This window comes from Furipterus horrens, unplaced genomic scaffold, assembly GCF_987537825.1.
Source record: "Furipterus horrens unplaced genomic scaffold, mFurHor1.1.pri manual_scaffold_4, whole genome shotgun sequence".
NCBI lineage: Eukaryota > Metazoa > Chordata > Mammalia > Chiroptera > Furipteridae > Furipterus > Furipterus horrens.
The window spans coordinates 110298924-110443102 of record NW_028327174.1 but is presented as its reverse complement, the minus strand read 5'-3'; the positions used below and the strand labels follow the sequence as shown (position 1 = coordinate 110443102).

General features: G+C 40.2%; 1 protein-coding gene and 4 pseudogenes across 1 annotated transcript; 4 read left to right on the top strand and 1 right to left on the bottom strand.

Annotated features, from left to right (window-relative positions):
* Positions 1–24762: 24762 nt before the first annotated feature.
* Positions 24763–25774, top strand: LOC150012670 (ubiquitin domain-containing protein UBFD1 pseudogene; annotated as a pseudogene).
* Positions 25775–34040: 8266 nt separating this feature from the next.
* Positions 34041–85748, bottom strand: FGF9 (fibroblast growth factor 9). Its single transcript, XM_090275748.1, has 3 exons — positions 85351–85748; positions 76844–76947; positions 34041–35201 (listed from the first exon to the last, which is right to left on the bottom strand). The coding sequence occupies exons 1-3, from the start codon at positions 85625–85627 to the stop codon at positions 34956–34958; spliced, it is 627 nt and encodes a 208-aa protein (XP_090131874.1). The 5' UTR covers positions 85628–85748; the 3' UTR covers positions 34041–34955.
* On the top strand, positions 67464–67975 carry LOC150012669 (small ribosomal subunit protein uS15 pseudogene; annotated as a pseudogene).
* A 543-nt stretch (positions 85749–86291) lies between the features above and the next one.
* Positions 86292–122842, top strand: LOC150012667 (tubulin-specific chaperone E-like; annotated as a pseudogene).
* A 3622-nt stretch (positions 122843–126464) lies between these two features.
* LOC150012666 (small ribosomal subunit protein eS26 pseudogene) lies at positions 126465–126834 on the top strand (annotated as a pseudogene).
* The last annotated feature ends 17345 nt before the right edge of the window (positions 126835–144179 follow it).

Sequence of the window (144179 nt, the reverse complement as noted above, 5' to 3'; positions counted from 1 at the left end):
ACTCAAATATGTATGTGTATACAATAGGTAGCATTACTCCTGCAAGAAAACTGAGCACTGAATGAACTGCTTCTGACAACAAATAAGAGAAAGACATCAAATACAGAGGCTGGGAGCTGTGGGAGCCCTCTGCCATTGTATATGCCCCTTCCATCTCCACAGGGTGGGCAGGGCTTCTACACAGGTGCCTTTGCCAGGCTACAAAGTAGCTGCAGTGTGTTCCTGAACAGATCATCAGAGCTCATTTTGGCCCAAAATAAGGGAGCAGGCAGGACTAACAGAACATTACTGCACACACCTAGCCCAGAGCTACCCCAGCCAGGTAGACCAGTGTCCCAGATTCATTAAGCCCCTGATTGGTTCCTACCTAGCTGCCTGTCAAGCACCCAGCATATAGTCTACACAGAGGCTGTGTCTACATAGGCCAATTTTCCAAGACTGGAAGAGAGAGCTATTTTTTCTAATTCATATAAACAAACTATGAAAAAAATTTATAGAAAGTCAAACAAAATTAAAAAGCAGAAGAATATCTTTCAAATGAATAAAAAGAAAAATTCCCAGGAATAAAAACCCTAAGGAAATGGAAGTAAGTAATTTGCTTTATAAAGAACTCAAAGAAATGACCATAAGGATGCTTACCAAACTCAAGCGGAATAGAGGAACTGATGGAAAACTTTAACCTAGAGTTAGAAAGTAGTCATGGGTTTCTCCCCCCTTCCTCTCTCTCTAAAATCAATTAAAAAGTCATATCCCCAGGTGATGATTTTAAAAAATAAGTTAGAAAGTATAAGAAAGAAGCTAGCAGACCTATAGAATACAATAACTGAAGTGAAAAACATATTAGAAGAAATTAACAACAGATTATCTAACACAGAACAATGGATCAGAGATCTAGAAGACAAACTAGTAGAAATCAAATAATCAAAACAACAGAAAGAAAATATAATTTTTAAAAATGAGGATAATTTAAGGGATCTCTGGAATAAATAACATCAAGCACTCAAACATTTGCATTATAGAATCACCAGAAGAAGAGGAAAGACAGAAAGGAACAAAAACTCTATTTAAGGAAAGAAGGTCTGAAAATTTTCCTTACATGGGAAAGAAAACAGACATCCAGGTCAAGGGAGCAAAGAATTCTAAACAAAATAAATCCAAAGAGATCCATACCAATACGTTGCTGTAGTTAAAATGGTAAAAGTTAAAGATAAAGAGACAATCTTGAAGAAAGAAAGAGAAAAACAAGTTTTGTACAAAAATTAAAAACCTATTAGGCTATCAGCCAATATTTCATCAGCAACTTTACAGGATAGAAGTAATGGCAAGACATCTTTAAAGTGCTCAGTGAAAGGACCCTACAACCTAGAATAATTTATCCAACAAGTTTACCATTCAGAATTGAGGGTGAGATAAATATTTTCTGGGACAAGCAATAAATAAAGCACTTAACCACCATTTCACCAGCTTTACAAGAAATGTTAAAGGGTTTTCTTTCAGTAGAAAAGAGGTCATAACCAGAAAACTTTTTTTATGGGTAAAAGGGAAAACCCTCATAGGTAAAGCCAAACATTCAATAAATATGGCAATCTAAAATTTAAAAAGCTACTACAAAAGTTAAAAGAAAAAATACAAAACTCAACTCAAACTACAATAAGTAGTTAGATACACAGCACAAAAAGATCTAAAATATGACATCAGTAACATAAAGCATGGAGAGAAGAATAAAAAATGTAATCCTCATAGAATATATTTAAATTTAAATACCTGTCAGCTTAAAGTAGCCTGTTGTAGATAAAAAATGATATGCATAGATCTCATGGCAGCCACAAATCAAAAGCCACAAGACATATAAAGAACAAACAGAAAGAAACCTAAACAAAACACTAGAGAAGAACAGCACACCATAAGGAAAGAGATCAAGAGAAGAAGAAACAGAACTATAGAAACAACCTAAAAATAATTAAAATAGCAAGTACATACTTATCAATAATTCCTCTAAATGCAAATGGATTAAATGCTTCAAAGAAAGACGTATTTGCTCAAACTATTCCAAAAAATCCAAGAGAGAAGGCTCCCAAACTCTTTCTATGAGGCCAGTAGTATCCTAATTCTAAAACCAGGGAAAGACACAACAAAAAAAGAACAATTACAGGCCAATATATTGATAAAAGTAAATGATAAAATGCTCAACAAAATATTGACAAACCAGATCCAGCAACACATTAAAAAGATCATACACCATGAACAATTGAGATTCATCCCAGGTATGCAAGGATGGTTTAATATTCGCAAATCAATAAACATAATATACCACATGAACAAAATGAAAGAAAAAAATATCACATAAACATATCAATAGATGCTAAAAAAGCATTTCATAAAGTACAACAACCATTTATGATGAAAAAACTCAGCAAAGTGGGAATAGAGGGAGCATATCACAACATAATAAAGGCCATATACAAGAAACCTGCAGCCAACATCATACTTGATGGGCAAAAACTGAAAGAATTCCCCCTAAGATCAGGAACAAGGCAAGGTTTTCCACCCTCTCCACTCTTATTCAACATAGTTTTAGAAGTTCTAGCCACAGCAATCAGACAAGAAAAAGAAATAAAAGTCATCCAAATTAGGAAAGAGAAAATGAAAACTGTCATCATTTGGAGATGACATGATAGTGTACATAGAAAACCCTATAGACTTTTCATAGGGCATAAGCCTATAATTTCATTACCTGAGTGATTATATCTGTATGTATAACCCTCACTTAATCCAGTCTGCATCACTGCCTTCAGAAACTCAATGGTTTGGCTGAACTAAGTGGTTGGGTTGGTGAAGTATGGAGTGGTCTGTGGGCTTCATTTAAAACTGGTTTCTCTTTTCTATCCTAATGGCTTGGACAGAAAGGGACCAGAGGTCTGGGAAGGGGGGACCTAAAATATTCCCCTCAGCCCAAACTAAGTATAATGGGCAAAAGGACTTTGGACAGGTGTGATGTGCCTTACACACCTTTCTCCAAAAAAGCTTTTTTTTCCCTAATGTAGGACATTAAAAAATTAATTCCTGCCTTTGGCATCTATTGGTTATGGTTTTAATTATGCCTTCTAACCCTGTTGCCAAATCTGTTGCCCCCAGACTACAAGGATGCCAGCTTGTTAAACTGAGCATGCTGTTGCCTGGGGACAGTCAACTGACCTGGAGTCTGGAAGATCCTTCCCTATGAGGAAAGGCCACCCTCCCCTCCACACCCCCATTCTTATTAGAAATTTCTGAACCCAAGGATAGGTAGGACAAAAACCATGTCCAGCTAGAAGCAGCTAGAGGAGCACAAAACCTTCGACCATTATCCTTTATAAGATTATAAAGGCTCTTGAACAGATTCGACCAAGATGGAGGCTAAGACTGACATGCTCTGTCTCTCTCCACAATTAAGAAGGACTACAACTACCACAAAACCAGAGATACCCAGATGTTTCAGAAAATAAAACTACATGGAAATCCAACGTATGAAGTTATAAACAAGTGGTGCTCATATGGACGAGTAGGAAGGGTGAAACCGGGGCAGAGAGGTCAAGCTGTGCTGTCGGCGGCAGCAGCGGTGACAGCAGCGGGACTGTGAGAAACACCAGGGAGCAGTCCCGGCTGCATTTGAGATCTGTCAGCTTGCAATTCTAGTGCTGAGGAAGGCAGACCCCCATTGCCTCGGACTGTGAACCCCAGAGGGCATGGGGACAAAGAAAGAGGCTCCTGGTCTCTCAGCGAAGAGTGACAGCAGGAATCCATCTTGGACCCCCACCCCAACCCAAAGTGCCACAGTGTGGTGAGAAAGGTCGCCGGGTTATGACAAGCACTCAGGGCTCTGCACCTAATAATGTAGGAGGTGTGACAGCCCTATCCAAGAAGGAAAGATAAACAAAAATGGCCAGCATGGCAGGAATAATGATTGAAATACCAATCATGTAGCTAACCAAAAAGCAAACATGGGAATTAATCGATGAACAAATAGAAATTCTTTCTGAGGCTCAGTTCAGAGCTATAGTCATAAGGCAGCTTACAGAATTAACAAAAGATATTGAACATGATGGGGAAGAAATAAAGGCTAGTCCTGCTGAAATGTATGAAAACACATATGAGACAAGTGGTGAGGAAACAAAAACCAGAGATCAAATCAACAAATTGGAACATAGGGAAGGAACAAACAGTCAACCAGTGCAGAAAGAGAAAACAAAAGTGAGGAATATGAGGAGAGGCTTAGAAACTCTGGGACAGCTATAAGCAAAGAAACATAAGAATTATAGGGTTGCCAGAAGGTGAAGAAGAAGAACTAGAAATTGAAAAATTATGTGAAAAAATAATGAAGCAGAACTTCCCGAACTTGGGGAAAGAAATAGACTTACAGGTCCAGGAAGCACAGAGTTCCAGAAAAATTGGACCCAGGGAGAACCACTCAAAAACACATTATAATCAAAATGTCAAAAATTAAAGATAAAGAGAGAACCTTAAAAGCAGCAAGAGAGAAGAAAAGAATCATGTACAAAGGGGTCCCAATTAGACTATCAGCTGATTTCTCAAAGGAAACTCTGCAGGCAAGAAGGGACTGGCAAGAAATATTCAAAGGAATGAAAAGTAAAAACCTACAGCCATGAGTACTCTATCTAGTGAAGCTGTTTTTCAGAATAGAAGAGCAGAGGAAGTGTTTCCAGGACAAAGTAAAATTAAAGGAGTTTACTAGATCCAAACTACTGTTATATGAGATGTTAAAGGGACTTTTTTAGAAGAAGAAGGATCAAAACTATGAACATTAAAATGAAAACTGTATCACAACAACCAACAACAGAAGCTAGGGAATCAAAACAAAGGCAAACTAAGTAGGCAACAAGAGTGGAAAAAGTATTATAGGTATGGTGAACATATTGCGGGGAGGTCAGTGGAGAGGGGGAAGAGGGGAAAGGGAGGGAGATTATGCAAGAATTAAGGAGCATAGTAGGAGGGAATGGAGTAGACAGGAAGAGGTTGAGAAGAACTATATGCACAACCAATGGGCATGGACTAAAAGGGGGGGACAACTGGAGGGAGGGGGTGACAGGGTGGAGGGGAGCAGAGTAAAAAGAAATTGGGACAACTGTAACAGCAAAATCAACAAAACATATTTTCAAAAAAGATTATAAGGGCTCTTAAGTCTGAGAGGGGGAAATTGTTATAGAGCGGGGGTCCCACCAAATAATTAACTGATTAATTAATTAATTAAAAAAGAAAACTCCATAGACTCTATGAAAAAAACTACTTGACAAATAAATGAATTTGGCCAAATAGCAGGGTACAGAGTCAATATTCAGAATTTGAAGGCATTCCTGTACACCAACAATAAAATAGCAGAGATAAAAAAAAAATAGAAAAAAATACCCATTTACTATAGCAACAAGAAAAATAAAGCACCTATGAATAAACTTAACCAAGAAGGTAAAAGACCTGTACTTGGAAAACAACAGAACACTGAAGAAAGAAATTAAGAAAGATACAAATAAATGGAAGCATATACCATGTTCATGGATGGGAAGAATCAACATCATTAAAATGTCCATAATACCAAAAGCAATTTATAGATTCAGCGCAATCTCTATTAAAATACAAGTGACATATTTCACAGACCTAGAACAAATACTTCAAATATTTATATGGAACTAAAAAAGACCATGAACAGCCATAGCAATCCTGAGGAAGAAGAACACAGCAGGAGGAATCACAATACCTGATATCAAACCGCTGTAACCAAAACAATCTGGTACTAGGACAAGAACAGACATATAGATCAATGGAACAGAATAAAGAGCCCAGAAATAAACCCAAGTTTCTATGGACAACTAATATTTGACAAAGGGTGAAGGAACATAAAATGGAGTGAAAAGAGCCTCTTCAACAAATGACCCTGAGAGAACTGGACAGGGACATGCAAAAAAAAATGAAACTAGAACACCAGTTTACACCATAATCAGAATGAACTCAAGAGGAATAAAGACTTAAACGTAAACTGTGACATCATAAAAATCACAGAGGAAAACATAGGCAGTAACATTTCAGATATCCAATGTAGCAATATTTTCAACAATATATCTCCTTGAATAAGGGAAACAAAGGAAAGAATAAACAAATGGGACTACACCAAACTGAAGAGTTTCTGCTCAGCTAAAGAAAACATCAGCAAGATTAAAAGGGAACCAACAGTATGGGAGAACATATTTTCTAATGATACCTCAGAGAAGGGATTGATCTCCAAAATATAAAAAGAACTTAAATGACTCAACACCAAGATGACAGACAATCCAATTTAAAAAATGGACAAAGGACCTGAACAGACACCTCTCCAAGGAGGACATACAGGGGGCCCATAGGCATATGAAACAATTATCAACACCACTTGCCATCAGAGAAATGCAAGTTAAAACCACAATGAGATACCACCTCACACTGGTCAGAATGGCCGTTACAAACAAATCAACAAACAAGTGCTGGTGAGGATGTGGAATAAAGGGAATGGAACCCTAGTGCGCTGTTGGTGAAAATGCAGACTAATGCTGCCACTGTGGAAAAGAGTATGGAATTTCCTCAGAAAACTAAAAATGGAACTGCCTTTCAATCCAGTGATTCCACTCTTAGGATTGTACCTTAAGAATCCTGAAACACCAATTGAGAAAAACCTATGCACCCCTATGTTCATAGAAACACAAATACTAGAAATAGCCTAAGTGCCCATCAGTAGATGAGTGGATCAAAAAACTGTGGTACATTTACACGATGGAATACTTTGTGGCAGAAAGAAAGAACTGCTACCTTTTGTGACAACATGAATGGAACTGGAGTATATTATGCTTAGTAAAATAAGCCAGGTGACAAAAGACAAATACCATATGATCTCACCTAATACAAGAAACTAATGAACAATACAAACATACAAGCAAAATAGAACTAGACTGATAGTGACCGGGGGGCAGGGGGGTAGAAGGGGAAGGGTCTAGTCAAGTAACATGTATAAATGACCCATGGACACAGACAACAGGGTGGGGATTGACTGTGGGAAAAGGGGTGGGCAGGTTGCAGGGGAGCAATGGGGGAAAATGTGGGTCAACTGTAATATAAAAATAAATAAATTTTAAAAAGATATTTTCAAATGATACATCTGATAAGGGGTTAATATCCAAAATATATAATAAATTCATACAACCTTACACACACACACACACACACACACACACAAATCCAATTTTTTAAATCGGCAGAGGACCTGAGCAAACATTTCTCCAAAAAAAACACACAGATGGCCAATAAACATATGAAAAGATGCTCAACATTACTAATCATCAGGACATTGCAAATTAAAACCATAATGAGACATCACCTCACACCTGTCAGAATGGCTGTCATCAATAAGTCAACAAACAGTGTTGGCAAGGATGTGGAGAAAAGAGAACTCTCATGCAGTTAGTGGGAATGCAAACTGGTATAGCCACTGTGGAAAACAAGGTGGAAATTCTTCAAAATATTAAAAATAAAACCACCTAAGACCCAGCAATTCCACTTCTGGATATTTACATCGCATCATTATTTACAATAGTCAATATATGGAACCAACCCAAGAGTCCATTGATAGATGGATAAAGATTATGTGGTCCATATAAACAATGGAATCATCGTCGTCGGCAGCCGTCCGTCTCGAGAGACGATGGTGTAGCTTCTTAAGAGTCTATCTGCACCGCCGAGAATGGTTGTGCAGTCCGACTCGGGAGTGACATGGTATCTGTCTCCTCCCGTGTTGAATCGACATCTTGCGATGACGCTGGAGTGTCCTCTCCAGTGAAGCTGAAGCTACAGAGCCTGGGCAGGGTGATATGGAGGGTCTGCTGTTGCCCATGCAGCAGACCCCCCCTCTCTTCGCAGCTGAAGGGTCCAAGGGAAAGACGGAGTCAATACAGCTTGGTTTCAGGTGCGCCGCAGGAGTTGCCGGTGTTGACTACAACGTCAAACCGCCTTAGGGACGTCGGCTCCGGATTTTCTGTCGGGGTTTACTCCCTTAGCCTTTCCCCTGAAGAGGTATGCCACAAGGCAGCGGAGGTTTTTTGGAGTCAGAGTTTTCCTTCTCTGATGTGCCCTGACTGGAAGATCGAACCAGCGACACTTAGCTCGCAGGCCGACGCTCAATCCACTGAGCCAAACCAGCCAGGACTAAAACAATGGAATATGACTGTAGTAAAAAGAATGAGAGAGAGTTCGAAGATGGCGGAGGAGTGAGGTTAGGCTGCGCTTTCTGGCTCCCAAGATCCATCTGCAGATTGGAATGATTGCAGACAGAACGTCTCAGTGAGTGCCTGGACATTGGCAGGAGTTGAGCCTTGGCACTGCTGCATCAGAGAAGACCATCTGGGAATGACCTGTTTGGTGAGGATAGCGGAGGAAAAAGGGACGAGATGGGATTTCTGACTGGCTTGGCTTCCTGAGCTGCAGCTGGAAATACACAAAGACTTCTTAGTGACCACAGGCTTCCCCAGAGAGAAATCGGGAGGAGAGCGGGTTTCTGCCCACTGGCAGAGCCAGGAGTGGGCCAGGTGGCACCTGGCGCTGAGAGACAAAAAACAGTGTACTGCTGTGCATGTAAGAACGTGTTTTTCCTTAATATTTTTCTCTTGTGTGCTGCAGAGAGGGGAGAAAATGTTGGGGGTAATAGGACATTTTTGAGGAGCGCAGGTGCAGAGGTGCACTCGCCCACTCCCCAACCCTCCCCTTGGGTCGCATGGGCACGCACAGGGAGGTGCCCTCATCCACTGGCCCAGGTCGCTGGCGATGTGTCCCGGGACCCTCAGACCAACCCCAACAGGCATAAGATCAGCGTGCCAACAGGCACAGCACCAGTCCACTGGGCACACAGAAGACCATGCGCAGACAACACTGGCCTGCCCCAAAAGGCACCAGGCCGGTGCACAGCCCATGTGCGCAAGCTCTACTCATGCCCACGCAAGTGGGTACAGGAAGAGTGGGCAGCTGTGGCACGGGAACAGTGGGCGGTGGCAACTTACAGATGCCCACTGCCACCATGGACAAGTGTCCAGAGCCCTGCCCCAACGGGCAAGAGACCTACTCCCGGGGCACGGTTTAGCAGGCCTGAGGCTAGTGCACAGGCCACCATGTGCGTGCATGTGCATGCACGCACAAGCACCCCGGCTAGCTCCAACAAGCGCCAAAGGAACACGCAGGCCACCGCGGGCACGGTGTTACCCAGGCGTGCAACCAACACCGCACTGCAGGCGCACACTACTGCTGCCAGGATTAGGAACATCTGGCCCCCCTCAACAGACCAGCTGTGTATCCAGAAAAAGAAGATGGTACAAAAAGGCTGAACTGAGTAAAAACTTTTTTTAAAATTTTTATTCCTATTTTAGTTTTTTTATTTGTATTTTATTTTATTTTAATTTTTTAATTTCTTATTTTTAATTTTTACTTTTATTTTAAAAAGTTTTTGTAACTATCTCTTTTATTTGTTTCATACTATCTCTCTTTCTCATCCTTCCTCTTTAATTTTTGTTTGTCTGTTTTGTTTAGCCTCCCTTTCACACTAAATAAAATATAACTAATATATGAATCTAATACTATACAATTCCACTTTCTTACTATATTCTGCATACTTCCCTCCTTTTCTTTTATTATTATTAACATACAATGTAAATACTACCTACCGTCTTTCATAGTCTCGACACTATTTGCTACTATTATTAATCTATCATCCCCTCTCTCAAAAATCATATTTTTCCACACTAAAAACAACTCATCTATTCTTCCTATCATATAAAAGCCCTAACCTCTCTACATTTATATTACTACTGGCTCATTGGCTGACGATAGTGGGATACAGGGTGAGGGATATTTTTGAGGGTGTGGGTTTCCTGCCTGGGCTGTGTGTTTATGTTTTTTGTTTTGTTTTGTTTTGTTTTTAATGTATTTTATTGATTATATTGTTACAATAGTTCCAATTTTCTCCCCTTTACTCCCCTCCACCCAGCATCTCCCTCCCCCAGCAATTTCCCCAAGTCCATACCCATGGTTCGTACATACAAGCTTTTCCGCTTCACCCTTTCATATATCCTTCTTCTTCCTCTCTCTTTTTTTTTAGTAAATATGTGATTATTTATTTTAACAATAAACAATAACTATCCCTCCCTCCCAGATATTAAGACAATTTGTAATCTTGTAAAGGACAATGGGCAAAGGTCTCAAGCTCCTCTAGCTGCTTCAAGCTGGACATGGTTGTTGTCCTACCTACCCTTCGGTCCAGAAATCCCTAATAATAGTGGGGGTGTGGAGGGGAGGGTGGCCTTCCCACATGGGGAAGGATCGTGCAGACTCCAGGTCAGTTGGCTGTCTCCGGACAACAGCGTGCTCGGTTTAACAGGCTGGCATGCTTGTTGTGTTCTGGGGGCAACAGATTTGGCAAAAAAGTTAAAGGACATCATTCAATCCATAACTACTAGATGACAAAAGGCAGGGATTCATTTTTTAATATCCCACATTAGGGGAAAAAAAAGAAAAAAAGGGATTCTTTGGAGGACGGTGTGCTAGGGACATCTCACCTGTCCAAAACCATTTTGCCCATTATACTTAGTTTGGGCTGAGGGAAATAGTTTAGGTATACCCTCTCTCAGACCTCTGGGTCCTTTATGTCCAAGCCATTAAGATAAAAAAGAGAAACAAGTTTTAAAGTGAAGCCCACAGACCACCCCATTCTTCACCAACCCAGCCATTTAGTTCAGCCAAACCGTTGAGTCTCAGGAGGCAGCGCTGCAGAGAGGATTAAGTGAGGCTTATATGTACAGACAATCACTCAGGTAATGCGGTCATAGGCTAATGCCCTTTGAAAACAGAAAACACATGTTAATTTATGTAACATAACCCACATACACGTCTCTAAATCTGTAAGACTGTCTTATCGGAAAGACATCCAGTTGCAAGGCACTTGACATTCTACTTGCCTGCAACTCGAATATCTTTGATGATATCACAGACATGGTTTAATTTTCAAGTGAAACCATATTTTAAATGAAAAGAAACTTTTAAGACAGTTAGCTGCACTACTTTATAGTTTACCACTGATCATTGTGATTTTCCTTGCATAATGATTTTTCTCCATAAGATTACCCTCCTTGTCTTTAAAGAGACTACATTAAGTCAATTTTTAATTTATTCTGTTCATTTGCATAAACACAACAAGAGCAACAATCACTTATGATCTTTAGTTCTGCTTTGCTGGAACTTACACAAGGAACATTTAGGGTGACCCTCAGTCTGCTCTTCAGGGCACAGAAGCTGGGCCACATAACTGGCATTCATCCTTGCCTGTACACACTTGTCCTTTCCAAGTCTTTCTGGTTTTTCATTGTGCCTTAAGGCCACTTCTAGCCATCTTTCAGGAAAACAACCTTCATTCCTTCCCTGGAAAGATTGCTGTGGACCGCACAACCAACCATGGTACCAGGCCTTTTATCTCGTGGGCTTTTATTGCCTTTGAAAATCATTCCCAGTTCCTCAGGGCTTTTTGGTAACAACCTGAGCCCAAGCATGTATCATTTAGGCTTGACATTCCTCAAAGACTTGGTCAAAAAAAAAAAAAAAAAAAAAAGCAACCTCTATTAACAACTGCTCTTATTAGTTTTATGCAAAGAAACTTATGTCATTACTTACTTCTTTAGAATGCCAAACTCTGGAGGGATCAGATAGGGAGAAAAATATACAACATGAAGGAAAATATTTGTCCTAATATTCACTGAACTGGCATTTCCATTCTTCATATTTTCATTTTTCCCACACTAAAAAAATTTTTTTGTTGTTGTTTTTCCATTACAGTTGTCTCACTTTTTTCCCCCTCTTGCTTCCCTGCACCTTGCCCCTCCCTCCCCCACATTCAGTCCCCACGCAGTTGCCCATGACCGTGGGACATTTATACATGTTCTTTGACTTGACCCTTCCTCTTCTTACCTCCTTCTCTCCCTCCCACCTCCCCACTTCTTACTGTTAGTCTACTTCTTGTTTACATAGATCTGGTTCAATTTTGCTCAGTTGTTTGTGTTGTTCATTAGTTTCCTGTAATAGGTGACAACATAGGGTATTTTTCTTTTGTTGCATGGTTTATTTCGCTAAGCACAATTCTCTCTAGTTCCATCCATGTTGTTGCAAATGGTAAAAGTTCCTTCTTTCTTTCTGCTAAATAGTACTCCATTGTTTAAATGTACCACAGTTTTTTGACCCACTCAGCTACAGATGGGCATTTAGGTTGTTTCCAGCACTTGGCTATTGTAAATAGTGGTGCTATGAACATTAGAGTGCATAGGTTCTTTTGAATTGATGTTTCAGGATTTTTCGGATATAATCCTAGCAATGGAATTGCTGGTTCAAAAGGCAGTTCCATTTTTAGTTTTTTGAGGAAATTCCAAACTGTTTTCCATAATGGCTGCACCAGTCTGCATTCCCACCAGCAATGGACCAGGGTTACCATTTCTCCGCATCCTCTCCAGCACGAGTTGTTTGTTGATTTGTTGATGATGGCCATTCTGACTGGTGTGAGGTGGTATCTCATTGTGGTTTTTATTTGCATCTCTCTGATGGCTGTGATGTTGAGCATTCTTTCATATGTCGATGGACACTCTGTATGTCCTCTTTGGAGAAGTGTTTGTTCAGGTCCTTTGCCCATTTTTTAATTGGGTTGTCTGTCTTCTTGGTGTTGAGTTGTATGAGTTCTTTATATATTTTGGAGATCAATCCCTTGTCTGAGATGTCATTGGCAAATATGTTTTCCCATACGGTTGGTTTCCTTTTCATCTTGCTGATGTTTTCTTTTGCTGAGCAAAACTTTTTAGTTTGGTGTAGTCCCATTTTTTATTATTTCCTTTATTTCCCTTGCCTTAGGAGTTATATCAGTGAAAATGTTGCTATATGGGATATCTGAAAATTTTCTGCCTATTTTTTCCTCTAGGACTTTTATGGTATCACAGCTTACATTTAAGTCTTTGATCCATTTTGAGTTTATTCTGGTGTACGGTGTAAGTTGGTGGTCTAGTTTCATTTTTTTGCATGTCCCTGTCCAGTTCTCCCAACACCATTTGTTGAAGAGGCCCTTTTCACTCCATTTGATGTTCTTTCCCCCTTTGTCAAATATTAGTTGACCATATAGACCTGGGTTTATTTCTGGGCTCTCAGTTCTGTTCCATTGATCTATATGTCTGTTTTTATGCCAGTACCATAGTGTTTTGATTATCGTGGCCTTGTAATACAGTTTGATATCAGGTATTGTGATTCCTCCTACTGTGTTGTTCTTTCTCAAAATTGCTGTGGCTATTCAGGCTCTTTTTTGGTTCCATATAAATTTTTGAAGTATTTGTTCTAGGTCTGTGAAATATGTCATTGGTATTTTAATAGGGATTTCATTGAATCTCTAAATTGCTTTGGGTATTATGAACATTTTAATGATGTTGATTCTTCCCATCCTTGAGCATGGTATATGCTTCCATTTATTTGTATCTTCGTTAATTTCTTTCTTCAGTGTTATGTAGTTTTCTGAGTACAGGTCTTTAACCTCCTTCGTTAAGTTTATTCCTAGGTATTTTATTTTTCTTGTTGCTATGGTAAATGGGATTTTTCTTTCAGTTTCTATCTCTGAGTTTTTATTGTTGGTGTATAAAAATGCCTTCGATTTCTTAATATTGATTTTGTATCCTGCTATTTTGCTGAATTCACTTATTAGGTTTAGTAGTTTTTTGTGTGTTTATGTTTTTAACAGCATCTCCACTTAAGAACTCAAGACAACGTGGATAGAGTGACTCTCAAACAACTAGCCAGAGGAAAGGTCCCACAAAAGAGCATCTGAAATACAACCAGACAGCATAAACAAATGACATAAAGTTATCCCAAGAACATCAGGCAAAGGAGATCAAAGAGACTGCACCACTGAAATTCCCGATCTCCTATAAAGAATCTTATACAACAAAGGTGGGAAGTAAAAGCAGACAAATCCAAAAATCAAAACAAATAAGAAGAATCCAACATGGTAAGATGCAGAAACAACCTCCCAATGATAAGAAAAGAGGAATCCCCAGAAAGAGAGGTAGATGGAATAGACATAGCCCAAATGTCAGACATGGAATTCAAAACAATGTTGGTGAAGAAGCTCAATATACTCGACAGCCTCAAAAACAATTACGGCAACCTCCAAGGAAGTTACCAACAGCTCCAAGAAAATTATAGGAAACTTATAGAGAAGTACATCAGCATAAAAAAGGACATAGAAACTATTAACAAGAACCAGGAAGAAATGAAGAATACAATCTCTGAACTGAAAAACACAGTAGAATCAATCAAAAGCAGGCTAAATGAAGCAGAGGATCGAATCAGTGAGTTAGAGGACAATGCAGAAAAATATTCCCAGACAATACAACAGAATAAAAAAAGATTGAAAAAGTATGAGAAGATCTAAGGGAATTACAGGACCAAATTATATCGGAATCATCAGAATAAAAGAGGGAGAAGAAGAAGAACGAGGAATAGAGAAGCTGATATAAGTTTTGACAGAAAACTTTCCTAACCTGATGAGAGAAAAAGTCATGCAAGTTCAAGAAGCACAGATAGTCCCAATAAAGAGGAACCCCAAAATGCCCACTCCAAGGCATATCATAGTTAAAATGGCAACATTCCAAGACAAAGAGAGAATCCTGAAAGCAGCAAGAGAAAAAGAGCAAATAACATACAGGGAGACTCCAATAAGGCTATCGACCGATTTCTCAACAGAAACACTACAAGCCAGAAGGAAATGGTCAAAAATATTTCAAGCAATAAAAACAAAGGCCTACAACCAAGAATACTCTACCCAGAAAGGCTCTCATTCAAAATGGAAGGTGAAATAAGGAGTTTCCCAGACAACAGAAGACTAAAAGAATACATCTCCACCAAGCCAGCATTGTAAGAGATGCTAAAGGGAATTCTGTAAGGAAAAGAAAAAAAAGAGAAGAGAGAAACAGAGGTACAAAGGGAAATGAATAAATACATGTCAATAATAACTATAAATGTAAATGAATTAAATGCTCCAATTAAAAGACATAGGGTAACAGAATGGTTAAGAAAACAGGACCCACATATTTGTTGTCTACAAGAAACACACCTCAAAAGAAAAGATTTTCACACACTGAAAGTAAAGGGATATAAATAGGTATTCCAAGCAAAAGGACATGAAAAAAAGCTGAGGTAGCAGTCCTCATATCAGACAAAACGGATTTCAAAGCAAGAGCAATAAAAAGAGACAAAGAAAGACATCTCATAATACTTAAAGGAACAATCCATCAAGAAGATATAACACTGATAAACATATATGCACCCAACATAGGAGCACCCAAATACATAAAGCAAATACTAGAAGACCACAAGAAGGTTATTAAAAACAACACACCCATAGTAGGGGACTTCAACACCCCATTATCAACAATAGACAGATCTTCGATGCAAAGAAACACCAAGGATATACAGACATTGAACAACACACTAAACCACGTGGACTTAACTGATATATATAGAACTTCCCACCCCAAAGAAGCAAAATATTCATTCTTTTCAAATGCACATGGGACATTTTCAAAGATAGACCACATGGTAGGACACAAAACAAGCCTCAACAAATTCAAAAAAATTGAAATCATATCAACATCTTTTCAGACCATAATGCCTTGAAACTAGAAATCAACCTCTGAAAAAAAATCAAAGGGCTAACTGCAGACAGAACATCTCAGTGAGCAGCTGGACACTGGCAGGAGTCGAGCCAAGGCACTGCTGGATTAGACAAAATCCATCTGGGAACAACCTGTTTAGTGAGGATAGCAGAGAAAAAGGGGACGAAATGGGATTCCTGACTGGGGCAGCTACCCGTGGCGGGAAGCACACAAAGGCTTTTTGGGGACCACAGGCTGCCCCGGAGAAGAGTCAGGAGGAGAGCGGATCTCTGCCCGCTGGCAGAGATGGGACTCGACCAAGTGGCATTGGCACTGAAGGACAGGAGACAGCGTGCTGCCGGGCAAGTGAAAACATAATTCTCCTTTATATTTTTCTATAATGGACGGTGGAGAGGGGAGGAAAGTTTGGGGGTGGTAGGCCATTCTTGAGGAGCGCAGGTGCAGTGGTGCGCTCATCCACCCCCCAACCCTCCCCTTGGGTCACGGGGGCGCGCATAGGGCAGTGCCCTCATTCACTGGCCCAGGTGCACAGGGATGCGGGTCCAGGTGCCCCTCGGACACATGCCAACAGACATAAAATCAGTGACCCAACGGATGCAGGGAGGGCCCACTGGACACGCAGAAGACTGCGCAGTCGCCCCTGGCCAGCCCAGTGGGCGCCAGGCCGAAGTACCAGGCTGGAATCCAGAGCGCAGAGCACTTGCCCAGGCTCTGCGCGTGCCCGCTCAGGAGGTGCGGGAACGGTGGGCAGCAGAGACTCACAGACACTCACGTCTACTGAGCACAAGTGTCTGCGGCCCTGCCCTAAGAGGCGAAAGACCAACTCCCGGAACATGGCGCTGCAGGCCTGAGGCTAGCTCCCCAGTCGCTTGGGTGCACACAGGCACTCGAGCCAAAAAACACCTTGAGGGCTTTCTTGGAGCGCAGCACGGCAGGCCGGAGCTTAGTTCTCTGTACACCTTGGGCGCCCACCAGTGCTCGAGCCAAAAAATCACCTGGAGGGCTTTCCTGGAGCTCAGCTCAACCTGCTTTCTAGGAGCGCGGCACGGCAGGCCTGAGCTTAGTTCCCCAACCGCCTTGGGTGCGCACTGATGCTTGAGTGAAAAAAAACACCTTGCCAGCTTCCCCAGAGCGCGGCGTGGCCTGCTTTCCTGGAGCGCGGCATGGCAGACCTGAGGTGGGCTCTTGGCTGCCTTGCATTGCGCCCTGCAGGCCACCTCGCGCACACCACTGCTGCAAGGAATAGGAATCTCTGACCCATCACATTATACCAGCTGTGGACGCAGAAAAAGAAGACAACACAAGAAGGCTGAACTGAGTAAAAACATTCCTTTTTTTTTTTTTTCCTTTTTCCCTTTTTCCTTTTTCTTTTCTTCCTGAAAGAGGAGCGGAGGGGGGAGGAGGGAGGAGGGGAAGGAAGGAGAGAAAAACAAACTATATCTCTAATCTGTTTTATATAATCTTTCCTTCTTATCCCTCTTCTTCAATTATTGTTTATTTGTTTGTGGGCCTAGTTTAGCCTCCCTTTCACTCTAAATAAATAGACTATAACTATTATTTAAATCCAATACTATATAATTCCACTTTCCTACTATATTCTGCACTCTGCCCTTTTTTTTCTATAGTTATTAACATACAACGTAAATATTACCTACTGTCTTGCAGTCTCATCTATTATTAACCTATTATCCCCTCTCTCAAAAATCATATTTTTCCTTCACTAAAACAACCCTTATCTATTCTTCCTATAGTGTAAAAGCTCTAATCTCTCTACATCTATATTAATACTGGCTCATTGGCTGATGATAGCAGGATAGAGGGTGGGGGATATTTTTGAGGGTGCGGGTCTCCTGCTGGGGCTGTGTGTTTATGTTTTTAACAGCATCTCCACAAAAGAATTTGAGATAAAGTGGATAGAGTGACTCTCAATCAACAAGCCAGAAGGAATATCCTAACAAAAAAAAAAAAAAAAAAAACTGAAATATAACCAAACAGCATAAACAAATGATATAAAAGGTACCCCAAGAACATCAGGCTCAGGAGATCAAAGAAACTGCACCACTGAAATCCCCAGATCTACCATAAAAAATCTCATACCACAAAGGTGGGAAGGCAAAGCAGACAAATCCAAATAACAAAAACAAACAAGAAGAATCTAACATGGTAAGATGCAGAAACAACCTCTCAATGAAAAGAAAAGAGGAATCCTCAGAAAGAGAGGTAGATGGAATAGACATAGCCCAAATGTCAGACATGGAATTCAAAACTATGGTGGTGAAGAAGCTCAATATGCTCGAAAACCTCAAAAACAACTATGACAACCTCCAAGGAAGTTACCAACAGCTCCAAGAAAATTACAAGGAACTTGCAGAGAACTACACCAGCATAAAAAAAGACATAGAAACGGTCAACAAGAACCAGGAAGAAATGAAGAATGCAATCTCTGGACTGAAAAACACAGTAGAATCAGTAAAAAGCAGACTAAACGAAGCAGAGGACCGGATTAGTGAGTTAGAGGATAATGTAGGTAATAATTCTCAAATGATACAGCAAAATGAAAAAAGATTGAAAAAATATGAACAAGATGTAAGGGAATTAGAGGATAGCATTAGAAAAATAATTTAAGGATCATCGGAATAAGAGAGGGAGAAGAAAAGGAGCATGGAATTGAAAAACCGATAGGAGAAATAGTGACAGAAAATTTTCCGAACCTGATGAGAGAAAAAGCTATGCAAGTCCAAGAAGCACTGAGAGTTCCAATAAAGAGGAACCCCCAAAAACCCACTCCAAGGCACATCATAGTTAAAATGGCAACATTACAAGACAAAGAGAGAATCCTCAAAGCAGCAAGAGAAAAACAGCAAATAACTTAAAAGAGAGCTCCAATAAGGCTATTGACCGATTTCTCAACAGAAACATTACAAGCCAGAAGGGAATGGTCAAAAATATTTCAAGCAATGAAAAACAAAGGCCTACAACCAAGAATACTCTACCCAGCAAGGCTCTCATTCAAAACATAAGGTGAAATAAGGAGTTTCTCAGACAAAGGAAGACTAAAAGAATACATCTCCACCAAACCAGCATTGCAAGAGATGCTAAAGGGAATATTCTAAGAAAAAGGAAGAGAAAAAACAAAAAAAGGGTAGAGGAACAGAGATACAAAAGGGAAATGAATAAATACATGTCAATAATAACCTTAAATGTAAATGGATTAAATGCTCCCATTAAAAGACATAGGGTAACGGAATGGATAAGAAAACAGGACCCACATATTTGCTGTCTACAAGAAACACACCTCAAAACAAAAGATTTACATAGACTGAAAGTAAAGGGATATAAAAAAATATTCCAAACAAATGGACCTGAAAGAAAAGCTGGGGTAGCAGTCCTCATATCAGACAAAACGGATTTCAAAGCAAGGACAATAAAAAGAGAAAAAGAAGGACATTTCATAATACTTAAAGGAATGATTCATCAAGAAGATAGAACACTGATAAACATATATACACCCAACATAGGAGCACCCAAATACATAGAGCAAATACTAGAAGACCACAAGAAGAATATTAACAACAACACACTCATAGTAGGGGACTTCAACACTCCATTATCAACAATAGACAGATCATCCAAGCAAAGAAACACCAAGGATATACAGGCATTGAACAACACACTAAACCACGTGGACTTAACTGATATATATAGAACTTTTCACCCCAAAGAAGCAAAATATACATTCTTTTCAAAGGCACATGGGACATTTTCAAAGATAGACCACATGATAGGACACAAAACAAGCCTCAACAAATTCAAGAAAATTGAAATTATATCAAGCATCTTTTCAGACCACAATGCCTTCAAACTAAAAATCAACCTCAGGGAAAAAAATCAAAGACACCCAAACTCATGGAGAATGAATAACACGCTCTTAACTAACAAATGGGTTAACAATGACATCAAAGAGGAAATCAATAAATTTCTAGAAACTAATGACAATGGACACACAACAGCCCAAAACCTATGGGACACAGCAAAAGCAGTCCGAAGAGGGAAGTTCATAGCAATACAGGCATATCTGAAAAGGATAGAAGAATCTCAAATAAAAAACCTAACCATAAAGCTACAAGAACTAGAACAGCAACAACAAACAAAGCCTAGGGCAAAAATAAGAAAGGAAATCATCAAGATCAAAGCAGAATTAAACGACATAGAAACTAAACGAACAATCCAAAAAATCAACAAAACTAGGAGCTGGTTCTTTGAAAAAATAAACAAAATTTACAAGCCTCCAGCCAGGCTCATTAAGAAAAAAAGAGAGAAGACACAAATAAACAAAATCAGAAATGAAAGAAGAGAAATCACTACTGATACCTCAGAAATACAAACAATTATAAGAAATTACTACAAACAACTATATGGCAAGAAATTTGACAAGTTAGTAGAAATGGACAGATTTCTAGAAACATATAACCTTCGAAAACTGAATCAAGAAGAAGTAGAAAGTCTCAACAGACCAATAACAAAGAAGGAAATTGAAACAGTAATCCAAAATCTCCCTGCACACAAAAGCCCTGGACCGGATGGCTTCACAGGCAAATTTTACAAAACATTTAGGGAAGAACTAACTCCTACCCTCCTCAAACTATTCCAGAAAATCCAAGAAGAGGGAAAAATCCCAAACTCTTTCTATGAAACCAGTATTACCCTAATCCCAAAACCAGGTCAAAACACAGCAAAGAAAGAAAACTACAGGCCAATATCACTGATGAACATAGATGCTAAAATCCTCAATAAAATTTTGGCAAACCCGATCCAACAATACATCAAAAAGATCATACAGCATGATCACGTGGGATTCATCCCAGGGATGCAAGGATGGTCTAATATTCGCAAATCAATAAATACATCACCTCAACAAAATGAAAGACAAAAATCACATGATCATATCTATAGATGCAGAAAAAGCATTTGATAAAGTACAACACCCATTTATGTTGAAAACACTCAGCAAAATGGGAATAGAGGGAGCATACCTTAACATCATTAAGGCTATATATGAGAAGCCTGAGGCCAACATCATACTCAATGGACAAAAACTGAAAGCATTCCCCCTGAAATCAGGAACTAGACAAGGCTGTCCACTCTCCCCACTTCTATTCAACATAGTATTGGAAGTCCTAGCTACAGCAATCAGACAAGACAAAGAAATAAAAGGCATCCAAATTGGGAAAGAAGAAGTAAAACTATCACTATTTGCAGACAAATGATAGTATACCTAGAAAACCCTATAAAATCCACTAAAAGACTACTTGATATAATAAGTGGATTTGGCAAAATAGCAGGGTACAAAATAAATATACAGAAATCTATGGCATTTCTGTACACCAACAATAAAATATCAGAGACAGAAGCAAAAAAGAAAATACCATTTACTATAGCAACAAGAAAAATAAAGTACCTAGGAATAAATGTAACCAAAGAGATAAAAGACCTGTACACTGAAAATTATGCAACATTGAAGAAAGAAATTAAGGAAGATACAAATAAATGGAGGCAAATACCATGTTCTTGGATGGGAAGAATCAACATCATCAAAATGGCCATACTACCCAAAGCAATTTACAAATTCAATGCAATCCCTATTAAAATACCAATGACATATTTCACTGACCTAGAACAAATCCTCCAAAAATTCATATGGAACCAAAAAAGATCACGAATAGCAAAAGCAATCTTGAAACAGAAGAACACAGCAGGAGGAATCACGATACCAGACATCAAACAATACTACAAAGCCACTATCATCAAAACAGTCTGGTACTGGCATAAGAACAGACATATAGATCAGTGGAACAGAATTGAAAGCCCAGAAATAAATCCAGGCCTCTATGGTCAACTAATCTTTGATAAAGGAGGAAGGAACATAAAATGGAGTGAGAAGAGCCTCTTTAACAAATGGTGCTGGGAGAACTGGACTGGGACGTGCAAAAAAATGAAACTAGACCACCAACTTACACCACACACGAGAATAAACTCAAGATGGATTAAAGACTTAAATGTAAGCCGTGATACCATAAAAGTCCTAGAGGAAAACATAGGCAGGAAAATTTCAGATATCACTCGTAACGATATCTTCACAGATACATCTCCCAAGGCAAGAGAAATAAAGGAAAAAATAAATAAATGGGACTACATCAAACTAAAAAGTTTCTGCTCATCAAAAGAAAACATCAGCAAGATGAAAAGGAAACCAACCATATGGGAAAACATATTTGCCAATGATATCACAGACAGGGGACTGATCTCCAAAATATGTAAAGAGCTGATATGACTCAACATCAAGAAAACAAACAACCCAATTAAAAAATGGGCAAAGGAACTGAACAAACACTTCTCCGAAGAGCACATACAGAAGGTCCATAGGCACATGAAAAAATGCTCAACATCATTGGCCATCAGAGAGATGCAAGTAGAAACCACAATGAGATACCACCTTACACCTGTCAGAATGGCCATCATCAACAAATCAACAAACAACAAATGCAGGCGAGGATGTGGAGAAACAGGAACCCTACTGCACTGTTGGTGGGAATGCAGACTGGTGCAGCCACTATGGAAAACAGTATGGAATTACCTCAAAAAACTAAAAATGGAACTGCCATTTGAACTAGTGATTCCACTGCTAGGATTATGCCTGAAAAATCCTGAAACCCTAATTCAAGAGAACTTATGCACCCCTATGTTCATAGCAGCCCTGTTTACAATAGCTAAGTGCTGGAAACAGCCTAGGTGCCCGTCTGTGGATGAGTGGATCAAAAAACTGTGGTACATCTACACCATGGAATACTATGTAGCAGAAAGAAAGAAGGAACTCCTGCCATTTGCGACAACATGGATGGAATTAGAGAGAATTATGCTTAGTGAAATAACCCAGGCAAAGAAAGCAAAATACCATATGATATCACCCAATACAGGAAACTAAAGAGCAACACAAACAAACGAACTAAATAGGCAAAGACTAGAATAGTAGTCAGTAGGGGGGAGGGGGGAGGGAGAGAAGGGGGATAAGTAAGGAAAGGGTCTAGTTAAGGAACGTATATGAATGACTCATGGACATGGACAACGAGGAGGGATACAATTGTGGGAGAAGGGATGGGCTGGGAGGGGGGAGCAATGGGGGAAAAATGGGACAACTGTAATTGAATAACCAAAAAATAAAATTTAAAAAAAAAAAATCAAAGAAATCCAAACTCATGGAGGATGAATAACATGCTATTAAATAATAAATGGGTTAACAATGACATCAAAGAAGAAATCAAGAAATTTCTGGAAACTAATGATAATGAACACACAACAGCCTAAAACCTATGGGACACAGCAAAAGCAGTCCGAAGAGGGAAGTTCATAGCAATACAGGCATATCTGAAAAGGATAGAAGAACCTCAAATAAAAAAACCTAACCCTAAAGCTACAAGAACTAGAACAACAACAAACAAAGCCTAGGGCAAGAAGAAGGAACGAAATCATCAAGATCAGAGCAGAATTAAATGACATAGAGACTAAACAAACAATCCAAAAGATCAACAAAACTAGGAGCTGGTTCTTCAAAAAAATCAACAAAATCGACAAGCCTCTAGCCAGTCTAATCAAGAAAAAAAGAGAGAAGACACAAATAAACAAAATCAGAAATGAAAGAGGAGAAATCACGACTGATACCTCAGAAATACAAATGATAGTTAGAAATTACTTCAGACAACTGTATGACAAGAAATTTGACAATCTAGAAGAAATGGACAAATTTCTAGAAACATACAACCTTCCAAAACTGAATCAAGAAGAAGTGGAAAGTCTCAACAGACCAATAACAAAGAAGGAAATTGAAACAGTAATCCAAAATCTCCCTGCACACAAAAGCCCTGGACCGGATGGCTTCACAGGCGAATTTTACAAAACATTTAGGGAAGAACTAACTCCTACCCTCCTCAAACTATTGCAAAAAATCCATGAAGAGGGAAAAATCCCAAACTCTTTCTATGAAGCCAGTATTACCCTAATCCCAAAACCAGGTCAAGGCACAACAAAGAAAGAAAACTACAGGCCAATATCACTGATGAACATAGATACTAAAATCCTCAATAAAATATTGGCAAACAGGATCCAGCAATACATTAAAAGATCATGCACCACGGTCTGTGGGATTCATCCCAGAAATGCAAGGATGGCTTAATATTCACAAATCAATAAATATAATACATCACCTAAACAAAATGAAAGACAAAAATCACATAATCATATCTATAGATGCAGAAAAAGCATTTGATAAAGTACAACACCCATTTATGATGAAAACACTCAGAAAAATGGGAATAGAGGGAGCATACCTTAACATAATTAAGGCTATATATGAGAAACCTAAAGCCAACATCATACTGAATGGACAAAAACTGAAAGCATTCCACCTGAAATCAGGAACAAGACAGGGATGTCCATTCTCTCCACTCCTATTCAACATAATGTTGGAAGTCCTAGCTACAACAATCAGGCAAGAAAAAGAAATGAGGCATCCAAATTGGGCAAGAAGAAATAAAACTATCATTATATGCTGATGACATGATACTATACATAGAAAACCCTATAGACTCCACTAAAAAACTACTCGATATAATAAGCAAATTTGGCAAAATAGCAGGGTACAAAATAAATATACAGAAATCTAAGGCACTTCTATACACCAACAATAAGATATCAGAGACAGAGACAAAAAGAAAACACCATTTACTATAGCAACGAGAAAAATAAAGTACCTAGGAATAAACTCAATCAAAGTGATAAAAGACCTTACCCTGAAAATTACATAACATTGAAGAAAAAAATTAAGGAAGATATGAGGAGGCAGGTCTCCATAGAAACCTCCACCTGTTTTTGGTCAACCCCAGCAATATTAGGGGCTGCTCCAGGGGCCAATCTCAGCCAGCTCTCCTTTTCCCAGAGGTCCCTGCGGGGGCGGTGGATGTTGTACACAATCATCATGGCAGCGGCTGGGGCCCTGGATGGCATGGACACCGAAGCCGAGATAGTTGCAGTGAGGCGCCTGCGCGGCCCCTCAACTGCGTGGAGGCCGAAGCCATGGTGGGGGCGGGGTTGGTGGCCAAGAACGCCTGTGTCACGCAAAGTAGCCTGCAGCCAGCCCCAGCCCAGCCCTCTGGGGATCCCGCGGCCCACGCTCAGTCAGCAATGGCGAGGACGCAGGCAGCAGTGGCGGCTTGGGCGGGGAGTTGGTGGACCTGAAGATCATCTGGAACAAGACTAAGCACAATGTGAAGTTCCCCCTGGACAGTACAGGCTCCGAGCTGAAACAGAAAATTCACTCGATTACAGGTCTCCCGCCAGCCATGCAGAGAAAGTCATGTATAAGGGACTCGTCCCTGAAGATAAGACGTTGAGGGAAATAAAGGTGACCAGCAGAGCCAAGATCATGGTGGTTGGCTCCACAATAAATGATGTTTTAGCAGTAAACACGCCCAAAGACTCTGCACAACAGGATGCCAAGACCAAAGAGAACAAGAACGAGCCACTGTGCAGGCAGAAACAACTCAGGAAAGTGTTGGATAAAGGGAAACCCAAAGATGTGATGCCGTCTGTTAAGGGGGCCCAGGAGTGCCTGTCTACTGTCCCCTTGTCCGGCATGTACAATAAGTCTGGAGGAAAAGTGAGACTCACTTTTAAGCTAGAAAAAGACCAGCTGTGGACCGGCACTGAAGAGCGAACTGAGAAATTACCCATGGGCTCCATTAAAAATGTGGTCAGTGAACCCATCGAAGGACATGAAGACTACCACATGATGGCATTTCAGTTGGGCCCCACAGAAGCGTCTTACTACTGGGTGTACTGGGTTCCAACTCAATATGTGGATGCAATCAAAGACACTGTGCTGGGGAAGTGGCAGTATTTTTGAAAGCACTTTCACCTCTGGCCCAGGAGACTGACCCAAAGTGAAAGACATTGCTGGGAGAGGCCTGCAGCATCCCTGGGTTTCAGGCTTCTGGAACTTAGTTCAAAAAACAATTTATATTCAAACTAAGGTGATGTGGTGACTGAAGCCATAGGTGATGTTCTTTCACCCTTAGCTTAATATTAACTTAAAATCACTGGTTCCCTTTCTTGCAGTCAGCCTCATACCATTTTTAAAGTCAGTAGAGTGGAAATCAATAAATCCAAATTCTGAATGTGTTGTGTGGAATACTCTTACGTGTGTTTGAGAGTAGATCTGCCAAGGTTTTGTTTAGAAAGGAATGGTCAAAAGCTTTCTGCTTTTTTTTTTTTTTAAGTGATTTTAACTGAAATATTTCCATAAATCTTTGGTTGTAAAAATTTGGACTGTGTTGTGATGAGTTGGGGTATTATTTTTTCTTTTTCATATAAAATTGTATGCAAAGTTGGGAGGGTTGGTAAGCCATATTTTTTTGCCCATTGATGCAGATGTAATTTTTTTCGTTTATCTTCTTATTTCCTAGATTTGAGTTTTTGTTTTGAAAACCCAAAGATGGTCAGTTCCTCCTTTTGTACCTCATCACTGCTTCCTTTCCTGGCATTCCTCCTGCCATGCGTGTGCAGTAGGAGGGAAGTATTAAGTCTCCATCAGGGAGTGCTCACACGTGCTGTGGTATCTGGTGAGTAGCAGAGTGTTTCACAGTGACTTGTCAAAACATCTTGCCCTCTGGGCACTGATCTCTGGGTTGTCTGCAGCCCTCACTGAGTTGGTTTTGATGCCCAGCCTGGCATGGGTGTGCCTGGCTGTGCTGCTCCAAAAGCCACAGTTCCCAGGCTGACATAGGCCTCTTTGAGGAGGAGCCAGCTAGAAGACAGTTTATACAGCCATATAGTCACAGGCCCACTTTAGAAGTTTCAAGAAATTCTTAAGCAGTCCAATGAGCATTTCAATTATGCTTCTCCATCTGTTCCTTCTGCTCATGTGTTCTATTCAATTGTCCTTCATCCCAGGTTCAGAGATGCTGCCTTTCTCAATAAAAAGACATCTGACCTAGTGGGTTGGCGATGTATTGTAACATCAAAAATGGGATGAACTTCTTTGTGATTAGCTTATTCTCTTCTGGTTTTAGCCCTTATGTTCTTTGTATATGTGAACTCGGTTGTCTCCTTGTGGCTTGGTTGATTGAAATGAGGGAAAGTCTCTTGGTCAGTGGTATCCTTGTGCTGTTTGCTGTTTCTCTGCTACTGTCTTTGCAGTCCTCACTGGCTGCAGACTCTCATAGCAAGGCTGACATTTTGGATTCTAGGCTATTCCCCCTTATTCTGTGAAATGTATTAGCATGTGTGAGCCAGTTAATGATCGTATTCTGCACCCTTCCCTCTGAACTGTAGTTCAGGAATCAGCCAGTATAGACAGACTCGTGCTTCTCATGGTATAGTCATTTCTGACTTAGGCATCTGGGCAGAAAGATCTACACTTGTTTTGGGGGGGGGGGATATAAGTACGTCTGTGAAATGTGGTGTCCAAGACACTGCTGGTTTTAGTTCTTAAAAAAAAAGGAACAGTGACTGCAGCCTCTCTGTGCTGTTGGCTGCAGCTCCTGCAGAAAACAGTAGTTCTGCGCTCCTGATGCATCTCTTTTGCAGCTTACAGGTCTGCAGAGGACATGGTCATGGAGCAAGCAGGGTATCGTCTTGCTTTGTTGGCCAATGTCCCTGTTCTGGAGACTTGTCCTGACAGTGCAACACACCACTTCTGTTCTCTGGAAGCAGGTGTCTCTGTCCTCAGACTGGCCTCACACTGCTGTTCTCAGAGGCCCTTCCCACCAGGTCTCCACATTTTCTGTTTGTGTGGCTGCCACTCCGTCAAGACTGCTCTTTCTCCCAGTGAGACTGTGTGTCGTTGCTCTCCAAGAGCCAAACTGCTTCTCACTCAGGCTGATGTCATTTCAAAACAGGACCAAAGCCTTTGTGAGTCTTTTTATTTTAAGTAAAATGGTACTTTTTTCCTTACTTCAAGATACTATATATAAATAATGTAAACGACATGTTATTCTGTGGAGATGTGTGATGGGGCTCATTGAATCTGCTAAAACAGTCATGAGCTCTGCCTCCCGGGCCTGTCTGCATGGAGATCTTGCTGGAAGCCTTCAGAGAACAGAGGTGGACGGGACCAGAAGCCCTGGAAGAGGTGTTTAATTAGATCTGAGTCTGGGTCCCAGCAGTATTCACTGTCTTGTCTCAGTCCTGTGAGCAATCTCTTCCTTTTTTTCTTACAGTCCAGAATGTACTGAGACTTAATCTGTATTAGCAAGCTGACATACTCTCCCCCTAGATACATCACAGTGTTATTGTTTCCTCAGGATGAGTTCTGTGCGGTTCCTTCACTGTCAGAGGGGACCAGCTCTTTGTCTGGGTCATAACTACCCCTCATGGTGACACAAGGCATGTAGCTGGACTGAGGAAGAGCTGCTTCTGAGAGGGCCTCCATTGTGCAGGCAGAAGGCTATCTCCCTGTCATCTTTTTCCTGCAGGCACTTCTCTGAGCCACCTGTTCTGGAATTTGTGCTGGTGGTCCTCCTGCAGGTCTTTGCTCACAGATGCCATGCCTTTCTCTCCCTGAAGCAACTTGGTGAATAATGACAAAGTAATCCCCATGGAGGCCAGTCACTTAGCTCTGTGTCAGTTGGCTTGATCAGAGAACTTAGACTTTTGAATTGCTGAACTCTTTGGTGTTAGTATTTTAACTGATGATGAGCCTTCTTCAAATAGTATTATCTCTTCTTAATGAGGTTGAACTGAGCTAAGGATGTACTTTCCTATAATTTGTGGACATAGGAGGCCAGTGAGGCCTCAGTAGACTCTTTAGTTGCTGCTTTGTCTTACAAGGGCCAAAGAGACTAACTGCCACATTGCCACAGCTTTGAAAACCTGTCATATTTCAGCCAGAAGGGGCTTGCTTTCCTCTTCTCTTAACTATGTGCCTGGAAGAGCTGTCCTGGGTTCTTGTTCTTGACTCACCCTTTCTTTGCCCAGGGCAGAGGGAAGGCATGGACCCTCTGTCATGGACCATGCAATGACTGGCCTTTCCACCCTTTCTTCTGAGGGAGACCTCTCTTTTGCTCCATGCCTCTGTTCATGCCTGTTGTTGTGGAAAAGGATGGTCCCTTTGTTTCAAGGCTTCATGACAAAGGCATCTCTAGTTAGGATTGACATCTGTCTCTTTCTTAATAGGGTCTGGTGGCCTCTCTAAAGTCACAGGTGGTCAGGAGTCCTCCAGAGTACAGAACACCTGGTCCATTTACCTGCCAGGCTGAGTGGTTCTACTGCTTTCCAAATTTCAAGAACTTTTTTTTTTCTTTCTTAAAAGAATTCTCCAGAATGAATTGACAGTATATGTAAGTACCATGTTTCCTTGTGGTGTATGCTCTGTTCTGGTTATTGTTTTTTAATCAAATGCCTGTTTGGGAAGACTTGAATGTATTTAGTCTATTAGATTAGCGCTGCTGGGTTTTGTTCTTTTAAAGTGTAACCTTGACTAGATGTCTTATTGTTTATCCTGTAAGATTAGCCTATCAATTAAAGTTTGACAATTAATTGCAAAAAAAAATTAAGGAAGATACAAATAAATGGAAGCAAATACCATGTTCTTGGATGGGAAGAATCAACATCATCAAAATGGCCATACTACCCAAAGCAATTTACAGATTTAATGCAATCCCTATTAAAATACCAATGACATATTTCACAGACCTAGAACAAATACTTCAAAAATTCATATGGAACCAAAAAAGACCCCAAGTAGCAAAAGCAATCTTGAGACAGAAGAACACAGCAGGAGGAATCACAACACCAGACATCAAACATTACTACAAAGCCACTGTGATCAAAACAGTCTGGTACTGGCATAAGAACAGACATGTAGATCAGTGGAATGGAATAGAGAGTCCATAAATAAACCCAGGCCTCTATGGTCAACTAATATTTGACAAAGGGTGAAGGAACATACAATGGAATAAGAAGAGCCTCTTTAACAAATGGTGCTGGGCGAACTGGACAGGGAGATGCAAAAAAATGAAACTAGACCACCAAGTTACACCACACACGAGAATAAACTCAAGATGGATCAAAGACTTAAATGTAAGCCGTGACACCATAACAGTCCTAGAAGAAAACATAGGCATGAAAATTTCAGATATCCCATGCAATAGTATCTTCACGAATACATCTCCTAAGGCAAGAGAAATAAAGAAAAAAATAAACAAATGGGACTACATCAAACTAAAGAGTTTCTGCTCAGCAAAAGAAAACATCAGCAAGATGAAAAGGGAACCAACCATATGGGAAAACATATTTGCCAATGATATCTCAGACAAGGGACTGATCTCTAAAATATATAAAGAGCTTATACAACTTAACATCAAGAAAACAGACAACCCGATTAAAAAATGGGCAAAGGACCTGAACAAACACTTCTCTGAAGAGGACATACAGAAGGTCCATAGACACATGAAAATGCTCAACATCACTAGCCAAAAGAGATATGCAAATTAAAACCACAATGAGATACCACTTTACACCAGTCAGAATGGCCATCATCAACAAATCAACAAACAACAAGTGCTGGCGAGGATGTGGAGAAAAGGGAACCCTACTGCACTGTTGGTGGGAATGCAGACTGGTGCAGCCACTATGGAAAACAGTATGGAATTACCTCAAAAAACTAAAAATGGAACCGCCTTTTGAACACACAATTCTGCTGCTAGGATTATACCCCAAAAATTCTAAAATACTAATTCAAAAGGACTTATGCACCTCTATGTTCATAGCAGCACTGTTTATAATAGCTAAGTGCTGGAAACAGCCTATGTGCCCATCTGCAGATGAGTGGATCAAAAAACTGTGGTACATTTACACAATGGCATACTATACAGCGGAAAGAAATAAGGAACTTCTGCCATTTGCAACAACATGGATGGAACTAGAGAGAATTATGCTTAGTGAAATAAGCCAGGCAAAGAAAGCAAAATAGCATATGATATCACCTAATACAGGAAACTAAAGAACAACATAAACAAATGAACTAAATAAAACAAGGAGCAGAACAACAGTCAATGGGGGGAGGGGGGAGGGAGAGAAGAGGGATAAGTAAGGGAAGGGTTTAGTCAAGGAACGTGTATAAATGACTCATGGACATGGACAACGGGGAAGGATATGATTGTGGGAGAAGGGGTGGGCTGGGTTGGGGGGGGCAATGGGGGGAAAATGGGACAACTGTAATTGAAAAACCAAAAAGTAAAATTACAAAAAATAAAAATAAAAAATGAAATCTTGCCATTTGCAACAGCATGGATGCTAAGTGAAATGTCAGACAGAGAAAGACAAATACCATATGACCTCATTTTTATGTGTAATTAAAAAAAAAACAAAATAAATGAATAAACAAAAGAGAAACAGACTCATAGAGAACAAGCTGATGGTTGCCAAAGGGGAAGAGATGGAGGAATAGGAATAAAAATAATAATTTAATTTAATTTAATTAATCTAGGCAATGTGTGTCCTAAATTATCTAGTAGTGTTTTGAGCTCAAGAAATATACTTTTACAAATTTCATGATAATGCAAGATAATATTCCCACATCACAATTTGCTCCCAGAAACTTGACCAGAATTCAAAATATTTGAACTGGCAAAAAAATTTTAAATAAAATGTGCAATGTCTATGGACATAAGTGGGTATTATATAATGTTTATAACACACATATACACACATGCTTGGTAGCCAACACATCTTCTGAATCCATCTGATGTATTTCCCTCCCCGCCACCATTGCATTGCTCTTTTGTGCAAGTGACTGAAAAGGGTGTATCTAAATGGCACATTTCAAAGTCAAATGATTCAGCAGACAGAATTTGACCTCAATGCGACTTTGTCTATTCACCCGTCCACATAAATGTGCACACACACAGTTTTCCTTGCTACGACTCCATAAATGTCCATCAAAGAAGGTTACCTGCTTCTCTATCTCATGCTCACAAAAAGAAAAGGCATCTGGTTGTGTTTGTACCTCCCCCTCCATCCCTCACCCCCACCCTCTCAACACACACACAACAGCTATAAGAGCAAGAAGAGCATGTTTTTTAAATTCCATTGGTTCATGTAGGCACATAACTTGAAGCAGCTCCAAAATGGACAGTAAGTTTTTTTTTTTAAAAAAAGCAGTTTTCAAAAGACTGTAATTATGTACTTACACAAATTACATAATCCTGTATGTATTTACAAACAATTACAGATTATCAATGAAATCACGCAAGGTTGTAGCGTTCATGAGATGAAACAATGAAAACATCATAAACTCAATCCATTCATTTATCTACACAATAGAACCTGGTGCGAACAAGTTTCCCAACCTGGCATGTCCTTTGACACTGCCTGGAATATTCACAAGACAGATGGGAAGGTGGTTCATTAACCAAGGTGCACATGTTGGCACCAATAACATAGTGGTTATGCTATCTGAGCATCTGCTTATGAAAACTGGGACCACCCATTCCACAGTAGCTCAGTGCTGCTGTCCAAAGGGCTCTGGGTCTCTTAGGACAAAAACAAGATGCAAACCCATGAGCTGGGAATAACTCACTCTGCTGCCAAACAGGACAATGCCCACCAAAACCCTGAGCTACCTATTCTCCCAGAACACTTAATATAAACTGCATAAGTCAATATTTACTTATTTACAAGCCATTACAGTTTATTGTATCTATTGCCAAAAGCATATAACTTTTCATTTTTAAAAAAACAGGTGCCAAAACAAAGTAACTCCAAATGTAGACATTAAAGTAGCATTTTCTAGGAATGCTTGGAGCTCTTAAGTCTTTTTCACAAATTGTTTTCTTTCTTTTGGGCTAATTAGCACCTCGTGCTGCTTTAAGATTACTTTCGGTTATCACCTAAAATCAACTTATTACTGCTAAATATTGTACCCATGACATCCTAGAAACTTAATTCTTCCCTGTGGTCAAATGTTGAATGTTTTTCAGTCAAAAAATATTGAATGCCTTTTGGACAAACTAAAGCCTGAATATGTGCACATTTTAGCAGCAGCAAAGAGTGAGGCAACAAATAAGACTATTGCATCTTGGGGTTAAATGCAGTTTCTCTTTAGAAAGTTAAAAAAAAAACAAGAAAATAAATGAAGAAAACATTCTGACCTTTATCATAAATCAACTATCTTACATTGCTTCAGTCCCCTCCCCCAAAAGTACTTATTAATTCCAAAAGTTAGACTTCACTTTTCCTTAACGTCCGTCAACAGCTTGAACCTCAGAAGGGCCACATGTGCTCACAGCCATAAGTCATGTGCTTTTACTTCAAAACAGCTTTAATTCACCAGTGACATATTTTTATTTTTCATAGAGAATATGCATCAGAGCAAAACAAAGTTGGAATAGTAAACTTTAAAATTAGCTACATAAATCCCAACACATTTTTTAACTGTCACTTTCAATTTTCCAACATAACTGACTAGAAACTGTTCTCTGTGGTATGAGAATTGGTTAAAATTTTCTTTTTCTTAAATATTGCTTTAAGAATTTGGCTCTTTTACCCTTAGATATAGTAAGGAATGGTCCCCCTTGCCCAAAGGCAAGTTCCAAAATTATTGCTACTAAAGAAATATGTGTTCTTATGCTTTTAAGCATAAAATGTTATAAAAGCCTTATAAAAGATATTCTATACAGTACCTCCCCTCTAAAAAAAACTGAGTGCTTTTGAAAACCATTTTAAAAACAGAACACAGTCAACAAATATAATACTTTCCCCTCGTTGTCATTATTAATGAAGACTTATTAGTTTCATTCGCAAGTTTTACTTGAAGGGTCTGTTACCATGTATTATGACAGTTCACACTAAAAGTAATTTTCTATAAAAGGTGTTACAATGACCCCTATGGTACTTGTATAATTTCATATTTGATAACCAACTTTACAAATAAAAAGTTTACAAGAATGATCCTACTAACCTGGTTCAGGTGTCCTTTTAAAAAAAAAACTGTGCTATGTAAGCTTTTTGGTTTGTTTTTTGTTTTTTTTTTCTTTTTGAGAATTCTAAATCAGTACAATGATTGATGTTTGCCCTGTTTTTTCTAGAGACCAACTAAAATAAAAGCATGGCTACTGCTTAGCTTTGGTATATTCTGCAAAATATTTAGACAAGTCAGATATATACCGATCCTCATATTTTCCAACCATGAAAAGAATGACATTAGTCACTTATGAGAGAGTAAATAGTACAGACACAGAATAAAAGTTTGAGACCCAGTTTGTCTTTAATCCTCTGGGATAAGCTATGAAACAAGCAGTTTGAAGAGTGAATACTCAGTGTCATGAATGATGCGCATAAGTTTACAATAATATGGGCACAAAAGAGATTGTCACCTTCGGTACATTAAGGGTCATAGAATTTCTCATATCCATGCAAATTTATATTCACTTGCATGAATTCACCACAGGTTCATAGCAGACTTTTCCATTTAATGCTTACACAGCCTAAAGCTTCCAAAATGCCTATCTGGCCTGTACATATTTCATTAAAAATAAACTCTATATAATAAATAAATATATAAAATAAATAAAATGTTGCCTTTGGAATTTCTATAAATAAGTTTAACTTTTTTTTCCTACTAAGAGGTCTTTGCTTTAAATTCACTGGGATGCTACCAGCGAGAATTAACTGAAAAGGTCTCTTAAGTAAAACTGCACCCTCCATGCCTCTGAAAATGCAGTGTGCCCGTGTGCAGGCCACCAGCAGATCCTGAGGAGTCCAAGTGTGGCAGCTGTGCTGACACTGGCTGAAGGACAGCTGATTGAATATGTGAAAGTCTGCCTATTCCCCAGCATGCATCAGGCCACCATCCTCTACTTTGTGCCTGTCCTGCATTCCCTGCTGCTCATCCACTCCCACACTCATATGTTCTGTTCCCGCCCCCCTCTTCTCACAATAAATCAAGTGGGCACAGGCAGGCTTCACAGAGAACAGGCCCCTAAGTGCAAGACAAAATCAGCATGTCCCCATCCAAGGCTCCATCCTACATTATGCATGCGACAAAGTTTGGCAACAGTGTAGTGGATGTGATGATGGCTAATCAATAAGAACCCACTGCACAGAACCTTTTTAGTGGTTACTTTTTTAAGGGCTCAAGTGAAGAAATGGCCTTTGTCAACTTTGGCTGAGAATATCCTTATATAGTTCAGGTACTTTGTCGGGGTCCACTGGTCTTGGTAAAAAATGTGTGAATTTCTGGTGCCGTTTAGTCCTCGTTCCTTCTCTTGGTGTCCCATCTTTATTTAATGCAACATAGTATCGTCTTCCAGTGTCCACATGTTTATAGAGATTTGAAGAGTACGTGTTATACCAGTTTTCTTCAAACTGTTCTCTGAATACACATTCTTGGGTTAGTTTTTCCTGTTTAAAAAAAAGAAGTAAATAAGTATTATTGCAAAATTAGCTACTTTCTGTATTTAAAACAATATTCAATTGCTACACACTATAACTCTGGCAAGAAAGTTATGGTTTTAACCCACTATAACCATTTTATCACATTTTTCAAATACTTAACTGTATAAATTTACTACATTCTTATTTTTTATTCAGAATGACTAAAGCACAAATAATTCCAAGTGTTTTATAGTTAGACTTTTCCACCCGTCAATTATCAGAATGAGTCAAACAGGCAAAGGACAACTAACAAGATGAGCTGTTCTCATTTTACTATAGCAATTAGGGTGATGACCAAGCAAAAGCCAAACGCTCAGGTAACTGCTTCATCTTTTCTATATTTTCCATTAAGTACTTGCTACATAGACCAACATAAGCCTCATCACCAGTGATGTCAGATCGTGTCTGACCTTTGAACAGGGGTGTTTGCTTGTCCCTCCATAAACATGGTTTTCAAACTTCAGTGTACACAAGAATCAGTTCAGATGCTTTTTAAAATGCAAATTTCCAATCCCCAATCCTTTACATTTCTGTTCCAGAAATTCTGGAAATACATATTTGTAACAGGCCCTAGGGAGAATTCTGATGAAGATACTCCTCAGACAAATTTTAAGATATAATGATTTTGGTCATGACTGAAGTAAAAACAAATATTCTAGCTCTCCTACTTCCCTGAATTTTGATGGAAGAAGAACCCCCCAAATTAAAAATCCACAGTCTCAGGCACACAGCTATCAAGAGAAAAGCTGTATTAATTCTCACATTCCTAAAACAAAAAGTTCCAACATTTTCATAAATGCGGTATACTTCTCCCTCCACTCCACATTCTGGGGCTTCTGGGGTTGCCTGTTGTGGGTGGAAATTGGGACCAGAAAAAACATGCATATGACATCCTAGAATCACAAATGTTCTGAGCACAACCTGGAGCTGCTCACCTGAAGAAAGGAGGCCACAGACTGAACAGCCTCTGGGTTCTTCTCATCCTCAACTGAAACATTTAACAGCAATCCCTTCCTAGATGGCACTTTTTAAAAAAATAAGTACAAAAATGGCTTTTTAAAATCTCCCCCTTGCTCTTGTCTACCTGGCAACTTACATATTAAGAAAACAAATGAATACATGTCCACACACAGAGTTAAAACAACAGAAAAGATCAGGGCATCTGAAGTGCTTCCAATTCTATCATTCAGATCCAGAGGAAAGATAGCAAACTATACATCTCCAAAATACAGACGTCCTTTCCCATGCACACACCTGAAAAAAAATAAAACAACTCAGGACACTGAGTTCATAGCTCTCAGCTGGGCACAATCCTCTCTGACTGCTGGGAAGTAAGTCAGGAGGGTGGAGGGAATAAAGAGTCTGACAAAATCAGTAGTCCAATGAAGACCACCTTCTCACCTTCTCTTCTTCAATTAACTGAAGGTTTAAAACCCACTAAGGGCTTTCACTTCCTCCCGGGTGCTCCTTCGGGTCAGGAAACACTGTTACCTCATTAGAAAAGTTTTTGCTAAGTGGTGGAAACAGGAGAAAATAAAAAATTAGAAACAATGCATCTGGCAAGGACAGAAGTGATGGGAAAACTAAACTGCTGATGTGAGTTGTATGAGGATAAATGGGAGGCAAGGAGTGAGAAGTAGATCCATATCCATCTTGGCAAAACCAGTCCCACTTGGGGGTGCTAGAAGTTGTGCCCTGCAGGGAGGAGCCCTTGGTCTCCTATCCAGGTAAACTAGAAGCATATTTTTCTAAGAGGACACCCTCTTCCACCCTCTGTGCTGCAGATATGAGGCTCAATCTCTATTAAAACTGGTGAAATAAAAATTGAGTTAAAGACACTAACAGCTATTTCCATCTTTACTTCCATCTGTATAATAAATATTGTTCTTAGACATGCTGTGACTCCCTCCACAACTAAGAAGGAACAAACTACGTCAAAACTAGAGACCCAGAAGTTCCATAAAATTGAGCTACATGGAAGTCCAACAAACAAAGATATAAAGGAGAAATACTCAACCAGACAGGTAGGAGGGGTGGAACCAGGGTGGAGAGAATGTGGTGTGGTGGTGGCTGCAGTAGCAGCAGTGGCAGGCCAGCAGAAAGTGCAGTTACACATTTTAAAAAGTAGGGAAGGACACCTGGGGAGCATTCCCAACTCCTGACCACCACACAGCTCACAATCCCAGTGCCAGGGAAAATCAAGCCTCCTTGTTTCTGACTGTGCAAACCCATGGGGGCTGGGATGGAGGAAGAAACTGCCGGTCTCTCAGCAGAGTCCACTGGTTTAAAAGGCCCCCATGGTCCTAGAACTTCCACAGACCCACCAACTCTGGGAATGATGGTCAGGGCAACAGCTATAGAGGCACCAGTCCAGTACAAAAGTGGGAGAAGTGCGTGGAAAAGGGGCAAGTGCTGAGCAAGTGACATTGTTCCCTCAGACCCCTCCCACACACACAGTGCCACAACGTGGTGAGACAGGTCGCCCTATACTGATGAATACCTAAAGCTTTGTCCCTTACAACATAACACGTGCAACAGCTCTACTTAAGACACGGGGGCAAACAAACATAGGAGCCTGTCAAGATGAGGAGACAGAGAAGTATGATCCAAAAGGGTGAATGGATCAAGGTTCCATAGGGAGAACTAAGCAACGAGGAGATAGCCAACCTAACAGATGAGGAAATAGCCAACCTCACAGATTAAGAGTTCAAAACACTGGTGATAAAGATGCTCACAGGCTTGACAGATATGCTTGAGTACACCAAACGCATAAGAGAAGAAGTGAAGGCTGTGCTAAGTGAAATGAAAGAAAATCCACACAAAACCAATGGTGAAGGGAAGAAAACTGGGGTTCAAATCAATGATTTGGAATATAAGAAGAAAAAAAACAGTCAACCAGTACAGAATGAGGAAACAAGAATTGAAAAAAATGAGGAGAGGCTTAGGAACCTCTGAGACCACTTTAAACATGCCAACATCCGAATCATAGGGTGCCAGAAGGAGAAGAGAAAGAGCAAGAAATTGAAAGCTTCTGTGAAAAAATAATGAAGGGAAACTTCCCAAATTTGCCTTAGGAAATAAACATACAAGTCCAGGAAGCACAGAGAGTCCCAAACAAGCTAGACCCAAAGAGGACCACAGTAAGACACATCATAATTAAAACGCCAAAGGTGAAAGATAAAGAGAGAATCTTAAAAGCAGCAAGAGAAAAGCAGAGTTATCTACAAAGGGGTGCTTATGAGACTGTCAGCTGATTTCTCAAAAGAAACTTTGCAGGCAAGAAGGGACTGGCAATAAGTATTCATTGTGATGAAAAGCAAGGACCTACAACCAAAATTACTCTATCCAGCAAAGCTATCATTTAGAATGGAAGGGCAGATGAAGTGCTTCCTAGACAAGGTAAAGCTAAAAAAGTTCATTATCACCAAGCCATTATTATATGAAATGTTAAAAGGACTTACTTAAGAAAAAGAAGATCAAAACTATGAACACTAAAATGATAACAAACTCACAACTATCAACAACTGAATCTAAAAAATAAAAACAAAATCCAACTGAGCAAACCAGAATTGGAACAGAATCATAGGTATAGGGATCATTTGGAGGGTTATCATCTGGGGGGAGGAAAGGGGAGAAATGGAGAAATGGTGCAGGTATTCAGAAGCATAATCGGTTGGTACAAAATAGACAGGGGGAAGTTAAGAATAATATAGGAAAGGGTGAATGCAAAGAACTTAAATGCATGACTCATGGAAATGAACTAAGGGGGGTGGAATTGCTGGGGGAAAAGGGGTACTGGGCTGACAGAAGAAAAGGGGGGGAAATTGGGACTACGGTAACAACATAATCAATAAAGTATACTTAAAAAATATTGTTCCTGCGGACAAGATTGTTCATGGCTAAAAATGTTTGGGTTTGATGTGATTAAGTTAAACTTTCTAAACAAAATTTGTTCACTTTTTTTAACTTCATATAATAGGCCAAATTATGAGACCATATAATGAGGCTTTAGTTCTATAAAGGATAGAAAAGCTCCTCCAAATTAAGCTTTCTTCTCAACAGGAAATTACGTCACTTTCAGGCTTTCTTGAAAAAATGGATTTCTTCCTCCTCCTTCTGGAACATGAGTTGTGCACTAGCTTATACACAGGTTGCACCAGGCTGTGCACTCTTTCCTGTCTCAGATGAGGAACACACACAGGTGACCTCAATAGAGACAGCTAGTATGCACAATGGCTCTGGAATCTGAGGCTCATGTAAGTGCCAGCTTTGCCCCTCACTGGCCATGGGCACTTAAAATACTTATTAACCTACCAAGTCTCAGGAAACCCACCCTTACAGTAGGTGAGGAATAAGGATCTCAAGAGATGACTGCCACAAATATGCATGCAGAGAACATTGCCCTGCACACTGGAAACCCTCCAGACAGCACTTAAGTTAACATCATGGCCTCTCAGAGCAGAGCGGGCCTTAGGAGACAGCTGGTGCAACTTCTCCCATCAAATATGTGTGAAGTAATCTGCCCTATCTATGCTACAGGGCCTTATAACAGTAATGAAGCCACTAGAATTCCCCAGGGTCCCTACTGGAGACTCAGCCCTTCTGTTTTCCATTTGTCACTAAGAAGTGCAATGCCTCCAGACCCTCCAGTCAGTCTGTCTGGTGGCCTTCTCATGCTGGTCCCCAAGGGCCAGGCACTGGGGGTTGTGCAGAAGATAGACTGGGATGTAGCCTCTCTTCCCCAAGATTCCTACATCTTTCTTCCTTCTCTGCCTCAAAAGATAAACTTATATACCTTAAAAATTTTAATGATTATTAAAAACTAAAGACCCTGTTACTTTTCTGTATCATTTATATGTTTTTAAATAATTTCTTCCTCTTACTAGGGATGATATTAATGTGTGATTTTTGTTTTACACAGATCAATAAGGTAGCAAGATTTACAAAATTGATCTCTTTATGCTCATACTTCAGTACTTAGTGATAAAATATTTAATTGAGGTGAATATATTTAATGTTATGCATTTACACTCCAAAGTGATTTTTCTAAGTTAAAAATAAGTAAATGAATGCAAATTGGGACAGCAAAAATATCGTCGGCAGCCGTCCGTCTCGAGAGACGATGGTGTAGCTTCTTAAGAGTCTATCTGCACCGCCGAGAATGGCTGTGCAGTCCGACTCGGGAGTGACACGGTATCTGTCTCCTCCCGTGTTGAATCGACATCTTACGATGACGCTGGAGTGTCCTCTCCAGTGAAGCTGAAGCTACAGAGCCTAGGCAGGGTGATATGGAGGGTCTGCTGTTGCCCATGCAGCAGACCCCCCCTCTCTTCGCAGCTGAAGGGTCCAAGGGAAAGACAGAGTCAATACAGCTTGGTTTCAGGTGCGCCGCAGGAGTTGCCAGTGTTGACTACAATGTCAAACCGCCTTAGGGACTCCGGCTCCGGATTTTCTGTCGGGGTTTACTCCCTTAGCCTTTCCCCTGAAGAGGTATGCCGCAAGGCAGCGGAGGTTTTTTGGAGTCAGAGTTTTCCTTCTCTGATGTGCCCTGACTGGAAGATTGAACCAGCGACACTTAGCTCGCAGGCTGACGCTCAATCCACTGAGCCAAACCAACCAGGGTTACCACAATCATATCACCTTAATTTAAATGGAAGAAAAACAGGAATCTGTCATCTTCCTAACACTAAGTTCTTCACTTGTGAATATCAATTAGGTTCCTGGTCTCCCCATGAAGATGGAACAAATACCTAATTTCTCTTATACACCCTGACACACTTCAACGCAAGCAGAATTCTCTGAATCTCCTTTAGGACCTGTGGTGTAATGTTGGTAAAAATCTTCCCTTAATTCCACTTACCTACTGTACTAATAAACAAGCAAAAATATACTAACCTGTATTTTTATAAATATGTGCAGAGGAGAAAAAAATTTCTGCCTTCAAATAAACTATACACTTTAGAATTATAAAAGTCAGATGTTTGAAAACTCACCACATGTTTCCAATACAGACAAGTTTATAAAGTATTCCACTATAAAGTGATCAATTCTTGTTTTATTGTATTTCCATGTTTTAATTTTTTTCAGATTATTTAACTATAGCTGTTTATGACATACCTATCTTTGAATTGTTGGATTGTATCACTAGGCTTGGGTGAAGAATGTGGATTTAATTCAAAAGTCTTCCAAAGCCCATGCTTTGGAACAAAATTTTATGAATGTTAACAACATTGAAACCTCTTCACTTTATATCACCAAACTGTGAGCAGTGGAGAAAAAAATGAAATTAAAAGCTCAAAACTTTTACTAATCCTATTAAAACTAAAGTATAAAATAACAATGTGAAAATTACAGTATACCCCAGAAACTATCTAGAGATGTTATAAGACATAAATTCATACAGACAATAATTTAAAATATTAAACAATTGAAAAATTTGCAATCCACAAGGGCTTTACTATGCCCAATTCATATCTATAGCCATTTAAAAACTAAAATCCGTTTTTCAAAATTTGAGCCCCACTCATTCCCCTTAAAAATGAATAAACTTTATCATGCTTCTATTTTAAAATGTGGTTTCCATATATGTATATATGTAAATATAGACAATATAGCATTAACCACACCATCAAAATGGTCACACTTATCCAACTCGAGAGGTTGCTTCAATTACTTACATGAGTCTGAGGTCAGTGATGTACAGAAACTGACGACTTATAGAGTTCCTGTACACTTTATAAGTTAATGATTTGATGCAATAACGAGCTCCCATGTCTGCCATTTATTAATCATGGTACAATGACCTGTACCTGTGCAGTTTTCCTCAATGATAATCTAGCAGTAACATCTTAATGGGAGTTGTTGCAGGGATCATGGTGGTTAAATATAATGACTAAAGGACCATTAATAAGAAGCCCAGTCTTTTAACTCTTCTCTTTTGGAAAAGTCCCCAAGTAGACAGAAAGCAACACAGAGAGAATAGGCACAACACACTTTTTCTTGTTTTATTAGAAGCTCTAATTCAGATCCGAGCTCCTTGTGCCCTCAGTACAGCTCTCCTTAAGCCCCACTTTTCAAAATCACTTTAAAATCCCCACTATTACTGATGGGCCTGCTTTTCAGATCCATGGTCCTGGCCATCAGGATTGTCACCAGAATTGTGGGAATAATTGAATAAGTTGTGTTTGGTCAATGTAAACAACAAGAAGCAAGTAAGCAGAAAAATTTCTCATTTTGTCTCATCAAATTACACAAGAGTTAAGAATTCCTACTGTCTCCACTACTCCCCTATCAAACCAAACCAAACAACAACAATAAAAATAGAAAATACCTTCCCTCCAGAAGCTGCTGACCTAGGTATTTGGGGACTCAAGGTTGGGGGACTGTCTGAGTCCAAGGGCACCTACAAACATCTCTGATGTTGTGCGCTCACCAGCATTGTGGCATCATCAATGATGCCATGGACAGATCTGCTGCATTGCCACAGGACAGGCTAGACAACTTAGGAACCTTCCTAAGGAGCTGCCTTATAGACAGGGACATTTGTTTAGCAAATCATATTAGCTCATAAACTTTCTATATATTTTCAGAGATGCTATCCCATTGGTAAAAGAAAACCTTGCTGAGGGTATAATAGAATTCAAATCTGAGAAGTTCAATGTTCACTTTAAAAAATATTTTTGTTTGTATCAATGTGTAAACAATGCACATTTAATTCTTCCACAAAGAACACTATAGAAAAAATTTACAAAATTTCTTTTAGGATCTTAGAGCACCAAATTTAAAAGAAATTATATATAACATTTCTTATCATAGCCAATTACCTGACAAGAGTAGTATGTCATCCACTGACCACTTAAAATGCACACCAAAGATATGCAAAAGCTGAGAAAACTTCAAACTAAATATTAAGTTATATAAAAACTGATAGTAAAACGCCTTTGAAGAATCAGATTGACAGACAATGGGGGAAACATGGAAAGCTAAAAGGCTGAGAGGTGAAATTTAAAAAATAAGGAATCAAAAAAGAATCCAACTAATTTGTTTCCATGATAATTATCAGATATACTGTAGGGGGTGGAATTGAAAAAGAAAACTGTACTAAAGATTTTCTATGATAGACAAAGCAGGTTAAATTCAGAACTTGGTTTGTAGAAATACAATTAAAGAAACTGATGAAAGATTAACAATATAATGACAATATAAGCCCAATGACAATTTTTAAAAACCTTAACAATTCCCATAATTTTCTTAGGTAAAGCAGTGCCAACCTTCCACAAACATACACACATACAACCTGGTCACTGAGGGTGGGCTGATTAACAGTCCTGGGCCTTAATTCCCTTCTTTGGACAATGAGGATCTTGGACCAAGGTCTCTTTCAGTCTAAGATTCTAGTGATTCAGTTTTAGAACATCAAAATATGGCAAGAAGAGCCACCTACAACAACTCTAGGACACATTAAACAGAAAATGGAAAAAGAAACTGCAGTGGAGTTGATAAACAGGGAAAGATGCCCAAATAAAATGTGCTGTATCAGTTACCCACTGCAAGGGGGTGGGGCAGCCAATCAGAAATGCAGCCAAGAGAGTGAGGTTGCTGGTTGCTACTTCAGGGGACAAAGAAGGATGGGGAAGAAGATCCACTTTGGTACAAGGTGCCCCTTCTCTTTCCTCCCTGTGAGACCATTAGGGTCGTCCTCTCCTGGAAGGTGTCTTGCCTACCACTTCTTTGCATTTGGGACCTGCCATTGTCCTCTCCTGACATGGCCCATTAATGAATGTGTGCCTAACAACAAACCCTACCTCATGCTACCCTACAAGAACTTATTTGAAAGAAACACAAAATCCTCTAAGAAAACAAAAAGTTAGCAATGTCACAGAGCTCTCAAATCTGAGGGGAAAGCTGGAAACATATACAAGGCATATAAAATGCAACTCCAAAGAAAAATCATACCAGAACTCTTGAATTTTTTTAAACACCCTCAGCCAATACTCAAGGCCTCTCTGAGCCCCAATCTGCCCAACACCTACAGAGAAATTCTAATAAAATCACAGGTGGATGAAGTTTGTCTCCAACATCTTTTCTAGTCTGTAGATCCCCAACTCCTAGTTCCAACTCTATTTGTGTCAGCTCAGATTTGTCTGGAACCAAACATTTCCTCCCAACCCCCAATCTGTGATATGTAAATGACCCTGCTCTCTTAGAAAGTGACAAGGACTACCCTCCCTTCTATGCTATACCTAGTGATGGTATCTAATTCTCTCAGGGTTCCTCTCTCTGATACAGTGTAATAGCCCACTTCCAATGCTAATCAGAGTTGATAGCATTGACTAATAATTCTTCTCAAATACACAAAACTCATACACTGACATGGCCTTTTTTAAAACAGACTTAACCCTGAAATACCAATGCTGATGGTGGATATTTCAGGAGCTGTGACAGCCTAGCAAGTTCATGAACATTTGAACATTAATAATAATAATCACAGTCATCATCATCATCACAAAGTAAATTAAATCCCAAAAAAGACATTTCTTTAACTGAATAAAATAATATTGAGCTGCATATGAGAATAAAATATACAAAATTAATCTTGCCAAGACATGGAGACAACCTAAGTGTCCATGAATAGATGACTGAATAAAGATGTGGAGCATATATACAATGGAATATTACTCAGCCATAAGAAAGGATGAAATACTGCCACTTGCAACAACATGGATGGACCTTGAGAATATCATGCTAAGCAAATAAGTCAGACTGAAAAAGGCAAGAACCATATGACTTAACTCATACATAGGATATTAAATAGAAAGTAACAAATGAATAAGCAAACAAACTCACAGACACAGACAAGAGTATGGTGGTTATCAGAGGGAAAGGAAGTTTGAGGATAGATAATAAAGGGTAAAGGAGTCAAATATATGGTGACAGAAGGAGACTAGATTTGGGGCAGTGTCATACAATCCAATATACAGAAGATGTATTATAGAATTGTACACCTGAACTTACATAATATTATTAACCAATATCACCCCTCAAAATTTAATCTAAAATAAGTAAATAAAATGAATATCAACTTCCCATGCTCAACCTCAACTACAGCTGAAAAAAGGTGAAATGACCTAGAGGAGATTTGGAAAACTCTGGATGCTGGTTCTGGAGAAAAAACTGGAGGAGCAGCAGACCAGATCCCAGGGAAAACTCAACCTCAGAGCTATGGAAGAAATGTCATAAGCAGATAACTCCCCTACAAGAAGCATCAGCCAGAGGCAACTCAACAACTGTCTGAAGTGGGCAGAGTGACTCTTAGTCAGCTAATTCAAAGGAAGGACCCACCAAAGAGCAATACAACAAACAAAATCAAAATACAACAGGCGTCCAAATAAAAGGCATAAAGGGCATCCCAAGAGCATCAAGTTAAGGAGATCAAGGAATCTTCACCACTGAATAACACAGATTCCTACCACAGAAGGTCACACCACAAACGCAGAAAATAAAAGCAGATCAATCTAAGAAGAAGAAACAAGACCAGTGCTCAAAATAGGGAGAAAGAATAACCCCCCACCAAACAGAAACAACACCCCACCAAAAGGAAAGGAAGAATTCCCAGAAGGAGGGATAAATAAAATAGAGGCAAGCAAACTATCAGACATGGAATTCAAAACAATAATAATGAAGCTCAATGAACTCAACAAATTAAAATAAAACTACAAAAAACTCCAGAGGAACTACAAAGAACTCCAGGAAAGCTACAAGGAACTTACTGAGAACTACACCAGCATAAAAAATGACATAGAAACTACCAATAAGAACCAGGAAGAAATGAAGAACATAATTTCTGAACTTAACATAGTAGATTCAATCAAAAGCAAGCAAATTAAACAAAGGATCAGATAAGTGAGATTGAGGACAACGTAAAAAAAATTCCCAGATAATGCAACAAAATGAAAAAAACACCGAAAAAAAAAGGGAGAGGGCTTAAGAGAACTGCAAGACGACATGAAATGAAGCAATATCTGTATCATAGGGATAAAAGAAGGAGAAGAGGAGAAGCATGGGATAGAAAACCTGATTGAAAAAGTAATGACAGAAAATTTTTCTAACTTAATGAGAGAAAAAGTCATGCAGGTCTTGGAAGCACAGAGGGTTCCAATGAAGATGAACTCAAAAAGGCCCACTCCAAGGCACATCATAATTAAAATGGCGACATTCAAAGACAAAGAGAGAATCCTAAAAGCAGCAAGAAAAAAAAGCAAATAACATATAAGGGAGCTCTGATAAGGCTATCAGCTGATTTCTCAACAGAAATGCTACAAGCCAGAAGAGAATGGCAAAAAATATTTCCAACAATGAAAAACAAAGGCCTACAACCAAGACTACTCTACCCAGCAAGGTTCTCTTTCAAAATGGAATGTGAAATAAGGAGTTTCTCAGACAAAGGAAGACTAAAAGAATACATCTTCACCAAACCAGCATTGCAACAAATGCTAAAGGAAAGAAAAAGAGAGAGGGAGAGGAACACAGGTACAAAGAGAAATGAATGGACACCTGTCAATAATAACCTTAAATGTAAATAGATTAAAGGCTGCAATCAAAAGACAAAGGGTAGTGGAAATGATATGAAAACATGACCCACATATATGCTGTCTACAAGAGACCCAACTCAAACAAGATCTACACAGACTGAAAGTGATGGCATGAAAAAAGTATTCCAAGAAAATTGATATAAAAAAAGATGGGGTACAATACTTGTATCAGACAAAACAGATTTCACAACAAAGGCCATGAAAAGAGACAAAGAAGGACATTTCATAAGACTTAAGGGAACAATCGATCAAGAAGAAAAAAACTCTGGTAAACATATATGCACCCAACTAGGAGCACCCATATATAAGGAAATTCTTTGAAGACTACAAGAAGTATATCAACAGCAACAAACTCATACTGGAGATTTTCACATCTCATTGTCAACAATGGACAGATCTTCGAAGCAAAGAAGTACTAAGGATATTGAGGCATTGGACAACATTCTAGATCAAATGGACTTAATTGATATATATAGAACTAAGAAGCAAAATATACATTCTTTTCTAATGCACATGGAACATTTTCAAAGATAGACGACATTGTAGGACACAAAACAGGCCTCAACAAATACAAGAAAATTGAAATTATATCAAGCATCTTCAGATCACAATGCCTTGAAACTAGAAATCAACCTCAAGAAAAATATCAAAGACATTCGAACTCATGGAGAATGAATAACATGCTATTAAATAATGAATGGGTTAACAATGACACCAAGGAGGAAATCAGGAAGTTTCTGGAAACAAATGATAATGAGCACACAACAGCCCAAAACCTATGGAACACAGCAAAAGCAGTCCTGATAGGAAAGTTCATAGCAATAGAGGCCAACCTAAAAAGAATAGAAGATACTCAAATAAAAATCTAACCCTAAAGCTACAAGAACTAGAACAACAACAACAAACAAAGCCCAAAGTGAGCAGAAAAAAGGAAATTATCAAGATCAAAACAGAATTAAATGACATAGAGACTAAACAAACAAGTGAAAAGATCAACAAAAGTAGGAGCTGGTTCTTTGAAAAGATAATCAAAATTAACAAGCCTCTGCCAGGTTCATCAAGAAAAAGAGAGAGGACCCAAATTAACAAAATCAGAAGTGAAAGAGGAGAAATCACAACCAATATCACAGAAATACAAAGGATTACAAGAAATTACTACAAACAACTGCATGGCAAGAAACTTGACAACCTAGATGAAATGGACAAACTTCTAGAAAATATAATCTTCCAAAACTGAATAAAGAAGAAGCAGAAAGCCTGAACAGACCAATAACAAAGAGTGAAATTGAAACAGTAATCAAAAAAACTCCCGGCATACAGAAGCCCTGGAACAGGTGGCTTCACAGCCGAATTTTACAAAACATTTAAGGAGGAACTAATGCCTACCCTTCTCAGACTATTCCAAAATATTCAAGAAGAGGGAAGACTCCCAAACTCTTCTATGAAACCAGTACCACCCTAATTCCAAAACCAGATGAAGAAACAACAAAGAAAGAAAACTACAAGCCAATATCGCTGATGAACATAGGTGCTAAAATCCTCAACAAAATATAGGCAAACCAGATCCAGCAACACATTAAAAAGATCATACACCACGATCAAGTGCAATCCATCCTAGGGATGTAAGAATGGTTTAATATCTGCAAATCAATAAATGTAATATACCACATAAACAAAATGAAAGACAAAAACCACATGATCATATCAATAGATGCTGAAAAGCATTTGATAAAGTACCACACCCATTTATGATGAAAACACTCAGCAAAATGGGAATAGAGAAAGGAAACCTCAACATAATAAAGGCCATATATGTGAAACCTGAAGCCAACATCATACTCAATGGGCAAAAACTGAAAGCATTCCCCCTGAAATCAGGGTCAACACAAGCATGTCCACTCTCTCCACTCCTATTCAACAGAGTTTTGGAAGTTCTAGCCACAGCAATCAGACAAGAAAAAGAAATAAAACGTATCCAAATTGGAAAAGAGGAAGTAAAACTCTCATTATTGGCCAATGACATGATAGTGTACATTGAAAACCCTATAGAATCCACTAAAAAACTACTTGACATAATAAGTGAATTTGGCAAAATAGCAGGGTAAAAAGTCAATATTCAGAAATAAAAGGCATTTTTGTACATCGGCAATAAAATATCAGAGATAGACACTAGAAGAAAAATCCCATTACTATAGCAACAAGAAAAATAAAGTACCTAGGAATAGACTTAACCAAAGAGATAAAAGACCTGTACTCGGAAAACTACGGAGCACTGAAAAAAGAAATTAAGGAAGATACAAATAAATGGAAGCAAATACCATGTTCTAGGATGGGAAGAATCAACATCATTAAGATGTCCATACTACCCAAAGCAATTTATAGGTTCAGTGCAACCCCTATAAAAAAAACTAGTGATATATTTCACAGACCTAGAACAAATATTTCAAAAATTTATGTGAAACCAAAAAAGACTCCAATTAGCCACAGCAACCTTGAGACTATAGAATGAAGTAGGAGGAATCACAATACCTAACATAAAACTATACTACAAAGCCACTGTAATTAAAATAGCCTAATACTGGCATAAGAACAGACATATAGATCAATGGAACAGAATAGAGAGCCCAGAAATAAACCCAGGTATATATGGTCAACTAACATTTGACAAAGAGGGAAGAAACATAAAATGAAGTAAGAAGAGCCTCTTCAACTAATGGTCCTGGGAGAACTGGACTGGGACATGCAAGAAAATCAAACTAGACCACCAACTTACACCACACACCAGAATAAAGTCTAGATGGATCAAAGACTTAAATTTAAGACGTGATATCATAAAAGTCCTAGAGGAATACATAGGCAGCAGAATTTCAGATATCCCACATAACAGTGTTTTCACTGATACATCTCCTAAGGCAAGGGAAATACAGTATTCCCTCACTTATCACAAGTATTACATTCTAGACCCTCCCCCCCCCGCCGACAGGTGAAAATCTGTGAAGTAAGAAACATATTTATTTTAGTATTTATATATATTTTAAAACTTTATAAACCCTTCCTACACACTTATAAACCATTCCTAGTCCTTTATTAATCTTTCCCACTCCCTTATTAAACTTTTCCACACTTTTATAAATACTTCTTATGTTCTTCAACATATTCTACACTCTTAAACCTACATAACTTTAACAACATACATAATGAGTACTGTGAAATTTTATATGGGTACTCACCAGTGAAGTATACTACAACTTGAATGATGAAGATGATGATTTAGATGTGCAGTACTGATGACGATGAAGGTGATGAAGATGAGATGAATGTACTGCACAGCAAGGAGCATTACAACTCTTCTAAAGGCACCACTTCATCAGGCGCTTCTTTGGGTGGTGCAGTACTATCTTCAGCCTTGTCCATAACTTCTACCTCCACTAAAGGTGTAGGCATAACCGACCTCTTTGTTCGAGTGACAAACATAGTTATGGGGAGTTGTTGGCACTGCTTCTTCTTCTGATTGAGAATGTTTTTGTAAACTTACATGGCACCGTCGATTGAATTTGCAAACTGCAATAAATGAACCATATGGGGATCCCATTCTTCAGCCACTCGTTGAAGTTCTTTGGCCATTCTGACCATGGTTGTGAGATGATCAAGTGTTAGCCCAACCTCCTACTCTTCTTCAACCCATTGTTCATCTTGTTCCTCATCCTATTCTTCACTTGCTGACTTAGTCAGCTCCTCCAGGTCTTGGTCCATCAATGGTTGAGAGTGCACATCGATCAGGGAATTTACATCTTCAGTAATCATGTCACTGAAGCCCTCTCCTCCAGTATTTTTGCAAGGTTCATGGCCTTATCCACTGCAGAGTGATGGATTCCATCAGGAGAAAATCCCTTGTAATCATGGACCACTTCTGGCCACAATTTTTTCCAGCTGGCATTCGAAGTCTCACTCTTCATCTCTTTTATGACCTTTTGAATATTTTGGAGACATGATGCAATTGTGTACTCACGCCAGTACACCTTTAGCGAGAAGTCTTCATCCGAGTCCACGGCTTCAATGAGGTTTTGCAGGGCATTTCAGGTGTAGAGCGCCTTAAAAGAGTGAATAACGCCTTGATCCACTGGCTGAATGAACGATGTGGTGTTTGGCAGCAAGAAGACTATCTGGATGCCATCATATGTCAGGTCGACACCACGGCCTCCAGCATTGCTCATTATCAGAAGCACTTTGAAATCAAGGTCTTTCTCTGCCAGATAAACCTTAACCTCCAGGATAAAACATTGATGAAACCAATCAGTCGTGAGGAGTTTCATGATCCAAGCCTTAAGGTTGTACATCCAGTACACAGGCAACACATTCTTAGTTTTCTCTTTTAGGGCCATTGGGTTCTTGGACTTATAAATAAGCCCTGGCTTTATTATAAAGCACACAGCATTCTCACACATGATTAAAGTTACCCTATATTTTTGGACCTTGAAACCAGAGGCTTTTGCTTCTTTCTTCATAATGAAAGTGCGAGACCACATTCGTTTCCAGAATAAGCCCGTTTCATCCATGTTGAAAACTTGTACAGGCTTATAGCCTCCTTCCTCAATGATGTCTTTGAATGTGTTGTTCACATACTCATTGGCTCCGGCTTTATCCACAGAGGCAGCCTCTCCATGAAGAGAAACGCTCTTGAGTCCAAAGCATTTCTGAAATTTGGTGAACCAGCCCTTGCTGGCACTGAATGGGGTTGGTCTGGTTGGAGAAGCACTCGAAGGTCCTGCTTCAGCATTGTTGTCATCATCCCCATCTTCATTCTCATCACTGTCATCATCATCCCTTTTTGCTGCTAAACGATCATACAGTTGCTTGGCCTTTGTCTGGATAGTGTTTGTATCCAGCAAGATATTCTTTTTTCTGCAATCATTTATCCACACAGCTAATGCAGACTCCATCTTCACAATGATCTTATTGCAGGAAGTAACCACCCTCTTTGCTGTTTTGTTGAAAGGCACTGATGCTATAGACCTGATATTCTTCTTGTCCTTTTTTATACAGTGAAACATAGACTCATTGATCCCTTAATGGTGGCCAACAGATGCATAGCTTCTCCCTTCCTTCAATATGTCGAGAAGTTCCACCTTCTGTTTTATGGTAAGCATCTTCCTCTGGCACTTGGGTTCACTGCCAGAATCCTTAGAAGATGCAGAACATTTGGGTGGCATCGTAGGGATTGCAATAAATTCAGTCTTTAAGGAAAATTTCACAAAAGACAACACCGCAGAGCAAAACTACACACGGCGATCGGAGGTAGGAGTGAAGTGGACAAGGCGAGATGCTGAACATATACACACAGTGCAGGATAGCAGACAGACTGATGGTATGGTTACTGAGCCAATCAGCACCGAGGATACACAAGACAATGCTCTGGTTGGTCGCCTTCCATCAATCAGCCAATCGTGTGCCATGTACAATCTCACACAGGCAAATGAGCTCGAGTGTACACCTCGTTTACAGTGTAATGTATGTGTTCATCCACAAAAAAAATACATATTGTAAACAGTGTGCAGTATTTTATTTCATTTAATATTCTTTAAATGTTAGAATAATTTATTATCTATTTTAATATATTTTTTGAAAAATTTTAGCAAAAATCATTAAAATCATAAATACTACACATATAAATATATATATAGTACCACAAAATCCCATGATATAGCAAAAAATCTGCAATAAGTAATTAAATATAATATTTTTAAAAATCCCACAATACAGTGAGGCTGCAATAATGAACCGCGATATAGAGAGGGACTACTGTAAAGGAAAAAATAAACAAATGGGAAGACATCAAACTAAAAAGTTTCTGCTCAGCAAAGGAAAAGTTCAGCAAGATGAAAAGGGAACCAACCATATGGGAAAACATATTTGCCAATGATACCTCAGACAAGGGGTTAATCTCCAAAATATATAAAGAACTTACATGTCTCAACACCAAGACAGACAGCCCAACTAAAATATGGGCAAAGAACCTGAACAAACACTTCTCCAAGGAGGATATATAGAGAGTCCATAGGCATATGAAAGAATGCTCAACATCACTAGCCATCAGAGAGATGCAAATAAAAACCACAATGAGACATTACTTTACACCAGTCAGAATGGCTATCATCAATAAATCAACAAGTGCTGGCAAGGATGTGGAGAAACTAGAACCCTAGTGCAGACTGGTGCAGCCACTATGGAAAACAGTATGGAATTACCTCAAAAAAACTAAAAATGTAACTGTCTTTTGAACCAGTGATTCCACTGAAACCCCAATTCAAAAGAACCTATGCACCGCTATTTACACAATGAAATACTATGCAGCAGAAAGAAAGAAGAAACTCCTGCCATTTGTGACAACATGGATGGAACTAGAGAGAATTATGCTTAGTGAAATTAGCCAGGCAATGAAAGAAAAATACCATATGATATCTCCTGATACAGGAGACTAATGAACAACACAAACAAATGAACAAAATTTAACAAGGAACAGAGTAACAGTTATTGGGAGAGGTGGGATGGAGAGAAGGAGGGTAAATAGGGCAAGGGTTTAGTAAAGAAACTAGTATAAATAACCCATGGACATGGACAATGGGGTGGGTATTGACTGTGGAAGAAGGGGTGGGCTGGGGGTGTGGATCAATGGGGGAAAATGGGACAACTGTAATAGAAAAACAATAAAAACAAAATTTAAAAAGATTATGGTATATCAATACAATAAAATATAAAGCAGCCATTTAAAAGAATAAGGCATTGTGGAAAACAGTATGACAGCTCCTCAAAAATTAAACATTGAATTTCCATATGATCCAGCAACTTCATTTCTGATTATATAGCCAGAAGATATGAAGCAAGAACTCAAACCAATACTTGTACACCCATGTACATAGAAGCATTATTCACAATAGCCTCCCCCCACCAGAAAAATGGAAGTGACTCACATCCCTGGCCAGAAAAATGAATATACAAAATGTGATATATACATACAATGGAGTATTACCCAGCCTTTAAGAAGGTAGAAACAATCATACATGCTACAACAGAGATGAACCTTGAAATATGCAAAGTGAAATAAGCCAGACACAAAAGGACAAATACTGTATAATTCCATTTACACGAAGCACCTAGAGTAGTTAAATTCTTAGAGACCTAGAGTAGAATGGTGGCCACAGAGAGATGGGGATCAGGAGTTAGTGTGTAATGGGTATGGAGGTTTAGTCTGAGAAGATGAAAGTCTGGAGATGGATAATGTTGATGGTTGTACAACATGAATGTACAAAAAAAGTGAATATTGATAAATAAGGCTTTATGGTTAACACTTTAAAATATAATTTGAGGGCTATCATATATTGACTGAAGAAAAATTTTTATTTTTATAGACATCATAAACCTTTATCTCAGAATTCAAACTGGCAAGAAACATAATTTCCATGCCTCTTGCACCCAGGAAGGAGCCTCAGAGGTTGCACAGGACAACTTTCCCATCATTGTCATAGTCACCCAGGAGGAACACAGAGGGAAAAGCTGGTACTGAGCAGGTACTGAGCAGCCACAGTGAGCCAAGCCCTGTGCTAGTCACTTCATAGATACCATTGCCTCTATCCTCACAGCAATGCTGCAATGTGTATTCAACAGCCCTGTCTCCATGTCACAGCTCAGCAAGTTTGAGTAGACTGCCTGAGCTTGCACAACTAGTGGGCAACAGAGCTAGAATATTGAGCCTTGTGTTTCCACCATTCACACTTTAACTATGTTCAACCAGTACTGAATGCAAATATGGGCTTGACTACTGCATCAAAACAGAGCAAACTTAAAATCACCTTGAAGGATAAAGAAAGAAAAAAAAATACAAGCCAATAAAAAACAATCTGAAACACAGCAATTAATATGGAAAATGGATGGAGGAAGGGAGGGAGGGAAGAAGGGGAAGGAAAGGAAGGGGAAGAGGACTAGGACGGGAAGGGAAGTGTAAGGGAGTGGAGGGGATGGGAGGCAAGGACTAGCAGAATACAAAGAAACCTAGAGCTGAAAGTGAATAGTAATGATGTGAAAATGTACAGTGCAATGTGCCAGCTCAAAAGGCAAAAATCTCTCCATGCTACAAAAAGGCAAACACAGGATGCCCCACAGGCACAGGAGTGTCTTTGACATGACCTTGGCAAGTCTGTTCTTGGAATACTGCATTGAGCTTTGAGCACTTCATCACAAAGGAAAGGCAAATTGCATTGGAGATTTCAATGAAGAATTACAACATCACAAACAAAAGAGATTAAGAAAGAAGGGGATCAATTTATGTCAGGATTTGAAGCATTTATAGAGAGGGCAAAGGAAGACAGCTCTGTGCCTGTCTTTCCCACTTAATGCTGTAACCCTGTAGTCATTGGGGGAGCCCTCTACAGCAGGTGTGTCAGGCATACCTGTTGAGAAGCTGCTGAGACCACCAGATCAACTGGTTAACTGACACAAGCTGATGTCTTTGTACAAGTTGGTCTCTGGCATTGTGGGATGTGGGGATGAGGTGGCCAGACCACTACAGAAGCTGCCTGTAGGGCAGTTACTCCTTCTTGGTCCACTGAAGCTCAAGGGCACCACTCAGGCTGGGACACAGCAACTTAGCAGCACCATTACTAATGGCAAATGAAAATGACACAGGAGGACCCTCCCAACGTCAGCAGTGTAGCCTCCAGCAGCAGCTGAGAGAAACAGCACAGACAGGATCATGGCAGAGGGGTGGAAGTAAAGAAAAAAAAAAAAAAAACAGATTCAGGAGACATCTAGCCGCCTATATTTCCAAACCCTGCAGCAAAGCTTCCCTCTCTCCTGAGAATACCTACCTATTTTTCCACATCTCCTCTGTGAATAATCCTGACATTCTCTTCCACCCCTAGAACTAAGATCCCTCCTCCAAGCTCTCCAAGCCCCTTTCTGTATATAATAATCCTATTATAATATTTATCATGCCAAATAATAATATTTGGTTTGCATGTCTGACTCCCCAACCAAGTTACAAGTTCTTGAATCAGTTCTAGGATCACCCACATTAGGAGGTATAATTTGCATTTGTAGGTACAGATAATTCCCATTATCACAGTAATTCTGTTCAAGAGAGTCCCTGCAACCACTGAATTAGCAAATACCAAACCACTGCTCCTGAGGGACACACAGTGTTAGGTTCCTGCCAGCCTCTCACCATAACACTTTTGTCCAGTAATCAATACATAACCCTGGTTTACATGTGCCTCTGTTTAAGGTAATGTTGTTGATTAGTTAACAATAAAGTCACAACGAATAGCACTGTTGTTGATTAGTTAACAATAAAGTCACAGCTAATAGCACTGAAATGTGCCTGAACAGAGCTTGTCTAACACATGTATTTGCTCTGTAAGACACATCATAGCCTCCTTACTCTCAGGAACACCACACATCACTCTCAGCACAATGCTTGGAGGCATTTTAAACCACAAAATCACCAACAAAAAAACACAAAAATGTTAAAAACCTGGCACTAATAAGATCCTGAAAAGGACACCTGCTTACAGTGAGAGCTGGAGCAAGAAGATAAGAGCTCACCTTGTTGGACCTCAGTTGGGAGGGTACCCAACAGATGACTCATTTTTTGCTTCTCTGTGCATGTTTGGAAATGACCACAAAAGTGCCATGAGGAATAATTTTATGGTTACCAGCAGAAAATTGGAAGGGGCCAAAGTGGAAAGCAGTGGGAGGTAGGAAACTGGTGGTCCTCACATCCCAACTTATAAATTCACTAGATGTCGTGCATGCAGTGAGGCTTGGGATGGGAAAACAGGGGTCTGCACAGTCATTAAACTGTATAAAGGAAATATCACCTCACAGACATGTTGCTTTCCAAATGTATATATGACCTCCTCTGTAAGCAATTCACTTAAAAATCTTAATGAATTCACAGGAGTTTTTGTCATAAGGTATTTTTTCAATCAAAAGACACAAGTACAATTACTATCATGTGAGACTCCCTGACACTCTTTATTAAAAAGGAAGCCTTAAGCCCTGGCTGTTGTGGCTCAGTGGATTGAGCATCGGCCTGCGAGCCAAGTGTCACTGGTTCAATTCCCAGTCAGGGCACATGACTAGGTTGCACGTCAGGTCCCCAGTTGGGGGCGTGAGTGAGAGGCAACCACTCAGTGATGTTTCTCTCCCTCTCCTTCTCCTTTCCCTTCTCTCTAAAAATAAAATAAACAAATAAAATTTTTTTTAAATCCTTTCCCATTCTGATGGCATAAAAATATTCTTTAAAAAAAAGGGATCCTTATATGCAAAATGATCAGGAACTACTCTGGCTTCTCCATCCCCTCTTCTAGCCTCAAATATCTACTCATAAAATATATGCTTATAAGCCATGGTCTTCTTTTTTCAGAAAATGAGAACTATGTAATCTGGAATTCCACTGATAATATAATCACATATTCAATATTTATTAAGTGCCAACTGCATGCAAGACATAGTTTAAGAACTGGCAGTTCTGAGGGGAGGGGGGAGGAAGAGAAGGGGGTAGGAAGGGGAAGGGTCTAGTCAAAGAACATGTATAAATGACCCAAGGACATGGAAAACTGAGTGGGGACTAAAGGTTAGAGAAGGAGGGGATAGGGTGCAGGGAATCAAGAGGGGGGGAAAAAGTGAGACAACTGTAATGGAAAAACAAACAAAAAAACTCTTAGTGGGGGGGAAAATGAAAATATAAAGAATGGAAACGCAAGTTCAGTGAATATTAGAAGGACAAGGATTTTCCTTCACACTGTATATTTTTCTCCCTATCCTATCCCTCCAGAGTTTGGCATTCTAAACAAGTAAGTGATGACATCAGTTTCTTTGCATAAAACTAATAAGACCAGTTGTTAATAGAGGGTTTTTTTTACCAAGACATTGACCGGAATGTCATGCCTGAAGGATAAACATGCTTGGGCTCTCTGGTTGTTACCAAAAAGCCCTGAGGAACTGGGAATGACTTTCGAAAGTAATAAAAACCCACGAAATAAAAGGCCTGGTACCATGGTTGGTTGTGCGGTCCACAGCAATCTTTCCAGGGAAGGAACGAAGGTTGTTTTCCTGAAAGATGGCTAGAAGGGACCTTAATGCACAATGGAAAACCAGAAGGACTTGGAAAAGACAGGTGTGTACAGACAAGGCTGAATGCCAGGTATGTGGCTCAGCTTCTGTGCCCTGAAGGGCAAACTGAAGGTTACCCTAAATGTTCCTTGTGTAAGTTCCAGCAAAGCAGAACTAAAGATCATAAGTGATCATTTGCTGCTCTTGTTGTGTTTATTCAAACGAACAGGATAAATTAAAAATGGACTTAATGCAGTCCCTTTAATGACAAGGAGGGTAATCTTAGGGAGAAAAATCATTATTCAAGGAAAATCACAATGATCAGTAGTAGACTATAAAGTAGTGCAGCTAACCGTCTTTAAAGTCTCTTTTCATTTAAAATATGTTTTCACTTGAAAGTTAAACTATGTCTGTGGTATCATCAAAGATATTTAAGTTACAGGCAAGAAGAATGTCAAATGCCTTGCAACTGGATGTCTTTACAATAAGACAGTCTTACAGATTTAGAGACTTGTTTGTGGGTTATGTTACATAAATTAACATGTGTTTTCTGTTTTCAAAGGGCATAGCCTATGATCTCATTACCTGAGTATCTGTACATATAGGCCTCACTTAATCCTGTCTGCAGCGCTGCCTCCTGAGACTCAATGGTTTGGCTGAACTAAGTGGCTGGGTTGGTGAAGAATGGGGAATGTGGGCTTCACTTTAAAACTGGTTTCTCTTTTCTATCCTAATGGCTTGGACTGAAAGGGCCCAGAGGTCTAAGAGGGGGGAAACCTAAAATATTTTCCTCAGCCCAAACTAAGTATAATGGGCAAAAGGGTTTTGGACAGGTGAGATATGCCTGGCACACCTTCCTCCAAAGAAGCCCTTTTTTATTTTTTTCCTAATGTGGAACATTGAAAAATTAATCCCTGCCTTCTGTTATCTAGTGGTTATGGACTGAATGATGTCTTTTAACCCTGTTGCCAAATCTGTTGCCCCCAGAATACAACAAGGATTCCAGCCTGTTAAACCAAGCACGCTGTTGTCCGGGGACAGCCAACTGACCTGGAGTCTGCACGATCCTTCTCCATGTGGGAAGGCAACCCTCCCCTCCACACCCCCACTCTTATTAGGGATGTCTGGACCCAAGGGTAGGTAGGACGACAACCATGTCCGGCTTGAAGCAGCTAGAGTAGCTTGAGACCTTCGCCTATTGGCCTTTATAAGATTATAAATGGTCTTAATACCTGAGAGGGAGGGATTGTTATTTTTTATTGTTAAAATAATTAAGTAATCATTTATTTATTACAAAAGAAGAAGAAGAAGTATATATGAAAGGGTGAGGCAGGAGAGCTTATATGTACGAACCATGGGCACGGACTTGGGGGGGGATTGCTGGGGGAGGGGTTGCTGGATGGAGGGGAGTAAAGGGGGAAAATTGGAACTATTGTAACAATATAATCAATAAAATATACTTTAAAAAAAAGAACTGGCAGTTTCATGGGAAATGAAAGTGACCACAATCTTACATTCACAGAACTCTGTACGAAATGGGATTCTATTAAAACTAGGAACCCACCAAGGTTTCACTGCAAGAAACAGCTTTCCTAAGTGCCTGACTCAGAGCTTCCTAAAACCCCTCTCTTAGCTCTCCTCATCAGACCTCTCTGGCAAGGGGAATTCTGAGCACACAGCACTGTGGAGCAGGGAAAATTACAACACCAAGGGCATGAAGAGAGAAGAAGAGTTAGGATCACATTTAAGAACTGTGCCTATCAGGAAGAATATTCTGCTGCAAGATTCCTGATCCTGAAGAAAGACCATCACTGAGTGTGTTGTGTAGGGCCCAGAACATCCTCCTACCACCAAGGGGATGATAGACATCTACAGAGATGTTATTTATTAAAACTCAATCCTTTTCAGAGCCTCAAGATCTGCAAATCTGTTTCATATGACATACTGACCATACAACAAGGTCCACACTCGTGTGTTTAATGAAGTATAAAAATAAATCACAACCATTTTGTTCATTTCAATTCACCTAGCATGTACAAGGGCCATGGCTATGTGTTAGAAACATTAGAGAATACAGAAATACAACTAGCTACATTATACATCGTACTGTTACTTGAGTGACCATGGAATTATTGGCTGTGGTACAGGGGCCCAAAGGAAAATACCAGGACTGCTAACCAGAATAACAGGGTTCAAGTTAGGGGTATAGTGTAGGTTTTGCAGAAGAGACAATATTTTCATTGAATCTTAAAGGGGAAATGCTACTTCAACAGGTAGAGCAGAGAAGCGAAAGAGGTGCCAGAGAAAGGGACTAACTTGACCACACATACAAATAAGACATAACAGCAAGTAGACAATTCAAATTCCAGAGGGAAAGGGGGGAAGAGATAAAACTGGTACAGTGTCTGTGGGAGTATTGATGGCATCACTAAAGAATTTGGGCACTGCAGTCAAAATGGAAGCATAGGTGGACTTGCCTCACCTCCTCGCACAACCACAAAAATAATTACAACTAAATAACACCCAGAACTGTCAGAAAATCGAACTGTATGGAAGTCTGACAACCAAGTATTTAAAGAAACCATGTTCATGTAGATGGATAAAAGGGACAGAGACATGGAGATGGGGAAGAGAGGTGAGAAGTGGTGTAATGTGGAGAGGTGGCAATGGCTGACCAGGCATGGGCAGTCCCACATTCATGTGCGGTAGATAAAAATCTGGAGGGATACCTTGGTAGCAAGCAATCCCAGCCCAGGACAGTCTGCACAACCCAGGATTCCAGTACAGGGAAAATAAATCTCCTTAACTTCTGCCTGTAGAAACCAGTAGGGGTTGGGGCAGTGGAAGAAACTGATGGATTTCAGAAAATTCTGCTTAAAGGGCCCACATGGTCTTAAAACAAAAGCAAATCCACCCCCTCTGGGACTCAACACCAGGGCAACAGCTGGAAGGGTTCCAGTCACATATGGGGAGTGGGTGAAGTGACTGGAAATAGGGCAAATGTCAGGCAAACCCCCAGAAGCCAGGCGGCAGCACAGTTCCTTCTCCAAGCCCTCCCCCCACAGAGAGCCACAAAAAACAGAAGCAGGTTGCCTCAGCCTGGCAATTACCTATGACTGTGCCTCACACAATTTACAGGTGCCTTTTACAAGGAGTTAAATCAGCTCTACCTAGGACACAAAAACAAACAAAGGGAGGCTGCTAAATTGAGGGGACAAAGAAATATGGCCCAAATCAAAGAACAGAACAAATCCCCAGAAAAAGAACTAAACAAAACAGAGATAGTCAACCTATCAGATGAAGAGTTCAAAACACTGGTGACCAGGATGCTCAAAGAACTCATTAAGTTCAACAACAACATAAAGGGAGAAGTAAAAGTTACACTAAGTGAAATAAAGAAAAATCTACAGGGAACCAACAGAGAAGGGAAGGAAGTCAGGATTCAAATCAACTATTTAGAACATAAGGAAGAAATAAATTTTCAACCAGAATGGAAAAAAGAAACAAGAATTCAAAAAAAAATGAGGATAATGTAAGAAGATTCTGGGACATCTCCAAACATGTCAACATCCAAATCATAGGAATGCCAAAAGAAGAGGAAGAGCAAGAACTTGAAAACTTATTTGAAAAAATAATGAAAGAAAACTTCCCTAATTTGGCAAAGGAAATAGACATACAAGTCCTGGAAGCACAGAGAGTTCTAAACAAGTTGGACCCAAAGAGGACCACACCAAGATACATCATAATTAAAATGACAAGTATTAAAGATAAAGAGAGAATCTTAAAAGCAGCAAGAGAAAAGAAGAGAGTTACCTACAAAGGAGTTCCCATAAGACTATCAGCTGATTTCTCAAAAGAAGCTTTCCAGGCAAGAAGGGACTGGCAAGAAGTATTCCAAGTGATGAAAAGCAAGGACCTACAATCTAGATTATGCTACTCAGCAAAGCTACCATTTAGAATTGAAGGACAAATAAAGTGCTTCCCAGAGAAAGTAAAGCTAAAGAAATTCATCATCACCAAGCCATTATTACAAAAAATATTAAAGGGACTTATTTAAGAAGAAGATCAAAACTATGAACATTAAAAAGGCAACAAACCCTGGTTGGTGTGGCTCTATGGATTAAGTAGTGACCTGTGAACCAGAAAGGCAACAAATTCACAACTATCAACAACTGAATCTAAAAATGAAAAAAAAAAAAAAAACCTAAGAAAACAACCAGAACAGGAACAAAATCATAGGTATGGAGATCATTTGGGAGGTTATCAGCTGTGAGGGTGAAGGGGAGAATGGGGGAAAAGGTGCAGGGATTAAAAAGCATAACTCGTAGGTACAAAATAGACAGGAGGATGTTAAGAATAGTACAGGAATCTGGGAAGATGGCGGAGGAGTGAGGGGAGGCTGCGCTTTCAGGCTCCTGAGACCTGTCTGTGGTTTGGACTACTTGCAGACAGAACATCTCAGTGAGCAGCTGGACACTGGCAGGAGTCGAGCCTTGGCACTGCTGGATTAGAGAAAAACCATCTGGGAACAATCTGTTTAGTGAGGATAGCAGAGGAAAAAGGGATGAGACGGGATTCCTGACTGGGGTGGCTGCCTGAGCTGCAGCTGGAAGTACACAAAGGCTTTTTGGAGACCACAGGCTTCCCCAGAGAGGAGTCGGGAGGAGAGTGGATCTCTGCCCGCTGGCAGAGATGGGACTCAACCAAGTAGCATTGGTGCTGAAGGACAGGAGACAATGTACTGCTGTGCATGTGAGAACGTAATTTTTCCTTTATATTTTTCTCTTGTGGACTGCGAAGAGGGGTGGAAAGTTTGGGGGTGGTAGGACATTCTTGAGGAGCGCAGGCACAGAGGTGCTCTTGTCCACTCCCCAATCTTCCCCTTGGGTCGCATGGGTGCGCATAGGGAAGTGCCCTCATTCGCCGGCCCGGGTGCATGGAGCTGCAGAGTCCAAGTGCCCCTCAGACACGCCCCAACAAACATAAGATCAGTGCCCCCACGGGAACAGGGAGGGTGCACTGAACACGCAGAAGACCGTGCGCAGACACCCCTAGTCAGCTCCAATGGGCACCAGGCCAGAACGCAGACCACTTGCTCAGGCTCTGCTCGTGCCCACCCAGATGGGTGCGGGAATGGTGGGCAGCTGCAGCACGGGAACAGCGGGCAGCAGCGACTCACAGACACTCACTTCCACTGTGTACAAGTGTCCAGGCCCCGCCCTAAGAGTTGAGAGACCAACTCCCGGAGCGCGGCTCAGCGGGACTGAGGCTAGCTCTCTGGCTGCCTTGCATGCGCAGGGGCGCGTGAGCGCCGAAGCACCTCAGCAGGCTTCAATAGGCGCCAATCACTCACTTCCACTGTGCTCAAGTGTCTGGGACCCTGCCCTGGGAGGCGAGAGACCAGCTCCCGGAGCGCGGCTTGGCAGGACTGAGGCAAGCTCTCAGGCCACCCTGCGCGCACAGGGGCATGCATGCCAAGGCACCTCAGCTGGCTCCAGCGGGCGCCAAGGGAGCACGCCATGCCGGCCACCGTGAGCACACACCATTGCTGCAAGGAACAAGAACCTCTGACCCGCCACATTAGACCAGCTGGGGATGCAGAAAAAGAACACGACACACAAGGCTAAACTGAGTAAAAACATTAATTTCTTTTTCTTCTTTTTTTCCCTTCCTTAAAAAAGGGAAAAAAGAAGACAAGAGAGGAAAGGGAAAAAAAAAAAGAAAAGAAAATATATCACTAATCCGTTTCATATAATCTCTCCTCCTCATCCTTCCTCTTTAATCATTGTTTATTTGTTTGTGTGTCTAGTTTAGCCTCCCTTTCACTCTAAGTAAATAGAATATAATTACTATATAAATCCAATACTATACAATCCCACTTTCTTACTATATTCTGCATTTTTCCATCCTTTTCTTCTATTTTCATTAACATACAATGTAAATATTACCTACTGTCTTGCATAGTCTCAACTATTATTAATCTATCATCCCCTCTCTCAAAAATCATATTTTTCCTCCCTAAAAACAACTCTCATCTATTCTTCCTATATTATAAAAGCGCTAATCTCTCTACATTTATATTAATACTGGCTCGTTGGCTGATGATAGCAGGACAGAGGGTGGAGGATATTTTTGAGGGTGTGGGTCTCCTGCCTGGGCTATGTGTTTATGTTTTTAACAGCATCTCCACAAAATAACTCAAGATAAAGTGGATAGAGTGACTCTCAATCAACTAGCCAGAAGGAAGATCCTACCAAAGAGCATCTGAAATATAACCAGACAGCATAAACAAACAATATAATGGGTAACCCAAGAACATCAGGCTCAGGAGATCAAAAAGACTGCACCACTGAAACCCCCAGATCTCCTATAAAGAATCTCATACCACAAAGGTGGGAAGTCAAAGCAGACAAACCCAAAAAATTAAAAACAAACAAGAATAATCCAACATGATAAGACACAGAAATAACCTCTCAATGAAGAAAAAGAGGAATCCCCAGAAAGAGAGGTAGATGAAATAGACATAGCCCAAATGTCAGACACGAAATTCAAAACAATGGTGGTTAAGAAGCTAAATATACTCGACAACCTTAAAAACAACTATGACAACCTCCAAGGAAGTTACCAGCAGTTCCAAGAAAATTACAGGGAACTTGCAGAGAACTACACCAGCATAAAAAAAGATATAGAAACTATTAACAAGAACCAGGAAGAACTGAAAAATTCAACCTCTGAACTGAAAAACACAGTAGAATCAGTCAAAAGAAGACTAAACGAAGCAGAGGATCGGATTAGTGAGTTAGAAGATAATGTAGAGAAAAACTCCCAGACAATACAGCAAAATGAAAAAAGATTGAAAAAATATGAACAAGATCTAAGGGAATTACAGGGTAGCATGATAAGAAATAATATCAGGATCACTGGAATAAGAGATGGAGAAGAAAAGGAGCATGGCATTGAAAAACTGATAGGAGAAATAGTGACAGAAAATTTTCCCAACCTGATGAGAGAAAAAGTTATACAAGTTAAGGAAGCACAGAGAGTTCCAATGAAGAGGGACCAAAAAAAACCCACTCCAAGGCACATCAAAATTAAAATGGCAACATTCCAAGACAAAGAGAGAATCCTAAAAGCAGCAAGAGAAAAACAGCAAATAACATACAAGGGAGCTCTGATAAGGCTATCGACCGATTTCTCAACAGAAACACTACAAAATCAGAAGGGATTGGTCAAAAATATTTCAAGCAATGAAAAACAAAGGCCTACAACCAAGAATACTCTACCCAGCAAGGCTCTCATTCAAAATGGAAGGTGAAATAAGGAGTTTCTCAGACAAAGGAAAATTAAAAAAATACATCTCCACCAAACCAGTATTGCAAGAGATGCTAAAGGGAATGTTCTAAGAAAAAAGAAGAAAAAAACAAAGAGGAGAGGAACAGAGGTATAAAGGGAAATCAATAAATACACGTCAAGAATAACCTTAAATGTAAATGGATTAAATGCTCCAATTAAAAGACACAGGGCAATGGACTGGATAAGAAAATAGGACCCAAATATTTGCTGTCTACAAGAAACACACCTCAAAACAAAAGATTTACATAGACTGAAAGTAAAGGGATATAAAAAAATATTCCAAGCAAAATGACTGGAAAAAAAAAGCCGGGGTAGCAGTCCTCATATCAGACAAAACGGATTTCAAAGTAAGGGCAATAAAAAGAGACAAAGAAGGACATTTCATAATACTTAAAGGAACAATCCATCAAGAAGATATAACACAGAGAAACAAGATAGCGGAAGAGTAAGTGGAAGCTACACCAACCTCCTCCCAGAACTAGTCTGGATTTACAACTTAATTTTGGAGAAATCATCTGGAATACCCACCAAACAATAGCTGGAGAGAAGTCTTATAACCACGGAGAGACAGAAAAGGCTGCTACATCACAACGTGACTGGTAGGGAGTGCGGAGACGTGGAAGGGCTGGCTGGGCTCACACGGGTGGCAGCTGAAGGGACTGAGAAACAGCTCAGCAGCCAGGGGTTCCCCCTGAGAAGGGCAGGGCCTAAACCCCCAGCTGAGCTTCCCAGACTACAGCAACAGAGTGGAAAGTAAAATAGTATCCAGCTGTGAAAAACAAAAAGCCACAGGGTTTCTTGCTAGCCTGAGAGAAATAGCTGGAGAAAAAGAGCTCTTAAGCGGATCACATACGAAAATATTTTGGTCCCCCCTTGCCCTGGGCTTGAGCAGAGGGAAGGCAGAGAGGAATAGAGACGCTTGGGGAGTTTGGTGTGGTGGCTTTGAGGGGAGAACTGGGGAAGCGGCTGGCTGGGTCCCAGTGCTGACTCATCCCCAGTACTGCAGGCAGACCATTCCCCCCACCTCCAAGTGGCATCAGCCTGAGGGGAAGCAAAAGCCCAGCCTACAGAAATTAAGCTGCCACACTCACGGTCCTTGAGCCTGACAGCTAATCACAGATTGAATAGATTAACAAGTAAAGAAGCCAGACAAAGGCAGTAGATCCCAGGAATTATCCAACAGGCTGCCTAGGCCCAGACTGGTACAGGATCTGACGCCACCAGGGACAGATCCAGGAAGTGCAGATCATTCTAAGAAGCACCAACAAACAATAGGAATCACAAAAGTGGGGAGACAGAGAAACAACCCCCCATCGAAAGGAAAGGTAGAATCCCCAGAAAGAGTGCTAAATGAAATAGAGGGGAGCAAAATATCAGATACAGAATTCAAAACATGGATTATGGAGAAGCTGAATGAGCTCAGCGGAAACTACAAAGCACTCCAGAAAAACGACAAGGAACTTACTGAGAATTACACGAGCATGAAAAAGGACATAGAAGCTATCAATAAGAGCCAGGAGGAAATGAAGAATATGATCTCTGAATTGAAGAACATAATAGAGGGAATTAAAAGCAGGCTAGAGGAAGCAGAAGATCGGATCAGCGAACTGGAAGACAATGTAAACAAAAATTCCCAGACAGTGCAACAAAATGAAAAAAGACTAAACAGGACTGAAGAGGCACTAAGGCAGCTGCAGGACAACATGACACATAATAATATCCATATCATAGGAATTCCAGAAGGAGAAGAAGAAGAGCTAGGGATAGAAAACCTCTTTGAAAAACTAATGACAGAAAACTTGCCTAACAGTGAGGAGAGAAAGAGTCACGCAAGTCCAGGAAGCACAAAGGGTCCCAATGAAGATGAACCCCAACAGGCCCACTTCAAGACACATCATAATTAAAATGGCAACATTCAAAGACAAAGAGAGAATCCTAAAAGCAGCAAGAGAGAAACAACTAATAACATACAAGGGAGCTCCAATAAGGCTATCATCAGATTTCTCAGCAGAAACACTACAAGCCAGAAGGGAATGGCAAAAAACATTCCAAGCAATGAAAAACAAAGGTATACTACCAAGAATACTCTACTCAGCAAGACTCTCATTCAAAATGGAAGGTGAAATAAGGAGTTTCCAAGACAAAAGAAGGCTAAAAGAATACATCTCCACTCTTTTCGTTGTCTGTTCTCCGCCATCATGGGTCGCATGCACGCTCCTGGGAAGGGCCTGTCACAGTCGGCTCTGCCCTACCGCCGCAGCGTACCCACCTGGCTGAAATTGACGTCTGACGATGTAAAGGAGCAGATCTACAAACTGGCCAAGAAGGGCCTGACTCCCTCACAAATCGGTGTGATCCTCAGAGACTCACATGGTGTTGCACAAGTGCGTTTTGTGACAGGCAATAAAATCTTGAGAATTCTTAAGTCCAAAGGACTTGCTCCTGATCTTCCTGAGGATCTCTACCATTTAATTAAGAAAGCTGTTGCTGTTCGAAAGCATCTTGAGAGGAACAGAAAGGACAAGGATGCTAAATTCCGTCTGATTCTGATCGAGAGCCGTATTCACCGGTTGGCTCAATATTATAAGACCAAACGAGTCCTCCCTCCCAATTGGAAATACGAGTCATCCAGAGCCTCTGCCCTGGTTGCATAAAATGTCTGTACTCAAGCAATAAAACCATTGTTTAACTAGAAAAAAAAAAAAAAAAAAGAATACATCTCCACCAAACCAGCAATGCAAGAGATGCTAAAGGGTCTGCTTTAAGAAGATGAAGAAACAGAGAGAGACAGAGAGGAACACGAGTACAAAGGGGGAAAATGACAATGAATAAGTACTGAAAGAAAGAAGGAACTTCTATCATTTGCAACAACATGGATGGAACTAGAGAGAACTACGCTTAGTGAAATAAGCCAGACAATGAAAGAAAAATACCTTATACTATCACCTATTATGGGAAACTAGTGAACAACACAAACAAATGAGCAAAATAGAACCAGAGCTATGTAAACAAGGAAAAAACTAACAGTAACAAAGGGTGACATGGAAGGGAGAGAAGTGGGTAAGAAGAGGAAGGGTCTAGTCAAAGAACATGTATAAATGACCCATGGACATGGACAACTGCGTGAGGACTGAATGTTGGAGAAGGGGGGACAGGATGCAGGGAAGCAAAAGGGGAAAAATGTGGGACAACTGTAATGGAAAAACAAACAAAAAATAATTTTTAGTGGGGGAAAAAGTAAAAATATAAAGAATGGAAATGCAAGGACAAGGATTTTCCTTCACACTGTATATTTTTCTCCCTATCCTATCCCTCCAGAGTTTGGCATTCTAATCAAGTAAGTAATGACATAAGTTTCTTTGCATAAAACTAATAAGACCAGTTGTTAATAGAGGTTTTCTTGACTAAGACTTTGACTGGAATGTCATGCCTAAAGGAGACATGCTTGGGCTCTCTGGTTGTTACCAAAAAGCACTGAGGAACTGGGATTGACTTTCAAAGGTAATAAAAGCTCACGAGATAAAAGCCCTGGTACCTTGGTTGGATGTGCGGTCCATGGCAATCTTTCCAGGGAAGGAATGAATGTTGTTTTTCTGAAAGATGGCTAGAAGGGACCTTAAGGCACAATGGAAAACCAGAAGGACTTGGAAAAGACAGGTGTTTACAGACAAGGCTAAATGCCAGGTATGTGGTTCTGCTTCTGTGCCCTGAAGGGCAGACTGAAGGTCACCCTAAATGTTCCTTGCGTAAGTTCCAGCAAAGCAGAACTAAAGATCATAAGTGATCATTTTTTGCTCTTGTTGTGTTTATGCAAACGAACAGGATAAATTAAAAATGGACTTAATGCAGTCCCTTTAATGACAAGGAGGGTAACCTTAGGGAGAAAAATCATGATTCAAGAAAAATCACAATGCTCAGTGGTAGACTATAAAGTAGTGCAGCTAACCATTTTTAAAGTTTATCTTCATTTAAAGTTTGTTTTGATTTTAAAATTAAACTATGTCTGCGGTATTATCAAAGATGTTTAATTTACAGGCAAGAAGAAGTCAAATGCCTTGCAACTGGATGTCTTTCCGATAAGACAGTCCTACAGATTTAGAGACTTGTTTGTGGGTTATGTTACATAAATTAACATGTGTGTTTTGTTTTCAAAGGGCATAAGCCTATCATCTCATTACCTGAGTGATTGTCTGCACTGTACATATAGGCCTCACTTAATCCTATCTGCAGCGCTGCCTCCTGAGACTCAATGGTTTAGCTGAACTAAGTGGCTGGGTTGGTGAAGAATGGGGTGGTCTGTGGGCTTCACTTTAAAACTGGTTTCTCTTTTCTGTCCTAATGGCTTGGACCAAAAGGGCCCAGAGGTCTGAGAGGGGGGGAAACCTAAACTATTTCCCTCAGCCCAAACTAAGTATAATGGGCAAAAGGGTTTTGGACAGGTGAGATGTACCTGGCTCACCTTCCTCCAAAGAAGCCCTTCTTTTCCCTAATGTGGGACATTGAAAAATTAATACCTGCCTTTTGTCATCTAGTGGTTATGGACTGAATGATGTCTTTTAACCCTGTTGCCAAATCTGTTGCCCCCAGAACACAACAAGGATGCCAGCCTGTTAAACCAAGCACGTCGTTGTCTGGGGACAGCCAACCAGCCTGGAGTCTGCATGATCCTTCCCCAGGTGTGAAGGCCACCCCCGCCTCCACACCCCCACTCTTATTAGGGATTTCTGGACCCAAGAGTAGGTAGGACAACGACCCTGTCCAACTTGAAGCAGCTACAGGAGCTCGAGACCTTCGCCCATTGTCCTTTCTAAGATTATAAAGGGTCTTAAGTCTGAGAGGGAGGGATTGTTATTTTTTATTGTTAAATTAATTAATTAATTTTTAAAAATGAAGAAGTATATATGAAAGGGTGAGGCAGGAGAGCTTGTATTTACGACCCATGGGGGAGGGGGTACTGTTGGAGGAGGGGGTGTGCTGGGCGGAGGGGATCAAAGGGGAGAAATTGGAACTATTGTAACAATATAATCAATAAAATATATCTACAAAAAAAAAATTCTGATCAAAACACCTCAAAAAGGGTCAAATAAAGACTAATAAAATATTATGTATCAAAAATATGAAAGAAAAATAAGATATAACACTGGTAAACATATATGCACCAACATAGGAGCACCCAAATACATAAAGCAAAGACTATAAGACCACAGGAAGGATATCAACAACAATACATTCATAGTAGAGGACTTCAACACTCCATTATCAACAATAGACAGATCATCCAAGCAAGAAAACACCAAGGATATACAGGCATTGAACAACACACTAAACCACATGGACCTAACTGATATATATATAGAACTTTCCACCCCAAAGAAGCAAAATACACATTCTTTTCAAATGCACATAGGACATTTTCAAAGAGAGACCACATGATAGAACATAAAACAAGCCTCAACAAATTCAAGAAAATTGAAATCTTATCAAGCATCTTTTCAGACCACAATGCCTTGAAACTAAAAATCACCCTCAGAGAAAAAAATCAAAGACACCCAAACTCATGGAGAATGAATAACATGCTATTAAATAATGAATGGGTTAACAATGACATCAAAGAAGAAATCAAGAAATTTCTAGAAACTAATGATAATGAACACACAGCAGCCCAAAACCTATGGGACACAGCAAAAGCAGTCCTAAGAGGGAAGTTCATAGCAATACAGGCATATCTGAAAAGGATAGAAGAATCTCAAATAAGAAATCTAACTCAAAAGCTACAAGAACTAGAACAACAACAACAAACAAAGCCTAGGGGAAGAAGAAGAAAGGAAATCATCAAGATCAGAGCAGAATTAAATGACATAGAGACTAAACAAACAATCCAAAAGATTAATGAAACTAGAAGCTGGTTATTTTAAAAAATAAACAAAATTGACAAGCCTCTAGCCAGGCTCATCAAGAAAAAAAGAGAAAAGACCCAAATAAACAATATCATAAATGAAAGAAGAGAAATCATGACTGATAACACAGAAATACAAACGATGGTAAGAAATTACTACAAATGACTCTATGGCAAGAAAGTTGACAACCGAGAAGAAATGCACAGATTTCTAGAAACATGTAACTTTCCAAAACTGAGTCAAGAAGAAGTGGAATGTCTCAACAAACCAATAATAAAGAAGGAAATTAAAACAGTAATCAAAAATCTCCCTGCACACAAAAGCCCTGGACCGGATGGCTTCACAGGCAAATTTTACAAAACATTTAGGGAAGAACTAACTCCTACCCTCCTCAAACTATTCCAAAAAATCCAAGAAGAGGGATTTTTTCCAAACTCTTTCTATGAAGCCAGTATTACCCTAATCCCAAAACCAGGTCAAGACACAACAAAGAAAGAAAACTACAGGCCAATATCACTGATGAATATAGATGCTAAAATCCTCAATAAAATATTGGCAAACAGGATCCAGCAATACATCAAAAAGATCATACACCACGATCAAGTGGGATTCATCCCAGGGATGCAAGAATGGCTTAATATTTGCAAATCAATAAATATAATACATCACCTAAACAGAATGAAAGACAAAAATCACATGATCATATCAATAGATGCTGAAAAAGCATTTGATAAAGTAAAACACCCATTTATGATGAAAACACCCAGCAAAATGGGAATAGAGGGAGCATACCTTAACATAATTAAGACTATATATGAGAAGCCTGAGGCCAACATCATACTCAATGGACAAAAACTGAAAGCATTCCCCCTGAAATCAGGAACTAGACAAGGCTGTCCATTCTCTCCACTCCTATTCAACATAATGTTGGAAGTGCTAGCCACAGCAATCAGACAAGAAAAAGAAATAAAAGGCATCCAAATTGGGAAAGAAGAAGTAAAACTATCATTATATGAAGACGACATGATAGTGTACATAGAAAACCCTATAAACTCCACTAAAAGACTACTCGATATAAGAAGTGAATTTGGCAAAATAGCGGGGTACAGAATAAATATACAGAAATCTAAGGCATTTCTGTACACCAACAATAAAATATCAGAGACAGAGACAAAAAAGAAAATACCATTTACTATAGAACAAGAAAAATAAAGTACCTAGGAGTAAACTTAACTAAAGAGATAAAAGCCCTGTACTCTAAAAATTACATAACATTGAAGAAAGAAATTAAGGAAGAAACAAATATATGGAAGCAAATACCATGTTCTTGGATGGGAAGAATCAACATCATCAAAATGGCCATACTACCCAAAGCAATTTACAGATTCAATGCAATCCCTATTAAAATACCAATGATATATTTCACTGACCTAGAACAAATACTCCAGAAATTCATATGGAACCAAAAAAGACCCCGATTAGCAAAAGCAATCTTGAGACAGAAGAACACAGCAGGAGGAATCACATCACCAGATATCAAACAATACTACAAAGCCACTGTGATCAAAAGAGTCTGGTACTGGCATAAGAACAGACATGTAGATCAGTGGAACAGAATAGAGAGTCCATAAATAAACCCAGGCCTCTATGGTCAACTAATATTTGATAAAGGAGGAAGGAACATAAAATGGAGTGAGAAGAGCCTCTTTAACAAATGGTGCTGGGAGAACTGGATAGGGACTTGTAAAAAAATAAAACTAGACCACCAACTTACACCACACACGAGAATAAGCTCAAGATGGGTCAAAGACTTAAATGTAAGCCATGACACCATAAAAGTCCTAGAGGAAAACATAGGCATGAAAATTTCAGATATCCCATGTAACAATATCTTCACAGATACATCTCCTAAGGCAAGAGAAATAAAGGAAAAAAATAAACAAATGGGATTACATTAAACTAAAGAGTTTCTGCTCAGCAAAAGAAAACATCAGCAAGATAAAAAGGAAACCAACCATATGGGAAAACATATTTGCCAATGACATCACAGACAGGGGACTGATCTCCAAAATATATAAAGAGCTTATATGACTCAACATCAAGAAAACAAACAACCCAATTAAAAATGGGCAAAGGACCTGAACAAACTCTTCTCCAAAGAGGACATACAGAAGGTCCATAGACACATGAAAAAATGCTCAACATCATTAGCCATCAGAGAGATGGAAATAAAAATCACAATGAGACACCATTTTACACCTGTCAGAATGGCCATCATCAACAAATCAACAAACAACAAGTGCTGGCGAGGCTGTGGAGAAACGGGAACCCTACTACACTGTTGGTGGGAATGCAGACTGGTGCAGCCACTATGGAAAACAGTATGGAATTACCTCAAAAAACTAAAAATTGAACTGCCTTTTGAACCAGCGATTCCACTACTAGCATTATACCCCAAAATCCTAAAACAGTAATTCAAAAGAACTTATGCACTTCTATGTTCATAGCAGCACTGTTTACAATAGCTAAGTGCTGGAAACAGCCTAAATACCCATCTGTAGATGAGTGGATCAAAAAATGGTGGTACATTTACACAATGGAATACTATGTAGCAGAAATAAAGAAGGAACTCCTGCCATTTGCAACAATATGGATGGAACTAGAGAGAATTATGCTTAGTGAAATAAGCCAGGCAATGAAAGAAAAATACCATATGATATCACCTAATACAGGAAACTAAAGAACAACACAAACAAAAGAACTAAGTTGAACAAAGAGCAGAATAGCAGTCAATAGAGGGGAGTGCGGAGGGAGAGAAGGGGATAAATAAGGGAAGGGTTTAGTCTAAGAACGTGTATAAATGACTCATGGACATGGACAGTGGGGAGGGATATGATTGTGGGAGAAGGGGTGGGCTGAGTGGGGGAGAAAAATGAGGGAAAAATGGGACAACTGTAATTGAAAAACCAAAAAAGAAAGAACAACAACAACAAAAAGTACAGGAAAGGGTGAAGCCAAAGAACTTATGTACACGACCCATGGACACAAACTCAGAGGGTTACTGCTGGAGGGAAGGGTGGTATTGGGTGGAGGGGGCCAAAGAGAGAAAAATTGGAACAACTATAATAGCATAATCAATAAAATATACTTAAAAAGAAATTTAAAAAAGAATGTGGGCACTGGACTTCAAAGGCAAACTTTGGAAGGGGTCTGAGCTGAGAAGGACACTCATCTCTAGGTTGTGAAGGCTATTCTCCCATTTGTGTGGAGAATGAATTGGAGATGGGAGAGGCAGGACACATACAAGCTGTTTAAGATATTTTTCTACAAAGGAAACACAGTATTGAAATGCCTTCCTTATCACACTTTCCTCTAAGCAGCATCCAAGCCAAGGGACACTTGTGAGAGGGTATGCATTTCTCAAGCACAGAAGAAAGAAGAACTTTCTTCTGCCTTTTTTCTAATTGTCCCTTTTGATGTGATAGGGATCATTGCTGTCAGGCAGTGGAGGTGAGAAATCCACTCGTAGGCCCACAACCAGGGGCTCCAAAAGCCCTTTAAAAAAGCTGTTGAGAGTCACAGAAAATGTGCCACAATGGGATTCTCCAACTGGCTACCTTTTCAGATACTTCTGTCACTGGTATTCACTGAGGGCCCAAGCCCTTACTCTGTCCCCAGTCTGTGCTACAAATGGGGCCACACAGGCAAGAGGTCAGCTGGATGAGAGGAGAGATGGGTAAGGTGGCCATTGAAAGAATCCAGAAGGAGAGACAAGACTGATCCCAGACAACAAATGTGAGGCCCCTGTGCTGAACACAAAGTTCTATTTGCTCCCAACAGGTCATCTTTCTAAGGGGCAGGCGTTTGGAGAGTTGTGCAAGGTGGTCCCCAGAGCAGGGGACCAATAGTTAAGCTTCCATTTGTGTTGACTCAGTCATGGCATTCTTGAGAAATGTTTACCTTAATACATGTTTTATACACTACTACCTATGAACTATATACAATTTTGAAATAATTTAATATGCACTGTTGAAATCCATACTCAAAAAAACAATTTTTGGTGGTGGTATATGATTTCAAAAGTTTGGAGATCATTTTGATAAACCATAGTCCCTGCCACCCAATGGAAGTCAGATTATGTCTTACATACAAAAAGCATTTTATTGAGTTCAACTGTGACTGACTTAAATCTATATTATATGCCTACAGGTGAAAAAACTTGAGGTAGGGGACAAAAGGAGAACATCACTTTATATTTAAAAATTGAAAAGATTCCTTACATCTTGTATGCACTTAAAATGTTGACAAAAATAATTTAGTAAATAACTTTATCAAACCCAAGAACTGTGTTTGAAAAGCTAAACTCAATCATGTACTTAAAAATGTATTTTAAAATAATCTATTCTGTCAAGGATGCACTTTTTAAAAAGACATTAACTTTCTAACAAAATCAACCAATTCTGATTCACATTTCATCAAGACAGAAAAACCATCTTTGTGTCATTAAAAACAGCATATGCTATATTAATATTAAATAGGCCATAATTTGTTGTCATCTGGAGTTTTTGAGTGAAGGTTTGATACTATTTCTGATCCCTGTACGCACACACATACACACACACATACACACAGTTACTAGTATATGGATAGAAAAGGAGCTATATATAGAAAATTTCTCCTGATTCTATATGCATATGCCCTTCATTCCTGTCAACAGAGAACTCCAGAATTTCTCCCATGCTGAGCCTCTTTTAATTTTCAACTTTTTGTAGATTCTAATCCACATTCTCACATGGCAGAGAATGTGGATTAAATTCCCGTGTGAACACAATGGGAACAAAAAACTGCTTGATTTCATTACAAGATTTGTGATGAAAACTCAAGTTAGTATATAGTGACTAACAATCTACTATTCATGCTCATATGCTTAGCAAAATGTTTTAAATGCCCACCATGTGTCATGCACTGTGTTTTAGAAGTTGTGCTAGCACCAGTAAAAAGACACAAAGATATAAAGGCAGTCCTTCTTTTTGAAGTAGAAACAGGGACTCCGTCTCATCCACTGATGTCCCCAAGCACCTAGAACAGTGCCTGGCACCTGGTAAGTACCATAAGTACTTCATTGTCTCCCACAGACAGCTCACAACCATTGGAGATGAGAAGTGAGGGAGAAAAAAAAAAGAAACTAATTATAATTATATTTATATTCTTATTCACATACAAGAAAATCTGACAATAACTTCCATTTCCCTTTTGTCTCCATAATGAAAATCTCATGTAGCTCAGAGAAAGCCCTGCATGGTCTATTTTTAGTTTTAAACAATGATTAGCAAAGCTTGGGAGAAGATAATTTTAACTCACTCTGAAAATGACTCCCGTTCAATACAAGAAGTTGAGATTTTTCACACATAAATTTTTTATGTACTTGATAATGAAAATGGTTTGGCATATGAATAAAGCATTTTCTTAGAAACTTTGCTCTAGTGTCGATCCAGGGCTGATATCTATTAATGAAAATGAAATGATTTGCATCAAAAAAGTAAAAGCTCATACTCTCCTTCCCAGCAGACTCTATTTCATCTAGGCAGTTATAACCTAGAGAAAGTACATTTAAGCCAACATGAAACATAAAGCTTGTGAAGTCTCTCACAGTACTTACTGATCCGTACAGCTCCCCCTTTTCATTCATGCCAAGGTAGAGTCCACTGTCCACTCCTCGAATGCTGACAAGACCCACAGCTATACTGATAAATTCCAGAATGCCTACAAGACAAAGGGCAGGAGGCAAAGGACAGGTCAGAGCACAGAGCATTTTAAAGTCTCTTAGAGTCAACCACTGCCTAGTCCTGGCCATGTAGCTCATTTGGCTGGTGCGTTGTCCTGTGCACCAAAATGTTGTGGGTTCAGTCCATTGTCAGGGTGCAATGGGAGGCAACCAATCTTCCTCTCTGTCTCAATTAACATATCCTCAAGTGAGGATTAAAAACAAAAAACACTGCCTAAAAGAATTTTATAATAATGACACAAAAATACTTATCAACATGATATATAACATTTTTAAAATAAAAAGCTAGTATTTACACCAATATGCTGAGAAGTGATATGGCATAAACCAGTGTACATATTCTAATTAATCTAAAAGAGTGTATTGAAGAGAAAAACATATAAGTTTCACTTACAATTGATAAATGTGAAATTAAGCATTTGTGTATGGGCACAGATCAGGAAAAAAATCTATTCAGAGAATAGTCTTATGTTCCTCAAAATAAGAGCATGAGGAGCTAACTTGATTGGTTTATACAGAAAGTTATCTAGCTCTCTACTGTGTAACTATATTAAGCTCCAGCTGGAACACTAAAATATCCTACACACATCCCAAATATTTCCGCTTAAACAAAGTATTTATTTTTGCTGTAGTTATCTAAGCCTCACAGTAATAGTTGAGCAATTAAAATAACACAATAATTTGGAAAAAATGCAGATTCCATAAATATTCCTGATTTAAAATAATCAGGGAATACTACATCCCCAAAACAATCTTCATTTATTTCCTTCTTTTTACTTACTTACCTCACTAAGAATAAAAACACCTAATCGGGGCTTAAATCCAGAATTTTATGTCCATACAACAGCAGCTTCAATTTCTCTAACTATATTGTTTTAATATGATTACCCAACAGGATAATTGAGACAATGCTAATATTAATTGTGCTTAGCCATTTTCTCAATTCTGTTATAAAGTGTTAGACTTTGTAAAGACCTTGCATTAATGCATACTAAATATTGAGGTTTTTAATCTTTAAATATTGAAAAATTCACTTACGTTTTAGTTTTTAAAAACTAAGGATAACATTGGCCTATAGTTAGTCTCATGTGATTAATAAAAAAGCACTTACATGCATTTTTTTAAACAGTTAAATTTTCAACTCTCCCCCAAATAGACTGTGCTACAATGAAAAGAAGACGTGACAAATACATGGTGACAGAAGGAGACTAGACTTTGGGTGCGAACACACAGTGGAGTATACAGATGGTGTGTCATAGAATTGTGCACCTGAAATCCATATAAAGTCATTAACCAATGTCACCCCAAGAAATTGCATTTAAAAACAAAGAACATGAACTACATAAATATAATAAAGCAAAGGGTTCCAAGGCAATGTGAAAGACAAGATATATTTCTTATAAAGGGGCATTCCTTATGGTTTTATATGCACAAAATGCAACAAATATCTTGTGTTTACAATTCACAGAATACCTATCTGGACCTGCAAAAGTATTTATTTTTGTAGGATGTGAAATACTATATGGAAAAATAGAAAGAGAAATTACAAATTACATTTTGAATCTGACACTCTGACTATAATAGAAGATACACCAAAAATAAGCAAGTTTATTTATAGTCTTCCCTGCCTCACAAAGCAAATGGAAAGATAAATAAAGCAATATTTCCATGAGACTGATTTCACCCTTATTGATGCAATAAGTGTGTTTCATTGTACTATTTCTAACTGTTATGGTTGAAAATTATTAAAATTTTGACATTTAATTACAATTAGGAGTCACATACATGTGAATCTCTCAGCTACCTGAAAACACAGCACAATATAGGTCACAATTATCCTGAAATTAGTGTCAGGAATTCATTAGTGTCCAATTGTCATCATATAATAAAAGACATGAAACATTTTGTTACCTTGGAGGTCTGACCAATCAGGTAAACCATGTCAACAGGGAAAGGCTTAATAATAAGACTAAAAAGGACTTGCATCTTCTAAAAGGATATATTGTGATCTTTCTTATTTCCCAAGACAGGAGGGAGCTCTGAGAACTAATAATAAATATTGGCCAATGGTGACCATCAGGCCCCAAGAAGAAATATGGTGTATGTAACATCACAAATCTGCATGACTGACTGATATGCAGAACATCAACAATAATAATAACAACAATGACAATCTAATAGCTAGAACATTTGAGAATTTAATATGTGCCAAATGAGACACCTCTCATTCAATCCTCAGAACAATCTCCAGTTTACAAATGGGGACACTGAGGTTTAAGAGTATTAAATAACTTGCCCCCAAACAACCAGACTTCAAAGCCTATCTCCTCATTTATTAAACACCTTACCATTGGTTCACCTTTTTTTCCCCACATATTTGTGATTTATGTACCATTTGTGTATAGTTACCCTATGGCTAGTGACTAAAAGATGTTGCCAAGGTCAGACTCCACTGATCCCCTGAGCAGCACTAGAAGCAGCAGAGGAAATGAGGACAGGCACTGGGACTGTGCTCCCTCCTCACACAGACCTTGGGAAGGTAGGCATATCTTGTGTGTGTACACTATTTACCCAAGCACATAGCTTCTTCTGTTAAAGAACTTAAGTTCTGAAATTATTATTATGTACTTAGGAAATGTAAGTATTAAGATACCTATCTTTTTTCACATCAAGATAGCTGTAATTAATTGCATTGACTTATTCAATCAACAGATAGTGAGTATTGTAAGCCAAGCCTCAGGCCATTTGTTGAGTACATAAGGATGGATAAAATATAATCTAGGCCCTATAACCTTAAGGCCTCCCTATCTAGTAGGAGGAAGGATAAATAAACAAATGAATATGATAGCAATGTGGCGAATGCAGTGAGAGGGAGCCATTTAGGGAACAGCCAGTGTCCAAAGATGGGCTTGCGAAGTAGAGTCACCGGGATTTCCTAAAATAAATAGTACCTGGAACAAGCCTCCAAGGGGCTCACTGTGTGAAAAGGAAATACCTATCTAGTGACCCTAGATGGAAAAGATTTCATCACCTCAAGCACCATCTATATTTCTGCAGCTCCTTGAAAAGTAAAGACCTCAAAAGAACAGCCCAGCCCTGGCCAGGTGGCTCAGTTGGTTGGAGTGTTTTCTGGTATGCCAAAAGGTTGTAGGTTCGATCCCCGGTCAGGGTGCATACAGAAGGCAACCAATTGATATTACTGTCTCTTTCTCTTTCTCCACACCCACCTCCTCTCTCTCTAAAAAGTATATCCTCTGGTGAGGATTATTTAAAAATAAAAAGATTAGCCCAGCTTTTCATGAGGTCATCTCAGCGAGCTGAGACCAAGTGGAACACCCAAATGTTTGAGTCATGGCCATGTCCCCAGGTCACAAAAACCTAGCAACCTGACAATGAGATCACCACACACACACACACACAGGTTAGACTGGAATCCTTACCATTCATAGTACCATCTTGCCCCCAGTGAGCTCTATAGCCTCAACCAGGTCAACTCACCCGTCTCTTGGCCTGAGCCAGAGCTAAGCATATGCTTCCAACTGTACTCATTTGAGTATTGCCCACTCCCCGTCTTATCTGTTTATATGAATGTGCAGCATAGAGGAAGCCCAGGAGAAAGCTTCTGTGTAGAAACATTTAAATGCTTAATGATCAACGGGAGAAAAGGAAAATAAGGAATGAGAAGGATATGAGGGAATGGTGGGATTGTGCCTAAAATTAAAACTGTGACCCTCACATTAATACCATGGTGGCCTGTCTCTCCTCTTAAGAAGACACAACCTAGACATCCTCAAGTAATGGGTATTGATGGAGATACAAGGGGAGCACAGGATCCATGCCTAGTGTCATTTGGCAATTCCCTTCCACAGTAGCTAACAATTCCCAGTGAGGATGAGTTCACTGCACTCCAGAGGGTCTTATGCTGTCCAAGGTCACCCTGATACACAAGAGGCTGGGTCAGTTCCTGGAACCACTTCAGGAAAAAGACCACACCAGACCTTTATCCTTGCCCCAGACTATGTAGGTAATACTGACCAGCCCCAGAGCTCTGTTCAAATGGACAATTAACCCAAAGCTGGCCCAGCTCCCAGCAGCCCCCTATATCGGGCCTCATCTCCAAGGTCTTAACAAGGCCAGCCCTAGGAAGTGGGAGGGTGGGCAGAGGCTGCTCCACTCTGACCCATGTTTAACAGCCCTATAGCCTAAAAGCCCCCAACACTTAACAGAGCTGAATTCTTTAGAGGACAAGAATGTATGCAGACTGTGGACAGAGGCATAACATGAGGCTTTTGAAAACAGATTAACCCCACCACCACCACCACCACCACAGAGTTTCCTGCTCAGGCAGCAATCCCACAACACGCTTCCCAGTCAGTAATCTCAGTGCCTGCATCCCAGAAAGTCCAGTGGGCAGCAGCTGGAGTAAATATCAGAGTTACTTAAGAAATGACTACCTGAATGGTAGTTACAACTCTATCATTTTTCAAGAATCTGGACCAATCCTGAAAACGACTCCTTAAATAGGCAGTCTTTACCTTAGTGAGATGCTGAGGAGACAGATAAACAGTTCAAAGTGCAAAACCCAAGAAATAAAATTGCTTTTAACCTTCTTTCCCCCCCCCCCCCTCAATGATGCTATTGTGTTTCTCCCCTCTATTACAACCTCCACCTGACACCTGGCCCCTTTGAAGTGCAGCCCTAGTTCGGGTGCTCATCTGGAGCCAGTGTAGGGCCACCATGCCAGGCCACAAGGCACAGCCAGAAAAGCAGGCCATCTGTCCACCAAGACCAGGGTCAACTGCTCAGGCTTCCTTCCCTGTGCAAGTAAAATACAGGATCAGGCCCAACACTCACTTTTTTATTCTTCTACATGACCATTTTCTCAATTGATGTTCTGTTCACTTTTTTTCTGCCTAGCAAGTGTTTTAAAGAGAAAAAAAAGATAAGAAATGAAATGTCTGGCTCCCCCAGCCTGTAGGCCAGAGACAAAATTTCCAATTCCTTATCTCCACACCACGGCCCCCAAAAGGGAAAACAAAGGGCTTTCTCAAGGTCCCACCTAAGTTGTCCCCTTTGTAGCTTCTGCTAGGAGACGGTAGGATCCCCTCCCCCACCACATCCCCTGCATTGCTGCTGCTGTGTCACCGCAAGGCTTGCCCGAAGCCTCAGTCATCTGAGGGGTGGGGGTAAGGGCGGAGGTCACTTTCCAGCACGTTTCCAGCACGGAGGGTAAGAACATTGTCCCCAAAGGGGAGCTGGGGGGAAAGAACACAGAGGTGAGGATGCCAGGTGTGACAAGCTGCCGCAGCCCCCGCCCACCGCCTGCGCTGGGTCCTAATGACCCTGGACTCCTCTGGGTGGGGCTGCGCAGCAAGAGTAGGAGGCACCACGCTGCAGAGGTTACTAATATTGAGATCTTGCCACAGCAGTAGCAGAGGGTGACCGCCACACTGCTGTCACCCCGGGGGGCCGGTCTCACGGCAACCGGATGAAAGACTTAAATAACCTTTCTTCCCTACCCCCTCTGCGCACAGCCACCCACTCAGCTTCATCCAAGCCACAGAGAGAGCAACCGCTGAGCACCAGGCGTGCCCTTCGCCCGACCACCAGCTCCGGTCGACACTCCATCTTCCAACCCTGGACCGGCTGGGGCCTCTGCTCTCCGTCCTTCCATACAGAATACCAACAGTGCCCAGCAAGTCTAAACAGTAAAGATGTCACTTGCTTGGAGACACCTTTCTCTAACCTCCAGGATGGGGCGGGGCCAGGGTCAGGCCAGGGTGAGTGATGAGGTCTAGTTTTTGTTGTTGTTGTTGTCATTGTTGTTTTAAGGTCTTTATTCAGTCGCTGTACCGGTAGTCCTTGTCTTCAGACCCCAGAACGCACTTCTCAGATCTCCCCCACCCTCACGGTCCCCACCTTCCCTTGCATCCTCCTTTCGCGGTGGCAGTTACTGAATTTCCAATGACTGACTGCATACAGCAAACGTCCTACCCTTAAAGTGACTACATTAAAATAATAAAAAGGTTGGGTTGGGGGGCCCCACTGGCACATCATATAATCTCTCTATAAGGGGCCCAGTCGTGCTGCACTGGGGTTCCGATGGTCCTTCAAAGACCATACTGGGCTCATCCCATTCACACAATGCAGCGGGCCCAGCCCTGCCCTGCCAGGTGCACCCCAGTAAAGCCCTGGGCTCTCTACACCGCACCAAGAAGCCAGCCCATCTGAGAGCTAGAAAATGGTCTGCGGGCTGCAGGCTGCCAGCCGTTAAGCCGGGCTCCGAGAAGGGGTTAACAATAGCTTGTTGCCTTCCGCCTGCTGCAGGCCTTTGTCCCCCCACCTCTCCCACAGCAGGGCCCCTACCCACCTCCCGGGCACCACGGAGACCAGCGACTCTCCGATTCTCCGAGCCCGTACCATGCACTCCGAAAGAGAAAGAAGGATCCGGGCTGGGACAGGGGAAGTCAGGCTCCGATCTCCAGCCTGTCCACAGTCCCCACCATCGTCTCCCGCTGTGATGCGTGCCTCCAGCGGCTCCCATACGGAAAACCTAAAACCACCGTGCAGCCGAGGGGCGGCAGTCAGCCCTGCTGACCCACGCAAACAAAGGAGGCAGTTCAACTCGGGCCAAAACCCTGGTTCCCAAAATGTAACCATAATTACATAATGCACTGCCCGCGAGTCCCAGCAGCACCGCAGGGCTCACCAGCCGGGAAGAGGGTGCCAAACATGGAGTGCGTTAGGACCGCGCGGAACTGGCCGGCTACCTCCAAAAGCACCAAAAGACCGGCTGCGTAGCCTGCACCTGCTGCCTGAGAGCTCAAGGACCTGCTCCCTCAAGGGGCGCAAGGTGGCACCCGCCCCTCACCCCGCTGCTTGCCCCTGCAGGCACGACGCAACACAGGGCAGCCGCTGCAACCTTGACACTCCAGGTGTCCCACCCACAGCGCCCACAGCTTGTGTCCTGAAGCAAACGCTGGACACGGTGGCAGATCCTACAGCGCGGCCCAGTGCAGCACTAGCAAAGTTTAGTTTCCGATGTCCACTTTTCTTTGGGGGGGGGGGGTTAGTGGGGGTTCAACCGAATGATTGCAAAGCCAAGAGGTTTTGTTGCTGTTGCTGTTGCTGCTGTTGTTGTTTTGCAGACAGGAATATTTGCACTAGCAGGTTCAGCTTGGGGTTGAGGCTAGGGGCGGCTGTGTGGGGGTAGCAAAGGGAGAAAATGCTGGGCCATCCCATCCCAGGCCTGAATCCTGGTCGCCTTCTGGCCTCATTCACAGCCCCGAACCTAAAAACAGATAGTTTAGATTGTGGTCAACATCTGGCATGAAAGCTAGAGGGAGAAAAATCACCACAGGACTTTGTTTTTTACGACCCGCTTTAAGTGTTGTCAGGTGGGTCCACTCAGAAGTTAACTCCTTCCAACAGTCTGGTTGCCGAAACTGGTGATATTTAAAAAAAAATTTTTTTGTGTGTGTGTAAGCAAGGGTGAAGACCCAGAGTCCCCAACTTGGACTCTGCCGGCTGTTGGGCTCAGGGTGGCCCAGGGGGCACATGTGTGCAGGCATGAAAGGGGAAGGGCAAGAGCCCTGTGGTCTGCAGCCTCCATGCTGAGTCACAAATACCCTCCTGGGGGAGTGAAATCCTCGGAAATGAATGCTTTTTAGAATTACCTCGCAGATTTGGGGCGCGCACACACTCACACCAGAGAGCTGTCCTGGAACCCCAGGCAGGCTGCACAGTATGGAAAATTGCAGGGTGGTAACTCCATGGCTAGAATGACTAGCGCCCCCAAAGAGCGTCCTGCCCCTTCCCAAGTTTAATATGTGACTTCAGTCCTTCTCCCAACCGAATATTCTGCCAGCAAGCCTCACCCAAGTGGCTCAGACCCTCACGGTGGGAAGATATTTCATCTACCATTCAAGCAGGATACTTGTTAGAGGAAAGGGGAAAGGGACAAAACTTCATTGGGGCACCAAATTATAAAAACCCATGCTTTCAGAAAAATGTATATTTAAGTTCTCAGTAATGATTAAAGCTTTAAACTCCTGGAATTGGTCTATCAAAACAAACAAAAAATACCCACCTTCCTAAACCCGATCTTCCCAAGTACCTGATGCAAAAGAACGAGGGTCTTTCTTATGTGATATATAAAAATCATGCCCTTCTTTAAAAAAATCCTTTCAATGTAGACTTGCATCAGTGTCAGCCAGTGGCAAAGATCTGCAATTCCAAAGGCTTTGTTTTTTAAGCTAGCAAGACAGCGGCAGAAAAAGGGAGAGAGACCCTTCCCGCACCCTGCCTAGCTAACCCCTTTTTGGTAGTTATAATCCCTATGAGTCAAGGCGTGGACACGATAGTGTTAATGGTATACCTACCGAATCGGCTGTGGTCTTTCCTGGTTCCCTGGATAGTACCATTGGGAAAGATTTCCAAGTGAAATCCAGTCCTGCAGTAGAGCTGCCTCCGCCTGAGAATCCCCTTTAAATGATCCAAGTCCGTGACTGCCGGTCCCCGGGGAAGCCCCCCTGCTTCGGACTGACCCAGGTGGTCACTTAGCAAGACCGGGCTGTCCACCGGCAACACGGGCACATTCCCAAACGGTACTGCATCCTGCACACCGAAATAGTTCCCAACTTCACCTAAGGGAGCCATCAGAAGGCTGGGCTGTTGGAACACAGAGATAAACAATAATGATGGTTCCAACCCGGGAGATCTTAGGCAAGGTATATCCAACTCCCCTCCCTTACTGCTGTTGCAGAGAGAGGGGAAAAAAAAAAAAAAACCACGTTCTTTTCTTCAATCCATGAAATGCATAAATAAAAGTAATCTGCCGTTTCACTGGCACAGGTTCAAGGTCAAACCACTAATAGCCTAAGAAACCAGCGCTGTATACTCACACACTGACATACTGATAAACACATCTATACGGGTAGATTCCGGCTCCTAGCAAGCAGGAAGGTCTGCATCCCAGCTGGCCGTCAAACGTGAAAAATTCCGTAGTTTCTCCATTTGGTTCCAGATCGGAATGACCATAGCAACTTCAATGCCTAGGCGTTATTATAGGATTTTTAAGATGCACGGGCTACGTCAGAATCCACGGGTCCTGACTCCGAGAAAGGCATGCGCCGTTTTTACTCTAACCGACTCTGCAGACATCAGCAGGAATCCTTCCAGGGGAAAAAAAAATCTCACGTTGGAGGCAGCGACGACTCTCTCCTCCAGGCCCTCCCCCTCCAAAAAAAATCAGTAACAATATAGTAAAACCAAAAGAAAACTTTAGGCGTCCAAAGCTGGGATCTGGAATCGTGCGGCAGCTATGGGTTCAGCGCTGGCGGCCAGCGGCGAGCAAGAGAGCGGCGTCCCGAGATCGCGTGCGTCCTGCAGCCGCGAACAGGTGTTGCCGCGCTGGCTCCAGCCTGGTGACTGGCGGAGCGCTTGCCCTGCGCAGCCCAGCCAGCGCGCTGAGTGGCGCAGCATCAGCTGGAGCCGGGTTTAAGGTAGCGCCTCGCCGGCCGCGCTCCCCGAGGTCCTAGCGCCTGCTCTTCCACAACGCGCTGCGGCAGGCCCAGAGCAGCCCGCTGTGAGACCACCGGGGACCGCCAGCGAATCCCGCGTTACAAAGACGCCCGGAGAAAGGCAAGGGACGCAAGTCCTGAGACCCCAAGTTCTCCTAAAGAACTGGAGCCGGGACCCCGAAACCTGGCTGGGAGTAAAGATGAAGGTTCAGACTGGAGTGGGAAAGTAGTTTCGCCTGCATGGACTCTAATGTTGCATAAAAAATACAATTTAGTTGAGAGAGCTGGAGGTAAGGGGGCTGATTTATTGACACTGAATGGACATGGTAGTTTCTCCTTCATTCCTCTGCCAGGCAAACGGTACTGCGGGCGAGACAGGCGGACGAGACCGCAACTGCTGTCACACACTCTAGCACAGAGGCGCACATGCACACGTACACGACACACGCAGATGTGGCGTCAAGGTCGGTTTTTGACCGCCTTTCCGCCAAGCAGCTCGTGTGTGTGTTGTCCTGGTCCCGCCCGCGAGGTCCGGAGGCTGCGGCTCAGGCGGCGGAGCGGGGCGCTCCCGAGCCCCGCCTCTGTCCCAGAGTTGGACCTGCGCGTGTTCTCGGAGACTCAGGGCAGGGAACGCTCCAGTGGGTCCTTCTGTCACCAGACCAGGCTACTCGGGATGAGCTCGGACAGGGAGAGGCGAGTCCAGAGTCCCCTCCACGGCTGGAGCCCGGGAAAGCCAGGCGTGTGGGGTCTTCCGCTTCGCACGGTAGACAAGTGGAAGCCTGCGCTAAAGATTCGGGCTCGGGTTTCTGCTCGCCGCAGGCGGTCTCCGTGCCCTGCCAGGGGGCCAGGACAAAGCTACCTGTCCCTTGGAGCCGTGAGACGCCCTGTAGGGCCAGGCTAGGCACGCTCTGCACAGGGTCACCCACCACACACAGACACACACACAGTCTCTCTCTCTCTCTCTCTCTCTCTCCTCTCCCTGCTGCTCTTTGTTCACATTAACCTAGAAAGGGCCCGATTCTCGGCTCAGATGGGGAAACTTGACGAGACTTGCGCGAAGCCCCAGAAAGCGCAGCAGGGCGGTTAGAATCGAAGTTTGAACCGAGACTGGACCCCTGCGGCGGGAAGGGGAATCAGCGCCCTTTTAGGGGAGCAGTCAGACCTCCTTAGCAGCAGCCTCTGGATGAAACGGAAGGGCCAGGCTGCCCCCAAGGGGATGTAAGATTGTGGGGATGAAAGGCAGCGATGAATTTGCAGATTCTCGGTCGCCTCACTCTGCCTCCACGTGGACTACGTGCTCTGCCTGGCGAGGAGCAAGGACAAGGACGAGGTGACTCTCCCTTTCTGCCATTTCCACACCCATTTGCCGCAGTCCCGGGTCATGGGTGGCAGCTGCTGCCTCTGTGCGTCCTGCCCAGTGTTCATGAAGCACCAGCGGTATTTCCAGCAGTCATATCCACTACTGGCTTTCACATTAACCGCTCAGTGGCAGATACAAGAACCTGGGGAGCAAGTGTGACTTCTCCTAAACCACCTGACTAACCCACATTCATCTTGGCGGCAACATTAGTGATGGGGTTGCCTGGATCACTTGAGTACAATGCTCCGGGGTGGTAAGTTTTTTTAAATGAAATCTGATGAAGAGAAAGAGGCAAACAGACGGGAGAGGGGGAGACGCTTGACCAGGAGACAACTGAGCAAGCAGCACGTGGACATTTCCACTGAAGGCAGGACAGGGGCAATTTCCATCAGCTGTCTCCCACCACATTCTTTCTATCTGAATTTATACTGTCAGCCAGTGAGCAAAGTCCATTTCATCTTACGAATCTTGAAACCTTGTGACTGTCACTTTAAAAAGCAATGCAGCAACGGGAACTAGCTGATGGAGCATTTTCCCACTTAGAGGCAGCCTCCTGTGTGCACTGCAGTTGACTCAGTCCACACTCCATCCACATCCCTAACTCTAGCTGCAGGAAGACTTCCCTGCTTCCTTGCCCCATTAACTTACCCATCCAGTTTCTTCTGCTGCTTTCTTATGAACAGTAATAGAAATAAATTCCTTCCTTTCACTGCCCACATCACATTTCTTGGGAACTCATATCACTCGCTACAGCTGACTCCTTCACAATTCCCTCCCGGTTCTGCCACAATCAGGAGCTCCTATGTCCAGGCCTGTAGGTGTGTTTTACAGGTATTCTTCAATTAGTATAAAGATGTTAAACTCCAAGAAAACTGAAGCCTGACTTCCTAGAGACTAGAGACACATGATGTAATTGGCATAATAACACCTGCCTTGGAAGATTATTAGGAATAGAAGAAAAAATGCACATAAAACGAACAGCACACAATACACACTTAAGACATAGTTGCTATTATTATACTATTCCTAACATGATTCCAGGGATTCCTGCATATGGTGTATTCAGCAAATACTATTCTTTATTGCAACCCCCAAGCTCTCTTCGGCTATCTTTTCTCTTCTTCCAGTTCATCCTCTGTCTTTTCTGCTGACAATTTAGTATTGGGTTGGTCAAAAAGTTCATTTATTTTATTCCACAAAATAAAAGACATATTTTTCATTTTCACCAATAACTTTACTGATTTGGATATTTTGAATAATTGGTTGTTCTCAATTAGTGTCTCAATTATCAATTTCAACTGGCCTACCCTTCTCCATACACTGCACAAAACGTTTTTGCATTTCAGATGCATTTTTACCTTTCTTTATTGGGGGGGAATTAAATTTACTTATTGTTTTTTCTATTATAGTTGCCCCACTTTTGCCCCCATTGCTCCGCCCCACCCATTCTCTCACAGTCAATCCCCACCACGTTGTCCACTTCCATGGGTCATTTATACTAGTTCCCTGATTAGACCCTTCCCTTTCTTGCCCCTCTTCTCCCCCTCCTGCCTCCCCTCTGGTCACTGTCATTCTGTTCCTTGCTCCCATGCCTCAGGTTCTAATTTTGCTCATTTGTTTGTTTTGTTCATTAGGTTCCTGTAATCGGTGAGGCCATATGACATTTGTCTTTTGCCACCTGGCTTATTTCACTAAACATAATACTCTCCAGTTCCATCCATGTTGTCACAAAAGATAGGAGTTCCTTCTTTCTTTCTGCTGTATAGTATTTCATTGTGTATATGTACCACGTTTTTTTTGATCTACTCATCTACCGATGGGCACTTAGGCTATTTCCAAAACTTGGCTATTGTAAATAGCTCTGCTATGAACATAGGGGAGCATAGGTTCTTTTGAATTGGTGTTTCAGGATTCTTGGGGTTTAATCCCAGCAATGGGATCACTGGATCAAAAGGCAGTTCCATTTTTAGTTTTTTGAGAAAATTCCATACTGTTTTCCACAGTGGCAGCACCAGTCTGCACTCCCACCAACAGTGCATTAGGATTCCCTTTTCTCCACATCCTCACCAGCACTTGTTGATTTGTTAATGATGGTCATTCTTACCAGTGTGAGGTGGTATCTCATTGTGGTTTTAATTTGCATCTCTCTAATAGCTAGTGATGTTGAGCATCTTTTCATATGTCTATGGGCCCTCTGTATGTCCTCTTTGGAGAAATGTCTGTTCAGGTCCTATGCCCATTATAATTGTATTATCTTCCTAATGTTGGGTGGTGTAAGTTCTTTATATATTTTGGATATAAAACCATTGTCCAAGGTATCATTGGCAAATATGTTTTCCCATACAGTTGGTTTCCTTTTCATTTCGCTGATGTTTTCTTTAACTTTTTAGTTTGACATTGTACCACTTATTTATTCTTTCCTTTATTTCCCTTGCCCTAGGAGATATATTGGTAAAAATACTGCTGCATGGGATATATGAAATTTTTCTGCCTATGTTTTCCTCTAGGACTTTTATTGTGTCACAGCTTACATTTAAGTCTTTTATCCATCTTGAATTTATTCTGGTGTATGGTGTAAGTTGGTAGTCTAGTTTCATTTTTTTGCATGTCCCTGTCCAGTTCACCCAACACCATTTGTTGAAGAGGCTATTTTCACTCCATTGTATGCTCCTGACTCCTTTGTCAAATATTAATTGACCATAGAGACCTGGTTTTATTTATGGGCACTCTATTCTGTTCCATTGATCTATATGTCTGTTCTTATGCCAGTACCATGCTATTTTGATTACAGTGGCCTCATAATATAGTTTGATAGCAGGTATTGTGATTCCCCCTACTTTGTTCTTCTTTCTCAAGACTGCTGAGGCTATTTGGGGTCAGTTTTGGTACCATATAAATTTTTTAAATATTTGTTCTAGATCTGTGAAATATGTCCTTGGTATTCTAATAGGTATTGCATTGAATCTATACATTGCTTTGGGGAGTATGGACATTTTAATGATGTTAATTCTTCCCATCAATGAACACAATGTATGCTTCCATTTATTTGTGTCTTCCCTAATTTCTTTCTTCAGTGTTCTTCAGTTTTCCAAGTGCAGGTCTTCTACCTCCTCAGATATGTTTATTCCTAGATACATTATTTATCTTGTTGCTATAGTCAATGGGATTTCCCCCCCTAGTTTCTGTTTCAGACATTTCATGTTGGTGCACAGAAATGCCTTCAAACCTAGGCCATCTGACACCCATCTGGAACTGTGGTTGAGAAGGGGAAACTGCAGACTGCCCACCTTATAAAACCTCAGGCTCCAGCTGCAGCCACGTTCTCCAGGCCTCCAGATGGTCCCTGAAACCATGAAACCCTTTCCCTCCAGCCTCACATGTTATTGGCCCATGGAACCCAGCTCAGGACCCAGCTCCAGAAGATCTCCCTGGGGACCCTGCATCTTCCATCTGGGAAGGGTGTCACCCTCCAGCACCCCATGCCTCTTTTCTAGAAATACTTCTTATCTTCCCTGGAATGACTGAATTTCTTTCCATCTGGACTGTGATGTCCTTAAGACAGGACTTATTGTTTGTTCTTTTAGACATATACTGGTAATAAGTATTCAATAAATACTGTCAAGTTGTCTTTTCAAAAAAAGAAAAGACATACCTTCAATTTCTGAATATTGACTTTGTTTCCTGCTATGGTGCCAAATTCACTTATTAGGTCAAGTAGTGTTTTGGTGGAGCCTATAGGGCTATCCATATACACTATCATGTCATCTGTAAATAATGACAGTTTTACTTCCTCTTTTCACATTTGTATGCCTTTTATTTCTTTTTCTTCTCTGATTGCTGTGGATACAACTTTCAAAACTATGTTAAGCAGAAGTGGAGAAAGTGGACACCCTTGTCTTGTTCCTGATCTTAGGGGGAAAGCCTTTAGTTTTTGCCCATTGAGTATGATATTGGCTATATGTTTCTCATATATGGCCTTTATTATGTTGAGGTATGATCCCTGTATTCCCACTTGGCTCAGTGTTTTCATCATGAATAGGTGCTGTACTTTGTCAAATGCTTTTTCAGCATCTACTCATATGAACTTGTGATTTTTGGCTTTCATTTTGTGTATGTCATGTATTACGTTTCTTGATTTGCAAATATTATACCATCCTTGCATGCCTGGGATGAATCCTACTTGATCATTTCAATGTATTACTGGATCCAGTTTGCCAACATTTTGTTAAGGATTTTAGCATCTAACTTTATCAGGGATATTGGCCTGTAGTTTACTATCTTTGTTCCGTCTTTTGGAATTAGAATAATACTGGCCTCATAGAAAGAGTTTGGAAGTCTTCTCTCTTCTTGCATTTTCTGGAATAGTTTGAGTATGATAGGAGTTAGTTCTTACCTAAATGTTTGGCAAAATTCACCTGTGAAGCCATCCAGTCCAGGGCTTTTGTGTCCAGGGAGTTTCTTTTATTACTTCTTCAATTTCACTACTTGTTATCGGTTTATTCAGGCTTTCTGGTGCTTTTTGGTTCAGTTTTGGAAGATTATATTTTTCTAGAAATTTGTCCATTTCACCCAGGTTGTCAAATTTCTTGGCATACAGTTGTTCATAGTAATTTCTTATAATCCTTTGTATTTCTGTGGTATTGGTTGTGATTTCTCATCGCTCATTTCTAATTTTATTTATTTTGGTCTTCTCTCATTTTTTCTTGATGAGTCTAGTTCAAAGCTTGTCCATTTTTTTTATCTTTTGAAAGAACTAACTCCTGGATTTACTGATCCTTTGAATTGTTCTTTTAATCTCTATGCCACTTATTTCTGCTCTGTATTGATTATTTCCTTCATTCTACTCACTCTGGGCTTTGTTTGTTGTTCTTCCTCTAGTACTTGTAGCTGTAGGGTTAGGTTGTTTATTTGAAATTCTTGTAGCCTTTTTAGGTGGGCCAGTATTATTATGAACTTCCCTCTCAGGACTGCTGTCACTGTGTCGTATTGCTTTTGGGCTGTTGTGTGTTCATTTTCATCTGTTCCAGAATTTTTTTTTACTTTTTCCTTGATGTCATTGTTAACTCATTTACTATTTAATAGTATGTTATGGAGTCTCCATGAATTTGAATGTTCTTCAATTTTTTCCTTGAGGTTGGTTTCTAGTTTCAAACATGCTCGATATGATTTCAATATTCTTGAATTTCTTGAGGCTTGTTTTGTGTTCGACCATGTGGTCTAGCTTTGAAAATGTTCCATGTGCACTTGAAAAGAATGTATATTTTGCTTCTTTGGGGTGAAGGGTTCTATATGTATCAATTAAGTCCATTAGATCCAGAGTGTTTTTCAGTGCCATGATATCCTTGGTGTTTCTTTGCGTGGAAATTCAGTCCAAGGTTAACAATGGAGTGTTTAAATCCCCTACTATGAGTGTGTTGCTGTCAATATCCTTCTTGAAGTCCTCCAAGATTTTCCTTATATATTTGTATGTTCCTATGCTGGGTGCATATATGTTTACAAGGGTTATATCTTCTTGATGGATTGTTACCTTAAGAATTAATAAATGTCCTTTGTCTCTTTTTATGGCCTTTGCTTTCAAATTTATTTTGTCTAAGTATTGCTACCCTAGCTTTTTTTCCTGTCTGTTTGCTTGAAATATTTTTTTTTCCATCCCTTCACTTTCAGTCTGTGTAGATATTTTGTTCTGAGGTGAGTTTCTTCTAGACAGCATATATATGGGTCATATTTTCTTACCCATTCAACTACCCTATGTAATTTGATTAGAAGATTTAATCCACGTACATGTAAGGGTATTATTATTATTATTATTTAAACATTTGGGAAACCTTTACCACCATGAACCTGGTAACTCTTCAATATTTAAAAGCTTTTTTAAAAAATATGCTTTATTGATTATGCTGTTACAGTTGTCACAATTTCTTTCCTCTTTGTTCCCCTCCACCCAGTGACCCCGCTCACTCCAGTTGTCCCCACCCTTTAGTCCATGCCCACTGGTTGTGCATATAGTTCTTCTCAACATCTTCCTGTCTACTCCACTCCCTCCTACTATGCTTCTTAATTCTTGAACCATTACCCTCCTTTTCCCCCCTTCCCCCTCCTCACTGACCTCCCCACAATATGTTCCCGATACCTATAATTTTTTTTTCCACTCTCATTGCCTATTTAGTCTGCCTTTGTTTCAATTCCCTAACTTCTGTTGTTGGTTGTTATGATACAGTTTTCATTTTAATATTCATAGTTTTGATCCTCTTTCTCCTAAACAAGTCCCTTTAACATTTCATATAACAGTAGTTCAGATCTGATGAACTCCTTCAGTCCTGGAAGCACTTTCTCTGCCCTTCTATTCTGAATTACAGCTTCGCTGGATAGAGTAATCATGGTTGTAGGTTTTTGCTTTCCATTACTTTGAATATTTCTTGCCATTCCCTTTTTGCCTGCACAGTTTCTTTTGAGAAATCAGCTGACAGTCTTATTGGGACCCCTTTGTACATAATTTTCTTCTCTCTTACTGCTTTTAAGTTTCTCTCTTTATCCTTAATTTTTGACATTTTGATTATAATGTGTCTTGGAGTGGTTCTCCCTGGGTCCAGTTTTTTTTAACTATCTGTGCTTCCTGGATCTGTAAGTCTGTTTCCTTCTCTAAGTTAGGGAAGTTCTGCTTCATTATTTTTTCACACAATTTTTCAGTTTCTAGTTCTTCTTCACCACCTGGCAGCCCTATGATTTGGATGTCGGCCTGCTTATAGCTGTTTGATAAGTTTCTGAGCCTCTCCTCATTTTCCTCAGTTTTGTTTCCTCTCTCTGCACTGGTTGACTGTTTGTTCCTTCCCTATGTTCCAATGTGTTGATTTGATCCCTGGTTTTCTTTCCCTCACCACTAGTTTCGTATGTGTTTTTGTTCATTTCAGCAGGACTAGTCTTCATTCTTTCCCCATCTTGTTTAAGATCTGCTATTAGGTCTGTAAGCATTTTTATAATCAAAGCTCTGAACTGAGCCTCAGAAAGATTTCCTATCTGCTGAGCCATTAGGTTAGATATTTGCTGTCTGGTCAGCTGCGTCATCAGGATCTCTCTCATGATCTGTGCCATCCTGACTGTTTTGTGTTTACCTTTGCTTCTTGGGCAGGGCTGTCACACCTCCTACACTATAGGTAGCAGAGCCCCGTGCACTTGTCACAACTGGGCGACCCGTCTCACCATGCTGTGGCATTTTATGCAGGGGTGGGGGTTCAAGATAAATTCCTGATGTTTACTCTCCGCTGAGAGACCGGGAGCCTCCCCCTGTGTCCCCACCCCCTCCAGGCCTCACAGTCCAAGGCAATGGAGGTCTGCCTTCCCCAGCTTTGGAATCGCAAGCTGACAGGTCTGGTCTGTAGCTGGGGGTGCTCCCCAGATGCTTCTTGCTTCCCCCTAAATACTAGTGTCTGTGCTTACCGCTGTCCTGCCTCCGTCACTGCTGCTGCTGCTGCGGACAGAACAGCTTGAACTCACCTCCCGGCTTCACCCCTTCTACCTGTCTGGATGAACACCACTTCTTTATAACTTCATATGTTGGACTTCCATTTATTTTCTGGAGCTTCTGGTTATTTCTGGTTTTGCAGTAGTTGTATTCCTTCTTAGTTGTGGAGGGAGACAGAGCATGTCAGTCTAGGCCTCCATCTTGGCCTGAAGTCCCCTGTGTTTGTTTGCTTCCGTATCCCAGGGAGAGCTGTTGTTCCTACTACATCGTAAGGGGCAGAGCCTTAGGTATTCATCAGTAATAGGCAACCTGTTTCACCACGTTGTGGTACTTTATGCGGGGGCAGAGGGGTCTGAGAAGGAACAATGCCGCTTGCCCAGCACTCGCACTTGTTTCAGGCACTTCTCCCACTTCTGCACCGGACTGGCGCCCTTCTAGCTGCTGCCCTGGCTGTTGTTCCCAAAGTGGGTGGGTCTACGGATATTCTAGGTCCATGGGGGCCCTGTCTGGATGAGTATTTCTTCTTTATATCTTTGTTTGCTGGACTTCCAAGTGGTTTGATTTTCTGGAACTTCTGGTTGTTTCTAGTTCTGAGGTAGTTGTAGTCCTTCTTAGTTCTGGAAGGAGACGCAGCATGTCTGTCTATGCCTCCATCTTGGCTGGAAATCCCAAGAATTTTCCAATATTAATGAAAGTTTCTAAGCCACAGATCTATGAAGCCTAGAAAATACTAAGTAGGATAAACACCAAAAAAGCTACACTGTATATCATATTCAACATATATTCCATGTCTACAGTGTAGACAATCAAAGACAGAGAAAATCTTGGGAAAAGACCTGAGAAGGGGGAAAAAAAATCTTACCTTTAGAGGGACAAGGGTAAGAATTACATCAGAATTCTCTTCAAAGCCCTGGCTGCTGTGGCTCAGTGGACTGAGCGTCGGCCTGCGAGCCAAGTGTCACTGCTTCAATTCCCAGTCAGGGCACATGACTAGGTTGCAGGTCAGGTCCCCAATTGGGGGCGCAAGTGAGAGGCAACCACACAGTGATGTTTCTCTCCCTCTTTTTCTCCTTTCCCCTGTCTCTAAAAATAAATAAGTAAACAAACAAATAAATAAATAATTTTTAAAAATTCTCTTCATAAACCATGCAAGCAAGAGTGGAATCAAATATGTAAAGTGTTAAAAGAAAAAATACACTAACAATAGAATAAAATAGTTTACAAATGGAATATTACATGGCCACCATAAAAGAGAAGTAAATCTTACCTTTTGCGACAGCATGGATAGACCTGGAGAGTATTACACTAAATGAAATAAGCCAGTGAGATAAAGACAAATACCATATTATCTCACTTATATGTGGAATTATGAACAAAATACATAAACTGATGAACAAAATAGGAACAGAGACATGAATACATTGAACAGACTGACAGCAGTCAGAGGGGAGGAGAGTGGGGAGACTGGGTGTAAGAAGGTGAAGGGATTAGCCAAAGAATATATATGCATAACTCAGAAACACAGACAACAGTGTGGGGAAGACTAGAGGGAAAGGGGAATAGAGGTAGGTGAAAACAGGAAAAATGGGGATGGAAAGAAACTTTGCTTTGGACAATGGGCACACGATGCAGTGTACAGATGTTTTATTGAGTTGTACACTTGAAACCTGTATAGTTTTGTGAACTAATGTCACCTAAAAATACTAGAAACTGACTTAACTAAATAAAAAACTAATGAAATAGTTTACAGAAAAGAAAATGCAAATGGTTTTTAAACATTAGTAAATATGCTCAACTCCACTCACAATAAATGAACCATAAAACTGTGCTGATATACCATTTTTTACCTATAAATTTGAAAAATATTTTAAAATAATATAACACACTGTTCAATTTTGTGAAATTCAGGCACTCTTATACATTACTGTGGAGATAAAACTGACACAGTCTTTATGAAAGGCACTTTGGTAATATTTACTAAAATGACAAATACACAGTTCCTTTGACTCAGCAATCTCTCTTATGGAAACTTAAATATTTAAGTATTTATGCACAATATGAAAAATGTGTGTAGAATATTTCTCACTGTAGCACTCTTTGGGGTTAGCAAGACATTGGAAATAGTCCTTGTGTCCATCAAGAGATACTGGCTACACGAATTCTAAGAACCCCATAAAATAGAATCTTAAGCAGCTTGTTAAAGGGAAAAAATAGGGAAGTTTTCTGTGTACTGCTGTAAACTAATCTCCAAAGAATACTACTAAGGAAAAAATACAATCCTGAACAATATCTATGTTATGCCATAATTTGTGTCCTAACAAGTAAATTTTTATATTTATACATATAAGTAAAATATTTGGAAATATATACAAGGAACAAATACAATAGCTTTGGTTGCCTTCAGGAAAAAAAATTGGATAGTTGAGGGACAAGGGGCAGGAAGGAGAATTTTAGCTATTTTCACTTTCTTACCTTTTTGAACCACATAAATGTAGTATTTATTTACAAAAAACATAAACAGAGTTTGATTTTTAAAAACAACTACATATTTCTCTTTGAAGAAATGGAAGTACAGTGCATGATGCAAAGATCTTGAGAGTAACTGCAGAAAATGTTTGTTCCTCCATACAAGCCCAGATGCACAAATTGACACATCATTAAAATGCAAGAGTCAAACTCATCCAGCCTCCAAGGAAGCTCTACATGCTGCTGCCCCTTTCCATCTCTTTCCCTGTAATTCTTGTCTTTCCTAAGTCATATTCAGCTTTTGTGCTGTCCATTTCTTTCTGCTCTCCATTTCTCATAAAGAAGTCCTGGTACTTCCTTCATTTACAATTGTCCCAATGTTACATCACATTGCTGGTTCAAAATGCCCTGCCTCCCACTCCACGTTCAGCCTCAAGACCAGCAAAGCTCCCCAGCTTCCTAAAGTGACCTTCCCTCTTCTTTATTTTGTCTTCACTTGCCTTCATGTCACTCCAGCATAATTCATTTTCATTTTTTCTTCTCTAGTCTATTTCCTTCCCTACATGTAGAATATGCATGTGGTATAAATAATAACAATATTTATCAAACACTCACGATATAGAGAGAACTTCACATACATTTAATTTAAACTTCATTATGCTATGAATTAGGTATTATTATCTCTGCTTGTTAAGGTTGAGGAGACTGAGGCTTAGAGAGGTTAAGACACTTGACCGAAGTAACACAGCAAGGAAGTGATGGAGCAGTATTCTAACACAGATCTTCCAACATCAAATCCTGGGTCCTCAGCTGCTTCACTACACTGTTGGATTTAACAAGTTAAAAGAAGGTTTTTCCCCTAACAGCAGCTGCCTTAGGGATTTTTCTGTTCAACCTACAAAAGGAAAAAAAGCTTCCTCCCCCCTTTATTCTACAGGCCTCTTTAATATTTGTTTCTTCCATGTAGTTGATGGAATGCTCTCAGGATTCTCCATGAATGATTAGAAACAAAAAGCAAATTACTTCTGGTTGATAATTCCCATATTCTCCTGAAATTCATGTCCAACAAATCCAGAGGTCAGTTCTCAACCTATTGTACTGCCCTCTCAGCTGAAGTTAACTTCTGATCACTCGGCTTTCACACACATTTTGTGTCTTCCATGAGTAAACATTTTGTTTCTCTTCTACTACACAGATCCTTCCTCAGTATCCTTTGCTGTATCCTCCTCTCCATAACATCCTATGTTTGGAGCATCTAAAGGCTCAGTCCTCAGATCTTTTCTCTACACTCACTTCTAGGAAAATTTCATCTACTGTACTCCCAAAGCTTTAAATAACAGTTCACTAGCTGAGACTTCCCAGATTACAATTGTAGTCCTTTCGTCTCCCCAAACAATAATGTTTTCCAGGAGCTGGGTATTACTCCAAGTGTGAACAACCATGGTGATTGATGATGATTCCTCAAAAGAATACACAGAATATGCAATGCAATTACTTCACTTTCAAATATTTCTAAGAAGCATTTTAAATATCATATAAATACTGTGTGTAATTTCAGTAATGCTCATTAGAATACTTTTCCCATAATTTCTACGACTCCTTCTTCCCAATACTATATTTTCCCTCCAGGTTTCTCCACCCTTACACATCCCCAAATTAAGCTTGATTTGTAATTAGTATCCTACTAAGTTATTTGTTTATATTCTCAATTTTTTCCAACTTTGCTATTTGTTATCATTAGCAAGAATGCTAAGTTTAATGGAACATTTATCTGCTTCACATGTTATAGTTCTACGCTTTTTTTCAGTGATTCAATGGGTAATTGCCAAGTTACAATTTTTAAAATAATGACCTAAAAACATAAGATAGGAAGATTAGAAAAACTATAAAATTGTAAATTTTATTAAGGGTAAAATAATATTAGAGAATAAGATAATATGAGAGGTGTGACTTAATTCTAGAAGCCATGAATCAAATGTGGTGAAGAATGAATAAGAAAGAAAAGAGGGTAAAGATAAAATTATTTATTTGTTTATTTATTTATTTTATTTTATTGTTGTTCAATTACAATTTCCCCAATTTTTCCCGTTGCTCTCCCCCATCCTACCCACCCCCAGCTCCCACAGACAATCTCCACTCTATTGTTCATGTCCATGGGTCCTTTTACTTGTTCCATGACTAGACACCTCCCTTTCTTTTCCCTGTTATCACTTTCTTTCTCCCCTCTGGTTGCTGTTAGTTTGTTCCTTTTATTCATGTCACTGGTTCTATTTTGTTCATTTGTTTGTTTTGTTCATCAGGTTCCACTTATAGGTGGTATCATATGGTATTTGTCTTCTACCTCCTGGCTTATTTCACTTAGCATAATACTCTCCAGTTCCATCTATGCTGTCACAAAGGATAGGAATTCCTTCTTTCCTTCTGCTGTGTAGTATTCCATTGTGTAGGTGTACCAGTTTTGGAATACACTCATTTACTGATGGGCACTTAGGCTGTTTCCAGAACTTGGCTATTGTAAATAGCTCTGCTATGAACATAGGGGTGCATAGGTTCTTTTGAATTGGTGTTTTAGGATTCTTAGGGTGTGATCCCAGCAGTGAGATCTCTGCCACAAAAGGCAGTTCCACTTTTAGTTTTTTAAGGAAAATCCATCCTTTTTTCCAGAGGCAGCACCAGTCTGCATTACCACCAACAATGCACTAGGGTTCCCTTATAGCCACTTGCTCACCAGCAGTTGTTGATTTTTGATTTGCTAATGATGGCCACTCTGACCAGCATGAGGTGGTATTTCATTGCGGTTTTAATTTTCATCTCTCTGATGGCTAGTGATGTTGACCATCTTTCATATTTCTATGGCCCTCTGTATGTCCTCTTTGGAGACATGTCTGTTCAGTTCCTTTGCCCATTTTTTAACTGGATTGCTTGTCTTCCTAGTGTTAAGTATATGACCTCTTTATATATTTTGGAGATCAAAGCTTCGCCTGAGTCATCATTGGCAAACATGTTTTCCAATATGATTGGTTCTCTTCTCATATTGCTGATGTTTTATTTAGCTGTACAGAAGCATTTTAATTTTATATAGTCCCATTTAATTATGCTTTGCTTTATATCCCTTGCTCTAGGAGATGTATCAGGAAAAATATTGCTGCATGGGATATATGAAATTTTATAGCCTTTTTTTCCCTAGGACTTTTATTGTGTCACGGCTTATATTTAAGTCTTTCATCCATCTTTAGTTTATTCTGGTGTATGGTGAAAGATGGTGGTCTAGTTTCATTTGTTTGCATGTACCTGTCCAGATCTCCCAACACCATTTATTGAAGAGACTATTTTTACTCAGTTTTATCCTCTTGCCCCATTAGTCAAATATTAATTGACCACAGAGACTTGGGTTTATTTCTGCGCTTTATATTCTGTTCCACTGATCTATGTGTCTGTCTTTATGCCAGTACCAGGCTGTTTTGACTACAGTGGCATGTAATATAGTTTGATATCAGGTATTGTGAACCCTCCTACTTTGTTCTTTCTCAAGATTGCTGAGGCTATTTGGGGTCATTTATTAAAGGTTCCATATAAAAATTTTAAATATTTGTTCTAGATCTGTAAAATATGTCACTGATATTTTAATTGGGATTGCATTGAATCTATAGATTGCTTTGGGTAGTATAGATACTTTAATGATGTTGATTCTTCCAATCCATGAACTCGGTATATGATTCCATTTATTTGTGTCTTCCTTAATTTCTTTCTTCAGTGTGTGTAGTTTTTTGGATACAGTATCTTTTATCTCCTTGGTTAAGTTTATTCCTAGATACTTTATTTTTCTTCTTGCTATAGTAAATGAGATGTTTTCCCTAGTTTCTGTTTTTGATATTTCATTGTTGATGTATCAAAATTACTTTGAGTTCTGAATATTGACTTTGTATCCCACTATTTTGCCAAATATACTTATTAGGTCAAACAGTTTTTTGGTGGAGCCTATAGAGTTTTCTATGTATACTATCATGTCATCTGCAAACAATGATAGTTTTGCTTCCTCCTTTCTGATGTGGATGCCTTTTATTTCTTTTTCTTGTCTGATCACTGGGGCTAGATCTTCCAAAACTATGTTGAATAGAAGTGGAGAAACTGGACACCCTTGTCTTGTTCCTGACTTTAGGGAAAAATCTTTTAGTTTTTGCCCATTGAGTATGATGTTGGCTGTAGGTTTCTCGTATATGGCCTTTATTATGTTGAGGTATGCACCTTCTATTCCCACTTAGCTGAATGTTTCTATGATACATGGGTGCTGTACTTTATCAGATGCTTTTAAGATGATATCATGAGATTTTTGTCTTTCATTTTGTTTCTGTGATGTATTGCATTTATTGATTTCTGAATACTGTACCATCCTTACATCCCTGGGATGAATCTCATTTGATGATGGCGTATGATCTTTTTAATGTATCACAGGATCTGGGTTGCCAATATTTTGTTCAGGTATTTCACATCTAAGTTCATCAGGGATATTGGTCTGCAGTTTTCTTTCTTTGTTTTGTCTTTCCCTGATTTTGGAATTAGGATATTACTGGTCTCATAAAGAGAGTTGAGGAGTCTCTTTTCTTCTTGAATTTTTTAGAATAGTTAGAGGAAGATAGGAGGTAGCTCCTCCGTAAATGTTTGGTAAAATTCACTTGTGAAGTTTTCCAGTCCAGGTCTTTGTTTGCCAGCAGTTTTTTTTATTACTGCTTCAATTTTGCTAGTTGTTATATGACTATTAAGGATTTATGCTTCTTCTTGATTCAGTGTTGAAAGATTGTATGTTTCCAGAAATTTGTCCATTTTACCCAGGTTGTCGAATTTCTTGGCATATAGTTGTTCATAGTGTTTTCATAGAATCCTTTATATTTCTGTGGTATCAGTTGTGATTTCTCCTTTTTCATTTCTGATTTTATTTGGATCCTCTCTCTTTTTTTCATGATGAGCTTTGTTAAATATTTGTCAGTTTTTGTTTATCTTTTGATAGAACCAGCTCCCTTTGAATTGTTCTTTTAGTCTCTATGTCACTTAGTTCTGCTCTGATCTTGATTATTTTCTTTCTTGTACTTGTTCTAGGCTTTGTTTGTTGTTGTTCCTCTAGTTCTTGTAGCTGTAGTGTTAGGTTGTTTATTTGAAATTTTTCTCTTTTTTAGGTGGGCTGGTATTGTTATGTACTTCCCTCTCAGGCTGCCTTCACTCTGTCCCATAGGTTTTGGGCTGTGTGTATTCATTTTCATTTGTTTCCAGAAACTTTTTAAATTCTTTCCTTGATCTCATTATTAACCCCTTCATTATCTAATAGCATGTTATTCAGTATCCCTGAATTTAAATGTTTTTTGAGTGTTTTCCTCGAGGTTGGTTTGTAGTTTCAAGCCTTTATGATCTCAGAGAATGCCTGATGTTTTTAATTTTCTCGAATTTGTTGAGGCTTGTTTTGTGTCCTACCATGTGCTCTATTTGAGAATGTTCCATGTGCATTTGAAAAGAATGTATATTTTGCTTCTTTGGGTGAAAGGTTCTGTATTTATCAATTAAGTCCATTTGATCTAGAGTGTCACTCAGTGCCACAACATCCTTCTTGATTCTTTGTTTGGAAGATCTATCCATTGTTGACAGTGGAGTGTTAAAGTGCCCTGCGATAAGTGTGTTGCTGTCTGTATCTTTATTGAAGTCCTCCAAGATTTTTCTTATATATTTGGGTGCTCCTGTGTTGGGTGCATATATGTTTACAATAGTTATATTTTCTTGAGGGGTTCTTCCCTTAAGTATTATGAAGTGTTCTTTGTCTGATTTTATGGCCTTTGTTTTGAAGTCTATTTTGTCCAATGTAAGTATTGCTACACCTGCTTTTTTTTTCCATGTTGGTTTGCTTGAATTTTTTTTTTCCATCCCTTCACTTTCAGATCTTTTGTTCTGAGATGGGCTTCCTGTAGACAGCATATATGCAGGTCATGCTTTCTTATCCATTCAGCCTCCCTATGTATTTTTATTGGAGTATTTAATCCATTTACATTTAAGAAGGTTATTGATATCGCTTATTCAATACCATTTTTTCCTTTGGTACCTGTATCCCCACCCCACCCCACCCCTGCCCATCTCTTTCTGAATCTTCTTAAAGCATTCTCTTTAGCATCTCTTGCAATGTTGATTTGGTGGAGATGTATTCTTTTAGCCTTCTTTTTCTGGGAAACTTATTTCACCCTCTGTGTCAAATGACAGCCTTGCTGAATATAGTAGTCTTGGTTGTAGGCCTTTGCTTTCATTTGGTTGGAATATTTTTTGCCATTCCCTCTTGGCGTTTAGTGTTTCTTTTGATGAATCAGCTCATAACCTTATCAGAGCTCCCTTGTATGTTATTAGCTGTTTCTCTCTTGCTGCCTTTGTCTTTGAGTTTTGCCATTTTAATTAGGATGTGTCTTGGAGTGGGTCTCTTTGGATTCATCTTCATTTGGGACTCTCTGTGCTTTATGGACTTGTGTGACTTTTTCTCTGATTAAATTAGGGTAGTTTTCTGTCATTACTTTTTCCAACAGGCTTTTTATCCCTTGCTCCTCTTATTTTCCTTCTGGTATCCCTGTGATATGGATATTATTGTGCTTCATGTTTCCTGAAGCTCTCTTGAGCCCCCTTCATTCTTTTTCAGTCTTTTTTCATTTTGTTGCTCTGTGTGGGGAAATTTTTCTACATTGTCCTCCAGCTCGCTAATCCAATCCTCTGTTGATCTAGCTTGCTTTTAATTCCTTCTATTGTGTTCTTCATTTCAGCAACTGTATTCTTCATTTCCTCCTGTCTCTTATTGATATTTTCTACGTCCTTTTTCATGCTGGTGTAGTTTTCAGTATTTTCCTTGTAGCTTCCCTGGAGTTCTTTGTAGTTCTCACTGATGACATTGAGCTTCCTTAGAATCATTATTTGAACTCAAGGTTTGGTAGTTTGCTTGCCTCAATTTTATTTAGCAGTCTTTCTGGGGATTCCTCCTTCGCTTTCAGTGATGGTTGTTTCTTTGTCTCCTCATTTTATGATCTAGGGAGAAGGAATACTGAAAGTGAGGAATGAAAGCCAGGTTAAGACAGAGAAAATTTTACATTTAAAACAAAAAATAGAAAGGGCAGGATGAAGGCCAGATGGGGTAGGAGAGAGGAACAATAAAAGTTGAGACTGGAGCCCTGGCTGGTGTGGCTCAGTGGATTGAGTGCCAGCCTACAAACCAAAGGATCGCCAGTTCAATTCCCTTTCAGAGCACATGCCTGGGTTGTGGGCAACCTCATATTGATGTTTCTTTCCCTCTCTTTCTCCCTTCCTTCCCCTCTCTCTAAAAATAAATAAATAATTTTTTTTAAAAATTAAAATTTTTTTAAAAAAATATTTTGAGATTTGAAATACAAAAGTAGTAGCTATCTAGATATGAGCTTGAAGAAATGTATCAACACCCACTTTATCCTTATCTACTGAGCAAAGATTGATAAAGATGGAGAGAGAATAAGGGTATTTTAAGAACAGGAAAAAAGAACTTGAGATGACTAATGGCAATCACGAGTGGTTTTAAGAGGCTGGAGTTGGGAGAAATAATAAGAGTGTGGAATGGAAACAAGTCATAGCTAGAGAGAAAATTTAATTTAAATCCAAGATAAGAGAAAGGAGAAAAGTAAAATCGAGTAAGAGAAGGGATGAGGTTTGCAATAAACTAATATAAAACCTGGTGACACATTAGACCCAAACTTGAAAGGCAATATGTGAATGTTAAAAAGCTATGAGGGGAGAAGTTTGCACCTTGCTGCACCTGTCTATTCTCTCTTTTCTGAGTTTAGTAGATGAGGGTCCAAAGAACTGTACTTCTGGTGTCTGGCAAAGGGTCTTTTCAGAACCTTTTCTTCTTTCCCCTGTAGAAATGTTTCCAGCAGGATACTCCTGAGCTGGGACTTGATGATCTTCAGAGCCTAGAATACCACAGGTAGAGGGTGGGCTCACCTGTCTGTTGGATGGTTCAAATCTCTGGCATTCAGCTCCTGCCTCCCAGTCCTGAGGCTGCTGCTCTTTTGCTGGCAGCTATGCCAAACTCTCCACTTTGAACAGCCCTCCACTCTGAGCTGTGCTGGGTTGAGTCCCAACCACTGGTCCTTCACTGCACTCCAGCCCTCTGAGTTTTTGTTTAGCAGAGCCACTGTGCCCATGAGCAAGCATGTGAGCCCTTTCAAAAGAGTCTCTGTGTGGCCTCCATGCTGCAGCACTGGTCCCTGGGGGTCCCATTCTCCATATATTCCCCCTCCCCCAAAATCATATGGTCTCTCATGGTCAGGGCTGGCCTCCATCTTCTCAAGCCTCTGACAGTTTTGTAAAAAGTTTCTCACTGGATCCTCCCTGGATAGTGCCATGAAGATCCCTGCAGTGATACAGTAACACTGGGCAGTGGCAGAGTGCTGACCCTGCTTCCTCCAGAGATCTTCAGCCTAGGACTGGCCTGCTCTTGCTGCACAGTTCTAGGACCCACACCTCCTAGGCCTTCTCTCTCCACCCAGGAGGCTAGCCAATCCACAGCTGCCCCTCCTACACTGTGTAACCAGAAGCACTGGGCTGGGAAGACCTGGTGGTTCCACTTAGAAATCATGGGCCACCGGTTTTTGCCTACTCCCGTGCAGTCCCTGCACTCTCATTCATGTTCATGCTCACTCACAGCTGCTTTCACTCACTCTCCACTCCATGTTTTTACTCCAAGTCCAGTCTGCTATGGCAGCAAGTAGACATCTTCCTGCTCTGAGAAAATTATTTAAATAGAAGGTAAGAGCGTCTACCATTTGCCCTTTACATTATTTCCCCCTGCATTTTCCATTTTTCATCTGGAAACAATGTCCTTCCTAAAGTATTCTCTGTAGCATTTCTTCTAGTTAAGCCTACTGGCCACATATTCCCTGTTTTGTCAGAAAATGTGTTTATTAAACCTTCATCCTTTAAAATATTTCATTGGGTATAGAATTCCTGGTTGGCAGCCATGTCATTCCTACCACTCTAAAGGTGTTATTTTATTTTCTTTCTTATAGCTTCTGTAATTTCAGTCAACAAGTCAGTTATAAATTTTATTGTTGCTACTTTGCAGGTAATGTGTCTTTCATTTTGAGATGCTTTTAAGATTTTTCTTTTTGTCTTCGACTTTTCAGCAGCTTCAATATGTTGTCCCTAAATATAATTTCTGTGTGTTTATTCTGCTAGATGTTTACAAAGCTTCTTAAATCTGTAATTGACATTCTCCAGTTCTGGAAATTTCTTGGTTTTTAAATATTGCTTCTTCCCTATTCTCTTTTCTCTTTGGGATTACAGTTATGTGTATGTTAGATATTTTTGTTTTAGGTTTTCTCTTTGTACTTCAGTTTGAGTATTTTCTATACATCTCTCTTCCAATTCACTCGTCCTAATTTTTACTATGTCTATTCTGCTGTTAAGCCATTTCACTAAACTTTTAATTTCAGATAAGAGTTTTTCAAGTTCTGTAATGTCCACTTGATTTTTTTAAAGACTCCTATTTTCTGGTGAAATTTTCCATATTTCCCTATCTCTCGCATATATGTAAAGAGAAAGATATATATAAAACATCATTTTAATGTTCTTATCTATTAACTCCAATAGTTTTATCATGTGATCTATTTCTGCTGTTTTGTCTCTTTATAATCATCATATTTTGCTTCTTTGCATGTCTAAATATTGTTGATTTTTATGTCAGATGTTGTATGTATAAAAGTGGAGGCTAATGATGATGATTCCCCTAAAGAATGTGTCCTTTTTCTTCTCTTAAGAGACTGGGTGAGGAGCTGAGCACCTAAATCCAGCAGGGATTGAATTGGTTTCGGGCTGGGCCACAGTTTTAGTAAGAATCTGTGGACCTCTGGTTGGCCTCTGTTCCTTAAGTGGAGGAGCCTTCCCATGCTTCTGATGGAAAGCCTGGCTGTTGTCATGTCCTCAACACTGAAAGATTGCAGTAAATCTGTCTCTATCCTCCAGAGGTTTTCAAACCAGCTCTCTAGCTTCCTGGCCACACAAAGCTTCAAAATCTACAAAGGTGTTAAAAGGGGGAAGAGCTTTGTGCCTGAAGCAGACCCCATCCTCTAGAGTCTTCTTGTTTCTTAGGAACATAAGCCCATGGGAGGTTTCAGTGCCCTTTAGAAACTTTCTGCCCCACTCTCCAGGATCCTTTGAATACTAAGAACTCAGCAAATATCTTGAGGAAAAAAACAGCTCTGAGTTTGAAGCCCCTCAAGTGTCCAGTTTGTCACACTAGCCATTAGTTGGTTTGAGCATTGCAGGCTTTTCTTTCACAAGGACCCTCAGACAGAGTCAAGTCCAATCCTCAACTGGTGTCCAGAATCAACAAAGGCCACTAAGGCCAAAAATGGATGTCAATCATCAGCTTACCTTGGGACAACTTTCCCCTCTCTATAATTTTAGTTCATCTAGGACTTGTTTCTTCTAAACTCTGATGCTTTTAAAAATATCATTTTTGTAATTTGTCCAGTTTTTCCCAGTTGTTGCAGTACGACTACCAACCTGTCTCAACCAACTACATACTATCCAAAGCAGTCGTTTCATGTTTCATTTTTGAAATTAAGAAAGTCATTATATCAAGGATCCCACCTTCATTTCATAGTGTTTTCTAGTTTTCAAAGGTCTTACACATCCATTGTCTCAATTAAAGCTGGTACCAAAGCTATGACTTAGGTAAACTAGAGCATCTGACTCAGCAGTGACTCTCTAAAAGCCTGCTACCTCAACATGACTATTCATATAAAAGGCCAGGAGGGACTTCCCAAGTTCTTCTGAGACCTAGCTTGTCTACAATCTAATCTAAGGACATAAAAATAAATGGTAGTGTACTCACCAGACTAAACAACAGTCTTCAACAACTGATTTGCACATGCTAGTCTTCATTTATAAGACTGCATTAATGCAGACAGATTCAAGGTGAGATTTAGAATTATTACTGAATCACTATCTCAGATCTTCATAAAGGTGGCTTTACAACATTTATAAAACAGTGGCCTCAGATAGCATTTTCCACTGATGGTAGAAAACACAAAAATAAAATTTTATGTATTTTATATTTAATATATTTTATATATTCAGTAGAATCATGCCCTAAATGAACCTCCTGGCACATTAATTATACAAATTATGCTGGTATATAAACTCACCTCCAGAAAACTACAATGGCTTCTTAGTATAATGGAACTGGAGAGATATGTTTATTCTTACCATCTCTCTGGATAGCTCTACCACGCTGGCCTTTCAAAAACATGTTTGTGCAACATCTTTAAGCACCTTCCTCTAGACAGCTGTAGCAATTCAAGAAAGCTCCTCTCGCTGTGACAGATTCATTGCTGTTCAGCTGAGCTGGCCTTTAAGCAAGGAGGTCAGCAGTACTTATGTCATATCCTCTGAAGGATATCCAGGAAGTCCCTATGCCCAAAACTTCTCCCATAGCATTAATGCAGTTTTTAAAAACAAGAGAGGAGAGAAGAGTGGGTCTTATTCATGAACTGACTAGGCCAAAAAGACAAACTGTTCATATCAAGAATAATTAGCTAAGGCTCTGCCCCTTACAACATAACAGGAGCGACACAGAGGGAAACACACACGGGAGACTTCCAGCCAAGATAGAGGCCTAGACTGACACGCTCCGTCTCCCTCCACAACTAAGAAGGAATACAACTACTGCAAAACCAGAAATAACCAGAAATTCCAGAAAATAAATGGAACTCCAATGTATGAAGTTATAAAGAAGTGGTGCTTGTCCAGACAGGTAGGAAGAGAGAAGCTGGGGCAAAGACGTCAAGCTGTGCTGGCAGCGGCAGCAGTGGCGATGGCAGTGGGATGGCAATAAGCACAGACACCCATATTTAAGGGGAGTTGAGAAGCACCTGGGGAGCACCCCCAGCTGCAGACCAGACCTGTCAGCTCGCGATTCCAATGCTGGGGAAGGTGGACCCCCCATTGCCTCAGACTGTGAGGCGTGGAGGTGGGTAGATGGAGGAGGAGGCTCCTGGTCTCCCAGCAGAGAGTAAATGGCAGGAATGCATCTTGGACCCCCACCCCCACAGAAAATGCCACAGCGTGGTGAAAAGGGTTGGGCAGTTGTGACGAGTGCACGGGGCTCCGCCACCTATAGCATAGGAGGTGTGACAGCCCCACTGAGAAATCAGCAAAGGTAAACACAAAACTGTCAGGATGGCACAGATCATGATAGAGATCCCGATGATGCAGCTGATAAGACAGCAAATATCTAATCTAACAAAGCAGGATAGGAAATCTTTCTGAGGCACAGTTCAGAGCTTTGGTTATAAAAATGCTTACAGACATAACAACAGATTTTAAACAAGATGGGGGAAAAATGAAGGCTAGTCCTGCTGAAATGAACAAAAACAGATATGAAACTAGTGGTGAGGGAAAGAAAACCAGGGATCAAATCAACAAATCAGAACATAGGGAAGGAACAAACAGTCAGCCAATGCAGAAAGAGGAAATGAGAAGTGAGGAAAATGAGGAGAGGCTCAGAAACCTATGGGACAGCCATAAGTGGGTAAACATCCAAATCATAGGGTTGCCAGAAGGTGAAGAAGAAGATCTGGAAATTGAAAAATTGCGTGATAAAAATAATGAAGCCGAACTTCCCTAACTTGGGGAAGGAAATAGACTTACAGGTCCAGGAAGCACTGATAGTAAAAAAAAAGACTGGACCCAGAGAGAACCACTCCAAGACACATTATAATCAAAATGTCAAAAATTAAGGATAAAGAGAAAATCTTAAAAGCAGTAAGAGAGAAGAGAATTACATACAAAGGGGTCCCAATAAGACTATCAACTGATTTTTCAAAAGAAACTGTGCAGGCAAGAAGTGACTAGCAAGAAATATTCAAAGTAATGAAAAGCAAAAACCTACAACCATGATTACTCTATCCAGCAAAGCTGTCATTCAGAATAGAAGTACAGAGAAAGTACTTCCAGGACAAAGTAAAACTAAAGTTCATCAGATCTAAACCACTGTTATATGAAATGTTAAAGGGATTTGTTTAGGAGAAGGAGGATCAGAACTATAAACATTAAAATGAAAACTGTATCACAACAACCAACAACAGAAGCTAGGGAACTGAAACAAAGGCAAATTAAGTAGGCAATGAGAGTAGGAAAAGAATTATAGGTATGGGGAACATTTCGGGGGGGAGGTCAGCAGGGAGGAGGAAGGGGGAAAGGGAGGAAGATGGTACAGGAATTAAGAAGCATAGTAGGAGGGAGTGGAGTAGACAGGAAGATGTTGAGAAGAACTATATGCAAAACCAATGGGCATGGACTAAGTGGGGGGGACAACTGGAAGGGGGGGCCTGAGTGGAGGGTAACAAAGGGAAAAGAAATTGTGACAACTATAACAGCATAATAAAGCATATTTTAAAAGAAGAATAATTAAATACCATCAGTTTAAAGAAAAGTAGGAAATGATAGCCATGTCCAGCCAACCAATTGCTGTGGGCAGTTATGGTTGGTGAGGCGTATTCATTTTCAATATACAGGAGATACTTGAGGGTAAAGGAAGCAAAACCATGTGTTAAATGCCCACATTGGAGATGCCTCCTCCTCCACTGTGCTGTGACTAGGTTATGTACATGTTTAATTGTCTCACCATATTTGGGACTGTTTTTGTGGCATTGTTAAATTTGTGTTGAACACACAGTGAAAGGACTAAAAATTTTATTAGTGTTTCTAAGTATACTCAACTTTGGAGAGAATGCTGTATTCTGAATCCGTTCCTATGTGAAAAACTGTAAGAAGATTCAATGACAGTGCCTGATCTTAATCTTGGAACATTTCCTTAATGATGGCTGGATTTTACTTACTACCTTCCCACTTGCTTACTTATTTTACTTCCCAGCCTCCCAGTTGGGTTGGATGACCACATAGCACTTTTTCTCTCACTTTCAATTATGTATCTGACTATGTGGATTTCAAGTAAAATAGTTACTGGTGACTAACTGGTGACTAAATTTGAAAACATAAGCAGCAAAAGTACCTAAAAGAAAAAAAAGGCATGGTTCACTCTGCTGAGTTTTAGAAAAACACACTGCACAATACAATATGGAGCTATCTATTGAATCTTTTCACATATTCTTTCCCTTGTAACAAGAAAAGAAATATTCTCCCATGATTTGCAAATCCCTTTATCCACCAAAGAAAAGGTAATATGAAGTGAGCAAAACAAGAGGATACAGCAAAATAGAAAAAGTGATTTTTCAGAGGCTCTGCCATTAGCCTGGACATGAGAGTTAGCAGCTCCAAGGCTAATTTCCTCACCTGTACAATAAGAATGATAATAATAGCTCCACATACTTGTTTTGAGGATAAAAAGAGACACACCAGGTCAAATGCCTGGTACTTAAAAAGGGCTCTTTTATCTGAAGAGTAAAACTATTTTCAATAGGGGAAAAATAAAGAGAAAATGATACTTATAAAGACTAAGTAATAACAAAAGGAAAAGCAGAGGAAATTTTTAAATACAAAAACTACATTTCCATGAGGTGAGGTTCAAGAGAGAAGCCTGAGGAAATGCAACACCTAAATGGCTCTTTCAGTGAAGACCTGGAGTCTGTAGCCTAGCCAAGTAGACACATGCAATTGTCCCTCACAGTAACTCAACATACCCTTCTTTATTTTCTCCTACTTCCTAGTTTACATAAAGCCACCAGGATCTCAGCTCATTTCAGACCCCACCAAAAACAGCACCCTCAATAAATACTATCCTTGCTGCACCCCATCTCCCTTCCCAGACCAGCTTAACACAACACTGGGTGGACTAGAAAGTTACACCAAGCTGAACCATCAACTCAAACACAGAGTCATTATTACTGAGGTTTAAACGCTAGTAAATACTGCCTTGGCTGGTGTGGCTCAGCGAATTGAGTGCTGGTCTGCAAATGAAAAGGTACCAGTTCAATTCCCAGTCAGGGCACATGCCTGGGTTGCAGGCCAGGTCCCCAGTTTGGGGCGTGTGAGAGGCAACCAATCAATGTATCTCACACACCAATGTATCTCTCCCTTTCTCCCTCCTTTCCCCTCTCTCTGAAAATAAATAAAATCTTTTCAAAAAATACTTTAAAAGCTAGTGAATGCCTTAACAAATTAGTACCGTATTCTTATTCTGGGCAGGCCATTGCCTTAATCCTGGTCAAAACCAAGAGGGAGAGGCATTAGAAAAATCAGCAAAAAGCAAAATTCACTTCCTATTAACTACAGCATCAAATGTCAGGAGGCAAAAGGTTGAAGCCCACATTGTAGGCTCGAAACATTTTGTGATAGTTGTCCTTTATTGAATTTTGTTTTTATTAAGCAATCTCTTATTTATTTTATTTTTTTTTTTAGGCTATGTTCCCTTATGTACATAGCTGGCCTTATTCATGCATGCCACATGTATCCAATCCCCAATGGTTCTCATCTGAGGCAATTTTGCCTCCCAGGGGGCTGTAGGCAATGTCTGGAGACAATTATTTGTTAGTTGACACAATTTGGGGGTTGGGTGCTACTGGGATCTACAGGGTGGAGTCCAGGGTGCCAATAAACATCCTACAATGTACAAGACAGGACTATACAACAAAGTTATTCAGTTCAAAATGTCCATAGTGTCAAGATTAAGGGCCCTGGTCTAGACCATACTAATGAGAATTCTGACACAAATTCTAATCAAGATCCTTAAAAAGTAGGTCTATGAAGAAAAAAAGCTCAAATTTTCTAAATCTCTAGTTTCCAGACTGTTGAAATTGCCCTTTAAAATCATGTAACAAGCCGGGGTAGCAGTCCTCATACCAGACAAAACGGATTTCAAAGCAAGGGCAATAAAAAGAGACAAAGAAGGACATTTCATAATACTTAAAGGAACAATCAATCAAGAAGATATAACATTGATAAACATATATGCACCCAACAAAGGAGCACCCAAATACATAAAGCAAATACTAGAAGACCACAAGAAGGATATCAACAACAACATATTCATAGTAGGGGACTTCAACACTCCATTATCAACAATAGACAGATCATCAAAGCAAAGAAACACCAAGGATATACAGGCATTGAACAACACACTAAACCACATGGACTTAACTGATATATATAGAACTTTCCACCCCAAAGAAGCAAAATATACATTCTTTTCAAAGGCACATGGGACATTTTCAAAGATAGACCACATGATAAGACAAAAAACAAGCCTCAACAAATTCAAGAAAATTGAAATCATATCAGGCATCTTTTCAGACCACAATGCCTTAAAACTAAAAATCAACCTCAGAGAAAAAAATCAAAGACACCCAAACTCATGGAGATTGAATAACATGCTATTAAATAATGAATGGGTTAACAATGATATCAAAGAAGAAATCAAGAACTTTCTAGAAACTAATGATAACACACAACAGCCCAATACCTGTGGGACACAGCAAAAGCAGTCCTGAGAGGGAAGTTCATAGCAATACAGGCATATCTGAAAAGGATAGAAGAATCTCAAATAAAAAATCTAACCCTAAAGCTACAAGAACTAGAACAACAAAAACAAACAAAGTCTAGGGTAAGAAGAAGGAATGAAATCATCAAGATCAGAGCAGAACTAAATGACATAGAGACTAAACAAACAATCCAAAAGATCAACAAAACTAGGAGCTGGTTCTCTGAAAAAATAAACAAAATCGACAAATCTCTACCAGTCTAATCAAGAAAGAAAGAGAGAAGACTCAAATAAACAAAATCAGAAATGAAAGAGGAGAAATCACGACTGATACCTCAGAAATACAAACAATTATAAGAAATGACTACAAACAACTATATGGCAAGAATTTGACAACCTAGAAGAAATGGACAGATTTCTAGAAACATATAACCTTCCAAAACTGAATCAAGAAGAAGTAGAAAGTCTCAACAGACCAATAACAAAGAAGGAAATTGAAACAGTAATCCAAAATCTCCCTGCACAAAAAAGCCCTGGACTACATGGCTTCACAGGCAAATTTTACAAAACATTTAGGGAAGAACTAATTCCTACCCTCCTCAAACTATTACAAAAAATTGAAGAAGAGGGAAAAATCCCAAACTCTTTCTATGAAGCCAATATTATCCTAATCCCAAAACCAGGTCAAGACACAGCAAAAAAAAAAAAAAAACAAAACAAAAAACTACAGACCAATATCACTGATAAACATAGATGCTAAAATCCTCAATAAAATATTGGCAAACTGAATCCAGCAACACATTAGAAATATCATACACCACGATCAAGTGCAATTCATCCCAGGGATGTAAGGATGGTTTAATATTCGCAAATCAATAAATATAATACATCACGTAAACAAAATGAAAGACAAAAATCACATGATCATATCGATAGATGCAGAAAGAGCATTTGATAAAGTACAACACCCATTTATGATGAAAACACTCAGCAAAATACGAATAAAGGGAGCATACCTTAACATAATTAAGGCTATATATGAGAAGCCTGAAGCCAACATCATACTCAATGGACAAAAACTGAAAGCATTCCCCCTGAAATCAGGAACTAGACAAGGCTGTCCACTCTTTCCTCTCCTATTCAACATAGTGTTGGAAGTCCTAGCCACAGCAATCAGACAAGAAAAAGAAATAAAAGGCATCCAAATTGAGAAAGAAGAAGTAAAACTATCACTATTTGCAGATGACATGATAGTATACCTAGAAAACCCTATAAACTCCACTAAAAGACTACTCGATATAATAAGTGAATTTGGCAAAATAGCAGGGTACAAAATAAATATACAGAAATCTAAGGTATTTCTGTACACCAACGATAAAATATCAGAGACAGAGGCAAAAAAGAAAATACCATTTACTATAGCAACAAGAAAAATAAAATACCTAGGAATAAACTTAACCAAAGAGATAAGAGACATGTACAATGAAAATTACTTAACAATGAAGAAAGAAATTAAGGAAGATACAAATAAATGGAAGCAAATACCATGTTCTTGGATGGGAAGAATCAACATCATCAAAATGGCCATACTACTCAAAGCAATTTACAGATTCAATGCAATCCCTATTAAAATACCAATGACATATTTCACTGACCTATAACAAATACTCCAAAAATTCATATGGAACCAAAAAAGACCCCGAATAGCAAAAGCAATCTTGAGACAGAAGAACACAGCAGGAGGAATCACGATACCAGACATCAAACAATACTACAAAGCCACTGTGATCAAAACAGTCTGGTACTGGCATAAGAACAGACATGTAGATCAGTGGAACAGAATAGAGAGCCCTGAAATAAACCCAGACATCTATGGTCAACTAATCTTTGATAAAGGAGGAAGGAACATAAAATGGAGTGAGAAGAGCCTCTTTAACAAATGGTGCTGGGAGAATTGGACAGGGATGTGGAAAAAAATGAAACTAGACCACCAACTTACACCACACACGAGAATAAACTCAAGATGGATTAAAGACTTAAATGTAAGCCGTGACTCCATAAAAGTCCTAGAGGAAAACATAGACAGGAAAATTTCAGATATCCCATGTAACAATATCTTCACGGATACATCTCCTAAGGCAAGAGAAATGAAGGAAAAAATAAACAAATGAGACTACATCAAAATAAAAAGTTTCTGCTGAGCAAAAGAAAACATCAGCAAGATGAAAAGGAAACCAACCATATGGGAAACATATTTGCCAATGATATCACAGACAGGGGTCTAATCTCCAAAATATATAAAGAGCTTATACGACTCAACATCAAGAAAACAAACAACCCTATTAAAAAATGGGCGAAGAACCTGAACAAACACTTCTCTGAAGAGGACATACAGAAGGTTCATAGGCACATGGAAAAATGCTCAACATCATTGGCCATCAGAGAGATGCAAGTAAAAACGACAATGAGATACCACTTTACACCTGTCAGAATGGCCATCATCAACAAATCAACAAACAACAAATGCTGGCGAGGATGTGGAGAAACAGGAACCCTACTGCACTGTTGGTGGGAATGCAGACTGGTGCAGCCACTGTGGAAAACAGTATGGAATTACCTCAAAAACCTAAAAATGGAACTGCCTTTTGAACCAGCAATTCCACTGCTAGGATTATACCCGAAAAATTCTAAAACCCTAATTCAAAAACCTTATGCACCCCTATGTTCATAGCAGCCCTGTTAACAATAGCTAAGTGCTGGAAACAGCCTAAGTGCCCATCTGTAGATGAGTGGATCAAAAAATGGTGGTACATTTACACAATGAAATATTATGTAGCAGAAAGAAAGAAGGAACTCCTGCTATTTGCGACAACATGGATGGAACTAGAGAGAATTATGCTTAGTGAAATAAGCCAGGCAAAGAAAGAAAAATACCATATGATATCACCTAATACAGGAAACTAAAGAGAAACACAAACAAACGAACTAAATAAGCAAAGACTAGAATAGTAGTCAGTAGGGGGGAGGGGGGAGGGAGAGAAGGGGGATAAGTAAGGGGAGGGTCTAGTCAAGGAAGTGTATGAATGACTCATGGACATGGACAACAGGGAGGTATATGATTGTGGGAGAAGGGATGGGCTGGGTGGGGGGAGCAATGGGGGAAAAATGGGACATCTGTAATTGAAAAAACAAAAAATAAAAAATAAAAAAGAAACCTTAAAAAATAAAAAAAAGAAAAACCAAAAATAAAAAAATAGAAAAATAAAATAAAATCATGTAACAATTTTTAGTGATTTTTGAAAGTGTAAAATGAAGAAAATATGTCCATTTTTTAAATACCTGAAAATTCTAATGTTCTAAGTGAGAGTTATTGTTATTGATTATAAACTGTTAAAACTTTAAATATAATCATATGTATAATATGTCTACAACACTATTGTTTATCATAAGACAAAATTTATGGTATTAATTTTTTAAAATAATATACTTCAAATGATGTGTTCAATTTTTACTTATTCTTTAACTGAATTTGTATTAAATATCACCTCTTTTCAAATTCTATTTCATCTCAAAAGTGGGGTCAGAGGAAGTTTTCTAAATTTTAACTGTAGCATCCTCAAGCCCAATGAATCTGATTTACAAGAAACACAACCTATATTTTTCTGCTAATAATCCAATATGTGTGTTAATGAGAAAAAAATAAAGATTTAGGAGGTCTCAGAGAATGAGCTGGGTGGGGGTGAACAGTGACAGCAGACTGATGGAGACTGAGATGTGCCAGCACTGTGGGTGAAGGACTCAGCAAAGGAACAAGGGCCTCTGCCAGCATTTCTATCTGGGAGAAAGCTTTTCCACCTAGCTCTAGCCCTGATGCCAGATAACTGTCCCTCCCTGTATATCTCTGGTGCCTTTCAAGCTGCTATGCCAGTACTGGAGCTCAGAGACAGTGAGTTGAGATTGGTCAGGAGTAAAATGAGAAAATCCAGAGAAAGCAAGTGTGATAGAAGCCAGTACAGTATTCCCTCACTTATCATGGGTATTACGTTCTAGACATCCCCATGACAGGTGAAAATCCATAAAATAGGAGCCTTACATTTATTTTAGTATTTATATATATTGTAAGGCTTTATAAACCCTTCCCACACACTTATAAAACATTCCCAGTCCCTTATTTACCTTTCCCACTCCCTTATTAAACTTTTTCCACACCTTTATAAATACTTATGTTCTTCAACATATTCTACACTCTTAAACCTACGTAACTTTAACATAAGCATTCAGTACTGTAGAATTTTATATGGGTACTCACCAGTGAAGTATACTACAAGTTGAACATTGAAGATGATGAATTAACTGTGCAGTACTGATGATGATGAAGGTGATGAAGATGAGATGAATGTACTGCACAGCAAAGGTGAACATTACAGCTCTTCTAAAGGCACCACTTCATCAGGCGCTTCTTCAGGTGGTGCAGTAGTATCTTCAGCCTTGTCCATAACTTCTACTTCTGCTAAAGGCATAGGTGTAACCGACCTCTTCGTTTGAGTGATGAACATAGTTATGGGGAGTTGCTGGCACTGCTTCTTCTTCTGATTGAGAATGTTTTTGTAAACTGACATGGCACTGTCGATTGAATTTGCAAACTGCAATGAACAAACCATATGAGGGTCCCATTCTTCAGCCACTCATTGAAGTTCTTTGGCCATTCTGACCATGGTTGCAAGATGATCAAGTGTTAGCCCAACCTCTTCCTCTTCTTCAACCCATTGTTTATCTTATTCCTCATCCTATTCTTCACTTGCTGACGTAGTCAGCTCCTCCATGTCTTTGTCCATCAAGGGCTGAGAGTGCACATCAATCAGGGTATTTATGTCTTCAGTACTCATGTCACTAAAGCCCTCTCCTCCCAGTATTTTTGCAAGGTTCATGGCCTTATCCACTGCAGAGTGACGGATTTCATCAGGGAATCCCTTGTAATCATGGACCACTTCTGGCCACAATTTTTTCCAGCTGGCATTCAAAGTCTCACTCTTCATCTCTTTTATGGCCTTTTGAATATTTTGGAGACATGATGCAATTGTGTACTCACGCCAGTACGCCTTTAGCGAGAAGTCTTCATCTGAGTCCACGGCTTCAATGAGGTTTTGCAGGGCATTTCAGGTGTAGAGCGCCTTAAAAGAGTGAATAACGCCTTGATCCATTGGCTGAATGAACGATGTGGTGTTTGGCAGCAAGAAGTCTATCTGGATGCCATCATATGTCAGGTCGACACCACGGCCTCCAGCATTGCTCATTATCAGAAGCACTTTGAAATCAAGGTCTTTCTCTGCCAGATAAACCTTAACCTCCAGGATAAAACATTGATGAAACCAATCAGTCGTGAGGAGTTTCATGATCCAAGCCTTAAGGTTGTACATCCAGTACACAGGCAACACATTCTTAGTTTTCTCTTTTAGGGCCATTAGGTTCTTGGACTTAAAAATAAGCCCTGGCTTTATTATAAAGCACACAGCATTCTCACACATGATTAAAGTTACCCTATATTTTTGGACCTTGAAACCAGGGGCTTTTGCTTCTTTCTTCATAATGAAAGTGCGAGACCGCATTTGTTTCCAGAATAAGCCCGTTTCATCCATGTTGAAAACTTGTACAGGCTTATAGCCTCCTTCCTCAATGATGTCTTTGAATGTGTTGTTCACATACTCATTGGCTCCGGCTTTATCCACAGAGGCAGCCTCTCCATGAAGAGAAACGCTCTTGAGTCCAAAGCATTTCTGAAATTTGGTGAACCAGCCCTTGCTGGCACTGAATGGGGTTGGTCTGGTTGGAGAAGCACTCGAAGGTCCTGCTTCAGCATTGTTGTCATCATCCCCATCTTCATTCTCATCACCGTCATGATCATCCCTTTTTGCTGCTAAACGATCATACAGTTGCTTGGCCTTTGTCTGGATAGTGTTTGTATCCAGCAAGATATTCTTTTTTCTGCAATCATTTATCCACACAGCTAATGCAGACTCCATCTTCACAATGATCTTATTGCAGGAAGTAACCACCCTCTTTGCTGTTTTGTTGAAAGGCACTGATGCTGTAGACCTGATATTCTTCTTGTCCTTTTTTATACAGTGAAACATAGACTCATTGATCCCTTAATGGTGTCCACCAGATGCATAGCTTCTCCCTTCCTTCAATATGTCGAGAAGTTCCACCTTCTGTTTTATGGTAAGCATCTTCCTCTGGCACTTGGGTTCACTGCCAGAATCCTTAGAAGATGCAGAACATTTGGGTGGCATCGTAGGGATTGCAATAAATTCAGTCTTTAAGGAAAATTTCACAAAAGACAACACCGCAGAGCAAAACTACACATGGTGATCGGAGGTAGGAATGAAGTGGACAAGGCAAGATGCTGAATGTATGCACACAGTGCGTGATAACAGACAGACTGATGGTATGGTTACTGAACCAATCAGCGCCCAGGATACACAAGGCAATGCTCTGGTTGGTTGTCTTCTGTCCATCAATCAGCCAATCATGTGCTGTGTACAATCTCACATAGGAAAATGAACTCGAGCGTACACCTCATTTTCAGCATAATGTATGTGTTCATCCACAGAAAAATACATACTGTAAACTGTGCAGTATTTTATTTTGATTAATATTCTTTTAATGTTAGAATCATTTATTATATATTTTTTTAAATTTTAGGCAAATATCATTAAAAGCATAAATACTATGCATATAAATACGTATACAGTACCACAAAATCCCATGATAGAGCAAAAAATCCACAATAAGTAATTAAATATAATATTTTAAAATATCCCGCAATACAGTGAGGCCACGATAAGTGAATTGCGATATGGAAAGGGACTACTGTACAACAGACACCCAAAAGGAGGATCCTTTATTTGTTTAAACAAAGCACACTTTGGAGTAGACTTTCTTAACTTCAAATAAGAACTGCTATGTGTTAGAAGACAGACTAGAGGAAGATGGAAAAGAGCAAATTGTTACAACAGGGAATAAACCTGTGGAAGCTATTGGCTTTGAGTATATTATAAAATGGCAAAATCAGCTGAACAAGTTCCAAAATATTTTTTTGAAAAACAGTGCAGTAAATTGTGCTGGTGACAGCCCTGGCCAGGTGGCTCATTTGGTTGGAGTGTTGTCCCATACAGCAAAAGGTGATGGGTTTAATCCCCGCTAGGGGCACATACCTAGATTGCAGGTTCAATCCCCAGTCGGGGAGCTATGAAAGGGAACCTGTTGATGTCTATCACATTAATATTTCTCTCTCACATCAATGTTGCTCACTCTCTTTCTTCTTCTTTCTTCTTCTTCCTCCTCTTCCTCTTCCTCTTCTTCTTCTTTTTTTCCTCCTCCTCCTCCCCCTAGTCCTCCTCCTCCTCTCTAAATTCAATAAACATATCCTCAGACGAAGATTTTTTTAAAAATTGTGCTGGTGACAAAGGGGGCATTGCCAAAGCATGTCCTATATTACAAATTTAGATTGTCAAAAAACCTACTGTGAGCATGGGATGAAGTCACAGATATTGCTGATCAGCTCAGACACCTGGAAGTCCTTAATCTCAGTGGAAATAAACTGAGATTTCCCGCTGGCTCACTATCTCTAACTGGAATATCTACACCGAAGGTTTTGGTTCTTAGCCAAACAGGAATAACATGGGCCGAGGTGCTCTAGTGTGCTGCTGGGTGACCAGTCATCCAGGAGTCTAACAATCTTTCATATCAGAAAGGCTGGCTCTCACTCTACAGATGATCAAGTTATTAGATCATTCCTCTAATCAATTAATTGATGAAAATCAGCTGTTTCTAATACCTTACTGCCCATATTGGAACTAATCCTTTCTGACATTGAGATTTCTTCTTTACATTTGCCAGGTGCTGGCATTTGGTGCAAAATGTCAATGTTTCCTTCCTTGCAATACCTTGTAGTCAATGACAATCAGATATTGCAATGATCATTCATCAATAAGCTGGATAAGTTACAGTCTGCACACTTTGTCCCTCCTGGAATCCCCTGACTGAGCGAAGCAAAGCAAAGACTATCTGCCAATTCATTATCACCAAGATTGGTCGCTGGAGGCTTTGAACAAATGTAAAATTCTTCCCAAGAGAGGAAAGGAGCTGAGTTGGATTACCAAAAAGCATTTGAAAAGGAATAGAAAAAGGCAAGTGGGCATCAGGATCAAAGACAAAACCAGGCCAAATGAAGAGTTGCTGGCAGCCCATCCCAGATACCTGTCACTCTGCCTCATATATGGTGCACCTGAAGATGGGGAATGCAAAACACAACAACCATTTTTGCTCAAAAACCAACTAACACTGAAAATAAAATAACCTAATCATATGGACCAAAAAGTCCTAGAGAAACAATTGTTGGACTGCATGACAATTTAAGGTGAAAAGATTACCGTCATGACTTCTCAAAGTTCCTATGTCAGACCTTCTGTTGTCCTAGGAAAGTCTCAAAATGCCAGGAGAGACACTGAACTAGAAAATAACCAAGTCATCACAGTTTTATTCTGTGGAAACTGGAGATTGTCTATTAGTGCAATGGTGACAGCCAACAGTCAGAGATTAGACTATTTATCGTGACTGGGGTTCACTGGAAAGAAATGATTCATTGAAACAATTCCACTCTCAAAAAAAAAAGTTTTATAACTTTCCATAGGTATAGAAAAGGCTGTACTTTTCATTGGGAAGAGACCATTTCTAGGCTTGTATATAATAGCATTAATAAAGGCTTTGTTCCTACTGAAAAAAAAGTTTGAAAATATACTAAAAATAATGTTTTTCATTGCTCATTGTATTATATAGGATTCTCCAAAAATGCAGAATCAATAATATGAATATTATGTGACTTAATATATATAATATAACATGTATTATATTATATATGCACTATATATAAAATATAAATTTAATATGTAATATGGATATTATACATTATACAATATATAAAATAAATATATATACACAGAGATTGAGTATATACAAGGTCTGTCCAGAAGGTATCCAGCTATGTAATATGAGAAATAGAGATATTTTTATTGAAGAAGAAACAAGCAACATTACATATGATAATGACACTTCAGTCCTCTTCAAAATAGGCACCTTGGGACCTCACATAGTTCTCCCAACTGTCATCAATTGCCCCATTGTATTTTCCTGAATCTCATTGATAGTCTGAAATCTCTTCCCCTTCAAAGGTGGTTTTAGTTTTGGGAAAAGCCGGAAGTTGCAAGGTGTCAAATCTGGGCTGTAGAAGGGGCTGAGTCACCTGGGTGATTTGATGTTTCACAAAAAAAAAAAAAAAAAAAACTCTGCACAAGATATGATGCATTAGCATGTGTATTGTTTTCATGAAGCTGCCAGTCACCAGTTGCTCATAGCTGTGGCCTTCTAAATCATCTGAATAGTTTCCGTGGAAGAATGTTCAAGCTTAACGCAAAATTGGATGCAGATTCGTTGCTCTACTCACTCAATCATTTTGAATGCAATGGCCACACGTACACATGAGTACACATCCTCACTCAATGGCATTTACCACCCCCACTGACTTAAAGTGAAGTTGTCATTGTTCATGCATGCATGTTCCAGTCTACTCTCCTTGACTGCCAGGTTACATTGATGTTGAACAAACTGTTCTTGTTATAGTAACAGTGGTTGGACTTTTTCTGGACAGACCTTATATATCATATATATGTATTAATATGAAAAATAAAGGGTTTTATTATAGAGAACTGGCTCATGTCATTATGGGGGTTGGCAAGTCCAAAATCTGCAGAGATGATGACCCAGTTCAAGTCCAAAGCCTGGAAGCTGCCGTAGCAACAGGAAGAGCAATGTCCTATTTGGAAGGCCATCAGGCAGAAAATTCTCTCCAACTCAGAACAGAGTTAGCCCTTTGTTCTATTCAGGCCCTCAGCTGACTGGATGAGGCCCACCCTCGTTCTGGAGGGCCATCTACTTCATTGAGTCTACTGACATAAATGTTAACCTCATCCAAAACCACTCTCACAGAAACATCCATAACATTTGGAAAAATATTTGGCACATGCATTGAGACCATTGAAGAAGAAAATAAAAAAGACACTAAGGGAAGAAAAACTGGAAATAACTTAAATATTCATTAATAGGGAATCAGTTAAAAAACTAATTCTGCCACACACTGATATAAATAAACCATTATTTTTCAGTGTGGCACAAGATTGTTTAGTGTCATGGAAAATTTCTTAAAAAACATTGAACAGGCTCTGCCATTATATAAGTGAATTCTTATAGTACCCTGGGATAAAACTCATCCAGGCCTAGACATTTGGACTTCTCTAGTACACTCGGAGCCAGATAACAGAATCCTAAACAGGAAAGGAACATTGTGGTCATCTCATCCAAATCTCTCCAAGAGTGACAAATAAAAATAAGATGATAGTTTATATATACCTAGAATTATTGACAGAGCTTTGATCTCAGACATTTAAAAATAATAAGCATTTAAATGTCATATCGGGGTTTGCTACTGAACATCAAAACAAGTGGACTTCTGGCCAAGATGGAGGCCTAGACAGACATGCTGCGTCTCCCTCCACAACTAAGAAGGAATACAACTACCTCAAAATTATAGACAACCAGAAGTTCCAGAAAATCAAGCTGCATGGAAGTCCAACAAACAAAGATATAAAGAAGAAATACCCATCCAGACAGGTAGAAGGAGCGGAGACGGGGCTGAGGGGACGCGGTGTGGTGGCCACAGCAGCAGGTCGGTGGAAAGCGCAGTCACTCATTTTAAAAATTCAGGAGGGACACCTTGGGAGCATTCCCAGCTCCTGACCAGACCACGCACACAGCTCATGATCCCAGTGCCAGGGAAAATCAAGTCTCATTGCTTCTGACTGTGCAAACCAGTGGGAGTTGGGGCAGTGGAAAATACTTCCAGTCTCTCAGCAGAGTCCACTTGTTTAAAGGGCCCCTATAGTTCTAGAATGTCTGCAGACCCACCCACTCTAGGAACAATGGCCAGGGCAACATCTAGAGAGGCGCCAGTCCCATACGAAAGTGGGAGAAGTGCCTGGAAAGGGGGTAAGTGCTGAGCAAGCAGCATTGTTCCCTCTCTGGCCCCTCCCTACATACAGTGCCACAACATGGTGAAATGGGTCGCCCTGTTCTGATGAATACCTAAGGCTCTGCCCCTTACAACGTAACAGGTGTGACAGCTCTACCTAAGACACAGAAGCAAACAAACACAGGAGCCTGTCAAGTTGAGGAGACAGAGAAGTATGGCCTGAAAGGGAATGGATCAAGGTTCCAGTGGGAGAAGTAAGTGACGAAGAGATAGCCAACCTAACAAACGATGAGAAAGCCAACCTAACAGATGCAGAGTTCAAAATGCTGGTGATAAAGATGTTCACAGACTTGACAGATATCCTTATGTATGGCAAACACATAAGGGAAGAAGTGAAGAATATGCTAAATGAAACTAAGGAAAATCCATACAAAACCAGTAGTGAAGGAAAGGATACTGGAGTTCAAATCAATGATTTGGAACATAAGGAAGGAAAAACAGTCAACCAGTACAGAATGAGGAAACGAGAATTGAAAAAAATGAGGAGAGGCTTAGGAACCTCTGGGACAACTTTGAATGTGCAAACATCCAAACCATAGGGGTGCCAGAAGAAGAGGAAGAGCAAGAAATTGAAAACTTATGTGAGAAAATAATGAGGGAAAACTCCCCAAATTTGGAGAAGGAAATAGACATAGAAGTCTAGGAATCACAGAGTCCCAAACAAGCTAGACCCAAAGAGGACCACACCAAGACACATCATCATTAAAATGCCAGAGGCTCAAGATAAAGAGAGAATTTTAAAAGCAGCAAGAGAAAAGTAGAGCGTTACCTACAAAGGGGTGCCTATAAGACTTTCAGCTGATTTCTTTAAGGAAACTTTGCAGGCAAGAAGGGACTGGCAAGAAGTATTCAAAGTCATGAAAAGCAAGGACTTACAACCAAGATTACTGTACCTAGCAAAGCTACAATTTAGAATGGAAGGGCAAATAAAGTTCTTCCCAGACAAGGTAAAGCTTAAGGAACTCATCATCACCAAACTATTATTATATGAAATGTCAAAGGGACTTACTTAAGAAAAAGAAGATCAGAATTATGAACATTAAAATGACAACAGCTTTTCGCGCGTCCTCGCTTCCAAGATGACCAAGAAAAGAAGGAACAACGGTCGTGCCAAGAAAGGCCGCGGCCATGTGCAGCCTATTCGCTGCACCAACTGCGTCCGATGCGTGCCCAAGGATAAGACCATTAAAAAGTTTGTCATTCGAAACATAGTTGAGGCCGCAGCCGTGAGGGACATTTCAGAAGCGAGTGTCTTCGACGCCTATGTGCTTCCCAAGCTGTATGTGAAACTGCATTACTGTGTGAGTTGTGCCATTCACAGCAAGGTAGTCAGGAATCGCTCTCATGAAGCCCGGAAGGACCGAACACCTCCACCCCGATTCAGACCTGCGGGTGCTGCCCCACGTCCTCCACCAAAGCCCATGTAAGGAGCTAAAGTCCTTAAGGACTGAAGAACAGTTCTCTGGAAAATAAATAAAATGGAAGTTGTACTTAAAAAAAAAAAAAAAGACAACAAACTCAACTATCAACAACTGAATCTAAAAAATAAAAACAAAACCCAACTAAGCAAACCAGAATAGGAACAGAATCATAGGTGTGGGAATCATTTGGGGGGTTATCAGCTGGGAGGGGGAAGGGGGAGAAATGAGGAAATGGTGCAGGGATTAAGAAGCATAATTGGTTGTTACAAAATAGACATAGGAAAGTAATGAATAATAGAGAAAAGGGTGAAGCCAAAGAACTTATATGCACAAACCATAGATATGAACTAAGGGGGGTGAAATTGCTGGAAGGAAGGGGAGTACTGGGCAGAGGGGAGCAAAGGAGAAAATAATTGCGATACTGTAACAACATAATAAAATATACTTTTTTTTTAAAAGTGGGAAAAGTACAAACCTGCTTTGGCAAAATAATGTTTCACTATTCCTGTTTTGTGTTCAAGTCAAGTTCATGCAGGGTATTGTTACCATCAAAGGAAGCCCCAGAAGTAGGTCTCTGTCCTGCCTATGCCTCAGGATTACATGGGGAGTGACATAAAAATATCGTTGTCAGGACACATCTCAGACTTAATGCTAGGATTTCCCTTCCCTTCCAGTGATAATGCTTTATTCAAACTTTGGACTTGCTTTATTTAGACATGCCCAGAGCAAATGCAAAAAAGGGAACAGGACTGTAAATTATGATTCAAAATAAAAAACAGCCCTACAATTCCAAAAACACTGTTTTCACAACTACTCTTTCCACCTCTAAAATAAAGCTTGGTGTCAGAGAAAGTCTTAATAATGCCATTTCTGAAGTTAATCACAAAAAAGTACAACAGTTAGAACATTGATTTTAACTTCATGTCTGGGATCAGCCTTTCAGAATCCAGTTATGTATGTATAATACATCTATCTGTTAACAATAGTTGAAGGTTTTAATGCCACCCCATTAGAGTTTAAAGCTCTAATATTAATGACAAAAACATTCTTCTTGTGCCATTTGCCATGTGTGAACTACAACAAAGTCTACACAAATACTAGTTCTTCTTTCCAGAATGTGACTTTAATTATGAACCTGCTACTCGAGAACTGAATAATTACGTCTGTAATCTTTACAAACCTTGTCAAAACCATAATGAGAAGAATGCCTAAAAAACACATTAAGACCAGGATCCCTTCAAGATGGCGGCATAAGCAGACATGGCTCACCTCTTCACACAACCACATCAAAATTAAACTAAAATAAAGAACAACCATCAGCCATAACCGTCAGAAATCCAGTGGAATAGAAGTCTGACAACTATGGAATTAAAGCAACCACATCCATCAAGATGGGTAGGAGAGGCACAGACTTAGAATGATCTGGTCTCTTACCCATGTGTGGTAGATAAATATTCAGGAGAAATATCTCGGGAGTGAAGAGTCTCAGCCCTACATCAGGCCCCCCAGCCCAGGATTCCAGTGCCAGGAAGATAAGTCCCCACAACTTCTAGCTGCAAAAACTAGCAGGAATTGAGTCAATGAATGAAACTGCTAGAGCCCAAGTAGTTCATTTTAAAGAACCTACATACAGACTCGCCTACTCAGATGCACTCCCTCTGAGCTCCAGCACTGGGGTAGCAGCTTGAAAGGCACCAGTGGCATAGAGGGAGGAACTCAACTGTCTGACATCAAGGCCAGCAGAGGCCATTGTCTCTTTTCTAAACTCTCTCAGCACAAAGCCAGCAAGCTGGTGCCATATCTGAGATTCCATCAACCTGGCTAACACTGTTTGACCCACCTTGGAGATCCCCAGAGACTCTGCCCAACCCAACTTAATTGCCCACCAAAGCTGCTTTTCCATATGAATGGCTGGTCTTGGCTCATGCTTCACAACTTCATAAATCCTATCAAACAATAGCTGACATCAGTAAGCTCCAGGCCTGGCACTACCAGCTGCTAGTTTAGATTCACGGGTTGGCTTCATCTGGGAATCTCCAAGCCCAGCACAAGTAGCAGCCATCTCAGATTGTTTTATAGCTCAGGCAGAGTGCCCTGGGCAAAACGCAGGTGGGGGCTGACCTTTGCCTGCACCACCCAGGAAACCCCAGGGCCAGCCCACCCAGTAGACAGCTAGCTACCCTACCCCTGCATAACTGATCCTCCACAGAGGGTGGAAGTTAGTGGTCTCTTGTCACAGCAGTCTTTGCAGCTTACTGGCCTGGGTAAATCTCTCCCATTGACCTGCCAATAGCAACCAACTCTCAACTATAAGAGGATGGTGTACTCAGCCCACACAAAGGGCACACCTCGAGTACCCAGCTTGGGTGATAGAGGAGGCTGTGCCACTGTATCCTATAAGACACCTACTACATTAGGCCATACTACCAAGACACAGAGTCAAAACAGCTCTAACTAATACACAGAAACAAACACAGGGAGGCTGCCAAATTGACAAGGCAAAGAAATATGGCCCCAATGAAAGAACAGAACAAAACTCCAGAAAAAGAACTAAAGAAAATCTATCAGATGCAGAGTTCAAAGCATGGGTGAACAGAATGTTCAGAAAAATGCTTGAGTACAGCCACAAAATAAAGGAAGAAGTAAAGGTTACACAAAGTGAAATTTAAAAAATATACAGGGAACCAATAGTGATAGGAAGGAAGCCGGGTTCAAATCAATGATTTGGAACAAAAGTAAGAAATAAACGTACACCTGGGACAGAAAGAAGAAACAAGAATTGAAAAAAATGAGGAGAGGATTAGGAACCCCTGGGACAACTTTAAACATACCAACATCTGAATCATAGAGGTGTCATAAGGAGAAGAGGAAGAGCAAGAAATTGAAAACTTATTTGAAAAAATAATAAAAGAAAACTTTCCTAATTTGGCAGAGGAAATAGACATACAAGTCCAGGAAGCAGAGAAAGTCACAAACAAGTTGTACTTAAGGAGGCCCATACCAAAACACATAATAATTAAAGTGCCAAATGTTAAGCATAAAGAAAGAATGTTAAAAGCAGAGAGAGAAAAGTAGAGAGTTATCTAAAAAGGAATACCCATAGACTATCAGCTGATTTCTCAAAAGGAACTTTGCAGGCAAGAAGGGGCTGGCAAGAAGTATTCAAAGTCATGAAAAGCAAGGGCCTACAACCAAGATTACTGTATCTAGCAAAGCTATCATTTAGAATGGGAGGGCAGATAAAGTGCTTCTCAGACAAGATAAAGCTGAAGGAATTCATCATCACCAAGCCACTACTACATGAAATGTTAAAGGGACTTATTTAAGAAAAAGAAGATCAAAACTATGAACAGTATAATGGCAACAAACTCACAACTATCAACAACTGAATCTACAAAATAAAAACAAAAACAAACTAAGCAAACAAACAGAACAGGAACAGAATCATAGGTATGAGGATCATTTGGAGGGTTATCAGCTTGGTGGCAGAAGGAGGAGAAATGGGGAAGTGGTGCAGGGATCTGGAAGGATAACTGATATGAACAAAATAGACAGGGGGCTGTTAAGAATAGTATAGGAAAGGGTGATGCCAAAGAACATACATACACAACCCATGGACATGAACTAAGGGGGTTGGGATTGCTGTATGGAATGTGGGTACTGGAAAGGTGGGGGAGGGCAAAAGGAAAACTTAGGACAACAGTAACAGCATAATCAATAAAATACATTAAAAATAATTAGTTCCACAGGGGAATGAGAGAACCATTATGTGACAAGCCCTTTATAAATTTTTATGCAAAGTATATTAAAAGTATAGCAAATGTTGAACAAGTGGGAAACCACAACTTGTATTTCAAACCCAAAATAGGTGATTTGAACTGCTCGCCTTCTCAAAATTCTTCAATAAGAAGAATAAAGTCAGTCAATAGTAAACTCTCATTTTGAAGTATTGTTCTATGTGCTATTCTTATTTGTGCTGCCTCCTGAAACGACTCAAGGAAAGCAGACAAGGAAAATTACAGGACCCAGCCTGACAGGGCATGACTACTCCAGCACACCTGAGGACAAGCATTTACCAGGTCCCCTCCCTTTTTGCATCTGCAGTTATTTTCATACACAAATAATGTAGGTCAAATTGGTCACTTGTGAGCTGAATTCAGCATTGGCTCTCACTGCAACTGAACAAGGGATCATCTTCCATTGAAACTATACTTTATGAGTCATGTTTGTGTCTGCATGCTATGGTTGAAAAACAAGCTTAACCCTAAAAAGGATGAGTTCTTTTTAAAACTTCAACGTTAAATATATTTTCATTTCCTCTCATCCTCACTTTTCTAATATGATACATCAGCAGCTATCACACACGTATAAGTTCAAAAAAACCTAAAACAAATTCAAAGATTCTCATTTTTCTTTTCTGTGACAAAAATGTCCAGATGTGAGTCTATCCATTATGCTCAAGAAAAATTATGATGATGAAAAAAAACAGCTTATCTTTGAATCCACCCAGTAAACAAATTATTTTCTTACATTTTCTTCTTATATAGTTTTTATATTTAGAAATATTGTGCAGTCCTGGTTGGGTGGCTCTGTTCGTTGGAGCATCATCCTGTACACCAAAAGGTCTCAGGTTAGATTCCCCAGTCAGGGCACGTTCAGGAGGCAACCGATCAATATTTCTTTCTGACTCTCCCCCCTCCCCACTTCCTTTCTCTCTTAAAAATATCAATAAATATATCCTTGGGTGAGAATTTAAATAAATAAATAAATTGTGCAAGTCATTCAACACCTATGTCTTTCTACACAAATGTAGTATATAGGTCTATATTATGCAGAATGTTTTAATGTATTAAATTCAGTAAAGTAATCAAATCATTTAGAGGAAGAGAGCTCATGACTAAAACTGAAGTACTTCTTCTCAGGGCTGGGGCTGGGACAAGGATGAATTTGTGGCACCTGTGATGCAAAGGTGACAAGAACCTCACTCAAGGGAGCTGACCCTGCACTATTGGGATCCTGAGTCTTTCCTTCCTCACTACCCTCAAGTCCAGGTCCTTTTGGGGTCAACTCAGTGCTGCCATGAGTGGGTATGCTGATCATGTGACCTTGAAGTTATGGTGGCCATCACAGCCAGGCCTGGGAACCCCAGCTCTCTCACCCTCATGGTGTTAACACCTGTGACAGTAACCTAGTTTATGACATCAAATAGCATGACGCACAGCCAGAGCAAGCCCAGCTGTATCTATGGATTCTCATCACAAGAACACACTTCTGCCTTTTGTCCCTCATTTCTCCTTCTGAAATTTCACAGGTAAATCTAAAGGCACAGATGGGGAGGGCATTTGTCACATGAAGTGCCTTAGATACAAAAGGGACCGCCTTAGCTGAAGACATATTTTGAGAGCAGGCCTGCCCTCCTCATTCGTTCTTCCAGCTTTGTTTCTCCAGAAGGAAAGAGGTTAGTGTCACTTATGACTATTTTGGCTTTCTCAAGAGACATGAAAACCACTCTGGACAACAACAGTGAAGTCTCTAAATGGATGTTGTCACAGGCCTGTGGTCACTCAATGAGGTTAGTCTCTAACCAACACACAGGTTCTTACTGAAAAGGCCATTCTGTAATTGTTGCCATTAGCAAGGCTACCATTAGGCAGTTTCCTCAAACTTCCTGAAGGGACTGGAACAGCAGGGGCCGCACTAATTTCCAGGCCCCTATCCATTAGGGAAGAGAAGTAGCTCATTAGAGGTCCTACCCTCTCAACTCCAATTACCATGAGATAATGACAAAACATGGAGCATACTGTAACACTCAGAGCTTCACAAGCAGTCCTCTCATTCATGGTCTCTGTTGATTACGTCCACAGAAATAAACTTCCCACAGACAGGCATGTCAACATAATCGGCCGTGGGAACACCAGGTCACATTCATTGAAAGGCTGGATATTTTTATCTACATCTGAGATTTTCAAAGAAAGTGCAGAACAAGGCTCTTCTTCATCTCACAAGGAAAGAAAATCTCAGAGTGAAGTGAGCAAAAGCATTAGTCTCAGAAGTTTCCACCTCTCCTATCTTTGCATAAAGCCATACAGAACACAAAGCCTGACCTGAATAGGCCCTTTCCCATATCATATTATTTAGGGGTGAAAAACTGGGGGGATGCAAGCTAAGAGGAAGAGAGGAAAATATTTCCCAGGAAAGCAGAGATTGCATAAATCTGCTCTAAAAATGGCATCATCACCTATGCAGCAATGGATTCGACCATCAGGCACAGCAGAGACCCTGGACCATAGGGCCCAGTTTTTGCATACTTTTGTCTAGTGTCATTAAAATTTAACTTCTGTTTCCTCCCTGTCTTATCTGCTTAGTTCATTATCTATGTTTCAATTTCACACTCACTTCAGAAGCCACAGATTTTTAATATTCAGCTTTTTCCACCTACCCTTTTTGGCCACTTAATGGAGTTTGTGTGTTTGTCTACACCTCTGAGACAGACAGCCCCTTTCCTGTTCCTGGGTATGACCTAAAAGTGTAGTATTTGAACTTATTACTGGCAATGTCTCCATAGACTGTAACTGTGTGAATAATAAGAAAATGTCTCATTCACTTGTTTCATGACTTTAAATGGATCAAACTCGTATTTTCTATGCTATGTGAGTATTCTTTGAAACATGCAAGGGCAGCCCTGGCCAGGTTGCTCAGTTGATTGGAGCATCACCTAATTCACTAAAAGTTCACAGGTTCTGTTCCCAGTCAGGGCACATATCTAGGTTGCAGGATCAAACTCTGATGGGGGCAGGTATGAGAGGCAATTGATTGATGTTTTGATGTTTCCTTCTCTCTCTCTCTTTCTCCCTTCTCTTTCTCTCCCCACCTCCACCAACCCTTCCTCTCGCTTTCAATTAAACACGCGCACACACACACATCTCCTCAGGTGAGAATTTTTTTAAAAAAAGAAACATGCATATTTGGAGACAATTACTTTACCAGCAGGTCTTGTTCATAGGCACTAACGAAGGAAATGGTTTCACAGATCATCCAAACAGCACAGTGCCCACATATCATACAGATACTGTTAGGAGAGGCATAGATCTTGTTTTTCTGACATCCTACTTTAACACCCTTAAGTTCCAATGGAAAAAAATTATAACTACTTAGAATATAATAGAACTTTCAAAATTACATGAAATTGTCTCTGCAAACAGCAAAACTTAAGTCACTCTTCTGTTTACTTTGGGCCAGTATGAAAAGAGAAATCTGCTGGCCAGATGGAAAATAAAAACAAAGAATATAGGCGCCCTCTTGTGGAGAGCACTGCCACTTCAAACGGCTTGATTCTCCAAAACAGCAGATCCCAAATCATAGGGCACTTTTGAAAATGGACACCTTCCTAACTATTGCTCAAGTGAACACTTGGCCTACTAGACATATGCTGAGTGATCAGGGGACTTACCTCCCAAATTATTTTTAGCAGACCCACCTGTGCATTCCCAGGCCCATGAATATCCTCATGACTTATATACCCAGTGCCTCCCTGCTGGTCTCAATTCAGGTCCTACCCTTTCAGGGCCTGAAGCCATCATAGCCTGATTACTACATGTCTAATAAAATAGATCCTTCCACTTGTCAGACATTGTGCATCCATTTTATTTTTATTATGTGAGAAAGAAAACCTAATACAGGTAAATCTTATGATCGTGGTGCTCAGGGATATAATAGTGCTATTCTTATGTTTGGAAAACTTGCTAGGGTGAGAGCTCTTCCACAACACTTGTGATGGCAGATTTTAATTGCTTAACTGCTTGGTGGTCTCTCCTTGGACTCTAAGTGCTGTAAGGACAGAAACCCTCTCCTTTGATGAGGGCACTTTCAGGGCCCTGCACAGTCCCTGGAACACACTGGCTATTTAATACCTAAATGTTACACAAATAAATTCCATTGCAATGTCAGAATTTGGCTTGCTAGAGGCGGCCATCAAGAGAGCCATGTAAGCAGTACATGCATAAGATGACAGAAGTACCCAGAACTGTGGTTGGGATAGCACAAGGTGCCCCTTCACCAGACACAGGAGAAGAGAGAGAAGGGAAAGACCAAGAGCAGCTAAACCTCTGAGGCTTAAGTATAGCACATTCATCTCCCACTGCTGCACCCCTACTTGAGCAGACTTCAGACTCACCTAGAGAGCTTGTTAAGCTAGATGGCAGAGCTCCATTCCAGAGTCTGATTCAACAGGTCTGGGTGGGACCCAAGACTGTGCATCTCTAACAAGGTCGCAGCTGATGCTGATGCTACTGGGATAAGGACCACATATCAAGAACCACTAATTAAAGAATGTTTGATTCTCTCCCGGACTGCTCATTACAACCACCAAGGTTCCTGCCCAGGCCACCCCCAGGGCAACCAAGATGAGACTCTCTGTGAGTGGGACACAGGCAGCAGGGGTGTTTGAAGCTCCCCAGACAGAAGACTGTGTAGACAGAAAGGCTTCGCCGAAGTCCAGGGCCATCTGCCTGTGTGGGTTGTCAACTTCAGTGACAGAAATACACAATGACATGCATTTTCTTTCTTTCTTTTTTTTTTTTTGCAATAAAGTTCCTTTTTTATTTTTTTTTTCATTTTTTAATTGTTCTTCTATTACAGTTATCCCATTTTTCCCCCTTTGCTCTCCCCTGCTCTGCCTACCTCCCCCCTCTCCCATCTTCTGAATATAAAGGTTTCCCCTCCATTGCCCCATTTGAGCCTCAAACAGTCTTAGGATAAAGCTTTAACACAATTTTAGAGAAAAGAAGTTAGGTAATAGTGGCAGCTCTTGAACTTAAATCAGATGATTTAAAAATATATATATCAACCTCAGAGTCAAAATAAACTTGGAATAGGGGTGTTCAAAAGTGATGGAACTGCTGAGTGAAGCAATCTGGGTACTAACAACATTGTGAACTAAAAGAGGAAGGTGTGCTATTGGAGTCCAGGGTCGCTTGGTGGAAGCTGGACCCATGGCGGGCCTAGTAGAGCCACAGCAGAGAGAAATGCCCTGGCTTCTCCCTCCCCTCTGAGCCCCTACCAGAACCTTCTTTTAGCCCTATCAATGTGGAAGTCCCTGACATAGGAGCTTGGGAAATGCAGCCTGCAAGGCTAAGGAGAACAGCAAAGATCTAAGTGCAGCAGGCCCAGAATGGGCCACATGGACACAGTCAAACTCCAGGTTTTCCTATATAAGCTGGACAGCCTCAGTCAAGTAACCTGACCTCTCAGAAGTGGACTTTCCACTCTAGAAAATGGAGTTTATACATCTAGATTGAATGACTGAATGAAACAATACTGGCACTGAATCGGCATCACATAAGCTTGGTTTCCGTTCCGTCACCCTGGCACTCTGTTATCACAGCTATTGGTCTTCCTGCTCCCCTAAAATTTCAAAACCACCAGAAATGTCATCCATACACTAACAATGTCTGCGGTGCTTCCATGACCTGAGGTGGTCCCATGGTACATTGCCGTTACTACTTCCATTACCACAGACATCCTCAAGTCCCAGCACTGCTGTTGATGTCACAGGGGAGTTAGACCAGTGCTAGAGAAAGTAGCTGTTATGGGCTGTGGCAGGACTGTGCCCACCCAAGTGGGGTGCTGGAGACAGAGCAATGGTCAATTTTGAGAAGCTGTTACAATACAGCCTGAAGAAGAAACTCCATTACTAAGGAGACTGATGCAGAATATAGAAGTGTGAAGTATAGATTAGCCTCTAAAACACTGTTACCATCCTATCAGTTAGTGACCATGAACTAAGGAATTGGTGTCCCTCTTGCCTTTCAATAGGATACCCACAAGTAAAACATTTCTGAAAATATTTTCATGTACATATTACACTGTTTTTTATTGTTGATGAAAAGCAGATTAGTCCTCTGGTACCTCACATTTAAAGAAACTGGATTCACATTATATAATAATTGATCAGTAACAACAGGTAAGAACAAAGAAATGTACTTCATGATTACTTGGTAAGAAGTAAACAAGACTTTCATCATTAACAACCTAACAGGCAGCCTTTGCTTTTGCTAATCTGTATTTAGAATACCAAATTTTAAAAATCTAATAGCAAGACTTTTTAAAAAAAAGAAAAAACTTGATCTAGAAGAAAGTACTTCGAGGAGGGGAAGATGGCCGCGAAGTAGGGACAGTGTTCTCTGCTCGCTCCTGTTAGGGAGAGACTCCAGGAACGAATGCGGAGAGGAGTGACTGAGTGAGTGCGGATCTCTGATAGCGTGAACAGGGAGGAGAGAGTGGGAGCAGCGTGGAGTGGGGTGGAGGGGTTTACCACGCACTGCAGGCTGAGTCATTCCGGGATTCACTGCGTCTGCAGTACTGAAACGGAGAATTCACTAACCAAGAGCTGCTTGGAGACTCCCCCTGCTAGGGGCACACCGATGGGTGAATTCTTGTAGGGAGTTGGGTAGAGGATTTGGCCGAAAAAGCCAGAGGAGGGAGAGAACACTGAACGACTAGGACTGGGAGAAACTGTGTGATCTGAGTCTAGAGAGAAACCTCCTCAGCTGCAGCCTCCGACTGAAAGCTCGGCACTCTGGGTGAGCACAGCACTCGTGCTAGGGCCCTACAGAACAAAGGGACAGATTTGGGGCAAGGAGACAGGCCGCACAGAAAGGCTGCTGCAGAACTCCGGACCGGGGGAGAACTGAGCAATCGCGCTAGAATCCCACAGAACAAAAGGCGGGTTTGGGGCTAGGAGAGAAATAGGACGCACAGGGTGTGTAAGTAGGGAAGAGAGTGGAGGCGGTGGTTCTGGAGTGGAGACGGTTTTAGGGCGGGGAGAGGGGCCCGAAGGGAAAGGCTGCTACGGAGCTCCAGACTAGGGGAGAACTCCTGGGTAGGAGAGCGCTGTGCTGACGGACCACACTAGAATCCTGCAGAACAAAGGGACGGTGCTGGGGTGGGAAGAAAGATAGAGCGCGCAGGCCTATAGACAGGGAAGCCAGCGGAAGCTGTAGCTCAGAACAGAGACAGTTTTGGGGCAAGGAGAAAAACACATGCGGGAAAGCCGCTGCGGAGCTCCAGACTAGGAGAGAGGCCCTGGGCAGGAAAGTGCCACTGGGCCCGGTGCTTTGACCGACTGTGCCAGAGTCCTGCAGAACAAAGGGACGGTCTTGAGACAGGGAGAGAGGTGGGGTGCGCAAGCATATAGACAGGGAAGAGAGCAGAAGCTGTAGCCCGGGAATAGAGACACAAATGGGGGCAGGGCGGGGATTGCTGGCAGGCACAGGCTGGACCAACAGGGGGAAGGAGTAGCTGGACAAGTCTGAGGAGGGCTGAGGGCGCCTCAGGAGGGGACAACTGAACGCAGCTCACAGCAGAGCTGCGGTAGGCCCACGAATAAAAACTAGCAATCCCAGAATCAAACAGAACCCTCCCACAGCCAGCCAACCAACCAGAAAAGATTTGAAACTCATGGAATTTTGAATAGGAGCAGACTCAGGAAGGAAGGAAGGAAAAACAAAAAAAACAAATCAAAATACCCAGAGACTGTGCCTAAAAGTTGAATTGAGTTAAAATCCTCTCATTCTTTTATTTCTCACTCTCTCTCTAACTGCCCCCCGTCCTTTCTTATTCTCTCTCCTTTTCTCCCCTCCTCTTCCCTCCCTTCTCTCCCCTTAGCATGTCTCCCCTGCATCCTATTCAGTTAATTTTTTAATTTTAAGTTCTCTCCCTTTCTCTCTCTCTCCTTTCTCTGCACTAAGCACCTTCAATTTTATTAAATCTTTCTTTATTTTGTCCCCCTTCAATCTACATTCATTTTTCTTTCATCCCTTGCCTTTATTTTCCTTCTCTCCCTATAAATATTCTCTCTCTTTCTCTCTCCCTATTCCACTTTGTATTCTAATCTTTTAATATTCAAATTATAATTCTAATCTATCCCCCTCTCCCTTCACCCTCCCATTCTTACCCCTTCTCTCTTTCCACCCCACCCCTCACTTCTTTCTCTCCCTCTTGTATTTCTCTCCTTTATTCTATCTTTTGTCAACTCTTCAATTTCAATCTTTCCCTCTCTAATATCTCCTCTTCCTCCTGATATCCTTCCCTCCTCTGTGTTCTTTCCCTCCCCCATTCTCTAGCTTTCCCATCTCTTATTCCTCTCTCTCTATATTCTCTCTATCTTGCAATTTTATATCATGTTTTAATCTCCTAATCTTTTTTATAATATATAATTTTTAAAAAAAATAATAAATCAGTCCCCCCTCTTCGTCCTCCCCTTCTTCTTGCGTTCTTTCTCCTACCCTTCTCTTCTCTACTTTCTCTTTCTCTTTCCTCTCTCCCTTCCTGTCTTGCTATTTTCTACTCTATATTTTTATTCTTGAAAAATTCTTTCTCAATCTGTTTCCTACCTTCTAACCTCCTCAGCCCTCTCTTTCAATTTCTGTCTGTCTGTCCGCCTGGATGTCTGTTGTGTCTATCCTCCCTCCCACGCTAATCATATAGCATATACCGATTATATAATCCTAATACTATACACTTCCACTTTCTCACTCCACACTGTAACCCTCTCCTCCTTTTCAAACATACAGTGTAAATGTTAATTGCTGTCTTACATAACCTTGATCCCAATTTCTAATATTATTACTCTATCAACTTCCAGCTCAAAAATTACCCTTCCTTCATTTAAAACAACTCTTACCTGTTTCTCCTACGAAATAAGAGTCCTAATATCTCCACAAGTATATTAATATGGGCTCATTTGCAGCCTATAGCGAGACTGTAGTTGGGGGAGATATTGGAGGGTGTGGGTTTCTTGCCTAGGTTGTGTGATTAGGTTTTAGCAGCACCTCCACAAAAGATCTCAAGACAAGGAGGGCAGAGTGACTCTCAATCAACTAACCAGAGAAAAAGATCCACCAAAGAGTAGCTGAAATACAACCAGACAGATTAAAGAAATAACATCAAGGCCAACACAGACGGAGATCCAAGAGGGCGGAGGAGTAAGTGGAAGCTACAATAACCTCCTCCCAGGACCAGCCAGTGTTGACTCAGCCCCAGTACAGCAGACAGACCATTCCCCTCCAAGTGGCGTCAGCCTGAGGTGAAATAAAAGCCCTGCCTACAGGAATTAAGCTGCCACATCCACGGTCCTAAAGCCCGACGGCTAATCACAGATTGAGTAGATTAACAACTAAAGAAGACAGACAGAGGCAGTAGATCCCTGGAAGTCTCCAATAGGCTGCCTAGGGCCAGTCTGGTACATGAACTGAAACTACCAGAGGCAGATCCAGGAAGAGCAGATCATTCTAAGAAAGCACCAACAAACAAAAGGAATCACAAAAATGGGGAGACAGAGAAACAACCCCCCATCAAAAGGAAAGGTAGAATCCCCAGAGAGAGTGCTAAATGAAATAGAGGGGAGCAAAATATCAGATACAGAATTCAAAACATGGATTATGGAGAAGCTGAATGAGCTCAGCGGAAACCACAAAGAACTCCAGGGAAACCACAAGGAACTCACAGAGAATTACACGAGCATGAAAAAGGACATAGAAGCTATCAATAAGAGCCAGGAGGAAATGAAGATTACCATCTCTGAATTGAAGAACACAGTAGAAGGAATTAAAAGCAGGCTAGAAGAAGCAGAAGATCAGATCAGCGAGCTGGAGGACAACGTACACAAAAACACCCAGACAATGCAACAAAATGAAAAAAGACTGAACAAGACTGAAGAGGTTCTAAGAAAGCTGCAGGACAACATGAAACGTAATAATATCCGTATCATAGGAATTCCAGAAGGAGAAGAAGAAGAGCAAGGGATAGAAAACCTCTTTGAAAAACTAATGACAGAAAACTTCCCTCACATGAGGAGAGAAAGAGTCATGCAAATCCAGGAAGCACAGAGGGTCCGAATGTAGATGAACCCCAACAGGCCCACCTCAAGACACATCATAATTAAAATGGCAACATTGAAAGACAAAGAGAGAACCCTAAAAGCAGCAAAAGAGAAACAACTAATAACATACAAGGGAGCTCCAATAAGGCTATCCTCAGATTTCTCAGCAGAAACACTACAAGTCAGAAGGGAATGGCAAAAAATATTCCAAGCAATGAAAAACAAAGGCCTACAACCTAGAATAATCTACCCAGCAAAGCTCTCATTCAAAATGGAGGGTGAAATAAGGAGCTTCCAACACAAAAGAAGGCTAAAAGAATACATCTCCACCAAACCAGCAATACAAGAGATGCTAAAGGGTCTGCTTTAAGAAGATAAAGAAACAGAGAGAGACAGAGAGGAACACGAGTACAAAGGGGAAAAATGACAATGAATAAGTACTTGTTGGTAATAACCTTAAGTGTAAATGAATTAAATGCTCCAATTAAAAGACATAGGGTAGCTGAATGGATTAGAAAGAATGACCCACATATATGCTGTCTACAAGAGACCCACCTTAGAACAAAAGATCTACACAGAGTGAAAGTAAAGGGATGGAAAAAAGTATTTCAAGCAAATGGACATGAAAAAAAAAGCCAGGGTACCAATACTTATATCAGACAAAACAGATTTCACAGCAAAGTCCATAAAAAGAGACAAAGAAGGGCATTTTATTATACTTAAGGGAAAAATCCATCAAGAAGATATAACCCTTATAAATATATATGCACAAACTTAGGAGCACCCAAATATATAAGGAAAATTTTGAAAGACTCCAAGAAAGATATAGACAGCAACACACTCATAGTAGGGGACTTCAACACCCCATTGTAAACAATGGACAGATCTTCGAAGCAAAGAAACAGCAAAGTATTGACGCACTGAACAACACTCTAGATCAAATGGACTTAGTCGATATATATAGAAGTTTTCACCCCAAAGAAGCAAAATATACATACTTCTCAAGTGCACATGGAACATTTTCAAAGATAGACCACATGGTAGGACACAAAACAAGCCTTAACAAATTCAAGAAAATTGAAATTATATCAAGCATCTTCTCAGATCACAATGGCTTAAAATTGGAAATCAACTTCAAGGAAAAAACTCAAAAACATTCAAACTCATGGAGAATGAATAACATGCTATTAAATAAGAAATGGGTTAACAATGACATCAAGGAAGAAATCAAAAAGTTTCTGGAAACTAATGATAATGAACACACAACAACCCAAAACCTATGGGATACAGAGGAAGCAGTTCATAGCAATACAGGCCTACCTAAAAAAGCTAGAAGAATCCAAATAAAAAATTTAACCCTACAGCTACAAAACTAGAGGAAGAACAACGAGCAAAGCCCAGATCAAGTAGAAGGAAGGAAATCATCAAGATCAGAGCACAATTAAATGACACAGAGACTAAACTAACAATTAAAAAGATCAAGAAAAGTAGGAGCTGGTTCTTTGAAAAGATAAAATTGACAAGCCTTTAACCAGGCTCATCAAGGAAAAAAGAGAGAGGACCCAAATAAATAAAATCAGAAACGAAAGAGGAGAAATCACAACTGATACAACAGAAATACAAAGCATTATAAGAAATTATTACGAACAACTGTATGGCAAGAAATTTGAAAACCTAGAGGAAATGGACAAATTCCTGGAAACCTATAGTCTTCCCAAACTGAATCAAGAAGAAGCAGAAAGTCTGAATAGACCAATAACAGCTAGTGAAATCGAAGCAGTAATCAAAAAAACTCCCAGCACACAAAAGCCCTGGACTGGATGGCTTCACAAGTGAATTCTACAAAACATTTAGGGAAGAACTAACTCCTATCCTCCTAAGACTATTCCAAAAGATCCAAGAAGAGAGAAGACTCCCAAACTCGTTTTATGAAGCCAGTATAACCCTAATTCCAAAACCAGGTCAAGACACAACAAAGAAAGAAAACTACAGGCCAATATCGCTGATGAACATAGATGCTAAAATCCTCAACAAAATATTGGCAAACCGGGTCCAGCAACACATTAGAAAGATCATACACCACGATCAAGTGGGATTCATCCCAGGGATGCAAGGATCATTTATATTCGCAAATCAATAAACGTAATACAACACATAAACAAAATGAAAGACAAAAAACACATCATATCAATAGATGAAGAAAAAGCATTTGATAAAGTACAACACCCATTTATGATAAAAACTCTCAGCAAAATAGGAATAGAGGAGCATACCTCAACATAATAAAGGCCATATACGGGAAACCTGAAGCCAACATCATACTCAATGGGCAAAAACTGAGATCATTCCCCCTGAGATCAGGAACAAGACAACGATGTCTGCTCTCTCCACTCCTATTCAACATAGTCTTGGAAGTTCTAGCCACAGCAATCAGACAAGAAAGAGAAATAAAAGGCATCCAAATTTGAAAAGAGGAACTAAAACTGTCATTATTTGCTGATGAAATGATAGTGTACATAGAAAACCCTATAGACTCCACAAAAAAACTACTCAACCTAATAAGTGAATTTGGCAAAATATCAGGATAAAAAGTCAATATTAAGAAATCGAAGGCATCTTTATACACCAACAATAAAAACTCAGAGATAGAAACTGAAAGAAAAATCCTATTTACCATAGCAACAAGAAAAATAAAATACCTAGGAATAAACTTAACCAAGGAGGTAAAAGACCTGTACTCAGAAAACTACATAACACCGAAGAAAGAAATTAAAGAACATACAAATAAATGGAAGCATATACCATGCTCATTGGTGGGAAGAATCAACATCATTAAAATGTCGATACTACCCAAAGCAATTTATAGATTCAATGTAATCCCTATTAAAATACCAGCAACATATTTCACAGACCTAGAACAAATAATTCAAAAATTTATATGGAACCAAAAAAGAGCCCGAATAGCCACAGCAATTTTGAGGAAGAACACAGTGGAAGGAATCACAATACCTGATATCAAACTATACTACAAGGCCACGGTAGTCAAAACAGTCTGGTACTGGCATAAAAACAGACATATAGATCAATGGAACAGAATAGAGAGCCCAGAAATAAACCCAGATTCATATGGTCAACTAATATTTGACAAAGGGAGAAAGAACATCAAATGGAGTGAAAAGAGCCTCTTCAACAAATGGTGTTGGGAGAACTGGACAGGGACGTGCAAAAAAATGAAACTAAACCACCAACTTACACCATACACCAGAATAAACTCAAAATGGATCAAAGACTTAAATGTAAGCCATGATACCATAAAAGTCCTAGAGGAAAAAATAGGCAGGAAAATTTCAGATATCCCACGTAGCAACGTTTTCACTGATATATCTCGTAAGGCAAGGGAAATAAAGGAAACAATAAACAAATGGGACTACATCAAACTAAAAAGTTTCTGCTCAGGTAAAGAAAACATCAGCAA

Coding starts and splice junctions, on each gene's coding strand:
- FGF9 (XM_090275748.1), bottom strand. CDS start 85,627: ATGGCTCCCTTAGGTGAAGTTGGGAACTATTTCGGTGTGCAGGATGCA. Junction 76,948..85,350: donor GAAAGACCACAGCCGATTCG/GTAGGTATACCA, acceptor TTTGTCTTGTAG/GCATTCTGGAATTTATCAGT. Junction 35,202..76,843: donor AGGGGGAGCTGTACGGATCA/GTAAGTACTGTG, acceptor TTTTTTAAACAG/GAAAAACTAACCCAAGAATG.